The sequence below is a fragment of the Balaenoptera acutorostrata genome, chromosome 9 (assembly GCF_949987535.1).
Source record: "Balaenoptera acutorostrata chromosome 9, mBalAcu1.1, whole genome shotgun sequence".
In the NCBI taxonomy this organism is placed as follows: domain Eukaryota; kingdom Metazoa; phylum Chordata; class Mammalia; order Artiodactyla; family Balaenopteridae; genus Balaenoptera; species Balaenoptera acutorostrata.
In genome coordinates this window covers 55,878,261-56,022,439 of record NC_080072.1, presented here as the reverse complement: position 1 = coordinate 56,022,439, position 144,179 = coordinate 55,878,261, and the positions used below count along the sequence as shown (strand labels likewise).

Below are 144,179 nucleotides of genomic sequence, written 5' to 3'. Positions count from 1 at the left end.
ATGGCAGTGAGACCCGGATGGGGTGGGCCAAGCTTGGTGTGGATGCAGTGGGGGATTGCAGGGACCAGATGAGGGAGGCGGGCTCTGAGTGGTGAGATGGGGGCAGGTCTCCTGGGCAGTCTGAGGGTGTTCCATGGGGAGACTGAGGTCCAGGAAAAAGGGGTCTGTATCCCAGGCTAGATTAGAATATACCAGCCCAGGTCTGAAATGAGCTGCCTCTCCCCTGTGGCTCTGAAACCATCCCACGAGGGGTCCTGAAATGTGAGCATCCCAACCTCACCACTGGCATAAGCACAGTGACCTCCCAAGGGGACTGTTCCAGGGAGTGAGGTGCATTTGGAAGGATGCATGCTAGTAGTGCTGGTGACACCTCTGATATTCCATCTCACTCAAAAGACAGGGACCCTTCCCCCCACACCAAGGGTAGGGCCTGATTTGCCTGCTATCTGAGCACAGATTGTGAATAGACAGACTGACTTTTGAACCCCAGTCCCTGCTAGACCCAGCTCTCCCCTTTGACCGACTGCTCTTCCCTTGGCCTGGCAGCCAGAGCCAAGCCAGACAATGGTTGGTTGTTGGACCACTCCCAGGCGTGTCCAGATTCGGCCTGCCAGGCCTTTCAGGGCCAGAGGGGACCTTCCTGCATGGCTCTGACTAACAGGCCCCTGGTTCTGTGTAGCATCACAACAGAGTCTGTTGCCAGAGCGACCTCCAGACCTGGTAACCTGGGACCTGGGGCTCTGGCCACCCCACACACTGCTGGCATGTGCAATTCCGGTGCAGCCTCCCTGGGTCAGCTGGGCTGTACAGGACAAGGCAGGAGGAAGCCCTGTCTGGGCCTTTGGGGCTGGCTCAGCCCTTGGGGAGAGCAGCGAGGAAGTGGAGTCTCTCTCTCTCCCAGGGCCTTGGTCTTCTGATTTCTCCAGCAGGGACCCCACATGGTCACCTCATCCCATGGACCAGGCAGCAGCATGGGTGTCTCTGGAGCTCTGTCACCCCCTCTTCTCAGCTATCACCACAGGCATTCTCCTCTCCCCATCCGCCCTGCCTTCAGCCCCAGGCCCAGCTCAGGCTCCCTCCTGAACCCAGTCTAGATCACAGTCCAACCTCCTGTCTAGACGCCAGGCCTCACGTTCCCAAAGTGGCCTCAGTGGATCCAGCCTTTACCTCCAGAATTCCTCCCTAGCTTCCCCATCACAGCCACAGATGAACCTCACCCTCCCATCAGTAAAAGCAAATTTCATGCAATCTAACCAATATATGTATGCATTTATTTGTAAATTATATACATATGCCACCATACGAATATATTAGATAAGTTATAAAATATATACCAAAAAATAGAAACTGAAAAAAGAATGAAAGAGTAAACCAGTCATTTTATGTTTTGTTTTCGTTTTTCTTTAATGGTCTAAAAAAAGCTTCTTTCTCTGATTAAATATATTATTACTAAAAATTGTGCTTAAGTGTGGTTCATTTTTCATAGAGAACAGACTTGTGGTTGCCAAGGGGGAAAAGAGGTGGGGGGGATGGACTGGGAGTTTGGGGTTAGTAGATGCAAACTATTACATATAGAATGGATGGACAACAAGGTCCTACTGTATAGCACAGGGAACTATGTTCAATGTCCTGAGATAAACCATAATGGAAAAGAATATAAAAAAGAATATATATGCATAATTGTGTCACTTTGCTGTACGGCAGAAATTAACCCAGCATTGTAAATCAACTATACTTCAATTAAAAACATAAATAAATAAGTGTGGTTTATTTTAAATAAAATCTTGGTTCAGTGATGTGGTGCACTCATTGACTGAGAATCTAGTACTAAACTCCATTTATATTGTCACTTGGTTTAATGCCTGTTGTAGTTGAAAAATATACATACCTCACAAAGAGCAGAAGCTCCACGTGGAAGGAGAGCGTTCCTGGCTGTGCTTACCAAATCACAAGGTGTGATTTTTAAAATTCTGTGCAGCGGGTTTTTTTTTTTTTTTTTTTTTGCAATTTTGTTTAAACAATGTCAATCAGTTGCTGTTGGAAACTAAATAGAAGGTGTTATTTAAAAAAATTTTTTTGACAGACGAGATCAAAACCTACTGAAACTCCTCACTTAGAAGATTTAAAATAGGTTATAAAATTCTATTATATTTTAAATGTGTAGATGCAACAGACAGACGATGCTCAGCAACAAAATCATTCCAAAATGTCCGTCTGCAAAGTGCTCTCTCTGTAGCGTGAGTTCCTTTCCAAAAGTGGTTACTTTCTAAATCTTAAAACAACATCTTATCTATTTATTTGTTTTAGCATCTGCTGGATAGCATACCCTTGTCGTCAAAGAGCCGGCACATTTGGATCGTCTGTCTTTTTTGTAAAAGAAAAAAAACTCATCTTTAAGGCGGTAACTCTTTTAGTGACTTTGCTCTGAGACAACCAGCAAATTTCTGTATGGTACAAAAGATTTTTATGGCCCCTGCCTTTGTCAATAAGATGTTCTGTAAGGATTCTGTGATTTAAAGACTTTGTTTTTATAAAATTAAGTGCCTGGATGAATCCTGTGGCAGGTTAACTGAAGGCATCACTGGGGGGTGGGGCACCATTGTCAGCCAAGCCTGCACGGTGGACCACACACTACTTTACTCAGGAGACTTGGGATACGGGACATGTGACCTAACAGGGTGTGGACAACGTGAGGGCACCAATGTCAGTCTATTTGGTTAATGTTAGTAGAGCTTAAATTTTTCTTCCTTCTTTTTTAAAGGTAAAAATAAATATAAATAAAAGTTCTAGAATGTTCTGTCTATGTGAATGGGTCACCTTGTGGACACCATTTTGGACACCTCTGGGCTGCACAACAGAGTCCTTGGCCATGTTCATAGCCTCTCGGGATCTATTCCAATCTTCCTCCCACCTTGACTCCCACATAGAACTAGATCCAATGTTCCTGAGTACATCATATATTTTTTCAAGTCTTTTTGCCTGATATGCCCAACCTCAGTGGACTGGCTCAAAATTCTATCCTTCGTTCAAGAGCCACAGGCCACCCCTCCATAAAGCCAATTCTGATTCTCTGGGCAGAGTCATTCATTCAGTTATTCAACAAATATTTATTGGGCACGTACTATATGCCAGGCACTGATCTAGGGGCTGCTGGGCATATAGCGGTGAACCAAACAGACAAAAATCCCTCCCTCTGGGAACTCGCATTCTAGTGGGGTAGACGATGAAGTTTGAGGTTCAGTCCGCATGCCATTTACCCACAGGTCGTTGGCCATTTACAAGTTTGTCTCCCCAGGAAAGCATCTATTCCTAAGAGCAGGGACTTCTGAACCTGAGCTTCGAGCACAAGTCCTAGCCCAGAGTAGGGGCCCAATAGATAAGGTTGGAATTAACAAATAAGACTGGGGGTAATCAATGCCATGACCCCTGCCATAGACGGAGATCTGACACCAGATCCAGACTGAGGTCCTCCAAGTGCCTGAGCCGGGCACCCAGAACTGTCTCTTAAACCTTGTTCCCGAGGGCCTCCTCCCAGCTTCTGGGAGAAGGAACTGGATGGCCCCCTGCAGCCGGCAGGAACCACTTCCACCTCCGAGTGTCCCTATATTTAGCTGTGTGCTGTGACCCTGCAGCCCTGTCTGCTCCATGGCCGGAGGGAATTACCAAGGCAGCTTTGATGGCCTGTTTTCCCAGGCCCTGCTCCTGCTTCCCAGACCTTCAGCATCCCTGCAGGAGGTGGGGCCTCAAGCCCAGTCCCCAAGCAACTGGCAGGTTCCGTATCCCAAAATAGCATTAGCACTTGGCAAGGAGAGATGGCCACCTGTAGGGACAGTGCTGCCTTGGGGAGGGGAGGAAGGGCAGGGCCAAGTGGGGTGAGAGAGAACGGAGAACTGGGGGTGGGGGACACCCAGGTCGCACAGTCCTGTGTTCCCTGATCTCTTCCAAGTGCTAAGTCCTCGGTCCCTAATTCTTCCCCTTGGCATAAGGCTAACTGCTGACAGCCAAGACAGGCCTTGAGCTCGTTTCCCACCACTCGCCCCCCACCCCTACACACCCAACCTGGACACTAGCCACACTGCTCCTCATGGGTCCCCAGCTCTGAAACCCAGCTTAACCCAGTCCAACCCCACCCCCGGGAACGCCTTCGTTACCTGGTGAAATCCAGTCTGTGAAGAGTCAGTTCGAGTGCCACCTGCGTCCTCGAGCTTCCCCCGGTGCCCTCGGACGGGCTCAGGGGCAGTGGTTACGCTTCAGTGCCTCTGTCCCTGCTCCCCTCAGCCTGCCTGGCCTGTAACTTCTGCCTGGTTCAAAACCCCCAGACTGATGGTTGGAAGATGCAGGTTCTAGCCCCAGCTTGCTGTGTGATTTTAGGGGTGTGGCTCCTCTGTCTGGCCCTCAGTTTCCCCACTTGTGAAATGTTGAAGTTGTATTACGTGGTCTCTAGGGCCCTCCCAGCATTCTGAGCCTGTGATTCACCACCTGGGGGAATCAGATCAATTTGGTGGAGAGAACTCGCTCTGACCCTCGAGCTGCCGGAGGTGTGGTCTCCTCCTCCCCACTCCTCACCCTCCGCCACAAGGCCAGGTGTGGGCTCCTGAGGGGGCTTCTCCGGCTGCCGCCAGTGGGATGGGGCGGGTGGCAAGGCAGCCTCCCACGCCAGGAGGCCTCCCTCTCCCCATCCATCTGTTTCAGGTTTCTCTGTTTTGTCTCAGCTAGAGCACTCAGCCCACAAGTCTTGTCAACTGGAATGAAACATCCCAAACACAGCATTTCCACGTTGTTTACTTCAGCAGGGCACAGGCCGAGGGGTTCTGTGCAGACCACCGGGATCCTGGCAGGACAATAGGAAATCCCAGCAGAGCTGCTCCGGAACTTAGCGAAGGAGCCAGTTCTCGCTGGGATTCCAGTGAGGCAAAGAGAAGTCCAGAGGATGTTTAGGTCTCACCAGGTTGGTGAACCCCAATGAATTCTCAGGTGTGCCTACTCTCCTTTCAGTAGAGAACGAAGGCAGCTTACAAGAGCTTCAGCATTTAAAGAGAACTGTAAGAAGCCATCTAAACCAGACTCTATGTCCCACCAGGGCAAGGAGGGTGATTATTCAATGAAATCTATTCAGTAAACGTCTACTGTGTGCCAAGCACTATTCGAGGCACTGGGGTACAACAGAGAGTAAAACTGACACAGTCCCTGCCTTCATGCAACTGACATTGCAGTGGAGGGAAGTAGACAAATAAATATATAATATTCTGGGTAAGTGGAAATAAGTGCTATGAGGGAAAATAAAATGAGGCAAGGGGATTACAGGCTGGTCTGGAAGGCCTCTCTCTGGAAGTTGACATTTAAGACCTGGAAGAAGTGAGAGGGAGCCATGGGGACTCTGGGGGAGGAATGTTCCACATAGAACAGCCAGTGCAAAGGCCCTGAGGCAGGAGTGTGCCAGGAGTGATGCAGGAACAACGAGAAAGTCCGCGAGGCTGCAGCAGAGTGAGCAAGGGAGAAAGGGAAGAGAGAAAGTAAGTGGATAACAGGGGCTGGGGAGCAGAGCACGCTGAGAAGTCTTTCATTTTTTGTTGATTATAACCCACAGTAAGAAATAAATTTTATATTGCAATTCAGTATAAACATACATATACAAAAATACCACTGAAGTAAACATTTCATGAAATATACCTTTACTATATATATGTACTCTTATATATTTTATTTTATTCTATTTCATCTAAGAAAATAATGCTGGTCACGATCCTTACATTGATTTCCCAACTTACTGAAAAGGTCATAGCCCACAGTTTGCAAGACACTGATATTGGGTCTTACGGAACATTGTAAAGAGTAAGCTGGGAGCCACTGGACAAGTTTGTGCAGAGCAGTGACATGACCTGATTTGCCTTTTTGTTCCATTTCTCAAATTAACACATAATTGACATATGGTAAAATACACCCTTTCTCATGCTAGCTCCTGCTCCTCTGCCTTTGGCTGCTCCCGGTGTCCATGCCCTGGGTGCCTGGCACCGCCCACTATGCCTCGAAGAAGCGGTTTGGCAGCTGCAGGACTCTAGGTCTTTGCTCTTGGGCTGGTGTGACCTCCCCAGGGGCTCCTGATCCCTTACCCAAAGTGGTTAGTTTCTTGAGGAATCTCTCACCATCTGGTCCCCATGTGATGCCTGTAGGTCTTTCTGGAGCACTGGAGGATTCCATTCCAGCCAGGGTAACTGTTACCAGAGGTGGGTAAGACTGGGTTGCAGGGCGTGGCACTGCCCAGAGCAGCCAGCAGAGCCTTTGGTGACTTGAAAAGGGGGAGCGTGAGACACAGACAGAGAGAAAAATCAGAGACTGGAGGTGACAGAGAGAGACAGAGGGAGACACCAAGACAGAGCAGGGCAAGACAGGGAATGCATTAAAGCAGACGGGGACCGACGGAGGTGGAAGTGACAGCAGGAGACAGAGTCAGGTGGTGTGACAGGGATAGAGAGCCAGAGGGGAGAGAAAGGCATCGAGAGATGGACCTCAGAGAGGGGCAGAGATAGTAGAGAGACCAACATCCAAGGAGAGACCAACAGAGAGGAAGGAGAGACTGAAAGAGAGAAAAGGGGGTGGAGGGGGAGGAGAAAGATGGCAGCAAGGGGCAAAAGAACAAGGCTGAGAAAATGCCGGGACACGGGAGCTGGTGAGGATAGCGGCTCGAAGGAGGAATGTTTCTGAGCAGCCGTACCCCCAAGCCCAGGTGGTGCCCATGCCCACCGGTCCCAGGGCAGCCATGGTCACGCCGGGAGAGGTTGGCTCTTGCCCACTGGCCTCTCAGAGCCCGGTCCCTACCCTGTACAACCCATCCAAGGACCCCAACGCCTCCCTCCTGGGCCCAGGGCCTGCCACCAAAGTCACTTTCCCACTCGGCTCTAGGAAACCCCTTCTCCTCTGAGGGCGGTCTTGGGAGGTGGGAAGAGCCCTGGAACGTGAGCCTTGGTCCGTCCCTGCCACTGTTCACCGCACAACCTCTTGTGTCCTCCCTCCCTCCCTCCCTGTGCCTCAGTTTTTTCATCTGTAGAAAGGGCTGGGCTTGCCCATCCAGTTCTGTGTTCTGAGCCCGCAGCAAAACTGAGCTCCACAGGCGGTGGACGGCTCATGACACGGCCTCGCCTCACACGCACTCGGTCACTCGTTCACTCGTTCTTTCATTCACTCATCCTCTCTGCCAGTCCCTCTCCTTTAGCCTGCTGTCTTTTCCTTCCTCCTTCCCTCTCTCCCTTCTTCCCTTCATCCCTTCCTCTTTGTCTCTCTTTGTCTTCCCTCCCTCCCTCCCTTCCTTCCTTCCTCTTTCTTGTCTCTGAGTGCCCACTTTGTGCCAACCTTGGACTGGGCACTGATGCTCCAGAGGTGGATCTTACAGGGTCCCTGGGTCTGGTGGGCTCAGCCCAGGACTGAGGCGTAAGGGGTGGGGACAGTAGGGGCAGATCAGACTCCTGCCATAAACGTCCCTACTCCAGGCCCGCTGGCCGTCGCTCATGCCACTTGGCCCAAGCCCCATGTCTACATAGCCCTGCTTTAGGCAGTTCAGCTCTGGACACTGACCCCAAGATCCACAGAGGCTAACACTGGCATAATCAAACATGTCCCACGTTAGAGTTAGGGGTGGCCAGAGAGCCCAGAGAGGGGACAGGGACTTGCCCAAGGTAACACAGCCAATCATAGCCTGATTCACTTCCTCCTTTGCCTTGGTCCGTCCTGGGGGGCTGGAGGTTGTACAAATCCCACACCTGGGGTGAGGGCGGCCTCAGCCAGCCCTCTGCCAGACCAGGGAAAATCTGGCGATGGCCAGTCAGAGTGAGGTCACTGATAGGATCCATGTGTTCAGGCCCTGTCCCACCACAGCCCTTCCCACCCAGCTCCAGGAGGCCCGGGGCAGTAAGGGGGAGAGGGCTGCAGTATGTCAGTCAGGCACTGAGCCCAGAGATGATGAATGCTGAGGTCAAGGCCGAAAAACAGGAGAGAAAGTGGTCCCCACCCTGCCACCTTACATCTCCTGATAGGGGAAAGGGGTGAACGGGGAGGGGCTCTGGAAAGATCAAGCCTCAGACTGGAGTGGTATCAGCCTGATGTTGCTGGGTGCATGTAGTCTCCACGGCCTCAGGCAAGCCTGGACGCAGTCCTTCGAAGTTGCCTAGCCAGTCCCCGATCTCTATAAGCCAGTTCCTAGCAATAAGTCTCGTAATGTGTATCTCCTGCCGGTTCTGCTTCCCTGATGGAGCCCTGACCGACGCACCATCCGTGGTGGAGACGATGTGCATGCACCATTTTTACGTAACGTTCCTTCCCAAATGCTTTTCCATGTTGCAACCATGTTTTCATTTTTGGCTGCAGCATATTCTATCTTGTGAATGCACCATAATTTACTAAGCCAATCGCCTCTTGCTGGACATTTAGATTACTTCTAGATATCTATATCTATCTATATCTAAATATATATTTCTAAATATTCATCTCTCTCTCTCTCTCTCTCTCTCTCTCTCTCTCTCTACCTATCTCTCTACTTTTTTTAACTTTCATGAACATTTTTGTATAGTTTGAAAGTTTTTCTCAAGAGGAATTTCCAGGCATGGGGCTCTGGCTGTGTGGACTCCCCGCCCATATCAGCCCAGCTTCAGCCTCTCTCCTCCCCTCTCTCTACTTCAGGGCTTCCTCCAGTGCCAAGGAAGCCTGTGCAGGGAAATGCCAGAGACTCCATACCCCCCACCCTCAATCGTGAGGGGTGGAAGCTGGATCAACACCCAGCCTTCAGCTCCCCGTTTGAAAATTCTGGTGTGTGTTCTCTACACCCGCTCAAAAGGCACCCGGTGGGATTGAGCTCAGGTGCCCACAGCGGTGCCCTGCTCATCAGAGGCACTTTCCTGGGCTCTCTCCCTCCCCGGTCTTGTTTCTCTGTCCCTCACTGTGTTTCCTGGCGTCACCTCCTGAAGGAACTACCTGTACCCGAGTTCTTGGCTCCTAGTCTACTTTAGGGGAACCCGGTTTAGGATGGGAGTTTTGGACACTTTTAAAAGACCCAGTGGGAAAGGGGCCATATCAGCTCAAGCTTCTTCTCAAACTCTCTTGAATCCACTTGCACCACACACCACTCTCAGACTTTGGGACGCAGTGTAGGAGAGAGAGCATGGGCTTCGGAGCCAGACAGCCCCAGTGACAACCCCAAGTGCCATCCTTGGGCAGGTCCCTTCACCTCTGTGAGCCTCGATTTCCTCATCTGAAAATGGGGCAGCAGGGCTGTGTGTCAGGCTACCTATAGCTCAAGGTCTAAAAGGAACTACAGTCCCACTGCCCCCTCCTACGCCCGGCCCTGCTTCCCCTTCGTGGCTGGCTGAGTGAGGCTGTGGCCAAAGCCACATCCTCAACCCTTTCCTGTCCTTGAACAACTACCACTTACGATAACCCAGGCGCTGTGCCAGGGCCACACATTGACAATGTCATTTAATCCCCAACAACCCCATAAAGCAGGTAGTACAATGATTGTGCCCATTTCGTAAATGAGAAAACTGAGGTGTAGAGAAGAGGGGACTTGCCCAGCCATGTGGTTGGTGTGAGGCAGAGCCCTGATTCACATCCAGATCTCTCTGACTCCTGAGTCCGTATTCTTGAGCATCACACAGCCTGCCTCTCACCCTCATCCTCTGGAAAGGAGAGGGGATTCCTTGGAGCTGACTCAGGGCCTGGGGCAAGGAAGCCACATCCCTGGGGGCTGCTGGGAGGGAGAAAGTGATGCCGGGCAAATTCCCACACAGCGTGGAGGTTCTAAGCAGCTAGACAGCTGGGGTTTGGAGGAAGGGGCTGCAGGCTTTGTTGCCACATTTGGATCGTTGGCAGGGTCGAAGCTGCCTGGGAGGCTGCATGACGCGTGGGGAACTGGGGAGAAGTGAGTGAGGCCACCCTGAGTGGGTTCTGGAACCCAGGAGCTGCCTGGGAAGCAGACATTCTTCAGTGGCTGAGGTTGAGTGGAATTCAGTGGGAATTCTAAAAGCTGTTTTTCCTGGGAGCCTCCAAGAAGATGCCCTGGAAATGGCCTTTCCAAGTTGTAGAGCAGCGTCACCCGATAAAATGTAATGCGAGCTACATATGTAATTAAATTTCTCTAGTAGCCACATTGAGAAAGTAAAAAGAAACAAGTGAACTTAATTTTAATAATAATATATTTTATTTAACCTAATGTATCCAAACTATTAGTCATTTCAGCATGTAGTTAATATTAATTAATTAAAAGTAAAAATCATTCATGATGTATTTACATTTTCGTATTGTCTTTCTTTGAAATTTAGTGTAAAATAATAATAATAAAATGCAGCACATCTTGATTCAGCCAGAATATCATTTCAAATGCTGAATAGCTGCAGGTGGCTAGTGGCTACGAAGGTAGAGAGCATGGTTATAGAGCCCAGGGATGATCTGAGGTTGCTAGCTTTCCACGTTGGAGTGAAGAGGGCCAACGATGGTGCTAGGTGCCGGCCAGGCTGGAAACCCAGAGCCGACAATAAGAATCTAAGTACTGGTTATGTATCATTCGATCCTCTCAACAACCTTGTGAGTTTGTACTATTAGCCTCGTGAGCTGGATGAGGAAGCCAGCTCAGAGAAGTCAAGTGACTTGCACAAGGTCACACGGCAGGATAGGGATTTAGTCACCCCTCAGAACTGAGAGGCGGTGGAGCCCACCCCACCCCAGAGGCACAGAAGAGCAAAGGAAGACTCCCCACGCCAGAACTGATGAACTCACTGATCTTCTCGCTGGCTCACCAAGTGAGGGACAGGCACACCCAGGGAGAGCCCTTCAGTCACCCTTCCTTCATATGGAAGTGGGAGAACCAAGAGACAGCTGGGCAGCAACAGCTTTTTCTCCTTCATCTTGCCCTGTCAAAGGCTGCTATGGGTGGTGTCAGGTGGACCGACCGAGGATGCGGCTTTTCTCCTTCTTTTCCCGCTCTCCTACACACATGCACACACATAGGCACGAACACGGCAGAGCAAAGGGTGCCATTCAACCCGAATAGGGGACTAGGTGGGCAGCTCCATTCAGCAGAGGCACGTGGTGAGAGAATCACATAAGATCCAAAGTGCACTGACCATCTCCCAACCTCAGATACATAGCTTCTGTCTCCTGGGCATCCAGCCCGCTTCAAGCCCTGTATGGGTCCCAAACGTGGAATCTGGCCAGTCTGCCCTTCCCTCCCATCCCCCAGGACCTCTGCTGCTCTGGCCTGGACCTCAGAAAGGGAGGCTTGGTCCAATGTTGCAGTTTGAGGAACATGTCCCTTTTACGTCCCCCCAAGCCTCCAGCATCCCTGCAAAGTCCATGGAAATTCTAGGATCCAAGATATCAGTTGATCCTACCCCACCTTATTATTCACGTGTGGGAAGAGACCTGCCCGCTGCACAGTGTGTCCCCCAGAGGCAGGGGGTGTCTTTGGCACAACTTTCCTGCAGATGGCAGTAGGAGGAGAGAGGCCTGGAGAGGAAACTGAGGGTGGGAGAGCATCGTTTGAGGATTGGGTTAGCCCAGATCACTCTGCTCCTGCCAGGGCCACAGATGCTACCTTCTGGCTTGTCCACATTGGTACATACAGCTTCCCACCTCATCCTCTTCTCACCCTGACCTATCCATGGGTACACACTGTTCAGAGCAATGCCATTCACATCCATTGGTTCAGCCAAGATTACCGGAGAGGTTAACTCTGCAGGGATTTGTGCCCGTTATACAGATGGGGAGACCGAGACCCAGAAAGGGAAGGGATTTGGTTCCCTGATCGCTACAGGATGTTGGTCTTGGGAGTCTGTCCTCAGCCTCCCGCTAGCTCTCACTGGACAAGTCATGGAAGCCCCCTCCCCGCCCCCCGCCAAGAGGGATGCAGCATTTTGGTAGGCACAGAAGAGGAGGCAGATTTACAGAGCTCAGGGCCCAACCGTGGGCTCTGAGGTTGAAGCCACCAATGGTGGTGGACAGTGTCTGCACGGGTGATTAGACTGGCGCTGGGTCCACCATTAGCAGCAACTTCCCTCCTCCCCAAGCTGGGGTGTTCTGCCCAAGCTGAAGGGGAGCTGAGCCAGTGACTTCAGCACTTGTGGAGGGAGCACCTCCAGCTCCCAGGGTCAGATGGGGTGAGGGGGCAAGAGGGTGGGGAGACGTAGCTGGCTTCGAGGTTTCTGATTTGAGCGGCTGAGCGTGGATGGGGGTGCCCTTTGCTGGGATGTGCTTGCGGCAGTGCGCAAGGTAGGGGAGCTGAGTTTGGATCGGGCAGCATGAGTCGCAGGGGACAGGCCCAGTAGGGAGCATGAACTGGGCAGGATCTGGGAGGCACCTCTCTGGAGGGGGCTGCAGCCTGGGTGGGTGCAATGGTGCCAGGAGTGTCACCTTCCCGGTGAGCCTTCCCCAAGGACCTGTTCAAACCGCCCCCCTCCACACCTCCTATGCCCCTTCCCTGCCTCATTTTTCCCCATGGCCCTTAGACCATGCAACATACTATCAACTTACATTTCCCTTCCCTTGTTTACTGTCTGTTCCCCATGGTGGGTGGAGATAGAGAGGGGGTTGTGTCTGTTTGTTTGTGTGTTTGTTTGTATATTTGTTTGTTTCTCTGCTGGGACCCTGCGCTTAGAACATTGCATGCCTCAAAGATGCATGAATGGATGAACTCCTGAAGGGCTGAGGGCTCAGGACTGGGGTGTGCTGGGGATCAGCATTTAAGAGGTGGCAGAGAAATAAGTACCAGTCAACAAGGTCCACCGCACCCAGGTAACCTCCGGAAAGTCACTTCGTAATCTTGGTTTTGCTCATCTGTAAAAAAGAGATGGGTTAGTTTGCTGGGGCTGCTGTACCAAAGTGCCAGAAACTGAGTGGCTTAAACAACATATGTGTATTCTCTCACAGTTCTGGAGGCTAGAAGTCCAAGATCAAGGTGTCGGCAGGATTGGATCCTTCTGAGGGCTGTGAGGGAGAATCTGCTCCTTGCCTCTCCCCCAGCTTCTGGTGGTTTGCTGGCATCCTTGGCATCCCTTGGCTTGGAGAAGCATCACCCTGATCTCTGCCTTCATCCTCAGGTGGCGTTTTCCCTGTGCAGGTCTATGTCCAAATTCCCCCTTTACATAAGGACACCAGTCATACTGGATTAGGGCCCACCTTAATGACCTCATTTTACCTTGTCTACCTCTGTAAAGGCTGTATCTCCAAATAAGGTTATATTCTGAGAGCCTGGAGGTTAAGACTTCATATGAATTTGCGGGAGGGGGGCGGTGGAGGGGGACAAAATTCAACCCATAACATGAGATAATAATAATAATATAAACTTATTGGAGGAGAGGTTTGAAGCTCAGTGCAAATTACTGTTCAGGCTAAGCCCCCCTGCCTGACCATGAGGACCACGTTACAGCCCACCGAGACAGACCTGGCTGCACGTGGACTCCCATGAGGAGTTTTCATAAAATGCCGATGCCTAGGCCACACCCGGAGATTCTGGTGTAACTGGTCTGGGGTGGGGTCCTGGCTTGGGGATTTTTTTATAAGCTCCCAGGTGATGCTGACAGGCAGGTGGGATGTGTACTAAATCTGTGGATCCGTGGGTCCCGCTGCCTCATCAACAAACCCACGCTTGGTTGGCATAGCTGCCAGAGCCCTCCCCAAACCCAGGGTTGCTCGGGCAGGGCCAGTGGCGGCAGACAATGGAACAAAGAGGCTTTGTTCCGGCCCACACCCCAGGGTGGAGCCTGTGTACCTGGGCCTGTGAGCCAGGCCTTGGCTGTGGGAGAAGTGGGAATTACAAAGTTACCGCTTTCCCGCCGACTGCCCCCAGGAAGTCCCTATCGGAAGGCCTGTGACAGGAAAGGAGATGGAGCCTTCCGGGCCTTGTGATTTTAAGGTGAAATCTGGGGGAGGTCAGAGCATGGGATGGCGAAAGGGGAGGAGGGGAGGGCAGACCCCCAGAAGGGGAGAGAGAAAGACTGTGTGAGGCAACAGGGCGTGGTGTGGCATTCAAATCCCGGCCTCACCACCTACCAGCAGTGTGATCTTTCATGAGTGGATAACTTTTCTAAGCCTCAGCTTTCACATCTGTAAAATGGGGATTGTAGATATAATAACTAAATCGTGTGTGTGTGTGTGTGTGTGTGTGTGTGGTGGTGGTGCTATTGTGAGAAGAAACATCAGAACTGGCCAAAACAGTCCTTTACCTTAGTTTCAATCCTATCCTCTGCCCACGAGTTGAGTCCATCTCTCTGCTCAGCACCTCCCCACCCCCACTGGGAACATGGGCCCGGGGTCCCACCGTCCACCCTGCGCGGAGCAGGTTGCTTGTGGTTTCACACCTGGCTTCTCCCCACAAGACCGAGGACCTAGAGGGAGGGGCCTGGGACTTGTGCTTCTGTGTCCTGGACCGAAGGCTTATGCTCACCAAGAGCAGGTCCCTTCTGAGAACCCCAGCTCCGTGGAGATAAGCATCTCTATAGGTTCTCAAGAAGTACCACACAGAAGCGACAGCCCATTTTGTGTGATGTCTGCCACACAGTGTTCCAACAGGTGCTGGGAGGGTTTGGCTGAGGGACGGACAGACGGACGTAGGAGCAGCATTTCCCGGCAGGGCCGCCCCACCATGGTCTCTGTTTACACAAGACCCTGTTCGCTGAGCAGCTGTGCTCTTCTTTCCACCTGCACTCCCTTCCTTGGCTCGCCACAAAACCCTTCTGGGGCGGCTGCTTTGCAGATGAGGAGACAGAACTTGTAGGAGGAGGGCACTTGTCTCAGCATGTCTATACCACAGGCCACTCCCGCCCTACCCTCTGCCGGGCACAGGGCCCCGGGAATACCATCCTGTCCCTGCAGGCCCAGCACTGTACCACCCTGTCTGGGCCTGGCTCTGACCTCCCACCAGACTGGGAGCCTGCAGAAGGAGGACCCGGTCCCACACAGCCAGCCCAGCACAGGGCCCGGCACAGACAAAGGTTCATTAAGCACAGGAGTGAATGGATGAACGGATGAATGGATGAGAGAAAGCTAGGACCTCTGTCCTCGAGGGGCCTGTGGCCTGGTGGACAAGCACACGAGATGCTCAGGGAGCAGAGGACCTTGGGAAGCACTGGCTTCCCCCTCCGCACACAGGGAACTGCTCACCCAGCCTCCTGGTCCAGGTGAGGGGAGGCCAGAGGTTGATAACAGACAAGAAGGGGCTTTCAGTACCACGAGAGAAAGTGCCCCGCTGTGCACTCCTTTTGTACAAGCAGGAAGCGGAGTCCAGGAGGGGCAGGGACGTGGCCAAGGCCACAGCTAGTCAACGGCAGAGAATTTTCAGGGTCCTGTTTCCCGGCTCCCTGTTGGCTAGCGTCCTCTCCTTCATGCCTCATTGCCATGGTTGTACCATAATTATCGTAATCATTACATGCAACCTAGCCCTTTAGGAAGAGTCCTTGAGGGGCTGGCGTATGCCAATATGGGAACAATACCAGCCACTACTGGGTGCACCCCACCTGACCCAGGAAGCGTGGCCCACACCCACCTCCTTTACTCTCACAGCAAGCAGTGAGACACAGCGTGCTTCCTGGTGTGTGAAGGAGCAGCTGAAGCTCAGAGGCAGAGCACTTATGCTCCTGGGGGCACATGGCCAAGAAAAAGAAAAAAACAGCCAAGAGTTTGGGATGACTGAAAAGTCCTGGAGAGGGAGAGTGGTGATGGTTGCACAGCAGTGTGGATGTACTTAATGCCTCTGAGTTGTGGCTAAAAAGGGTTAAAATGGTAAATTCTATATTATGTATATTTTACTGCAATTTGAAAAAAAATGGCCAAGGTGGGGTTTGTACCTGGGTCCATGGGGCACCGCGCTTGGGGTCCTTTCCCTTCTGCAGGGTGGGGAAATTTCACCCACTCAGGACACTCTGGTAACCCAGGCTGCGCTCTACCCCTTCCCTCTTCAGCAAATCTTTTCCTGGTTCCCGCTCCGTGCCGGGGCCCTGGTTGGGTGCTGGTGACACAGGGATGAGGCCCAACCTTCCAAGAGCGCAGCACAGAGGCCAATCCAGGACATGGAGCAGCACAGACGGGGCAGGATGGGGACTACCACGCATCTGCAGGCCTCCAGGCTGGGCTGGAAACAAAAGATGAACCCATCAGGGTAAATAAGATGTTCAAAAATGCAGCAGTACACAGCCAGGCCAGGGAGGACCACTCAGTTGGCTCCAGGGCCAGGATTCCGAGAAAGGAGATGAGGCCTGGGGTGAGGTCCCCAACCTCAGTGCAAGACAAGGAGCCTGAGCACAGGGGCCTGCAAACCTAGATTTGAGCCCAGCTCTGCCCCTCACCTGTGGCAGGTCATTTCCACTCCGAGCCTCAATTTCCTCAGGGTGAGACCTGCTTCATCTGAGGCTTGTGAGCATTGTACTCATGCATGTACATTGCCCAACTCTAAACTGAATCTTTCTGCCCTCCTCTGCCCCTCACCCTAACCCGCATCCTCTGTCTTAGCTTTGAGACCCCCTGAGCAGAAGACAGCAGGGGGCTTTGAGCAGCTCTGGCTCCGGTCCCCTGTTCCAGGACTGGTTATGGGCTCCCCCCACCCAGCTTGGCTCCTCATATGTGCCAGGGGGCCTTCCCTGATGTGCATTTATTTCATCCTCTAGTGAGGTGGGGATTATTAACATCTATTCTACAGAAAAGGAAACTGGGGCTCAGAGAGCAACTTCCTCAGTGTGTCAGGGCTGCCTGACTCCCAAACCCTGACCTTCTCACTCCCCATCTGTTTGGGTCACCTGCAGTGGACCCTGGCCCCCGAGGGCCACTGCCCTCCATCCTTCTGCCACACTTCATTCTGGGAGATGGACTCAGCCGTGCAGCTCGGCCTGCTGTCCAGGCTTTTACCTGCACAAATTTCCCACAGCCCTCCTGTGTGGCTGCACTAACCGAGCACACCTGCAGAGGCCCCAGCTCACCTGGACGGACACCACTGGTGACTGGGTGCTGCTGGGTCCTTAACTGCCCGCTCTGGTGAGTGAATCTCAAGGGGAGGGACTTGGTCCGTCCTTGCCATGCCATTTCCTGAGTGTATGGCATGTGCTCTGGGCTCCATAAACGTTTGAGGGAATGAAGGATGAATGACCCAGTGCAATATCCCTGGCGCCTACAGCCAACACTGTGCGGGACCACGCCACCCCCAGAGCCAGAGCCAGGGCCCTGCCCCAGAGGAGCAACCAGGACAGTGTCTGCAGCTGGGTTCCCCATGTGGGGGAGAAAGAGGAGGCCTGGAGCAGGTTCGGAGGAAGGGCAGGAGGCTGAGGTGAAACCACAACTAGGGAGGACGATTAGGAGAGGTGGGGTGGCAGGGTGTGATCCTGGAGAAGACTCCCGAGGCCCATTCATCCATTCATTCATTCACTAGTTTGTTCCACAAACTTTCCTGAGCAGTCTCCCCAGCCACACTGTGCCGGACTCTGGGGCACAGAGAGGAAGCCAACCCATCCCCGCCCCGGGGAACTCCCAGAGCCCTCCCCCAGCACTGCTGTGCGTGGAGCCTGGGCTGGGGCCGGGGAGCCTAGACCAAATCGTCTGGCTGACAGGCTACAAGGATTGGGCAGGGGGCCCAGGGATGCCCTTAATTAAGATTAAGCAGCCAGTGGATGGTGACAGCACCGTAGAGCTGGGGAACATGAGGAAGAACGTGGGCAAGGCAAGAGATCTGCATGGGGCACATGGAATTTGAGGTGCTGCTCAGGCATCAGGGGGCCTTCAAAGAGGATGAAAGAGGTGGTTAGGAGACCCACGGAGAGCTCCAGGCCAGGGGCAGAGCCTTGGGAACTGTTGGGGTAGAGCGGACTCTGATGCCCCCTTGCAGATGAGGGGTCGAGTGAGCGTGGGGAGAAGAGTTGACAACCCTGCCTGGGAGGAAGCCCCTCCCCCAGGGGAACCCAGGCCACTTCCTCCCTCCGCCTGGAGCGTGGTGGATAAGGGCCGGCCTCCAGCCTTGAGGCAGTGGGGCCTTCCTGCTCAGCAGCATGCGAAGGAAATAACTTTATTAGCTCGTGGATGAAAAACAGGAAACGTATGCTGTGACTCGGGCACCAGCCGAGTTTCACTCACATCTAGTTTCTAGGAAACAGTTATGTGGCCTCAGACTAGTGGGGTTTTCTCAGCCAAGTCTTTCTGGAAACGCCATGCTTTTCTCAGGAAAAACCATGTCCTGTAGGCCCCCCAGACTGAGGGGTAATAGCGAGAAGAGACCTCATTTCCCTTCCCAGTCCCCTACCCCCAGCAGGCCTCGAGAGACCTGAGGTTGACAATGGCTGGTTTCCTGAGCACCTACTATGTGCTATACGGTAGAAATAAGTTGAATACATCAGTCATCACAATAGCAAGATGAAGACTGTTAAAGTAAGTTTAAAAAAAAATAGCTGTAAGAACACAGAAAATTCAAAGGATGGAAGAGACAAATATTAACTAAAAGATATCTGGTGTAGCCACATTAATATCTGAGTAAACAGACTTCAAGACAGAAACATTATGAGAGATAAAGTGGGCCATCACAAAATGACTGAAGTTTCAATTAACCAGGAAGATATGAAACTCTTTAATTCATACACACATAATAACATGGCTTCAAAAAAGACATATATAGTGGGAGATCTATCAGGATTTGTTAGATCATGTAAAAAAAAATCATCAGTAAGACTTTAGTGACCTAATGCTTGCACTTAGAATCCTGCATCCAATGACTGGACAATAAACCCAATTTTAAAGCACATATAGACCACCTTTGCCTACTGATAATAGACTGGGCTATAAAACAAGTATCAATAAATTCCAAAGAATCACATAAGCCATGTTCTCTGACCACAGTGTTCAACATTAGAAAAATCTATAAATGAATTGCTTTTATTAACAGATTAAAGGAAAAATTAGAATTATATCAATAAATTAAATATATAGAAAACATTTATAAAAGTCAACGTTCGTTCACGGTTAAAATAAAACTCGTAGCAATTAGTAATATAAACTTTCTAAACCTGATATCTACCCAAAAAACCTACAGAAAACATTTTACTAAATTCTGAAACATTAGAAGTATTTCTTTTAAAAACAGGAATACGATAAAAAAGAGTACTTATTGCCGTTTCTATTCAACATTACACTAAAAGTTCCAGAAAACACAATAAGACAAAAGAGAAATAAAATTATAAGGATCAAAAAGGAAGAAACAAAACTGTGTTATGATTTAATATGATTTTCTACCTAGAAAAGCAAAATAATCTAGAGTCAAATTATTAGACTTAGTAAGAGAGTTTAGCAATTTGTCTGATGTAAAATCAATATACAAAAGTAAATTGCATTTTTTTTTAAATTTATTTATTTATTTTTGGCTGTGTTGGGTCTTCGCCTCTGTGCGTGGGCTTCCTCTAGTTGTGGCGAGCGGGGGCCACCCTTCATCGCGGTGCGTGGGCCTCTCACTATCACAGCCTCTCTTGTTGCGGAGCACAGGCTCCAGACGCGCAGGCTCAGTAATTGTGGCTCACAGGCCCAGTTGCTACGCAGCATGTGGGATCTTCCCAGACCAGGGCTCGAACCCGTGTCCCCTGCATTGGCAGGCGGATTCTCAACCACTGCACCACCAGGGAAGCCCTAAATTGCATTTTTATATACTACCATTTTTTCATTTTCTCAGTTAGAAAATACACTTTAAAAAGGATATGACTTGTACTCACAATGAAAATATGCAATATCTTGGAATAAATCTAACAAAACTTGTGCAAGACTTAATAAAACTTCATTGAAAGACATTAGAGGAGACTTAAATAAACAGAGATGTACACCACATTCATAAATAAAAAGCCTCGCTATCTTGAAGATGTCAGTTCTCTCCAAATTGACCTGTAGATTCAATGCAATCCCAATCAAAATTCCCAGTAAACTTTTTCATTGGGAAAGAACTCAACTTGTTTGTATTTTCTCCTGTTTCCTCATGATTAGATGCATAAAGAAAAATAAAGGTCCAAGACAGGCTCCCACTGACCAAATATGGGGTCATCTGAACCTCATAATAATGACACATCTATTGAAATACATAAAGATCAATAAGTTCATAATAATACTTGTACTTATCATAACTAGACTTACCATGGTGATCAGTTTGAAATGTATAGAAATATTGAATCACTAGGTTGTGTAACAGGAACTAACGTAGTGTTGTAGGTCAGTTATACTTCAAAACCAAACAAACAAACTCATAGAAAAAGAGATCAGATTTGTGGTAACCAGAAGTGGGGGATAGGGGGAGAAGGAGTTGGATGAAGGCAGTCAAAACATACAAACTTCCAGTTACAGGATAAATAATACTAGGGATGTAATGTACAACACAATAAATAAAATTAACACTGCTGTATGTTATATATGAAAGTTGTTACAGTAAATCTTTTTTTTTGGCCTCACCCCGAGGCTTGTGGTATCTTAGTTTCCCAACCAGGGATCAAACCTAGGCCCCGGCAGTGAAAGTGCCGAGTTCTAACCATTGGACCACCAGGGAATTCCCTAGAGTAAATCTTAAGAGTTTTCATCACAAGAAAAAAATTTTTTTTTCTATTTCTTTAATTAGGTTTCTATATGAGATGACGACTATTCACTAAACTTATGGTGATAATCACTTCATGCTATATGTAAATCAAAACATTATGCTATATACCTTAAACCTTAGAAGAACTGTATGTCAATAAAACTGGAAGAAAAGGGCTTCCCTGGTGGCACAGTGGTTAAGAATCTGCCTGCCAATGCAGGGGACACAAGTTTGATCCCTGGCCCGGGAAGATCCCACATGCCACAGGCAGCTGAGCCCGCGAGCCACAACTACTGAAGCCTACGCTCCTAGAGCCCGTGCTCCGCAACAAGAGAAGCCACCGCAATGAGAAGCCAGCACACCGCATTGAAGAGTAGCCCCCGCTCGCCGCAACTGGGGAAAGTCGGTGCACAGCAACGAAGACCCAAAGCAGCCAAAAATAAATAAATTAAAAAAAAAAAAAACTGGAAGAAAAAATGTCTTACTGGGCTTCCCTGGTGGCGCAGTGGTTGAGAATCTGCCTGCTAATGCAGGGGACACGGGTTCGAGCCCTGGTCTGGGAAGATCCCACATGCCACGGAGCAGCTGGGCCCGTGAGCCACAGCTGCTGAGCCTGCGCGTCTGGAGCCTGTGCCCCGCAACGGGAGGGGCCGCGATAGTGAAAGGCCCGCGCACCGCGATGAAGAGCGGTCCCCGTACCGCGATGAAGAGTGGCCCCCACTTGCCGTAACCAGAGAAAGCCCTCGCACGAACTGAAGACCCAACACAGCCAAAAATAAATAAATAAATAAATAAAGTAGCTATAAAATTAAAAAAAAAAAAAAAAAAAAAAAAATGTCTTACTGATCACCTTTGGAGGATGCTAGAAAACGAACTCATTATTATGAAAGCTGACAAGTAAAGGGAAAGACTCATTTATCCTGACTTGCTATTTAAACTGTACCTCAAAGAAATGGACTCCTGTATCTGATGAAAAGGAAGTTTTTAGTTTTGTTTAGAATAAAGGAATTCTAGCTGATAAACAAAGAAAGAATAATAGAATTAGAATGTCACCGTTTTGCATTTCCTTAGAAAATGCCTGATTACAGGATAGGGACAGGAAAAGTACAAGATGAGCCTGGAAGATCTTGTTGTGCCAGAAAGCACGGAAGTATTCAAGAATGACGGGGACTTTTCAAAAGGATACACAACCCAGCTTGAAGGGACTGGTCAAGTTAGGGATAATTTGAGCACGAAACTGAATACTGATAGTAAGAAATTATAGCCCACTGAATAAAACAGAAAACCATAAGTCCATACTGATATAAACAAACGAATAAATTGAAAGTTTGATGAGGAATGAGACATTTGCACAGTTTCAAAGTATCTCTCTATAAAATCACAAAGGAGAAAGGAATAACTTCACCGTGGAGAAGACTGGCAGACATCACCTTAATCCTCATCAATAAAGGGGCCAGTCAAAATCACACGCCATCTGAAGACGCCATGAGAAAACCACAGTGTCACTTCCGTGCTATTCCTGCAAACGATGAATAATCGTAAGGAAACGTCAGACAAATTCCTACTGAGGGAGATCTAGAAAATCACTCCCAAAATGTCAAGGTCTCATGTTGTATACAGGGCTTCCCTGGTGGCGCAGTGGTTGAGAATCTGCCTGCTAATGCAGGAGACACGGGTTCGAGCCCTGGTCTGGGAGGATCCCACATGCCGCGGAGCGGCTGGGCCCGTGAGCCACGGCTGCTGAGCCTGCGCTTCTGGAGCCTGTGCCCCGCGACGGGAGGGGCCGCGATAGTGAAAGGCCCGCGCACCGCGATGAAGAGCGGTCCCCGCACCGCGATGAAGAGTGGCCCCCACTTGCCGCAACTGGAGAAAGCCCTCGCACGAACCAAAGACCCAGCACAGCCAAAAATAAATAAATAAATAAATAAATAAATAAATAAATAAATAAAATTTAAAAAAAAAAATCTGAGACTCAAATTTCCCAGTTTAAAAAAAAAAAAAAAAATGTCAAGGTCTTAAAAGTCAAAAGTTGAGGAACTTTTCCAGACTGAAGGAGAGTAAAGAGACATGACAGCTAACTACAGCGCGTGTGCCTAAGCTGGGTCCTCCGGCTATAAAAGACACTATTCGGGCAACTGGTCACTTGAATGAGGTCTGAGGAGTAAATGGTAGCAATGACTCCGTTAGCCCCCTGGTGTTGACGGTTGTACTGTGGCTACAGAGGAGATAGTCCTTGTTTGTAGAAAACATTACAGACTCGGGAGGTGATGGGAAACCAGGTCCACAACTCACTCTCCAAACATTCACGGGAAGGAAAGTTCTTTGTAACGCACTTGTCACTTTTCTGTTCCTGATTGTTTCAAAATTAAAAAGAAAAGTATAAGAGACAGAATCAAAGGCAATGTCTGGATCTTATTTTGGATCCTTATTCAAGCAAATATATATATTTAGAGAGAATATACATATACATGAATATACATATTGAATATACATATTATATACTATATTTTATATATATATACATAAGTATAATACATATGTAAAAAGACAACCAGTAAAGTTTGATACATGAGATATTTGATTATATTAGAAAATCATTAATTTTTAAGGTGTGAAACTGTTTATCTTTTGGAAAGACTTGCTGAAGTATCCACAGGTGAAATTATATGAGGTTTGGCGTCTGCTTCAGATTAACTTGGGGTTGGGAATCTAGACGGAGCACAGTGAACCATGAATTGATAATTGTTGAAGGTGGTCAGGGTTCATTATACCATTCATTCCACTTTTATGTATGTGTGAAATGTCCTTAATTTCTTTTTAATTTCCAAAGAAAAGGTAATAAAAAACTCATGTAGTAAATACAGGACAAAGATGGGTGGTGGATCCACAGTGTCTGTTATGTTCTTTGCTCTATTTTTACTGTATCTGTCTAGTTCTCTTCTTGAAAACACCGTGTGCTGGTGACTGTGATCCCACAGTTGATGTGCCCCAGGGCTAGTAAGAATGTAAATGGGGGGCTTCCCTGGTGGCGCAGTGGTTGAGAGTCTGCCTGCCAATGCAGGGGACACGGGTTCGAACCCTGGTCTGGGAAGATCCCACATGCCGCGGAGCAACTGGGCCCGTGAGCCACAACTACTGAGCCTCCCAAACTCTCAAACTCTCACTATACAAACAGCTATATAAATTTCTCTGTTATACAAATTTTAAAGTAAATCATTCAGATTAATAGTGATACTAGTATTATTTTAAGAGAGCTTTAATACAAATGGGTGGGGCTAAGAATTTTTTAAATGACCTTTAAAAAGTACCCCAAAATATAACAAAGACATTTCAGAAGAAGAAGAAGATGTGGATGGGGAAGTTTTGCTCTACCAGATATTAAGACTTACCCTAAATCTCCAGCAATTAAGACTGTAAGGTATGGCTGCAGAGGCAGATAAAGAGACAGAGACAGTACTGCAGAGCAATAAAGGATGCTGAGCGGTTGCTTATCTATATTTTAAAAACAAAACTGTTTTGTTTTGTGCCCTACCTCACACCCTACACAGAAATCAATTTTAGATGAGTTAAAGATGCATGTGGATAAATTTGACAACATTAAAACTAAGACCTTCTGTTCTTTAAAAGATACCATAAAGAATATGAAAAGACTAAACCTCTAAATAGGAAACATATTTGCAAAATACATAACAAATTTATCAGTAGGCCAACCTATCTTTCTATTTTTATATCTATATAAACATTTATGACTTCCCAAAAAGCAATAAGAAAGAGACAAATATCTGCACAGAATGTCCATCCACTCCTTCACATATACACCCTATGACGTGGCCCTCACTCCTTGGAAGCAGCCCCTCCTGAAGACTCACTCTGGCTGGGAGTTCTTCCCCTCGTGGAGCTGAGACTTGAGCTCTGCTCTCCCACAGGTTCCAGTCTGCCTGCTTCCTGAGGAGGCCAAGGGGGACACCAGGCAGACCTCAGCAATGGGAGTCTACCAGGGCCGCCATAACAAAGGACCTCAAACCGGATGGCTAAAACAACAGAAATGTATTGTCTCACTGTTACAGAGACTAGAACTCTAAAATCTAGGTGCTGGCAGTCATGGTCCCTCCAAAGCCTCCAGAGGAGGAGCCTTCCTTGCCCCTCACAGCTTCTGGTAGCCCCAGGCATTCCTTGGCTTATGGCAGCATAACTCCAATCTCTGCCTTTGTCTTCATGTGGCAGTCTTCCCTCTTCTTAAAGGGACACTAGTCATATTGGACAAGGGTCTACCCTAACCACCTCATCTTAACTTGTTTACATCTGTTAAGACCTTATTACCAAATAAGGTCACACTGGCAGGTATGAGGGTTACGACTTCAACAGATCTTTTGTGGGGACACAATTCAACCCATAACCATACCAGCCTCATTTCTGTCTTCCTGATCAGGTCTTGGTGTCCCAGGGCCTGGCGGTCCCACAGCCAGAGGAAGAAGGGGAGAGCTCTGTGCACGAGTGAGTCCGGGGCTCATGCAATCCACCCACCAGCCTCCCCGTGGGCCCTACCAGAGCCAGCATGATGCAAAGCACGGTCTTAGAGCCACGTAATGTACAATCCAGTCCTAGGTCTACCATTTGCTGGTCGTGAAACCTTGAACTGGTCATGCCCATTCTGAGCCTCAGTTTCTTCATCTGTAAAATGGGAAGTGACAACATACCCCTCAAAGGCTTGTCGTGAGGGTCAAATGGGATGACGTTTGTGGGACTTCCTGCTGTGTACCAGGCCCATGTTTGACTCTCAGTAAATATCAGTGTTCTCTCCCCCAGGTTCCAAGAACTCCTCAAGGAGAGAGGAAGCCCCGCCATGCCACCCAGTGGCTTGTAAGCCATCAAAGGCAGAGTCATGTCATATACTTAAACCCCCCTAGCATGGTCTCTGCAGTCATCCAGTAGTGTCACCATGTCTGTGTTGAGTGACCCCTGGGAAAGGGCAGTCTGACACCAAGAGAAAGCCAGTCACCGCTGGGAAAGCTGTGGGAGTCTCTACACTCATGTCACGAAGCGAAGTCTTGACCCTTAAGAAAGGAGCTAAAAGGAGAGAAACCCGACTTCTCAGTGGGCGGCCAGGCCTGTTCTTGTTCCCTTTCCCCCTCTTTGGAGTCTGGCCCCATTGAGATCTGGGAATGTTTATTTTGTTTGGTGGGAAAACAGAGTAGGATAAAATATTTCCTTGCGTCTGGAGAGCTATTTTGAGCCGGGCCAGCCTGGTGGTGCTCCTGGTGATGGACGCTGGCTGACCCGGGCTGGGCCCCGGCCTTCCGGCCTCTCTCCCTCCCAAGCCCCAGACTCCTGGCAGCAACACAGCTTATGGGAGCCTGGGTTCCAATTCCTGCCCAGTGACTCATCCCATGGTGGTCTTGGGGAAGCCTTTGGTACTCCTTTCACCTAATCTCCCAAAGGGGAGACTGAGACCTGTACTGCCCCCTCCTGGGGATTTTGACAGGGGAACTCAGACTGTGGGTATAAACATGCCATAGAAATATTTAGGGAGTAGACCAAAAGGACTGCCACATAGCCTGTCCAGCTCAAGATCCCAGAGGTAGAAGGGACCTCACCGGAGGCTCCTCGGACCTCCTCTGACCTCCACACATTTAGCCGTGCCCCTTCCACGCATCTCCACTCAGTGACCACACTGTACTTCTGGAGAGCCAATCTGATCTGGTCCCAAATTTGCCTAATTCTTACCAGCTCCCACTGTTCATAGAAAAAAGTCCCCCTCCATCTGAGGTCTGCAGGCCCCACCGAGGCTGGACACCCCTCCTCCGCCTGCCCCAGCCTCCTCTTTCTTTGTGCTCTGAAGCCAGGCTGGCCTCTATCCACTCTTCAAACTGCTGACAAGTCTCCCAGGAGTTTCACAGGCTTCACCTTATTTCATCCTCACCATGACCTGCAGGCAAGTGTGTCTTTCAGGGCCAAGGGTTGGGAGGAAGAGATGTTTGCAAATATGCCTGCCACACAATAGGACCTTAATAAATGTTGGGTTTCTTCCTTCCTTCTGAACACACACCCTCTTTTTTTTTTTTTTTAACAAAACCCCAATGGCATCACATAAATCTCACTCCAGCAGCTGCTGCTGTTGGGCGGGCATGGGGGCGGGCATGGGGGCAGGAAAGCCCAGGTGGGCCCACACCAGAGGCAGGAGCCAGGCCCCGGGACACGAGGCTCCCAGGAGCCCTGCTCGCTCATGCTTCCCAGCCTTCGCCGTAGAGCTGTGAAGCTGTGCAACGAGCTCTCACATCCTCAGCAGAGACGGGGCTCTGTCTCCTACAAAAGGCTGGAGGAGGGTCTTCCTGAGGCAAGTCCCAGAGGCAGGGAGGAGCAAATAAAGACTTCTTGATCCTGAAGGTGAAGCAGGAGGGGGTGGAGAGGAGAGTCCCAGAGAAGGGAGGAAGCGCTCCCCAGGAGGAGTTTCAGGAACCTCTGGACAGCCCGGGGTCGGGGTGCTGGGGTGAAGGGAAGGAGGTATCTTGAAGCTCCAGCCACTTACCGAAGGCCAGAGCCAGAAGCCCTTAGGGCTCCTCCAGCCTCTTGTTCTTAAAAGGTGGTCCAAGGGCCAGCAGCATCAGCAGATTCTGGAAGCTTGTTAGAAACGCAGTCTCTCAGGCCCCGCCCCCGACCTGCTGAATCAGAATCTGCCTGTTAGCAAGATCCCAGTGATTCACAAGCACATGAAAGTCTAAGAAGCACTGTTCTTGGTGATGACACCATTTTACACTAAAGAATGGCCTTGGGACTTCCCTCGTGGCGCAGTGGTTAATAATCCACCTGCCAGTGCAGGGGACACGGGTTCGAGCCCTGTTCCGGTAAGATCCCACATGCTGCGGAGCAACTAAGCCCGTGCGCCACAACTACTGAGCCTGCACTCTAGAGCCCGCGTGCCACAACTACTGAGCCCACGTGCCACAACTACTGAGCCTGTGCTCTAGAGCCCGCGAGCCACAACTACTGAACCCACGTGCCACAACTACTGAAGCCCGCGCGCCTAGAGCCCGTGCTCCACAACAAGAGAAGCCACCGCAATGAGAAGCCTGCGGACCGCAATAAAGAGTAGACCCCGCTCACCAAAACTAGAGAAAGCCCACACAGCAACGAAGACCCAATGCAGCCAAAACTAAATAAATAAATAAATAAATAAATTTATTTAAAAAAAAAAGAATGGCCTTGAGAGGAGAAATCCTCTCCCAGTTTCCCACAGCAAGTCAGTGACAGCCTAAGCCTAGAGCCCAGCACTCCTGGCTTCATCCCAGGTCCTTGGACTAGTTCTGCCTCATCCTGGCCTCCCATGCAGGAAGCTGTCCTTCCTACCTGAGTGTGTTCAGGACAGAAAGGACTGAAACTGGGGTAGAAGAGCCCTGGTTGGGAAGACAGGGACCTGGAGTCTGATCCTGGCTCTGTTAAGAGCTCAAGGTGTAATCTGTGCTCTTGGGGCCTCAGTTTCCCCTGTGGTCGGTCCCCTGAGATGGGCTGGAGTAGGCAATTCAACTGGGTAGTACAAACAACCATATTCATTTTCTCACAGCTGCCTGGTGAGGCAGGCAGGTCAAGAAATACCATCCCTATTCTACAGATGGGGAAACCGAGGCCCATTAGGCAGTGGCTTCTCCGAGGCTGCCAGTCCTGGCTGCCTTGCACCGTTCTGCCGAGCCCAGGCGACTCTGAAACATGCCCCTCGAGCCAGCCTTCCTCTCTAATGGTTCTTTCAGCTCCTGTCAGTTATCAGGAGCCCTGGCTCGGCTGACAGCCAGCGTGTCTGCTGCTGATGCTTGGATGCCCACATTCCTGGGCTGTGACAGGGAGCGCACCCGGAGCCCAGGCTGGGGGCACCCGGAGGGGTTCCACTTGGCTGCAAGCCCTGGGGCCCGGCTGTCTGGGGAGTGTCAGGAAGCAAAGAACTTTCTCTCCTTCTCACTGATGGGGGCAGGGGGAGATGTCTCTAGAGGCTGATATGGCAGCAGCTGGATAGGGTGCAGGCTCAGCCGGGCCCTGAGGCAACACCCGGCCCTACGGAGGACAGACGGAGCGGCAGGGGTGGGGGAGTGCGGAGGCAGGAAGTGTGAGGGGGCAGGAATGAGGCTAGGGGTCAGTGGCTGATCAAAGGAGAGCCATCTGAGCCGCAAGACTGAAAGACCTCAGGCTAGAAAGCCAGACCTAGCTGGATTTGTGTCCAAGCTCTGACATTTCTTAGCTGTGTGACTAGGGGTGAGGCTCCCACCACCTCTGACCCTCAGTTTCTTCATCCTTAAAGTCCTTAACACAGCCTGGTACATCCATAGCAAGCCTGCAGTGGAGCCCTTCTGAAGCCAGAGACACTCAGGGTTCAGTCTCAGGCTGGAATTGCATTTAAGAAGTGCACTTAAACAGATAAAGCCAATAGAATAATTTATCCTTCTTTTTTAAAAAAAGTCATTTTAAACATTATTCAAGTTTAATATAGAGAACAAACCAGTGGTTACCAGTGGGGAGAGGGAAGAGGGGAGGGGATTAAGAGGTTTAAACTATTATGTGTAAAATAAGCCACAAGGATATATTGTACAACTCAGGGAATATAGTCAATATTTTATGATAATAAAAGAATTATTCAGGTTTATTAAACAAATTTTTAAGGTCTTATAAGATGTTCAACTTTCATCAGCTTCAAGGTTTATGTTGCTCCCAAATTTTGCATATAACTGAACTTTCGAATCTAACACTCACTGAGCTGATTGCAGTCTGGATTCTAAGGCATCAATTTCTTCTTGTAAATTTTTCTTTGCTTCTTCTAACACTTCTTGTGCTCATTGTTGAGAATGGCTAATGAAAACATCGCCAATTTTAAATCATTTTGATCATTAAGCAGTCATCACCTGCAAGCATGATGTCCCCACAAGCACCTTCCAGATTTCGAAGTTGTTTCTTTTTTACTTCTATTTCTTCCTTCAGTTCTGGGATTCTACTTGTATTCTGTGCAAATGTGTCTTTTGTTTGTCTTCAGAAGTAACATTGACATCTTCTGCAGCCACCTTCTTCATATGGCTGCCATCTTGGTAGAATAATCCATTCTTTACTTGATTCTGTTGAAAAGAAAAATAAATCTAAAAACACTCCATGCAATGCTCTCAGAATCCATTTTCTTCTCCTATCCACTTCTAGCCTCTGCTTAGTTTGGCTGCTCTCACCTCAAAGGCCCTGAAAACTTCTCCAACCCCAAACTATTCAGCTCTTTCTCATTTCCCTCACCTCACCCCCAGTACTTTATTATGTGGATTAACTTGGCCTCTTGTCCAGCAATAGGGAAAATAAAGGGGAAAACTGCAGGATCCCTCATAGGATTCCCTTTGGCAGGATGGGATCCTGTGTAGTGACCCCTGTCCCATTCCAATTACTACTATTATTTAAAGCTGTGACAGGACAAAAATGATTAACATATGAGTATTCAAGAGCTTGTCCTAACCCCTGCCCACTAAAAAGACTACATTTTCCCTTCAGTTTCTGCCCATCCTCGCCTGTAAGGAGGGTCTTGCAATGCCAGGTAGACTCTTTTACTTTGGGAATGGGGAACAGAGCTGGAGGGAAAGCAGAGAGGAACCAGATCAGAGGGCAGCAGGGAGGGGGAGGGACTTGGCAAAAGAAGTTAAACCTATTTACTTTCTTAAGAATACAGGAGGGAGGTTTCACTACTGCCCAAGATGTAGAAAGCTGGAAGGAGTGGTGCCCCCATCCTCACAAGAAAAAGCCAGATAAACTACAGATAAGATTATAGAGGCAGCTTTGGGAGTGAGGATGTGCAGGAGAGGTACTAGAGGAAAGGTACACAGTACTGTCCCCCTGCCAAGACCCTTCTCTCATCTGGAACAAAACCCTTAAGCTACTTGTGCAAAGGTAGCCAACATTTTTGTCCCCAGGGGCACAGGCAAGATCCCACTGCTGATGAGAGAAGGATAAAAGAAAACTCCCTCTACCCTGATAGAGGGCGGAAAGCTGTCCCAGGCCCAGAAGTCTGAACTAATACTACTGCTAGAGGTCCCCTCCTGCTGGAGAAGGGCAGGAAATCCTATCCAGTGCAAGACTCACCACAAATATAAGGCAGAGATTGTCTTCCATGGGGAGGAGGGGCAGGAATGCTGAGAAAGCCCCACCTCTGAGGCCCAGGCACACAGGTCCAGCCTAAGACTCAGCCAGGAACATGACAAAGAGAACATCTCCCCACTCACTCTTCCAGACGTTGGGACTATCAGAGGAGGACTTTAAAATACCTAAAAGTAATATATTATAGAATCTAGTGGAAAGGGTGGACAACACACAGGAACAGATGGAAGAATTTCAGCAAAGAGATGGAAATTCAGATTGAGTCTAGTGGAAACCCTAGAAATAAAAATCACAGTATCAGAGATGACGAATTCCTTCAGTGGCTCATCAGTAGACTGAAAATGGCTGAGGGGTGATTCAGTGAAGATAGACCAATAGAAATTACCTAAACTAAAACACAAAGACAACAAGAGTGACAAAAAACAAACAAGCAAAACAGAGAACTCAAGAGCTGTGAGATAATATCAAACAGTCTAATGTAAGTGTAATTGGAGCCCCAGAAAGGGGAGAGAGAGTGAGAGCAAGAGCGAGGGTCCTTTTATTGTTCAAGAGGAGGGTAAAGATATTAACTACATTGGATTTTGGTAAATTCATGATGCTCTTTTAATGTCTAAAGAAACCACTAAGAAGATAAAAGCAGAGCGTATATCTTGATATGATTTCAATTTTCTTAAATTTACTGAAGCTTGATTTGTGACCCAAGGTGTGATCTATCCTGGAGAATGTTCTGTGCGCACTTGAGAAGAAAGTATAATCTGCTGTTTTTGGATGGAAAGTCCTATAAATATCAATTAAATCTATCTGGTCTATTGTGTCATTTAAAGCTTGTGTTTCCTTATTAATTTTCTGTTTGGATGATCTGTCCATTTGTGTAAGTGAGGTGTTAAAGTCCCCCACTATTATTGTGTTACTGTAGATTTCCTTTTTTATAGCTGTTAGCAGTTGCCTCATGTATTGAGGTGCTCCTATGTTGGGTGCATATATATTTATAATTGTTATATCTTCTTCTTGGTTTGATCCCTTGATCATTATGTAGTGTCCTTCCTTGTCTCTTGTAACATTCTTTATTTTAAAGTCTATTTTACGTGATATGAGTATAGCTACTCCAGCTTTCTTTTGATTTCCATTTGCATGGAATATCTTTTTCCATCTCCTCACTTTCAGTCTGAATGTGTCCCTAGGTCTGAAGTGCGTCTCTTGTAGACAGCATATATATGGGTCTTGTTTTTGTATCCATTCAACGAGCCTGTGTCTTTTGGTTGGAGCATTTAATCCATTCACGTTTAAGGTAATTATCGATATGTATGTTCCTATGACCATTTTCTTAATTGTTTTGGGTTGGTTTTTGTAGGTCCTTTTCTTCTCTTGTGTTTCCCACTTAGATAAGTTCCTTTAGCATTTGTTGGAGAGCTGGTTTGGTGGTGTTGAATTCTCTTAGCTTTTGCCTGTCTGTAAAGATTTTGATTTCTCCATCGAATCTGAATGAGATCCTTGCTGGGTAGAGTAATCTTGGTTGTAGGTTCTTCCTTTTCATCACTTTAAGTATATCATGCCACTCCCTTCTGGCTTGTAGAATTTCTGCTGAGAAATCAGCTGTTAACCTTATGGAAGTTCCATTGTATGTTATTTGTTGTTTTTCCCTTGCTGCTTTCAATAATTTTTCTTTGTCTTTAATTTTTGCCAATTTGATTACTATGTGTCTCGGCGTGTTTCTCCTTGGGTTTATCCTGTATGGGACTCTCTGCGCTTCCTGGACTTGGGTGGCTATTTCCTTTCCCATGTTAGGGAAGTTTTCAACTATAATCTCTTCAAATATTGTCTCAGGTACTTTCTCTCTCTCTTCTCCTTCTGGGACCCCTATAATGCAAATGTTGTTGTGTTTAATGTTGTCCCAGAGGTCTCTTAGGCTGTCTTCATTTCTTTTCATTCTTTTTTCTTTATTCTGTTCTGCAGCAGTGAATTCCACCATTCTGTCTTCCAGGTCACTTATCCATTCTTCTGCCTCAGTTATTCTGCTATTGATTCTTTCTAGTGTAGTTTTCATTTCAGTTATTGTATTGTTCATCTCTGTGTTTGTTCTTTAATTCTTCTAGATCTTTGTTAAACATTTCTTGCATCTTCTCGATCTTTGCCTCCATTCTTTTTCCAAGGTCGTGGATCATCTTCACTATCATTATTCTGAATTCTTTTTCTGCAAGGTTGCCTATCTCCACTTCATTTAGTTGTTTTTCTGGGGTTTTATCTTGTTCCTTCATCTGGTACATAGCCCTCTGCCTTTTCATCTTGTCTATCTTTCTGTGAATGTGGTTTTAGTTCCACAGGCTGCAGAACTGTAGTTCTTCTTGCTTCTGCTGTCTGCCCTCTGGTGGTTGAGGCTATCTAAGAGGCTTGTGCAAGTTTCCTGATGGGAGGGACTGGTGGTGGGTAGAGCTGGCTGTTGCTCAGAGCATATATCTTTCAGACTAGTAGAGGGGAAAATGGAATGGCACCAAGTAATCAATCCAAATGAAGGTGAGAAAGGAGGGAAAAAGAAATAAAGTAAATAGAATAAACAGAAGCACAAGTAAATGATAGATACAAATCCAATATATCTGTATTTAAATTAAATATAAATAGAGTAAATGCTTTAGTTCAAATACAGAGGTTTTCTGTTCATCAAAAGGCATGATAAAGAGTGAAAAGCAAGCCATAAAGTAAGGAAAAACATGTGCAATGCATTACACCAGAAAAGAAATTACACCCAGAATATATAAAGAAGTTCTAGGAAATAATGAGAAAAAGATAAGAATCAAATTGAAAAATGAGCAAAAAAACTTGAACAAGCACTTCATAAAGAGAAAATTCAAATGGTCAATAAATATATGAAAATAAACTCAACTTTAATAATAATCAGAAAAATTAAAAATATGATTACACTCAAAATAATTTGTCATTAGAGAAACACAAATTAAAACAACAATGACATTCTACTACACAATTATTAAAATGGCTAAAATCCCAAAACTGGACAATACCAAATGCTGATGAGGATGTGAAGTAACAGAACTCTCATTCACTGCTGGTGGGAGTGAAAAAAAAAAAGTATATATATACACACACACATACTAGGCTTGGAAAAACTTGTACATATACAAAAATATTTCTAGCATAGCAAAAAACTAAAAACCATCCACCTTTGTTAGACTGGAAAATAAATAGTGGTACGTCCATTCAATGGAATACTATACAACAGTAACAATGAACAGCCACATCCATCAACATAGAAATAACTTACAAACATAATGTCGAGTGAAAGAAGCAAATCATAGAAGGATAAATTCAGTATAACTTCACTTATATAAAGTTCAAAAACTGAAAAATGTATTATTTAGTCATGCACAAGTAGATGATAAACTATTAAAAACAACAAAAACAAGGACATCATGACTATAATAAAAATCAGGAGAGTGGTTTTGTCTTGAGAAGAAAAGAGGAATGTGACAAGAAGAATTACAGACTTGGAGGGTGGCTGGCAGTGTCCTATTTCTTAACTTGGTTGGCTTCTACACAAATGTTTGATTTATAATTATCCTTTAAATTGTATGAAAACGTTATATACTCTTCTGTATAGATTATATATTTTTAATTTTAAAAATTATTAATGAAGAGTATAGAACCATCTATTCCTACTGCATTAGCCTCTTTCTAGTGCTAGCACTTTAGCCTGCTAACCTGCAGAGAGCAGTCAACCTACCCCCTCAGGCCCTGCCCCTGTAGAGGCAAGGTTGGTATCACTTAGGCGTGACCTTCACCCACTCCTGCTATACTTCATGCCTTGCTCCCTAGTGCTACTATTTCTACCACCAGTGCACATTTCTGACAATTCTCTTTGGCCTGAGTAGCTCTTATGCAGTTAACAACTATGTGCCAGGCACTGTTCTATGAACTGTGGATATAGCAGGGAACAAGACAAGAAAACTTTTCCTCAATGAATTTACATTATATTCTCGTGCAGGCAGACACATATGTCAATAAACAAAGAAGGTGGTTTCAGGTACTAAGTTCCATGGAATAGATAAAATAGGGTAACATGGAGTCAGAAGTAGGCTTTTGCCAGGACAATGTGGGAAGGCCTTTCGGAGAAGATAATACTTGAGAGGAAACATTACTGACGAGAAGGAAGCAGTTCTGTAGAAAAGACTCCAAGACAAAAGTAACAGCAAGTGCAAAGGTCCTGAGACAGGAATCAGTTTGCCATGTCTAGGAACAGAGAGAAGACTGCTGTGGATAGAGGACATGAATGAGCAGAAGGACGAGATGAGGCTGGAGAGGTAGGCAAGGGTCAGTCACACCAGGGTTAGGGGGAGGGATGTCATCCTAAGTGCAGTGAGAAGCCATCGGGTGTTTGTTTGTTTGATATTTAACCCAAGAGATAGTTACAAAATTTAAAACAACAGCTTAATTGAGGTATAATTCACAAGCCACAGAATTCACCTTTTTAAAGTGAAAATTCAATTGTTTTTACTGTATTCACAGAGTTGGACAATCATCTCCACAAACAACTTTAGAACATTTGCATCATATCAATATGAAAAAAAAAAAGACGAAAAACCACTTACCTATTAGCAGTCATTTCTTCTCACCCCGAACCCCAAGCTCTAGGCAACCGATGATCTACTTTCTGTATGGATTTGCCTATTCTGTACATTTCATATACATGGAATTATACAATATGTGGAGTTTTGTGACTGGCTTCTTTCACTTGACATAATATTTTTGTTTTGGGCCCTTTTTTCTTTTTGGCTTTCTTAGTGTAAAAACTTTTTTTTTCCCTTTACTTCTTTTCTGTCTATTAATTAATAAGAAAGAGATGTTGAAGTCTCTGAACATAATTGCAATTTTGTCTATTTTTCCTTGCAATGCTAGCAGTTTTTCTATAATATACTTTGAAATTATTAGGTGCATATGCTTTTAGAATTATGTCCTTTTGATGAATTCACTCCTTTCTCATTAGGAAATGATATTCTTTATCCCTGATTATATTCTTTGCTCTGAAATCTACTTTATCTGACATTAATACAGTCACTCCAATTCTCTTTGTACTATTGATAGTATGGTATATATTTTTCAATCCTTAAAATTATAGTTGATTTACAATATTATATTAATTTCAGGTGTACAACATAGTGATTCGATATTTTTTATAGATTATACTCCATTTAAAGTTATTATAAAATATTGGCTATATTCCCTGTTCTGTAGAATCCATCCTATAATCTTGTATTATTTTATACATAGGAATTTGCACCTCAGTCCATTTACTTTTAACCTATTTATGACTTTATTTTTCAAGTGAGTTTCTTGGAGGCAGCACGTTGTCGTTCTTGGAGGCAGCACGTTGTTGGAGGTTTTATATTTAATCTAATGCTTTATACCTTTTAGTTGAGGATATATAATTTACATTTAATGTGATTATTTATATGGTTAGGGTGAAATCTTGCCATTAGATCTATCTCTTTGTTCCCATGTATGCTCACCCAGCTTCCCTTAAGGACAACATCCCACATAACCATAGTGTGTTGTCAAAAATCATCACCTTCATTTCTGAGACTTATTTTCAGTGGGTACAGAATTTTAGGTTGATAGTTCCTTCAGTACTTTAAAATATTGTCCCACTCTCTTCTTGCTTGTTTCTGAACAGAAATCTGTTATTATCCTTATTTTTGTTCCTTCATGTTGCGGTATGTCTTTTTCCTTATGCTGGTGCTAAGGTTTTCTCTTCATCATTTTGAGCAGTTGACTGTGAAGTGTCTAGGTACAGTCTTTCATGTTTCTTGTACTTGCAGTTCATTGAGCTTCCTGGATATGTGGGTTTATAGCTTTCATCAAATTTGGGGAAACGTTGGCCATTATTTTCAGGTATTTTTCTGTCCCCCACTCCGTTTTGTTTCCCCAGGGTACCAAATTACACACATATTAGACTGCTTGAAGTTGTCTCACAGTTAACTGATGCTCTTGCTCATTTTTAAAAGTTTTCTTCTTACTCCCTGTGTTTCACTTTGAATAATTTCTATTATTGTCATTAAGTACCCTAATTTTTCTTCTGAAATGCCTAATCTGCTGCTAATCTCATTCACCATATATCTCAGATATTACAGTTTTCATCTCTAAAAGTTTCACTTGGGTCTTTATATCTTCTATGTCACCATTTAAAATTTCAATACATATATGTAGTTATAAAAACGTTTTAAAACGTTCTCCTCTGTTAGTTTTTACATCTGTGGTAATCCTGGGCCTGTTTTGATTATTTGATTTTTCTTATTGTAGGCTGTATTTTCCTGCTTATTTGCATTTCTGATCATTTTTATTCGATGCAAGTAATTGTGAATATTACCTTGTTGAGTGTTGGATATTTTTATAGTTCTATAAATATTCTTGAACTTTGTTCTCGGGTGCACTTAAATTAGTTTGAAACAGTTTGATCCTCTTGGGGTATTTCTTTTAAGGTTTGTTAGGCAGGACGAGAATGGCAATTCATCCAGGGCTTATTATTCCCCACGACTAAGGCAAAACTCTTTTGAGCACTCTACCTGAAGCCTTGTGAAATACGTAGCTTTTCAGTCTGGCTGGTGGGAACCAACACTATTCCTGGCCTTGTGTGAGTGCCAGTTACTATTTCCTCTAATCCTTCCAGGTGGTTCTTTCCCCAGTCCTTTGATAGTGTCTTCACACACATGTGCCAATCAGCATTCTGCTGAACACATGAGGTGTCCCTCTGCAGACCCCAGGAGTTTCTCTGTGACGTGCTCCTTCCCTGTACTTTGTCCTGCACGGTAGATCTCCCTTAGTCTCTCTGGACTCTTAGTTCTCTCTTCTCAAGCACCAGCTCTTCCTGGGTTCTCCTGTTCTAGGGTCTGGAAACTCTCTCCTGTGTTTGGTTCCCACCTCTCAAAAATCACTGTCCTTTGGTGTTTGATGTCTAGCGTCTTGAAAACCATTGTTTCATATATTTTGTTTGGTTGTTGTTTTTTCAGGCAGAAGAGAAGTCTAGTCCCTGTTATTCCATTTTGGCCAGAATCAGAAGATCGCGGCCTGAGGGGTCCTATTGAGGCATGTTTGTACGTTGGAATGATCTAGGAAAGGGAGAGAGGGAGAGAGAGAGATGGTGCTGCAGAGAAAGGAGATAATTGAAGGAGGGAAATCCTTAAGAAGCAGGAGGATGTCATCCAGATCCCTGGGCGAGGGTGTGATCTTACTAAAGAACTGGAATACTTTCTCCATTATGACTAGAGGGAAGGCAGGCATGTGGGTCCAGCTGTAAGTAGACCAGTAGGAATAGTGGTTGGGAGAAGGGTCTTAATTTGGGTTCCCCCAGCAGACCATGAGACAAAGAGTTGCGTGTAAGTCATTCTTTAGGAGGGGGATCCCTGGAAACACTATTACAGGAGTGGGGAAGTGAGGCAGGGAGGGGAAAGCTGCAAATAAAGGCAACATAACCAAGCAAGTTACCACTGTGGGTAACTGGAGCTTAGTGTGGGGAAAATGCCTCCGAGTTATCCCAAATTAAGAGGCGAGAGAGCTGGGTTATTTTGTTATCAGCTCCCATTGGTCCCTGGTTGACTGGAGGGCCATAAATTTCCCAGCATTTCAGCACCTGCATGGGGCACAACAGGTCCCTGTGCCAGAGAAAGCCCTTGGGCGGACGCAGAGGCCAAAGCTGGGAGATGGAGTCCAGCCAGCCGGCCCTGAAATGGAAACGCTTAAAGGGGCGATGAGTGGGGCGCCAACAGCATCTCAGCGTACGCTGCAGACGGTCACTGCCGCTTGTGAGTCCAGGGTTTAGTCTATACAATATGAGGCAAGGTCATTGTCTGAGGGGGAGATTTGAGGGGTGAGGAAATGTCACTCTCAGTTGGGGTGTCCTAAGTGAGACTGCACAGGCCCGGGTGCTACAGCTGTTGATCAGCCCTTGATTTTAATACAGGCACACACGTGTGTGTGCACATGCAACTGTCTCCCTCACAGCATCCCCAGGGCGCTGATTCCATAGGGCTGTGTAAGGCACACCGCACAGGTGTGGCGGAGCGAGCAAGAAGCAGTGGGAAGAGTGCTAAACGTGGAGCCAGGAGCCCTGGTTCTTCCCTTTAGTGATCTGTCAGATGTCAGGAACATTTTCCCAGTCAGTAAAATGGTGCTAACTTACCTCCCAGGACTATTGTGAGAAAGAAGGGAAACAGGGCACGTGAGAGCACTCCATAAACTTAGAGCACTGTGTGCATACTGCCAGAGGCCACCTGGTACTTGTAAGACGTCCCACAGAAAGACTCGCTAAAGAAAACCCACACAAAATCACAAGCAAACCTCTGGTAGGTCAACAAAAGACGATATTGAAAGTGTGGTCTGCGGTTCAGCAGCACTGGCATCATCTGAGATCTTGTTAAAAATGCAGAATTCAGATACCAGCCCAGAACTGAACCCAAACCTACTGAATCAGAATCTGCATTTTAACAAATCCCCACGTGGTTCAAATGCACAAAGAAGCAGGAGACTCACTGGTCCTGTGCTCGGGTCAGGGCCTGCCTCTGTTCCCTCACTTACCCCTCTGACTTCTGGGGCAGCTCAGCTGCCTCCACCTTAGATTTTGGGCTCTGGTCTGGATCTGCTCCAGGGAGAGACTGAGCCTGAATTATGCCCCCTCTTACTCCTTTAGCAAGGCTGTATATTCTCATTGCGGAGCTGAAAAATTATAACTATGTTCATAATAATGATTCTGAAGAAACAAGAGATGGCAGAATCATGTTCAGGATGGTAGGATAATGTATTTCTGAAATTTACCTTCTAAAGAGGTTAAAATTAACAACAACAACAACAACAACAATGTCCTGTTTCTTAATTTATTTGAACTGTGGCAATCCGGAAAAGTCGTCACTATGAAATGACTCATTCCCTGAGGGTTCTGAACAAGATTCTAAAATCACCACCCATGGTTTTCCTGCACTTTGAAGTGACAGAACAAATGACAGCAGAGATGGGCACTGTGCTCTGAGTCCAGAGTGGCTGATACACAAATATCTCACAACAATAACATCCTCATCCCAAAACAGCCTGCAATAAGGATGTTATTTCTGGGATTTGCTTGTGCATTTTAATGTTAATAAGCATTTGTGCAACTGTGGGCAGAGCCCCAGGACCAGAACGGTCTGAGTTTTTTTTATACAGCCAATCAACAAATTTGTTGATGCCTCATCCACGCCAGGTCCTATTCTAGGGACACGAAGAGGAATCCAACTCTCAGAGCAAAACTTTCATGGAGCAAAAATTGGGAGCCATAATGAAAATATAGAAGAGCTATAATGGAGATATAGATGAGAGGCTCAGGGGGAAAAGGTTCGGGAAAATATCTCTGGAAGTGACCTTGGAGATGCAGGGTGAGAAGGGATTTGGTCAGTAATCAGGGCTAAGTGCAGTGTAGTAGGAACACAAGGCCCAGGAGGTGAAAGAGCTTGTCAGGGTTCTTTTTCCAGCAGGATAACAATCTAATGCTATGGAGAAAAACTGAAGATAAATAGCCCTTTCGATCACATAACAAACCATGGATAACTCCATGAGACCCTGACAGAATGCTTTGTTGGCCTCTGGGTGTGTAACAGCCCCCAGGGGACTGCTCTGAGCTCACTGCTCCCTAGTCACTCCACACTCAAGCCCAATTTCCCACCCCATCTTTGGGTTATCTGCCTATTCCATTCTCCTACCCTCTTGCCCATGGAAGATGTCTACCCTCCTTCCAGCATCAGCTCTGGTGTCGCTAATGAAACCATGAATTAGAAGAAAAGGAGTTGATCTTTCTTGGTTTGGGACAACTTGATGCTGAAGTACTTATAGGAAATCCAGTTGGGGATGTCTCAAGGCAGTTGGTTTTGGCTCAGGGAAGAGATAATATTGTAGATATGGATTTGAGACTCAACAGAAAATTGAAGCAAATATTATCTACCCACCTACCTGCTTCTGTTCCTGAATATCTTCTTTCTTTTCTGTTGTAATGGATGAACCCAGCATGTCCGCAAATCCCTTCCCTTCCCACTATTCAAGATCAGTGCACGAGGGCTTCCATCGTGGTGCAGTGGTTAAGAATCTGCCTGCCAATGCTGGGGACACGGGTTCGAGCCCTGATCTGGGAAGATCCCACATGCCACGGAGCAACTAAGCCTGTGCACCACAACTACTGAGCCTGCGCTCTAGAGCCCGCGAGTCACAACTACTGAAACCCACATGCCTAGAGCCCATGCTCCGCAACAAGAGAAGCCACCACAATTCGAAGCCCGCTCACCACAATGAGAAGCCCGCGCACCGCAATGAAGAGTAGCCCTGCTCTCGGCAAATAAGAAAGCCTGCGCAGCAACTTAGACCCAACGCAGCCAAAAATAAATAAATAAAACAAATAAATTTATATTATAAAAAAACAATAAAGAACAGTGCACGAGCAATTCTCCTCTCTCCTGCATTATAAACTTTCTCCTCTCCATCGGATCGATCCCATCAGGAATCCCATTTCCTTAAGTTACAAAACTAAAATAAAAAACAGACTTCTTGACCCCACTTGCCTTTCTAAAAATTGCTCCTCTTTACAGCAACTCATTGAATTATCTGTATTCTCAGTCACCAGTTTCCTCTTCACATTCTCCTCCAGCTTTTGTCCCTATCTCCACCATAACTGCTCTTCCCAAAGTCACCAATGACTTCACATGGCTAACTCTGTGAGTTCTCATTTTATTTGACTCAGCAGCTTTCTTTAGGTGTTTCCAAGATACTACCACCTCAATCTCCAGCTTTACTTCCCATCTTTCTGGCCACTCCTTCTCAGTCTCTTTTCTGGTTCTGCCTCATCTTCCTGACCCCTGTGTGCTGGACTGCCCAGGGATCAGCCCTTGGACCTCTTTTCTTCCCTACCTATCTACTTGACTTTTCCACTTGATGTCTAGCAGGTATCTTGAACTTAATTTATCCTAAACTGAGCCTTTGATATTCTCCTTCAAAATTAGATCTTCACAACATTGTAAAGCAACTATCCTACAATAAAACTTTATTTTTTAAAAATTAGATCTTCCCACAGTCTTTCCTACTTCAGTTAATGGCTATTCTACTCTTCCAAATAGCTCATGACAAAATCTTGTGTTGATGATGATGCCAGCAAAATGGTGGAGTAGTCAGGTCCAAGCTCCCATCATCCCACAGAAACATTGAAAAACAAGCAGAAACTGTCAGAACCAACTTTGTCAGACTCTGGAATATAGTCAAAGGTTTACAGCAATAACTAAATGCTGAATCAAGCAAAAGGCAACTTGAAAAGTGTAGGATGGTCACTAGGGGCTGGGGAGTGGGCGGGGCAGGAATAGGAGTTATTATATAATGGGTACTGAGTTTCAGTTGGGGATGAGGAAAAAGTTCTGGAGACAGATAGTGGTAATGGTTTCACAACAATCTGAGTGTACATCATGCCAATGAACTGTGTACTTAAAATGATTAAAATGGTAAATTTTATGTTATGTATATTTTACCACAATTAAAAAAAATGAGACAGAAAAAAAAATAGGAAAGCTTTATGGCATTTTACTAGCCTTCACCCTATCCTCTCTCGGGCTTGGCAGTAGTCTTAAAGATGTCCATGTTATCAGTGTAGGACCCTGGTTCCTGGTTCTGGAAGGAGCACAGCAAACCTTATTTGCAAATTATTGTGTACATCTGTTCTAACCTGCCTCAGGGCTATCTGAAGGACCAATGCAAGGCACTCATTGCTGTTTCACTTAAATCAGAACTCAGGCTGAAAAAGCAGCATACATTGGTTGAAAACATGGTAAGGCTGACAAACAACCTGCAGACACCTGAAGCAAAAGATTATGGTTGAGACATCAATAAACCACCTAAGGACTGGGAAGAAAAGCTGGGGAAGTGTTTTTTGTGGGTGTGGTTTTTTGTTGTGGTTGTCTTGTTTTGTTTTTTTGAAATTAGGGCATTCAAAAGCACCTGTATATAAGGAGAAATTTAGAAAGCCATGCATATACTTAGGAAAAAAAAACTGAGAAGACCTCAAGCTTTCACCTCAGGATGGTCTCTAAGCTCAGTGGAAGTCTGGGTAAGTGTTGAAGGGCCACAGCACAAAGCCAATCTGCAAATACAAGGAGGTGTGTGTGTGTGTGTGTGTGTGTGTTTGCTTAGCTCCTGGGGTTCAAGGAAATATCTGTCAAACACTAGTTGAATACATGCTGAGGAATAGAAACTTCAGTGACCACACATGAAAAGGAAAACAGTTTCTGAAAAAAAAAATAGTTAGGAGAAGTCACTAGACAAGTGAACGATAGCTTTTAACAATCAAACTCAAAAACAAAAACAAAGAAACATCAAAACAAACAAACAAAAAAACCCTGCAAACCCCAGGGGGAAAGGGAAAATCTGATGTCCAGAGTTACCACATCATAATATTCAGATCTTCACTTTTCAACAAAAAAAAATCACAAAGTATACAAATAAAAAATAAAGTATGACCCATGCAGAGGAACAAAATTAATTAACCAAAAGCCACCCAGAAAACTCAGACATTGGACTTACTACACAAAGCCTTTAAAATAACTGTCTTAAATATGCTCAAAGAGCTAAAGGATAACATGGACAAAGAACTAAGGATAACATGGACAAAGAAATAAGGAAAGTGATGTCTAAACAAAATGAGAATATCAATAAAGATAAATTATAAAAAGGAACCAAACAGAAATTCTGGAGTTGAAATATACAATTATTAAAATGAAAACATCATGGAAAAAGTATAAAGGTTCCTAAAAAATTAAAAATAAAGCTACCATATGGTCCAGCAATCCCACTTCTGGGTATATATCCAAAGGGAATAAAATCAGTATCTCTAAGAGATATTTGCACTCCATGTTCATTGCAGCATTATTCCCAATAGCTAAGACATTTGTCCATCAACAAATGAATGGATAAAGAAAATGTGTGTGTGTGTATGTGTGTTGTATATATATATACACACAATGGAATATTATTCAGCTTTTAAAAATAAGGAAATTCTGTCATTTTCAACAACACGGTTGAATCTGGAGGACGTTATGCTAAGTGAAATAAGCAAGACACAGAAAGACAAACATTGCATGATCTCACTTATATGTGGAATCTAAAAAATAGAACTCGTAAAAGCAGAGAGTAGAATGGTGGTTGCCAGGGGCTAGGAAAATGGGGGAGATGTTGGTAAATAAGTTTTTTTAAAACTTCACTAGAGGGGCTCAACAGCGAATTTGAGAATGCAGAAGGTGGAATCAGTGAACTTGAAGATGAGAGAACTGAAATTATCCAGTCTGAGGAGCAGAAAGAGAAAAGAATGAAGAAAAATGAACAGAGCCTAAAAGGTCGGTGGAACACTAGCTAATAGACCAATATATGCATTATGGGAGTCCCAGAAGGAGAAGAAAGAGAGGAAAGAGCAGAAAGAATATTTAAATAAATAATAACTGAAAACTCCCCAAGTCTAATGACAAACACATGAATCTACACATTCAAGAAGTTCAATGAACTCCAAGTAGATAAAGTTACAGATCCACACTAAGACACATCATAATCAAACTGTCAAAAGACAAAGAGACAATCTTGAAAGAAGCGAGAGGGCAGCAACTTGTCATGTACAAAGATTCTTCAATAAGATTAACAGCCAATTTCTCACCAGAAACCATGGAGCCCAGAAGGCAGTGGGATGACATATTTAAAGTGCTGAAAGAAAAAAAAACACCAAACTGTCAATCAAGAATTCAATATCTGGCAAAACTGTCAAAAATAAGGGAGAAATTAAGACATTTCCAGACAAACAAAAGCTGAGGGACTTAATTACCACTAGTTCTCCCCTAAAAGAAATGCTAAAGGGAGTCCTTCGGGTTAAAACAAAAGGCCTCTCAACAGTAACTTGAAGCCATATGAAGAAATAAAGATATCTAGTAACTACATAGGCAAATACAAAAGCTATTATTATTATAATTTTGGTTTGCAACTCTATTTTTTACTTCTTACATAAAAGACAAAGGCATTAAAAAATTATAAATGTTATTGATCACACAATGTATAAAGATGTAATTTGTGATTACAACATAAAGAAGGGATGAAGCTTTATAGGGGCAGAGTTTTGTATGCTATCAAAGTTAAGTCAGTATCAATTCAAACTAGATTGCTATAATTTTAGGATATTCAATGTAATTCCCATGGTAACCACAAAGGAAATATCTAAATATGTAAAAAAATACTCAAAGGAATTGAGAAGGGAATCAAAACATTTCACTACAAATAATGAACTAAACACAAAAGAAGGCTGTAATGGAGGAAATGGAGGATAAAAAAGGTATAAGACATATGGAAAACAAACACCATATGGCAGAAGTAAATCCTTCCTTATTAATAATTAATTAAATGTAAATGGATTAAACTCTCCATTCAAAAATATTGGCAGATTGAATTAAAAAAAGATCAAATCTGCTATACACAAGAGACTCATTTTAGATCCAAAGACACAAATAGATAGTAAGTGAAAGGATAGAAAAATATACTCCATGCAAATGGTAACCAAAAGAGAGCTGAGGTGACTAAACTAAATATCAGACAAAATAGACTTTAAGTAAAAACTGTTAAGAGACAAAGAACCACAAGGTACACTGATAAAAGGGTTGATTCATCAAAAACACAAAACAATTATAAGGATATATGCACCAAACAGAGTTCCAGAATACATGAGGCAAATATTAATAAAACTGAAGGGAGAAATAGTTCCACAATAGAGACCTGTGGAGACTTCAGTACACCACTTTCAATCATGGATAGAACACTTATGGGAATGAAGATAGAAATCAATAAAAGAAGTAAAACTGAAAAATTCACAAATATGTAGAAATTAAACAACACACTCTTATATAACCAATGGTTGAAGAAACCACAAGAGAAACTAGAAAATATCTGAGATGAATGAAAAAAAAAAAAAACCCAACATACTGAAGTGTATGGAATATAGCAAAAGCAATGCACAGGGAAATTTATAGCCGTAAATGCCTACATTAAGAAGAAAGATCTCAAATCAATAACCTAACTTTACATCTTGAGGAACTAGAAAAAGAAGAAAAGCTAAGACCAAAGCTAGCAAAAGAAAGGAAATAATAAAGAATAGAATGGAGATAAATTAAACAGAGAATAGAAAAACAATAGAATCAATGGAACCAAAAGTCAGTTATTGGAAGAGAAAACTGGCAACGCGTTAAGTACTGACAAAAAAAAAAAAAAAAAAGCCTATAAAGGAGATCCTTATGCAATACAAATAGTTCACAGTAGGTAACTAAGTGCTTAGTAAACACGTTTCTCCCAAAATGCTAGAGGAACCTAGCAGTGGGGGAGGGGTGGTGGTGGGGGGAATGAATCCTCCTTGAAAAGATCTGGACAGTCCTAGTGAAGGAGGTGAAATTCAAGCTGGGCTTTGAGAAATGAGTGAGACTTTCTAATTCAGAGCATAAACTGTGTGTGCGGTGGGGGAGATAGGCAGTAGGCCAGGGTAGTGAAATGAGTTATGAATCTAGAAATGTAGGTTGAAGCTTTGGCTAAGACCCTTGAATGCCAGATTCATACTACAGTACTGGGGAACCACTGACGATGTTAGAGAAAAAGGACATAAGGAGATGAGACTAGCATCAAAAAATAAATGTTATTTTTCTGTTCCAATGGACCAACATAACTCCAAATATTTTGTAAATGTATTAATTCATTTTACCAGCTCTAATGGCTTAAAACTTTTTAATGACTTCTCATCGTTCTTAGAAAAAAGACCCAAACCTTTATAATAAGCTGCAAGATCCATATAGTTTGGTCTCCACTTTCCACTCCCACCATGCTCACTGCCCTTGCTCTCCACGCTGCTGTCACACTGGCCTAAGTTCCCCTTCCACCATAAGGTTTTTAATCTGCTGTCCATCTACTGGACAGCTGTCCCCCTCCTCTATGCCTAGTTCAATCCTCTTCCTTCAGATTACAGTTTAAACAATGCTTCCTGAGGGAAACTCCCCAACCTTCCCATTTATATGCTATCATAGCACTATTTCTCTGTCATGGCATTTAGAACTGAATACATTTAGGTATGATCTTTGATGAATATATCTCCTTTCCTAGGCTGAAGCTCCATGAGGACAGGGGCTTCTCCCCCTGGCTGACAATTGTATCCCCGATGTCAGCCCAAAGAAAGTACCCAGTAACTATTTATTTGAAGGAAGAGAAAGAAAAGTCAGAAAGAACCACTTGGGAGGAATATTGCTCATCTATGTCTTTTTTAAAAGTAGGTATTATAATTCATTCCATCTTCTGCTGTTCTAAGCCTCTGAGAGCTTGTCCAAACTCACATGGCTTGTCAGGATTCAAACCAAGGCTTGTTGGTTTGTTTTGTTTTCAAAGCAAGCACATGTTTTCAGTTACAGTGTATACATAAGCAAGGAAGAGAGAAAAAGGCAGAGTGAGCCTTCTCACAAGTACAAAATCCACAGTGTTTCTTTTTTCAATACATATATAGGTCGTCAAACCTCGCTTACTTAAAGGCTTACAAACCTGCAAGCAGAGGCAGAAGACTGTTTTTTCACTATCCTTTCTTGGAAAGGCCTTGCTTATATGGTGCTTTTTTACTCCACTTCCTCTTAGCAGGAGCTTATGACACATAATTAAACTCAAACTGAATTGAGCACCTGTGTGTGAAGGCATGTAAGGCTGGTGAAAAGATTGTGTTATAGACAAACGCCAAGTTCCTCTGTCCTTCCAAAGGCTTCTGTCCTCCCTCTGTCCTTCTGTGTGAAGGCAAGTAAGGCTGGCAAAAAGATCGTGGTATAGACCAGCACCAAGTTCCTCTGTCCTTCCAAAGGCCAGTCCTGTGTCTGGTGGCACACACACCCCTCTATAGAAAGCAGCAACTTGTGTGACTTGGCATGATACCTATTAGTGCTTAATTTGTGAGTTTTGGTACATCATTTTTCTCCGAGCCCTCAGTTTTCTATTTATAGAGTAGGAGTGGTATAAATACTAGACTTAAAAAAATACAGCACGTAACTCTGTGCCTGGCATTTTTTTGAGATGAATCTGCTTTTTAAAAAATTCCTAACATTTTTACATAAACTATTTCATTTCGTCTTCACAATAATCCTATGGGGTCAGAAATATTCACTTTGTATTATGGGGAATGTGACTTCCTCAAGTTCATATAACCAATAAACAGAGTAGCCTGGGACTCAAATCCAGACCACCTGACCACTATTTCCTTTGCACTATCCCAGGTGCTACTGAGGTATCCTAGCCCAGCAGGCTATTGACAGAACCTCACAAAGAAATGTATTTATAAGCATTTTCAACTATAAAGCTCTGTACAGTTTTAAGGATGTTAAGCAATTTGTTACATTAGAGAGGAAGAAAGAGAACCTGATTAAGATTTTAAGGGTGATGAATTAATTTCCAGAAAACAGCTTACTTTTCTCTTAAGAATAGTAATATTTCTGTACTTCAAAAGTTCTCAATAAAATAGAAAATAATTCAATTGAGAAATTGGCAAAGGACATTTCTCCATAGATGTATGAACAGCCAATAAGCACATGAAAAAAATGCTCATCATTAGCCATCAAGGAAATGTAAATCAGAACCACAATGAGGTACCACTTCATACACTAGCATGGCTATAATTAAAAAGGCAAATTATAGCAAGTGTTGGTGAAGATGCAGAGAAATTGGAACTCCCCTACACTGCTTGCAAGGATGTAAAATGTGTAGTCACTGTAAGAAAGAGTTTGGCAGTTCCTCACATTGTTAAAAATACTTACCATATGACCCAGCAATTGCACTTAGATATTTACCCAAGAGAATTGAAAATTTATGTAAAACTTGTACACAAATGTTCGTAACACCATTATTCATAAGAGCGCAAAAGTGGAAACAACCCAAATGCCCATCAACTGATGAATGGATAAAATGTGGTATATCCACACAATGGACTATTACTGAGCCATAAAAAGTAAGGGAGCACTGATACATGCTACAACATGAACCTTGAAAACACTATACTAAGTGAAAGAAGCCAGTCACAAAAGACCACATACTGTATGATTCTATTTATATGAAATGTCCAGAATAGGCAAATCCATAGAGACAGAAGTTAGTTTAGTGGATGCCTAGGGCTAGGGTGGTGGTGGTTTCAGGGGTACAGGGTTTCTTTTGGGGTTATGCAAATGCTCTAAAATTGACTGTTGTGATGACTGCTGAACTCTGTGAATATACTAGAAAACCACTGAACTGTATACTTTAAATGGGTGAATTGTATGACATGTGAATTAACCTCAATAAAGCTGCTACTTTTTTTTTAAGTTCTCTAAGTTCACCATAAACTGCATCTGCAGTACGAAGCATTTATCAACGTTTACTTTAAGCCAAATGGATTTTTCTGATCACTGTCTTTAACAGTTAGGGTTTTATTAATTTTGTAGCATTTGCATTGTAATCTCTGAATATCCTTCACGTGGATGACTTAAATTTACATTTAACTTATGGACTTAAACATATGAAATACTAATAGATCTAATGCTAAGACTTTCAATAAAAGTATGCCTGGAAATCCATGTATGGCATCACCATCCACCTACTTAATCAAGAAATCTAAGAGCCACTCTTGTTACCTCTTTCCTTTAGCCTTCGTATCCATTTCATCAGCAGGTAACCTTGTTTATCAACTCCATTAGGGTAGGATTTTCTGTTTATTCACTACGGTATATTCCTGGTGCTTAGAATAGCACCTGGCACACAGAAGATGCTTAAATATTTGTCGAATAAACTGAAATTCATGCTCTCCTTGAAATTAACAACTTTAAAAGAAAAAAGATTATATACCTCACTTGATAGTTTGTTAAAATATATACTAATTTTTAAAAATGAAGACTATGGAAATTTCATTTGCCATTTCAGTTGCTGAAACATATTAAGGCTAAATTCTCAAAGGGACACAGGTTATGTTATGGTGCCAGAATATGTAGAAGTAGAACATAATGACTTTATTCAAGTTTGCTCTTGTTACCTGATGCATGAATATTTAAAAGATATTTTATTTTATAAAAACTTTCATCTGTAAGTAATGGACTGACCATAACAGAGGGCTTAACCTGGAATACATGGATAGGCTTAGGGGCCCATGAACCCCTAAAAATGTATGCAAAACCTAACATGTATATTGGCATGTGTATCTTTTTGGTGAGAGAGTTCATAGTATAATTAGATTTTCAAAGAAGTCTATGACCCAAGAGGTTAAAAAAAATTACTTAACTAGAAGCAGTCACAAAGTCTTTTCAACGTGAATTTGTACAACAAAATAATAACCAACAGCTCCATCTATGGGTATAAGTCATTATCACGTAGTAGAAATAATGACAACTACCAGAGATCAGTGCATCTTGTGAATGCTTGTGTTTAAATCTTCAGTGTTACTCCAGTGGGAATTTATTAACTACAGGATCACAGTTTTTTTTTCCAGATATAGATGTAAAAATTAGGAGACCATTGATGAATTCTACTTACAGTACTTCAGCACCAAAAAATTGGGCAGTTATGCTGATATATGTATGTACAGTTCAACATTTGTCAGTCTTAAAATGCTTATTTATAGTGAAATCTATATAAAACCGTTAAAAATTTTTCTATTTACATTTTTAAAAAATGAAAAGTATAGTTTCCTTTGCCACAACTTGTCAAAACTGACTCTTACCCTCCCACCCTCTTACCCCTCACTCTACTTGTGACAGACAGTGATCACAAGACCCAAACATATTGCTTAAACAAATCGTGTCCTAAAAAGGTAGAATGTTTAAAACCATTACATTTAGAACTGTAAATGAACTTTTTATACATTTCAAAGGGGGTTAAACAAAAGTATGTAAAAGTTATTTTCAAAGTCTCAGTCCAACATGAATGTGCAATTTCAATGTTAAGATAGCATCATATGAATAATTTGTTTTCCTGAACATAACTGAACATTTCCTTTGGATCAGAAAATGTTTCTTTTCCTCTGTTTCACAATGAAACATTTTCTCATTAAGCTTTCTTAAAGGAGAAGGGGGAGGTTCAGAGATGGAAAAGGTAGGCAATCCCGGCTTACAGGAAATTTGTCAGAAGGAATATGGCCTGCTTTGAAATGTTTACATTTAAATAAATAGAAGGCAAGTGTGCTGCCTAGAGCACAAAGGAACAACAACACAATAAATTAGCATACAATTGGTGAGAATGTACAAGCCACCCAAAAAGCATTTCCCATGGGTTAGGGACCTGATTTCTACCGTCTAACAAGGATTCTTTAATGCCAGTATTAAAGAACTAGTTATTTTATAAAATATGAACTGAGCAGATGTAAAATGTTAACCAATTCAGCACTTGCAGGGATTTGCAAAAACATACAAGATTTTTTTAAAAAACTGTTCCTGACACACTGTTTCAAAATACAAACTATTCACATTCTCCTTTTTTGATGGTGTTTTGCTCAGTAGAAACCAGCTGAGAAACATTCACAGGAAAAGTCTCTTTCCACTGCAAGACAAACTTTTCCATTAGCCGTGGTCCAACAGAGAAAGAATATCATGTCTCACGTCACTGTAGATGTGCATCTTTTTCTTTTTTCAAAAAAAAGTACATTCCCCTGTGAGTTTTATCTTGTTTTAAAATGCTACTCCTGCAGCAATTCTTGTTCAAACACTGCTGTTTCAGGGTCCACAGCCTAAGCATGGGCAAAGTGCTCTCTTTAGACATCAAAATACAAGGGCTTCCCTGGACACTTGGTAACCAAGTAGGTTTTAAAGTGCACTCCTGTGTCCAAAACACTAGGACCGTTCAGCAGAACTCTGAGAGGGGCTGGGTTCGGTTCCATCCTCTGTGCTACTGTCTATGTCCTGCTCCATTGCTGTCTCATCGTCATCCAACTGCTGACTGGTGAAGTTGTTTAGCTCAAGGAGCCCGCTGGGCTCTACTACCACATTGGAGCTGGAGTGGCAAGGAATAGCATACTGGGGAATGGCCTGAAAGAGAAGACACAGGAGAGCTTTACGGTTTAAAAAAAAAAAAAAGGTGACAGGAGGATTTCTCAACAACAATAAGGAAGGAAAAAAGGAAACTGACATTAATTGGACAACTACTAGATGCCAGGCACTGTGCTAGATGCTTAATATTATTCCCATTTTACAGATGAGGAAACTAAGATAGTAAGCGACTTAACCAAGGTCACACAGTTGGTCAGCGTTAATGCCAGGATGCCAGGATTCAAATCCAAGTCCTCTACAACTCAAAGTGATCTTTCCACTCCTTGATGGTGCCTCTTCTAACAAAGGAGGCTGAAGTCTGGGCCTAATTCAAGAGACAGACTTTGAAGGACATTTTTATTTGGTCATTAAGCATATTTGAAATGTAAATGTAATCAGATTTTGCTTATTATTATATGTAAGATGAATGATTAATCTGCTGATACCACAATATATTTTAAGCCCTTTGGTAGTTCAAAGGGGAAGTTATTTGTTTGGGTCACATAATAACAATCTTTATTGAAAATAAGACTAGGGAGGACAAAACTGTCTTTTGAACAATAAAAATACCAATAGATACACACATATTAGGCAATACTGCCTTGTCAGATTCTTTTTTCTCAACTTTATTATATACCTTCTTAAAAGGTATATCAGTTCATATCATACCCCTACTTAAAACTCTACAATTGTTTCCTATTGTACTTGCTATGAAATCAAAAGCCTTACCATGGATGGCTCCAGCCTTATGCCAAACTCACTTGTACCATAGGGTGTTTGCACTAGTTCTTCCCTTCTTCCTGGAATACTCCTCCTCCAAATCTTTACACGGCTGGTTCCACCTTGTCATCTGCATCTTAGCTCAAATGCTTAAAGTAAAAGGCTTTGAAAAGCCTTCCTTTTATGAAAGGAAACCAGAGTACTGGCTCGATCCCACCCCCCACCCCCCACCCCTATTATGTTCTGTTACATTTTCTTCATTGCATTTATCATCTCTTTGTTTTCTTCTCACCCTTAGAATGTAAGATCCAAGACAGTATGGACCAGAGCACAGAACTCGACTATCTTTTTCAGTGTTAGATGCCCATAACTTTAAATTTATTTATTTATTTAATTTTGGCTGTGTTGGGTCTTCGTTTCTGTGCGAGGGCTTTCTCTAGTTGCGGTGAGCGGGGACCACTCTTCATCGCGGTGCGCGGGCCTCTCACTATCGCGGCCTCTCTTGTTGCGGAGCACAGGCTCCAGACGCGCAGGCTCAGTGGTTGTGGCTCACGGGCCTAGTTGCTCCGTGGCATGTGGGATCCTCCCAGACCAGGGCTTGAACCCGTGTCCCCTGCATTGGCAGGCAGACCCTCAACCACTGCGCCACCAGGGAAGCCCTGCCCATAACTTTAAACAGGGCCTGGCACACATTAGATGATCAATAAATACTTTCCAAATGAATAATGTATCTTTAACATAAAAAACCCCAGAGCAAAGCTGAATATCAGCACTTTGAAAATATACCTAACCAAAACAACCTTCTACTGAGGGTTGTTTAAAGATGCAAATTTAATTTTAATACTATCAAGAAAATAGTGTAAGATGCCTAGGCATTGATTCTAGGGTGCTGAAGTATTTTTGTTTGTCTTCCCTCACCCTCCTGCCCCTGTTCCATATAGCTAATCATTGTGAAAAAGTCTCAGGTAGGGTCAGAATTTTAGTTCAGCTCTGGCTCTGACTTGCTGTGGACCTCTGAAAAAGTCACTTCACTTCCTTGAGCTTTAGTTTAATCTTGTGTAAAATAAGATAATTAGAGAAGATATGCTCTAAAGATCATTGCAGTTCTAAAATTCTATCAATTCCACATATACAGACTCCTTCAGAACAGAAGATACATTCATTTTGTTTACTCCTCTATCCTCACACCTAGCACAGTGCCTGGAAGACAGAGGTTAAATAATACATGTGGAATGAATGAATGAATGAATAAATGAAATACAGATTATCTGTCTACAAAGCGTTTAATATTAAACATGTTGAATTTTTACAGAATAGTTTTGAAGGAATCAAAGAACTTCTGCAGACTTCCTTCACTCATGTCAATAGGTACTTTACTAAATCAGTAAAAATCAATACTTTGGGTCAAAGCTAAGCATAACTAGTGAGACCTGAAAATGCTCTAATAGTATATTAGTGATGATTATAATAACAGGAGCTATCCTTACTGAGTATTACTCTGTATCAGACACTTAACCAGCTGCTTTATATACATTTTCTCAATCCTCAAAACAACCCTGTGAGGTAAGTGTTACTGTTTCCATTTCATCACAGGGACAGAGGTTAACTCTGTTGCTCTATGCCACAATGTGGTTAAGGAGTACAGGTGAGATTCAAATCTAGGCATTTCTGACTCCAAAAGCTTGCTTCTTAATCACTATGCTGCTCTTCCCTCTGGCACAGCAACCCAGCATATGGTATATGCTAAAAGTTAGTTGAGTATTCTTGTAGAGAACCCACTCATTAGCTATCATCCTTGATACCTGAAGCAAATTACATTTTCACCCCTTTTCACAAAGTACAGAAAATAGTTTCTAAATAAGCTATTCAAAATTATTTTCAATTTAGTGAGTGTACCAATTTAAACTCCCAGGAGCCACAGTAAATTTTAGTAAAAATAGTAATAGCTACCACTTATTGGGCAATCACTACAAGCCAGGTATTGTGCTAGGTGCTTCATCTCAATTTTGTGTAATCCTTATGTCAATCGTGTAAAGTAGGCATTCCTTACTCCCATTTTACTGATGAGGAAACGAAGGCACAGTGAGGTTAAGTAGTCTTGCCCAAAGTCACACAGTGAATGGCAAAGCCAGGAAACTTCCTTTTCCACCAAACCCTACCTCTTCAGGGGGAAAAAAAACGTAACAAATCCTTCGGTCAAGGATTATTTAGTTCACTAACATTTGTTTTGACAGGAAGGAACAAATTATTTGAATAATTCAATGGCCAGGTCTATTTGCATTTAAGCATTTCCCCCATATTGTTAAATCATATTTGGATTAACATCGGTCAATTTGCATTCTCTCATGGCTTGGCATCGCAGGAAAGGCAAAATTTACTATAGGAACACCTAAGTCACACAATAGTGAGTCTACGGTAAATACTAGACTATCCACGTTTCAATAAATCCAAATTCTCAATTAACTAAAATGTGCTGCTCTGACACCTTCCAAGCAAAAACGATAAATGTCAAGAGAACAACCTGATACCTTGCAAGGAGAGAGGGAAATAAAACACAACTTCTAAAAGCTACTCTGGGCCCAGTGTAACTTTTCAGTCTGGATGTGTTATACAAGATGACAGATGAGTTTTAAAATGAAGGGAATGTGAGGCATAGTTAGATCTACTGTCAATGAATAATCCATCATGTTCACTAGCCTGTACTTACCAGGGCAGGACAGTAACCATAATAAGATTTTTCAATAATACAATGATTGAAATAAAAAGCAAAGCTTTACGGTTAATCCCAAGTTAGACATAAAATTAAATTACTAAGAAACATTCTCTTACAACATGTTTCTCCAGACATTTCAGTTAATTAAGGTTTTATTGTCCTGAAAACCATAAATTTGGATCAAGAACTGTGTTTCTGCAAGGAAAGGGTCCCTGAAACTAACTTGAAATAGGAGTACAATGCAGTTATATCCCAGAAGTACAAACTACTTATATTCTTTGGGCAAAGACTGGGGAGCCCAAAGTTTGACCTGGGAAGTTGCTGATCTTGTAGGTTGACTTGCTGAGTCAACACTGGCAAGTGTGGCTTGCATCTATGAATCAAGCAGACACATGGGCTCAGGGCCCTTGACTGCCTCTAAGGTGTGCTGTTGTGACAATATCTATCAATTTTCTAGGACTTTGTTTCAGAAAATAAGTACAAATTTGTAAATTTGTAACAGGTAGTAAACCAAGTTTGTCACATGCCATCTCAAAGATAAATCTCTTTCCCATTTTGGCTTGACTTTTCCTGTGACATCCCAAAACACACCAAACCCACAACCCCCAATATGCTCAAGGTTTCTGGTGTTCCTTCCGATTCTTACCTGGATGATAATTTCTGCTGGGCTCTCTTCAGCTTTCTTTTGGCCTACATTCTGAATACGCATGAACTGGCCTGTCGTAGGCACTCCTGGTGCATCGATTTTCCTTGTCGTTAGGGGAGGGCCAACAGCAGATGGACTTGAACAGGACTCTCTACATTTCTGTTGCTGGGGAGTGGAATTCGCCATCCCTGCCACCACCACATGGGTGGAGGGTAATGATCCTGCTTCACCAGTGAGCATACTAGTGGCAAGAGCCTTCTTTGGGGGATCCACTACCATATGCTCTACATTTGTATCAATCTGAGCTTCCATCAAAGACATTTTCAAAATGTCTGACACTGCTGTCTTCTCAGAGGCCTGAATGGGAGATATGCTTGTAACTGGTGATGTCAACTTAGGCACAGAACTGCCACCAGTTATCTTTGTAACTGTGGGAGGCTGGCGCCCCTCAAAAGTTATCTTTGTAACAGAGGATCCTTGGGTTATAACTGGCTGCTCCACCTGAAAACAAATTGGGGTTGTGTGTGTTACAGCTACATATCTTTGAGAAAACCTATCAAACACCCCAGACAATATGGCAAAAGAAACATTCGTGCGGTATACTAGGAAGATATTTTGAAGCTCGGTGTTTTAAAAAGAGGGCTGATGGGAAAGTATCTGATTACTTGTCAGAAACCTAGCAAAAGAGGAGGGGTCAAAAGAACCTTTGTTCAGCCAGCCAAGGTTCATAACAGTAAAGGAAAAAAAAGTCACAGCAGCCTTGTTTTCCTTTGGGATTTACATCCCCACACAGTATACCTTCAACCGATCTCAAATTATTTCATATAATCTTCAGCTTTTTAAAATAAAAAGTAGGGTTTTTTTTTCAATCTTCTGCTTCAAAATACATTTATACAAACATATTCTATATATATGTATTTATAATACACACATACATCACTTCAAAGCCAATGATTTTCCGTAATATAATTTTTTTTCAATATTCACAGATAATTCCTCCAAAATCTAGAAGATAAATCTAGAAGATAAATTTATTAACCAAATGGTGATGATGTAAAACTACAAAGGAAGACGGTCAATGAAGCTCCTTAAAAGACTATATTTTACTTAGCATTATTGCCACAGAAATAGAGTTTACAGGCATGGAAATAAATATTTTATACCTAAAAAATAAAAATAATTTAGGGATATCGCTTCTAGGCACTGTTGATCAATGCTGAAGTTATTTCATTAAAAACTGCCTGGAAAATCAAGTTCTGAGCGCTATGCTTTTTTTCTTCCTATATTAACGCGTGCATTTCTTCCCTAATGTCAACCTTCTGATGGGGTAAAGTAACACCAGTGTAATGAGGCTTTTGAGTTTCCTCTTGCCAGGAGAATGCACTGCTAATCACGATAGGGTCGTGATGTTCTCATTTTTTCCGTGAACAGAGAAGTTTAACTTTGCATGCTATCAATATTCCGTTACCTGGCTTGCCGGCTGTTTCTCTGACGAGGCTGGGAGCGGCATTTGGCTCTGGGGGGTTTGGGGCTGCACGTAGATTTTTGGTTGGTTCGGAGCCTGCTGCAGTTTGGGGAGCTGCTGCGTGGTTTTCACTGCAAGCACCTGTACTACAGTTTGTGGGGGCTGTGCCATTAAGGTAGGAAGCTGCCTGTCTTTGGCCACCATGGGATGCTGTGTGTGCTGTACATCTGGCTTGGGCTGTGCTTGTTCTTGCTGGAGAGGGGTGAGTTTTTGATGCCTGATGGAAAGCTGGGGCATTTGCGGGAGTTTGTGCTGGAGCTGGTCTGCCTGCAGGTGGATGGTCTGCTTCTGTTTAGTCTGGAAGCACTGCAGAGTTTTCACTTGCAGCTGAGTCTGTTCCAGCTGTGGCTGGCTAAGTTTCTGCTGTTTAGCTGACTGTGACTGAGTCAGGGCAGATCGATAAAACAGACCTGTCTGAGGGTCTAAAGTGTCCATCTCTTCAACCTCGCCCTCCTCAGTTCCAAGTTCCTCGCTGTGTTTGGTAAAAGCAGTGTGACTGCTTAATGCCTAAGTAAAAAAGGCACAAAGTAAGAATGAAATAAGAAAAACACCTATATTGCTACATTTTCCTCAAATTGGAAAAGACTTGATTACAAGAATCATTCAAAAAAATTTCAGAAGGGAGAACCTAGAAAGACCAAAAAACCTCAAGGTTTCTAAACCTAAAGGGGGCTTTAGACTGAGACTTTTATAATTTCAACTCTTAGTACTCAACATTAAGTACTGCAAAAACTGGCCAACTCACTGCAATAAGAAAAGTCCTAGAGGGCCCAGAACTTACAGGTAAGAGAAATAAGGATGCCCTGCAAGCACAGCACGACACAGAAAAAGAAAAGGCTCCCTGGCTCAGGACACAGCTCTCTGGCCTGGTCATCAGAGCTCTTCACCTGTCCAAAGGAAGAACGCAGCAACCCAGGAGTGAGGCATCCAGAGAAAAGCCAAGGTTCAGAGAAGCTCACTGTGGCCGTGCGCCCATCCAGCACGGTCCAGAAGGTAGGCGTTATCTGAAGGCCGTGCCCATCCCATCCCCACAGAGGGCCTCTCGGCTCCGAGTGGAGATGGTTCGTCAGGCTTCACACCAAGGTCTGCATGAACTGCCCTCTGCCCCAGCCCTCCTCGCCCTTTGCTTGGGTTCCAGGCCCACCAGGCAATGGCTCCCCAGAGACCTGGCTCCCAGGAGGGAAGCAGACCGGGGAGGGGACAAGAGTGCTCCTGTCAGTAGAAAGGGAGATGGCCTGGTGTCGGTTATAATAGTGTTGGGAGGAGGCAGCGATCTCGAGTGACATGGTTAGGGCCAGCTGTCCGACCTCTCTGGGTGTCTTGAGAAAGGTCAATGTCAGGACAGCCAGATAAGGGCCAAACTCCAGGCTGAGAGCTGACACCCAGCAAAACCTCTGGCCATCTGGCTTCCCTCAGTGACAGAAGATCTACCCCACCCCATCCTTCCCACTGCCTTGTCAAATGCTACACATCTACTCTAAACTTTAAAACTTTGAGATTCAACTGAAACCCTCCCGTATCTCATAATGACCTTACGCATATAGGTTTTTAATTCAACAATTTCTTCACTGCCTTTCCAGTAGTTTGCCTGTAATTAGGGTCAACCTCTACCAGTTGAGTGATGATAATTTATGTGGCTACTAATAATAAGTCATGCTTAAATCTGATACTTATGATATAACTTTATAATAGAGGCAGGATGCTTTGGGTTTAAATCCTGGCTCTGCCACCCAGAATAGGTTATTTAATTTCTATGAGCATGAGTTTCCTCATTTGTAAGAGAGATAATTCACCCACCTTGCAGGATCATAGCAAGAATTAAACAAGTTAAAGTATTTAAAGCTCAAAGCACAGTATCTGGCACAAAATCAATGTCATCAATATATTTTTTCCTTTTCCCCATTACCCTTGGTACCAGATTTTCTGTTTCATATTAATTCATTCTCCTTCCTGTGAGTCTCTTCCTCAATTGATCACATACAGTAAAAGAAGTCAAATAGTCAATAAATATGTTAAAAAAAGAAAGAAGTCAAATATTTATTTACCTACTTATTCTTAATGTTTCCATAAGGATTCATTATAAAAGCAAAGAGTAAAACAAATGAAAAACCCAGCAACAGCAACAAACAGCTAAACAAGCCAACTTCTGTTTCATCAGAAAATCTTACCTCAGTGATAAATCCTTCCATAACAATAAAATACATAGAAACAGAGACAAATCCTGATGTCACAGATTCATCTAGATAGCCTCACCCTTTTGAAATGTTAAGAGTTCACAGAAGATCCAAGAATACTATTTCTTAATTACTTTCTGGTGTTAAGACTCTCAGTTCATTTCCCTTACTCACTCCTCACAGATGAAAGAACTATACAAACACGCCTCAACTCAGTTATTTCCCCTCTTACAAAAGGAGATGAAACTAAACCTTATTTCAGGAAGGAGGCAGTTACAGAAGGTAGGAGGAAAAAGAAGAGATACAACCTGCTGCATGATGTGGGTGATTGCTCCAGGGGAAGATGCTGGGATGGACTTCACCACCACCGAAGTCTGTGTTGCGGTCTGTGACTGAGCCACGTGCTGGAGGAGGGTCCGCTGAGGCTGGGAGGGCTGTTGGGGCTGGGAGCGATGGCTGACTGAAAATAGAGGAGGTGATGATATTTCTCCAGAAATCACCACAGCATCTGTAACCAGTAGTCATTTGAAACAAATGTCTGTGAGATTGCATCACAGAGAGAAAGTGTGGTACTAGGAGGCAGAAGACCAGAGTCTGCCCACTTATGAGCTGTGTGACTCTGAAAAAGTCACTTATCTTCTCTGAGACTCTGTGTCCTCATCTGTAAAACGGGAATAACAGAGCTATTAGAAGGATGAGATGAGAAATGTATATGGAAGCACTGTGAAAACTATTATCACAAAGGAGGAACAAATCCCTTAAAGTTATATCCTCCTGTGAGTTGTACTCTTTCTCCAGTGACCTTTACCCCATTAAGGTAACAAAACAACAATCAGTTTCTGCAATCAAATCCCAGACTAATATCTTTAAGGACAGTGAGACAGTATAAGTTCTTTAATCTCTTGGTCCCGGTTCCAGATGCAACAGAAAAACCAGAAGCATTCACTCCTTTATATATAAAGTGACACTGTCTCATACCCTAAAGATGCAAGAGGTCAAGGTGATACTGCAGAAGGAGAACTGGACCAAGAGTCACAACTGGATTCTGTTCCGCTCTGCCACCAACCGGCTATGTGAATTTGAAGAGGTCACTTAAACTCTATGTTATTAACCTCTAAAATTTAGAGGTTTATTTTGTTTGTTTTATTTTTGGTTTTTTATTGGGATAAAAACTTATTTCTTAGAAGAGGACCAAATGAAGTAATGAATTGAAAATGGTCCTTAAATTGTTAAGTACTAAAATATAAAGTTAACAAAATAACAGAAAAGTCAGTGTTCTTTCTTCCATCTATTCAAATTTGGCTCATCTGACATAAGTGAGTGAGAGTATAGTTTAGGAAACAACCCCACCTCTTACTCTCTTGCTACAAGGTCCCATGGAGTAAACTATACATTTATATTTACATTTATATATAGATGTAAAACTATACATCTACGTTGATGCCAAACTACCACTTTTAATCAGTCTCAATTTCAACTTTTTTTTTCTTTTTTAAATGTATTTATTTATTTTTGGCTACGTTGGGTCTTGGTTGCTGTGCGCAGGCTTTCTCTAGTTGTGGCGAGCGGGGGCTACCCTGTTGAAGTGCGTGGGCTTCTCATTGCAGTGGCTTCTCTTGTTACGGAGCACGGGCTCTAGGCATGCGGGCTTCAGTAGTTGTGACATGTGGGCTCAGTAGTTGTGGCGCACGGGCTTAGTTGCTCCACAACATGTGGGATCTTCCTGATCCAGGGCTCGAACCCATGTCCCCTGCACTGGCAGGCGGATTCTCAACCACTGTGCCACCAGGGAAGTCTCCTCAATTTCAACTTTTTAAACAGTATAAACAATCATCACTTCTTATTCTACAGACCTTTAAAAATGCTTATGGTCACTAGGAAACCAACTTTTTGAATCAGGAACAGATTAAAATAAATCTGTAAAATTAGCTAAGGATTTTGAGAATATCAAAACTCTCTCACTAATCCGTGGTTCTAATTCTCATATATCTTGATCTACAATTTCAAGTAGTAGTGGTTCCATACTTAGAAAAGTCATAGTGGGGTGCCCAAGGGTAAGATGAACACAACAGAAATCAGTGTAAAAGTGCCATTTATGTGTTATAGTATAGAACTTTAAAACTAGCCAGTGAAATATAAACAAGCTTTAGTTTTATAACACATTCTATCTAAATTCACAAATGCAGTTTTTCTATTGTTGCTATACATATGCCTACATGTGATATGAGGTTATAGGTAGCACCAGCAGTACTCTTTTATAAATGTACTACAGTATCTTACTGTATTTCACAATATGCTTTATATGTACATTTTAAATTATATGTGTTAATAAAATCTTTCATATGTGCTCAACCAAACTGAAAAAAAGGTTTATATTAAAATAAGTATTGAATCATTTATAATATAACTGAAAAAGAGAAAAAACAAATCATACTAATATTAAAATTAAGCAAGCAAATTAATGAAGTTTTTTACTGATGTAAGCATCATCAGAAATGAATGACATTTGAAAAATAAATAGTACATAAATATAATTTCTGATGAAATTATCAGATTAAATGGCAGATTTCTGTTGCCCACACTAATCTTCATAATTATTACACTAAATTTATTAAGAAATGAAATGGATTTAATAGATGATCAACTAAAACCATTTAAAAATAATCCTCATTCAAGATACTATAAATCTCTTCATAGTAATTCCCCAGAGTGCAGAAAAGTTAGAGAAAAATAATATCCATTGCAGGATGATACAAGAGGCCAGGGCCAGAAAGCTGGCTTTGAAGTCAAAGAAAAAACTCAGTGAGGCTGAGGATATGATGGGAGGAGATTATGGAAGGGAGGTCACAGAGTGCATATTTGGAAAACAGCTGAAGTGACCTTAACTGGGCCATGTAAACACCATAAAACAGTCACTTATTTCTTTAAACAACTCATTTTTCCAATGTCAAACTGCTCATTTCTGAGAAAGAATCCTAGTATTCTGCAAAAGGAAAGTCTCTCTCCCTTTCACTGAGTAGAGCTTACCTTTCCTCTACCAGATCAGAGTAGAGCGCATCCATTTAAGTGGTTTCCCCCTCAAACAATCATATTTTACCTTAGGTTATACTACAAATGGATGCACACCACTTACCTAGAAGGGGAAAAGCAACCTCTGTCCCCTCATCAGTGCGTTCTGAAAAGGATAAGTAAGGGAAGAAATCATAGGTCTTTTCATCTATTTACTGTTTGATAATCTAGTCTATCCCCAGAGGTTATCATTGATTTCCCCAACATACTACACTCTGCTTTTTGCTAAATAGCTCTAAAGAAAGATACTAGATGGCTTTCCATAATCTTTAACTGGATTTTCCCTTTAGGCAATTTTAACCCATTAGTCTTAACAATATCTCCTAAAATGCCAAAGAATTCCTTTTCCACTTTGTTATTTACATCCTTCAAATATTCGTAACTTTATGTTCTTTTTTAATCACTGCTAAAGAAAACGTAAGACAGGTGTTCTTTACATACTGCCTCATAAATTATCTCTCCTAACCCCTAATTATTCACATTACTACTCTCTGAACTATTTCAAATCTCAAGGTAATGAAGTGTCCAAAACAGAAAGCAGTATTCCAAGTGTGGTCTCAGCAGAATATGAAAGAATCTATTATCCTTCCTGCTCCACTTCTCTACATATGCCATCCAAAAACTTCGTTAGTGTTTTGCTGCCATACCACATTTTAAACAAATACCTAATGTGCTTTCCACCAGAACTCCTAAGTATTTACAGGGATTTAAAATTTTCCACATTTTTTTCCTTACATTTTAAAAAAAGGGTTGGCTTTTATACTTTCTTTCTCCCTTGACCCACCTCCCTTTCCCCAAAACTAAAAAATCCAGATGCATATGAATATTTATTCTTATATGAAAGATATTCTATCCTCTCACTACAACTATTGCCCTATGTTCACAGATGTTATTTATGGCCAACTTGCAGTTTTATATTACTAGCAAACTTTCTAACAACCTATTGATTTTTCCCCCCTAGTCATTAAAGACAGGGTAAATCCCAAGGACAATGTGAATTTGCTCTCAGAGAAAACTGGAAGAGATCTAGAAATATAAAAAATATATCCTCCCCAAAACAACCATCTCATGAAATCCAGAAATGTAGCTCTCCTACCTTAATACTGCTTTTTAAGAGGACACCTACCAGTAGTGATGTATTCAGCAACTAGTTCGGACTCTACCACAGCAATTGACGGACTCTCAGGAGAATGTCTCTTTTCCTGGGTCATCTGAATAGGCACTGCCATTTGACTCAAGTCAATAGTGGGTTGTCTTGGTTTAGATTCCAATTTTTCCTTTACTGTATAAAAAAGTCAGGGGAAAAATTAACTTTTATTACAAACAAGTACTAAAACCAGAGTTGTCCTCGGGAATAATGAACAAGACCTCTGGGGTGCCACATGGGCAGTGACTAAGGAGTCAATGAATTGAAAACAAAAGAGCAGACTGCTATGTGTGGCTGTAGGGTGCACAACTTGTGCAACCATACCCAGCAGCCTAGCAAGAACTCATATGCAATCAGACTAAAATCCCCCCCTATTATCACTAGGCCAAACAATTGCATCTGTTTCCCCTGTACATACTCCCCTTAGAACATTTCCTTTACCCTTCTTCAAGGCAGTACCTGGTATTGTGGAGTTCACCAACCTGAAAACAAAGGGTGAATAAGCAGTACACAGCATGATTTGCTCTAGGGCACACCTGCCCAGAAGAGCACAACACAGTGAATAGTGACCAGTTTAATTTGATCTATTAAAAATTCAAGATAATCTCCAAAGAAATGTTACAATATTTTTAGTGACTCTTAAAGAATAAAAATTTTCAGTGTCAGGAAAATATGGCCTCTCTGTTCCTGCAAAAATGTCAATGGAATGGTCTGGAGTCAAGAATGGTTTCCATGGATAGAATAACTTTCTATATTATCACTTTTTCTACAAAATCATTTGGTTTCCACCCTCTATAAGGCTTTAATGGAAATAGCTGAGTGTGTAAAAGATAAGGAGCTGAGGAAATGCCTAAAGCCAAAAATAACACCAACAGAAAGATTAACCAAAGACTTACAATAAAAGCTAGTATTCTTTGGGTAGTGTAGAGTGGATGTTACAAACAAATAGTAACCAGTAATTAAGTACACTGAATGATCATTCAGATTATTCTCACCAAGCATATAATGTAACAAAATCAAGATAATCATTTAAACAAAGAAAGCAAAACAAAACCAAAGGAATACAAAAGTCACCCCACAAATAGAGAGGACATTGAACTAGGAATCAAAAGACATGGACTCTCACTCTGCCACTAACCAACTGGGTAACTTCTCTAGGTCTCGGTTTGTTTATCCATAATGAAAGGGTTGGATGAGATCATCGGTAAGGTCCCTTAAATACTCTGACAATATTTGACCTATTATAATAGAAAAGTCAGTATAACTAACACAGTTTTGCTTAGAGCTTATCAAAGATATTTAGTAACTAGAAATACTGATTGGATCTTGTTAAATAAGAATAGCTTTGCATGGAAGCTCAAGTTGTTAAATTACACAAAGAAGTATGAAGATTAAAAAAACAAATTAGAATGCTAGCAAGGCCATTAATGGTGTTTTAGGACCACAAAACTGCCCCACTAATATCAAGGAGGATGGCAGGGGCCCTCCAATCTGCCTCCTACTATTCTTGAATAGAATTGGCAACTGTACTGCATTTATCTTCGTGCTTAGAATTGACAGACCTACTCCTTTCTGATGACAAAAGGCAACAGGATTGTCCATTTTAAGCAGGAGACAGAGAAGAAAGAGCTCTGCCATTTTTGTCTTCTTTCTACTGACTATAGTCTATCCTTCAGTACTCCTGTGAACATCTTAATGAACTGACAAGTAAACAGACTGCACCAATGATTATAGACAAGTCCAGAGGGGGGAAATGTGCTCAAATAATAACAAAGAAAATATAACAGTAGTAGTATTTTAGCACAACCCATCTCTAGAGAAAACATGCTTCATTCAATTGAGCATGTGAATTCATACCTGTTGTCTGTTGGAGTTCTAACAGAGCTTTGATTGTTGAAGTAGCTGATTGTGATTCACTGGATACATCCTGATAAATTATGGTGGGGCTAGTCTCCATTGCAATCTCATGTTCTGACCAATCCTGACGCCGGGAAGCAATTACATGAACTACAGGCTGGGAATCTGTTTTATATTAGTTAAAAAAAAAAAACCCTATAAACAAAGTTTCTCTTAAAAAAAAACAATTTGTTTTTTTTTTAATCTTTGTTTTACTATAAACTTCATGCTTTATCTCCCCAAGAAGACTGTAAGCCCCCAGAGGGCATAATGTCTTTCATGTCTGTATTCACTTATTCATTCATTCACTGATTCAACAGACTAGGCACCTATGTGCCAGAGTCGACATTTGGCACTGAGGATATAAAGGAGCTCATAGAGTAATCAAAGGATGCTCAAGAAGCACACAATCTGGTTGGAGAGACAGACATGTAAAGAGACAAATTACAATTCAATGTTATAATTGCTATAATAAATAGGTGTGCGTTTGTGTGGGTGGGTGCATGTTTGTGTACAGTAAGAACAAAACGCTTTATGAGTCTTGTTTTCCCCAATGCACCTAAAAATGTGTTCTGTATTATAACCTGAGCATTCAGTGAACACTTATTGGATGGCTGAGTTACTGAAAGGAAATCCTGTCCATTAACAACAAGAATGGATAAATGATCTAGAAGCAGCATGATATGACACGTATAACATTTGGAGTTCAAAGGCTTATGTTACAGTCCTAGCTCTACCAATTATCAGCAAGTTAATTCTCTGGGTCTTAGTATCATTCTTTCTAAAATGGCAACACTAAAATTACCTCTCTACCTCACAGGATTTCTGAGGATATAATGAAATGACATACATAAAAGAGCTTTATAAACTATGAAGGACAATAGAAGTGTTTTATTTTGTTGTTGTTGTTCTGGTTGTGGGCTGAAAAGTTCTAAGCCTTTTTGTTAGTTTCCAAATAAATTATAGCCCTAACTCAAGGCTTATTATATTCATGCTATATAAGTATGCATGTAAATACTAAATACACATCAAATCAAACAACAAATTATTTATTGAGTTTTCCATCTACAGAATAAGTAGGTTTTATCAGACTATTGTTAAGTTCCTAAACTCCTTGGTCCAAGATACCACACAGGAAATTATATAGGCTATAAAAGCATGACTCTTACTCCCAAGTTTAGATTATAATGGAGGAGACATAAAATAAAGATATACATATAGCTTTGTATTTTGGGATAAAGTCAAACGATAAGGGCAAATAAGGCAACTATATAGAAAGCAAAAGACTACTGTGAATTGGAATGGTCAGTGAAAGCATCACAGAAAAGAATTCATGCAGCCCTAAAACCAAGAATAAATACAACTTAAGTTCAACCTTCTATGAACTTTATATTTTTGAAAACCACAAAGTTGTCCAAAAAGGTGAAGCAGGGGGGGAATGACTCTTAAAAAACAAAAAACAAAAAAACTGTCTTCCCAAAGAAAACAAAATCAGTATACAAAATATCTGGAATTTTTATTTACCATTAACAAATTGTATTTCCGCTCCCCACCCTAGCCCCTAAACACTAGGTAGAATATATGCCACACCAGGGATGTATAATTTCCATTAAACCTTCAAAAAAAATCTAGATGATTGAAGGGCAATATCCTGTAGTAATATCAAATGCCACATGAGGCATATAACAGTTTTTCTTTACTCATTCTAAGTTGATATATAGAATTTAAACTTAAGAGAACTGATTATATTAGGGAATCATTAGTTTTATATAAACTAAGTTCTCAATTTTAAGAATTTCTCATGATGCTATAAGTACCCCTGGCTAGGTGAGAGGACCTATAGGCAAAGAATGACTTTGCAACCCAACTCTGTAAAATACACACACTGAATACACAGAAGAAAGCAAAAACTGCACTGGTAGAGAGATAAGGTAGAATAAGACTGGAAAAGGAGAACAAATTTCCACATGGGACTACCTGTCAGAGACATCACCCCACATAACATCATCCCATAGGGACTGGGGAGATTGGTCTTTCTCTTTCTGCCCATACTCAGAAAGTGTAGCTGACCATACAAAGCACCAATGCAGCACCCCCAAATGCTGTGACACAGAACTGAGGGTACGAACCTAAATGTGAAAAACACTCCTTCAGTGATTTTCCTCTCTACTTTTGGCTTATGCTTAGACTAGATAAATCTACTGCCTACCAAGTCTGATGCTGGGGTCAGAGTGCAATGACTGAGACACCAGGAGCCTGATCCATTTGATTATGCAGTGTGCATCCATCTAGACTTTCCTATGTCTCTTGAGGATGATGGCCTAATGACCCTCAGATATCTTTCCCCACAGGTCATTTAACAAATATTTATTGGGCATCTACTACATGTTAGATACTAGAGATAAACACTATATTGCTATATCCGAAGGCAGATTCAGGCATCTCTATGGAAGAATGTCTCCTATATCTTTACTATACAAAGCCTATATCACATTTGCATAGAATCATAAGATCTCTCAGCTAGAAAAGACAATCTAAAAGTATTTTTAATACTATCATCAATCCTATGCTAACATCTTCAAAATATCCCTAACAGTCCAGGAATCCAGCACCACAGAACTCACTTTCTAAGACAGTTTCTTTCCATCTTTGCACTGTTATGACAATTAGAAAATTGTCTTATATAGAGTGGAAACAGGTCTTTTGATTGCTACTCAATGGTTCTAGCTCTGTCCATGTACCTATCAAAGACCAATTCTTTTCCCTCTTCCATGTCACAGTCCTCAAGATAACTGACAACAGTTCCGTGTCCCCCACAACCCCACCCAATTTTCATCTTCTCTTCTCCATGATAAATGTCCTGTCTCCACCTACCATTCTTCATATAAAATGATTCTCAGATGCCTTATGCATCTAAACCATCTCTTCTAAACTAAACCCAAGTTGTCTATATCCCTTCCATGATGTAATAGGTACCTTCCCTCTGAAGTACTGTCATAAAGCCCAAGGCCTTCACAGTATTTAACTGCTTATACAGCTTTGCCCCACATGTTCCAGAGAACATTAATTTCTCAAGATGTTCTACAAAAGGGACTTCCCTGGTGGTGCAGTGGTTAAGAATCCGCCTGCCAATGCAGGGGACACAGGTTCGAGCCCTGGTCCAGGAAGATCCCACATGCCGTGGAGCATCTAAGCCCGTGCACCACAACTACTGAGCCTGCGCTCTTGAGCCCGTGAGCCACAACTACTGAGCCCGCACGCCTACAGCCCACACTCCGCAACAAGAAAAGCCACTACGATGAGAAGCGTGCGCACCACAATGAAGAGTAGCTCCCACTCGCCGCAACTAGAGAAAGCCCGTGCGCAGCAACAAAGACCCAACACAGCCAAAAGTAAATAAATAAATTTTTTTAAAAAAGATGTTCTGCAAAAGAAGGCTTCCATGGTCAAAAAAGTTGGGGGCATTTTACATTATATCCTTCATCTTTCATAACATATATTAGCATATAAAGGCTCTGAAAAGTTCTGCAATAAGTATGTTTTGCTTAACCTCGATTTATTCCTCACCCTCACCATGACCTACCAAGATCATGAAGCTTCTGGAAGAATCATCCTAGAAACCAAGTTGTGGCCTACTTAAAGCAATGTCTTTACAGGATGCATTTTTATATTTGCCTCATGCCATGTTCCATCTTAAATCCTTACCCTTGATTTTGTCTCCTTTTTCTCTTCCATTTTACTTCACATAATCTTATATTCTAGCTAATCTACCTTAAAACCTTTTGGAAATAAAGAGAATATAAATAAAGAAAACTTTTAACATTTTTTCTTTCTTTTTTTAAAAAAATCTAGAACCCAATAAGCCCAATAACCCTATTCCCAAGTGAGAAAGGGAAAATAAGAAGATCCAAATAGGAAGGAAAGCTCAGGAGCTGTGGAAGGCATACGGCCCAATCTTCAGTAAGTGATCTAGGCAAGTATGACCTTGAACTATTAGGGTTGGTCATCTATCTATCAGTATGTAAAAATACTTCAGGGGTATACAGCTTAAAAGGCCCACCCACTAGGTTAGGGGAAACGCCAAAAAGGAAAAAATGTTTTGGACTCAGGCAACAAAAATTAGTTTATAAGGCTGAAGTTTAACTCCGTACCACAGTTATTATGGTTGCTGTTCTGCTGTTTGTTCATTCAGGGACTTTTACTGGGTGTCTACTTAGAGCTAGCTAACCTCTTCGCTAAATATTGAATATATAGAGATGAATATGATCCTTGCCTTTGAAAAGCTAGTAGCCTAGTGGAAAAGAAAATAATTATATTAAACAAACAAAAAAAAGTACAAAATAAAATGGTCAATGATAAAATACAAAGCAACTTCGGAAGCGTAGTATATAGAAGGAGTGATGAACCCTCCTAGGGTGATCAAGGAAAGTGCCAAAACAAGGTGAAGATGAAGGTCTCTATTCTAGCCTGTGAGGAGATAGTTCAGAAATAAGATATAAGGCCTAAATTGCTCCTCCTTGCGGGTGGGGAATGGTGGGGAAAGTTTAGAAACCACAAGAAGAATCAAGAAATTCCTTGGCATAAAAGACATCCTTATTCTAAGACTTGTGTAAAGGAAGTCACCAGAAAAAGGATATGAAGTCAAGCAAAGTTGATTCATTCTTACAGTAGAATGCCAACTATCAACTATATAACAAATAATGGGCTTTAGAAAATTATCAATGGATGCTTAAACTAGTAGATAAATGTTTTATGAGGAATGTGATATTTATATAGTCTCAAAGCATCTCCCATAAATTACCATTAATCTCAGAGGGAAAAATGGTAACTTCATAATGCAAAAAAAAATGGGAAGACATCATCTTAATTAACCAAGAGATCGACATTAACATCATCAATATTGGGACAAACTGACATCAGGGCCTCCTGATAAGACAAAGCTAAGGATATATCACATCTGTGGAATTCCTGCTGAATCAAATGATAAAGAAACATCAGACAATACCAAATTGAAGACTATTCTACAAAGTAACTGATTATTTCCTTCAAAAATGTCAAGATCAAGAAACACAAAGAAAGGCTAGAGGATTATCCAAATTTAAGGAAAATAAAGAGCCATGACCATTAAATGCAACTAAATGTAATGCATGATCCTAATTTGGACTGTGGACTGGTGGTGGGGGGCAGGTGGTGGTAAAACTACAAAGAACATGATTGGACAGCTGATGACATTTGAGTGGATTATAGATTACAGAACTGTAACTTCATATGTCTTGATTTTGATAACTGTATTTTAGTTATGAACAGACTAACCTTTAAGAAATATAAACCTACAAATGTAAGTATTTAGAGGTAAAGGACATAATATCTACAACTTGCTCTCAAATGGTTAAAAAATTTAAAAATTATAAACACATAGGGGGACAGAAAGAGAATCAACAACAAAGCAAATAGGGCAAAATACAAATAAGTGGTGAATCTAGGTAAAGAATATACACAGGAGTTCTTTTCAATCTTCTTGCAACTTTTTTAAGTTTGAAATTACATTAAAAGTTACTAAAAAGAGGTGCGCTAAAAACTACAAAAGCAATATAAAGAAAGAATGGACTCTTACATAGTGCTTCTATTCCCCGTAGGTATGACCCTCTTATACCTTGAAAACCAAACATGAGTCTTAGACTGATCAAAACCTTTATCCCTTTCCCTGGTGGTCCAGTGGTTAAGATTCTGCATTTCCACTGCACTGGGCGTGGGTTTGATCCCTGGTCGAGGAGCTAAGATCCCACATGCCCTGAGGTGTGGCCAAAAAAAAGCCCCAAAAACCCAAAAAAGCCCTTTATCCCTTTCTGTTAAATCATAGCATATATATTCCCAGCCCCTTGTCTGTGAGAATGTACTAAGGAACTATACAGGGATACGGTGAGAGGAGTAAATGAGGATTATAAAAACTGGCTTTATAGTCAACTATATTACATATACCTACTTTGAATGGTGAATTTTTTCTGTATTACAGAATATTCTAAAAAGAAGTAATATGCAATGAAAGATAAACAACAAAAATAAAAATAAATGATGCCATGTATAGTAACAGATCAAAGAGCAGAAAACTTTACACTCAATTAGTTCCAAAAACAGCCAAATTTTTGTCCCTTTCTTAGAATGAAAATTGAAGGCTCACTAATGAAATGGCATGTTAGGGAAGTAATGATTGGCTTATAGCGCTCTTGGGAAAAAACTAGCAATTTCAAAAGATAACCTGAGATCATGTATACACAGACATCTACTGTTCAGGTCCCCATTTCAGTACCAATTCGTAACCTAAACATTTTACCTGCCCACTATGAAAATATTTCTCAAGGGAAAAAAAGCCTGGTATTATTCAAATAACTACAGACTTAAAAATAAAAGAGAAAAAAAAGCATCTGATGAGTTAAACTAAGAATGGACTCTATACATATCAAATCAGTAAGTCTAAAAGAAATAGAGAATAAGCATCATCTTACTATAACTAGACATAAACTGATTCATAATCAATACAGAATGATAAATTAAATCTTAGCAAATTTATTCAGAAAATATTACTATTATTGATAATATGCAGAAGAAAATTATCCATTTTCTAAAATGAGTGCCATATTGTTTGTTTGTTAAAATAAACATTTTAATTTTTAATTGATGAGTTTTCAAAGACCATTTCAAATGCTACCTCCTTCATGAAGCTTTCTCATGAAGCTTAATACACAGTATAAACTAATAAATAAATGTCAAATTGAATTAATGGAATAATCAGCAATTTGAACCATTAGTAAGACTAATCTGGGAAGATTCCATTGAAGAGTTAAAATAATAATTCCTGCACAATATGAAGAAACTGTATTAGAAAAGTGAAGGTGCTAAGAAAGCATTCCAGAGACAATAATGGAGAGGTGAGGAGAGGAAATGGAATGAGTGAGGAATGATCAAGAGAAGATAAACAGTTTTGTTTGGATATATCAGAGCTTATAAGTACAGGCATAAATACACAACCTGACAATATGGGTGGTTAAGGTAACTGACAGCCACGGGTACTATATTTGTAGAGAGTCTCAAAGCTTATGTTCATGAGTCTATTTCAAGTGACTTCCTAGAACAACATAATTAAAATGGCACTAAGGATAATGATTTTCCCTATTATGGAGTCTGGCTTCATAGCACCTTCCTTATAATTAGGACAACCATGTAATTATCATCTAAACTGGAACACTTTTGAGAGTGAAAGCGAATGCTATTACTAATTATTCTAGAGCAGAAATAAACTAAGACTTGTCCCATGCAAACTGCAATGTATGATCACCCACTTACAGCCCACTTATGGCCCCACCTCTGACCACCTTGATCCTTTCTCAAGATTCAGCAACAACCATTTCAAAAGGTATATTCACTTTCTTGCATACTTCTCCTACTTACTCAAAGCAAACAGAAGGAATCACAGCTCTATCCAGTTTGATAATACCTACCTGCCAAAATCATCATCTAAAATTTACCAATTACCTGATGAACATATGCCAGGCAGGAAAGGATGGTAATAAGCCTTACCAAAAACAGAACTTCTGCTCACTGATTACATATCAAACAAAAGACAATAAAATCAAAAGAACTAACAAGTCAAAGCATACATGTTTGTTTGAGATCCCTAGATTCAACTATTTTGGAACTAGGGCACTATGTCAGCAGTAATTACATAAATCAGAAGTAAAATGGATCTTACCTTGGGAACTTTGGGAGGACTCCGTAGAAGAGGAACTACTATCTGTATAACTCTGTGGTTCTTCTTTTCCCTCCTGAATAGATGAATTACCAGCCTCTGCCACCCTGGATGCTTGCTGTAATGTTTCCGTGACCAGCTGCCTTGTTTGTTCACTAACAACTGTAGCTTGAAATGTCACTGGTTTAGGTTTAATAAGAACCTAGAACACAAGCAAAAATACAACCAGTATAAATTTAGAGCATTTTAAAAAAATGCTTAACTTCTAGGTCATGATGAAACAAATACTTTCCTGACACAGAAAACAGTACTCTGTACATTTATTATACTTTGGGCACAGCACTGTTCATCAAAGACTAATTCAATCTATGAACAAATTATAGCAGGCCACATACAAAATTTCAAGCAGTACATGCTACATTACAACAGCTATGATTCTAACAAGAGCCTTTGCCCCTGTTTTTTCTTGCCTGTAATGACTTCAGGAGTCATTTTACAGTCTGTAGGCTATACAGTAGAATGATAGTCACAAACTAAGGATGGCAGAACAGAAAGACACAAGGAGCCTAGATTCCCAGGGGAATTTTTGAGTCACAATAACAGTCCAGGATTTCCTTCCTCTGAATATTTATCAACATAATAAAAATGAAACCCTAATTTGTTTAAGCCACTGTTCTTCAGGTTTCTTTTCTTTAGCAACCAAATGAAATTCCTAATTAACACAACTGCAAAAAGTAAAATTGCTAAGGACCTAAGTCATCTTTGAAGAAATCCCCAGAGGAACACTAATTTAGACAACTATTAGAATCGATAAGGAACATGTGATAGATCAACTCTTGGCAAAGGTCAAAACCAGACACTACAACAAGTGAAATGGTAGAAAAGTTTCACAGTGAACCATTCCACTTCAAAATTTGGACTCTGGGAGTTAACTTCAATTGGGTGCATGGAATAAAAATGTTACTTCACCACAATTATTTTTTATTTCTCCCATATATAAGTTTCTAAACATTTTCAGACTCTTTAAGTCAGCATTTCCAAAAATTCAAGAATGAAAACATGGGTTATGACTTAGATGATGGAGCAAATGAAACTGTTACAGTTGAAATTTAAAGGCAATTTGAACTCATTAGAAAATCACAAAACTTATTGTTTAGATATGTAAACTATTTGGCTATAATACTGAGGGAACTGATTCTAAAGGCAAATTATTAGTTTATAGGTAAATTAGTATCTTTTACAAAAATCCTAGGATAGCATTTCTCAACCAAAGCTGACATCGATTCCTTTGATATTCTCAGAAAAGTAAAGTACCTGCAAAATAAACAGTAGCCCAGCAACACAGGATTAAATCCCGAGCCTCAATTTCCCAGACAAATCTCCAGAAAAGCTCCCTTATCATTTACTTGTTGAAAAATGAACAGATCTCCAGCTTCTCCATTATTTAGGTTTCAAGTAAATCAAATTTTATAATATCCAAAGTGCTTTCAAAGCCCATATAAGCTTATAAAAAAATAAATACTTTTCTTTGAGAGATTATGAATAACTACCATCATCCCTCAACCATCTTCTTCTCAAAAAACAATATATAGGGCTTTCCCTGGTGGCGCAGTGGTTAAGAATCTGCCTGCCAATGCAGGGGACACGGGTTCAAGCCCTGGCCTGGGAAGATCCCACATGCCGCGGAGCAACTAAGCCCGTGAGCCACAACTACTGAGCCTGCGCGTCTGGAGCCTGTGCTCCGCAACGGGAGAGGCCGCGACAGTGAGAGGCCCGCGTGCCGCGATGAAGAGTGGCCCCCGCTTGCCACAACTGGAGAAAGCCTTCGCACAGAAACGAAGACCCAACACAGCCAAAAATAAATATAAATAAATAAATAAATTTATTAAAAAAAACAAAACAAACAAAAAAAAACAATATATACCTTCAGCAAATTTTATTCCAAGGGGATTCTTTTTTTTTTTTTTCAAAGATTTAATTTTATTTATATTTTTGGCTGCATTGCATCTTCGTTGCTGCACACAGGCTTTCTCTAGTTGTGGCGAGCGGAGGCCACTCTTCATTACGGTGCATGGGCTTCTCCTTGCAATGGCTTCTCTTGTTGTGGGGCACGGCTTCAGTAGTTGTGGCTCACAGGCTCTAGAGCACAGGCTCAGTAGTTGTGGTGCACGGGCTCTAGAGCACAAGCTCAGTAGTTGTGGCGCACGGGCTTAGTTGCTCCGTGGCATGTGGGATTTTCCCAGACCAGGGATCAAACCCGTGTCCCCTGCATTGGCAGACGGATTCTTATCCACCGTGCCTCCAAGGGGATTCTGTTCTCTAACCTTTGCTCATGACGTGACACAAATATTTAAGATATATATTTTTTTAAGTACTGAAAAGTACTGTTTTGAAAACAGATGATTATACACATTCAATCATAACTTCTAATAATCTGATTCTTTAAATATTACTGATCTTTTCTAGGAATTTGAAATATACCACAGTCAAGAAAAATCACCATATCTTAGCATACCTGTGTTTTCCCTTGCTGCCCATAAACAATTTTTGTTGGGATGATTTTAGCTGCTGGTTGAACTGTGGAACCTATTCCTTTTGGCTGAGTTACAATCATTTTGGTGATGGGTCTTGTAGCAGTGATAATAGCTGGCTTTGCTCCTGTTGGCACCGTCTGAATAGTCTTTTCTCCCTAAATTGAAGTCAGTAAATATATGAGATTTATATGCATTTTTTCACTGAAAATCACAGAAAGGTTTTACCAGGATGATGGGCAAAGGGCTGTAAACTCTGCAACAAAGTACAATGTTTCCAGGTGATCAAAAATCTTAGACCTAGTTGAAATGATCTCAGAAGTCCTCTGACCAACCTTCTGTCCTAAGAAGGCATTACATATTTCTTGGTGAGTGAATTTAAAAAATCACCTTATGTAAGAATACTTATTATACTGTCTCATTCACAGAATATGTATATAAAATAGAGTCAAAAATTATAGAAGAATACATACTAAAATGCTAACAATGGTTATCTCTAACTGTTGGGACTATAGGTCTTGTCCCCTCAACATTCAACTTTATTGACAGTTTATCTGAAATGAACATATGTGTAATAAAAAAATTACTGTGCATTTTACCAATAGCTAAATGTTCACATACAAAATAAACTGCCTCAGTTCCCCAAACATGAAATTATAAGGATATATAGCAGAATGCCTATGTGAAACAGTATGGGCAAGAGATGAAATCAGCAGAGGTATTAACATTCTTTCTGAGGTTACATGGGAAAATACAAAGAAAAAACTTAGGACATTTCCCACATCAGCATGTTACTAATATCACTTTAGTCTATTAACTAGATAGTTTAAGCCCATTAACTTTTCACCATTTTCATCTGCTTTATTCTTAAGAACCATTTTCTGGTCATTTATGGAGTCTATACTTGAGCTTAACTAAATTAAATTCAAATACAGTCATTTTACTAAACTATTAAAATTTAAAAAATTAAAATCCATAAAATTAAAAAGGAAAGGATCTGAAATTTTTTCACCTTATCAGTTTTTCTTTTAGTCATCATCACCTAAATTAAATGTGTGGCCATCTAAACTTAGCAGCCAGTAAAAACAAAGCACCCAGGTGAGCTGGCAAAAAGGTAATCACTCTGTGAATTTAGAGATAAATGATTACAAAATTCACATGTTTAAATATCTGCTGCAGTTATCTAAGGGAAACATGGAGTGTCTGCCAATCATGTGATTACTTATTTTAATACACGTACACCCTTCACAGCAGCATCTCTGGAAAGAGCTCTAGCTCATTTGCCAAGAGCTGCTAGTTTGCAAGTGGGCATGCCCTTCTATTAAGTAGCTCAATGGGCCCTGTCCAAGTATAATTATAAAGACCATTCAAAACCAATCAAAACCAACTAGCAGGCTATTTTTTGAAAAAGCTCTTCTGGTGTGTGTGTGTTTACGCATGCACAGGTAAGCAAGTTATGAGTACAGGTACATGTACATATGTGGTTAAGCGGATGGTCTTATACTCTGATCTGCTTGTTTGACTATCATTTCCTGTGTCAAACTGTTGCTATTAGATGTATATAGCAGCTAGTACTCACACACACTATTCTTAGATCTATGTGACCATAGGACCTAGAGTACATGGCACTCCCCTCTTTTAATATCAAGTTCCATGAAATTACAAACCAAAAGATAAAGCATTCTGAAAATCTGAATTCTAATCCTGGCTTTACTTTTGGCTTACTGTGTGAACTAAGGCTAGGAACAATCTATGTTTTCCCACGTGATGAAAAAATCTAATACTAGACCCCTACCAACATTGTAAAGACTGTGATGCCTAGGAAGCTACTAGAGATCAACTACAATGAAGTACAGCATTTTTTTTCTAGCGAAGTAGGGACACTACCAAACCTAGACAGTTAAGTACAAAGAGTAATAACAGTAAGAAAAAAAAAATTATTGAGGACTTCCTATGTGCCAGGCACTGTTCTAAGCACTTTCAACAGCTACCAGTTAGTTACTCAACAAATTCACTGGTAGAGATCATCATCCCCAACGTACAAATGAGGAAATTAAGGATGAGAGAAGTCGAATAAGTTAGCCAAAGTCAAACAATTATGATACTCAGAGACAAAGCCTAGGTTTGGCTAACTCCAAATCTCTTAACCTCTTAACAACTGCCTTCAGAACTATAAATGAATCTGTTATTTATTTGATTTTTTTTCACTAGCTCAAAGAAGTAAAAATGAAAGTAACAAATCGTTGTCATTAATTTAGTCTTAGTCCCAAATATTTCTCTTTGCCTAGCCTAGGTGAAATACTAGACTGGTATCTATTGGCCAAAAGCAGGAATAAACTGTCCTCTGACAGAGGTCCCTCTGTAGTTAACCCAGTGGAATCTTCCATCTGGACCAAGCTAAGCATCTAAATCATGGTCATAAGCAACCTAGCTATGAACAACATGTTTTAGAAATTACTGTAAAAAATGGCATCAGTAGGTGGTGTTTTTTAACAGTTATTACATCACAGTAGGGGTAAATCAAGCCATTCCAGCCATTGTGGGTTCTGAAGTCCTTAGACAAATATTTGTATAGCTGGTCTTTAAAATCCTTAGTGGATTGCTGAGTCTGCAGTTCAAGCTCTTACTTACTCCAGCATTTAGCAATGTTGTGACAACGTTTTTGCCCGGGAGGCCTTGAATGGTGGTTCCTTTTCCTGTAGTCTTTTGCACAACAATCACATTGGGCTTGGAAGTCATTGGGATTGTAGTGATTTTGGTAGTCGTTCCTTAAAGAAGGGGGGAGAAAAGGAGGCCCGAGTTAAGGACTAGTGATATTTGGTTACTTCTGTTTATGTTGTATACAATTAATACATGTAGTTGATGTCATCCCTAGATGACGTGAAGGCTGTCATGAGGATGAAAATGAAGGCCTGGAATAATAAATTACAAGTTCTCCTAGAATGAGAGAATATTAAGAATTGACTCTTACAGCATTCATCTTTTTGGAATCTGAGGGCCTACACACCAAACTCAGAATCTAAAAATATCACTATCTGCTTCCCCATCAATATTCCTCTCCTGACTAGTTAACTGAAACAAATTAGAAGCTCTATTCCATGACAAACATTTCTCCCAAACTCAATGGTATTACCTATGTGACTAGTGTGATAGGAAAACTCTTCAAAAAATAACATAAAAAAGAGGTAAATATGTATCAAAATTCTCATATAACACTAGACTACAGAGAAAATTGATGAAAAGAAATGTCATTTATTTTTATGTGACAAGAAAAAGACAAAATAAACACAGTCACAGACCAAGGCAGATGAAACGTATACTCATCACCTGCAGCATTCTGAAAAGTCTGAGGATGAAACCCTAATTTATATACTTATATATATAAACTTATATTTTCCATCATTAACATCTATGTAGTAGATCTGTATCTACTGATCCAAACATATTATCTTACCCTCTCCCCCACATCCTTCCACAAACTGCTTCTCTTCCACCTATCAAATCTATCTACCTATCAAATTTATACCCTATATTCTTCTAATTGTTCAAGTTGGAAATCCTGGTGTCAATCTTTGATTCTTGCCTTGTCTTCACTCCCTGTACCCTCTAACAGAATGAAAGCCCCTTAGCTCCACGCTGTATCTTTTCACGCCACTGACTCCTCAGTGCTTAGCACACACCATACGGCAATTACTCAAGTAATCGTTCAACGAGTATGTGAATGAACTAAATTTGTCACCAACATATGTCTTCTTTCAAAATGTTATCAATGCCAGCTCAACAGACAGGCCCACATCTCTTTTGGCTTCCCATATTTTCTCCCTATTTCAAGTTTCTCTATCATTCAAATAGCTCTGATGCATCCTGCCATAGCAAACATCCTAAAAAAACAAAAAAACAAAAAAAACTCATTTCACCATATCAAGAACCAACAACATGTGAAATTGGTCAAAAACCTTCCAAATCCCCATTGTATTTAGTTCCAACTTCCTGTCTTGGGTTTCAGAATCCTTTATAATCTGGCCTTAGATCCACCAATTAGATCTTATTTGTTCCTACTCCAAAATACACACCATAAACTCTAGTTTAACAAGTAACTCCTTTTACTATGGCTTCCTATTACCTACCACACAAAGACCAAACTCCTCTGCTTAGCCCTCCAGGTTCCATCAGACCTTAATTTTCAGGATTATCCAATATATACCTCTCCTTCAATGTGCTGGTTTCCACACTGGTCCTCGAGCACACCAATCCCAGTTCTACTTCTGCACCTATAATTTTCTCTGCCTATGAAAACAGGCAAGTCATATTTTTCTGCTATAGGCTTGCGTATCATTTATCAAATGACTAAGCACAGAATGGGTACACATTAAAAACACAACTGATTAATATACTCTCAAGAATAAAAGTTAAAATTTAATCTTTTCTACTGGGAAACCTTAGCATTCCTTACTAGTTTTAGAAATAAGATTGCACAAGAATAAGAATATTCTAGTTATATGCCAGTTTTTGGCCATCTTGTTACAATATCTTATAATACACTTGCCATCATCTAATGCCTCATCAGTCCAAGGTAACATGCTCAGGTAACATAAAAAAGCACTTTTATCCGTGGGCCAGTTTCACAAATGTTTTTCCCTTTACCTGCAGTCTCTGAATAGTGAACTGTTAAGAGCCACAAAAACCAAGCTGCCTCTTATTCACTTACATCAACTTTAACTCTTAATTAACTCCAGTCCCTCATATATGATTATGATGCCTCCTCTGACAATGCTCCCTCACCAAATATCTGGTTAATAAAAAAGTGTTCTTAGAAAGTAAGCATTAAAAACTATCTCAAGGAAATGTAAACCAAGATTTATTAACTCCATACCAAAGTACAAGGATCACGTTTTTGACAAAACTTGCTTAACAAATGAATTATATTTATAACTATGAAAATGTCAAATCCTTTCCATTACAGGTGTGTCAATTTATGAGACAGTTGCAAACCAAGTTCACCAGCTTAACAAAATGGGAGGTGGGGGCAATGTTAGAAAATAGAAGAAAAAGGCACAGCATAAGGAAAAGCAAGTACAGCATTATATTACAATTATGAATAAATTAAGAATACAATTTATGACTAGACTTATCAAATTATAAAAGTTTAAAATTCCAATAGCATGTTTCTATATCTCAGGTGACATCTACATTATATTGAAGAAAGAAGTATTACTCATTTAAAAAAAAGTCTTCCTCGGACTTCCCTGGTGGCGCAGTGGTTAAGAATCAGCCTACCAATGCAGGGGACATGGCTTCAATCCCTGGTCCAGGAGGATCCTACATGCCGCGGAGCACCTGAGCCCGTGCACCACAACTACTGAGCCTGCACTCTAGACCCCGCAAGCCACAACTACAGAGCCCACGTGCCACAACTACTGAAGCCCACATGCCTAGAGCCCGTGCTCCACAACAAGAGGAGCCACCGCAATGGGAAGCCCACGCACTGCAACGAAGAGTAGCCCCTGCTCACCCCAACTAGAGAAAGCCCACACGCAACAGCAAGGACCCAACACAGCCAAAAATAAATAAACAAATAAATAAATAAAGTCTTCCTCTGTGTTTTCATAGTATTCAGTGTATAGTTCTCATGTTACAAGAGACTATACAAGTTCACCTGTTTAGCATTCTTTAGGGCAGAGAATGCACCTCATGTACATCACGGTGTATCACAGCATCCGACCCCATATCTAGTTCATAGCGTATTAGAGAACTCACCTATACATACAGTCTTTACTTATAAAGAGTCAAGATACAATGGGTGCAAGTAAATGTGAATCACATTTGGATCATGGGCCATGATACTGACGCATTCCAGAGATTCCTATTCAAAAATAAGATGCCTGTAAAAGTTTGAGCATTATGGTAGGTAGGCTTAAAGAACACAAATTTATTGGCCCAGACTTTACTATTCACAGATTCTTAAATCACTCTGACAATCTTGGTTTTTTGAATAATGTTTTATGTGTTACTTTGCTCAAAGAATGAGCAAACTAATGAACAAATGGACAAGTATATAGACGCAAGCCTTGCCTGGACATTGTACTAAAGATCAAGGGAATCAAAATCAAGTCCTGCCATTGTCAAAGGTTCTCATAATGTCCTTAGAGTCAAGATAATGAGTTTATCTCTGAAGGAGCCCATCTTCTGCATAAAATAGGCACGATTTTTCAACCAACCTTCAACAAAGCTCTCCAAAAGACTTACATATCTGATAGTTCTCTCTATATATACACATATAAGTAAATATTTGATTCTGTAAGATATGAATTAAATAACTGCAAAAATAGTCATGCCTTCCACTTAATTGCTTATTCTAACAAAAACTTGACCTTTCTAGGAAGCACTTTGAAAGCATGAACTTGCCTTCCAGTATATTATACAAAGAAAATAAGAACTTCACATAATAATTTATGTATAATGATGTTCATCACAGGATTATTTATGACAAAAAAAATTGTTAAGTAACCTAAAACACTCAACAATGAATAAACAGTTAAATCATGGTGCATCATATGAGAGAACACTGCATAGTCATTAATCTGGGGTGGGGGTGGGGTATCAAAATACATTTAATGGAATGGGAAAATGATATTATTATATGAAAAAAGATTAAAACCAATTATATTAGATCTAAATTTAATTTTAAAATTATACATATATACACAAAAACATTTATATAAAAATCTAAATAGAAAAAGGAATAAACAGAAATATATACACTTTAACATATTTCTCTAGATGGCGAAAATTACAGGTTTTTAATTTTCTTTGTATACCTTTCTGTATTTTCCAAATTCCCCACAATAAAGGGGAAAATATCATTTTTTTAAAGCCTTCTATTCTTACAGCCAGGTGTTTGAATATATTTTAAGAAAAGCATTTCTTTTTGGTTGTGGGCTGGTGGGGGCACGGACTCTAGTACCCAGCATCTGATCATGGATGAAGGCAGAAAACTACCTAAATTCATCCAACCAGGCTTATCGGCTTACTGTGAAAAGACAGGGATTGAAAACTACTAATAAACTAACCGATAATCCCAGTATCATGGAACAACAAGAGTATTATAAAATAAGAAAACTGGGGCTTCCCTGGTGGCGCAGTGGTTGAGAATCTGCCTGCCAATGCAGGGGACACGAGTTCGAGCCCTGGTCTGGGAAGATCCCACATGCCGCAGAGCAACTAGGCCTGTGAGCCACAACTACTGAGCCTGCGCGTCTGGAGCCTGTGCTCCACAACAAGAGAGGCCGCGATAGTGAGAGGCCCGCGCATCGCGATGAAGAGTGGCCCCCGCTTGTCGCAACAAGAGAAAGCCCTCGCACAGAAACGAAGACCCAACACAGCCAAAAATAAGTAATAAATAAATAATAAATAAATTTTTAAAAAAAATAAGAAAACTATCTTTATAAAGAATATTGATATGTAACATAAGGATCAGTTTAAAGCAGTCAGAAATGAGAGAAGTTCTTTAGAATTAAAGTGTCAAATAGTGAAGCAAAGGTTGAGGCAAAATGAGCTCCATGCAATGAATAAAAGCTATTTCAGCTATGAGCCCAGTATATCCTATAGTGCTGAAAAAGTTTAAGAACTCTTCCTCTGTATACCCATACACTTGAAATAGCGACTAACCATGAGTTACTTCATATTTAAAAACAAAGGTGGATGAAATGTATACATGTGTAGGGTATATATCTCACTGCCTCTTTGCTTCTAGGGCCATGTGCTTGCCTGTATTGCTCTAACCTCATACAAAGCAGATAAATCATAAATAAGATTTGAAAACAGAGGCTTCATGACATGTAGACATTCCTTCAAGCTATATGATATTAAGAATTCATATCTAAGTAAAGAAAAACCCTTATGGTCATAAAAAGCTATACACTAATAAAAAACATGATTACTTTTTGAAAAATGTTTAAGTATGTGCTCTATACTATTTAAAGATATTGTCAGGCAATAAATTATAATTTGAGTTTTAACTGTGTTATTTAAAATATCCTCTTAAAAGCTGGAGTATGATGATTCTTTCCCTACTGGTTTCACCCTCCTCAGTTTGGCAAACATTGAAGCTTACACTTAAAAAGTAGAGCCAAAATTAGCAGCTTTAAATATAGTGCTTTATGCCAATACCGTGCCCTGCTTTGTTTTTTTGTCACTCCTTGAGTTATCAGCAACATCATATTACTGCCAGGAACTTCAATCCCTTCACTTTAAAATGTTAGAACAATTCACCTGGGGCGTACAAAATACGGCTAGTCTACAAAAATGGTAGACAGTTAAAGTCCACAGGGTTTGCTTGGTCAGAGATTATTCACATCATTTTAATTAAAAAATAATAATCAATGAAAATGGATACCGTGTTAACATTCCACTTCAGGGTACACAACACAAATATTGCAGGAATAAATGAGCCAATAAAAACCAGGTAAGGTTCCAAAATACCAATAAATATTAGCCTTCACTATCTGAGTAAAACATCTTTAAAAAGTAAATAGCCAATATAAATGGTGAAAAGCAAATAAAAATATTCAAGTATTTTTATTTTTAATATGCTAAAGTGACATTAGTAATTGAAATTATGAGATACGATCCCTCAAACATATTTAGACTAATAAATACTAGTTCTTCCACTATCTAGTTTGTATGGCTTTGGACAGGTCAAGTTCATCCTCTAAACTTAAATACGTCTGTACCTGTAGACTGGGGCTGATACCAACTATTTCAGAGTTATGAGGTATGAATGAATTGATAAATAGGGCAATACTTTGTAAATGAAAAATCTCTATGCAAATGTAAACCATAATCCTTCCATTCTGATTAAATGCAACTAAATGTTCTAAAACTCTCAAAAGCTTAAGATATGAAGATTTAATACTAGAACTAAAAAAACTATACCTAATCACTAAAACATCAGAACTAAAAACAAAGCTATAGATTTCTAAGCAGAAAACTGCGATCAAACAGAATCCTTCAACAGTGAAATGGTTTTCCTCTTATTGGTCACCTATACCTTTAACGTATTTCAGATATACCTACCAGAAACTATATTACTGCTAATTATCTTGCCCCCCAAGGTAGCTAATGATTTGGGTACTACTGTAATAATGCTACCACTGGTAGTTTTCACGTAGGTTGCAGCTCCAGGGGTTGCAGCCATCCGACCTATAGATGGGCTCACTGTTGGCCGAGTATAGGTTGCCTGTGTGCCTATAAAAGGGAAAAGTCAAGAGAAAAACTTGTCATAACTTTTAGAAGAATGACGATTTATACAGTTTAACTATAATTCAACATAATCTACATTGCTTTAACTTGAAAATGGAATTTCAAGGTGTCAAGTCATTAAGTAACAATTTATAGCCAGTTTTCAATGCACATAACAAGAACTATAGCCAACTCAATTTGAATTAATTTTACATGTAAAATTTTGTGATGTGTTGCATCAAATTACTAACCCCAAGAAAAAGTATAACCAAGTCTGTTCCCTTCTTCCACTACCCTTCTTCCACTAGTTTGATGCCAAAAGAAACTTAAATTTAATCATCTTTCCTGCCAGAGCATTTTAGATATTTCTGTTATAGATTTCAAGGTCTCTGCATCTGTTTTATGCTGTCTCAATGCCAAACCCAATGGCAGCACTCAGCAAATAAGGCAGTATATTGTTTGCCTAAAATTTTATAAATTTTTACTGTTTTGTACTCTGTTACCCTCTAAATATATTTCCATCTTTTAAAGAGTTATTCCATCATTTTACTAGAGATTAAAGTTGAAGCTGCCAAGAGTTACCAGGGATATTTCTTTTTAGCCTAAAAAGTCCACTATTTACATATTTCCTCTTAACTTATCCATTAGAATATTTTTCTTCACATCTCTCAAAGGACTTTACATTCTTCCCCACTATTTCTAGGACTTTTTTCTTTCCCCAAACAGGAATTAAAAATTAACCAGATAAGCCTGTTGTAGTTTGTCACAAATCTGGTAACTCAGAAACACTATTCCTAAGCACTGTTTCTAAGTTCCTAACACTGTTCCTAAGAGCCGTTAGTTTTGGGGAGAATGAAGATAACTCAGATAACACCTTCTTCAACTGAAAAAATATTTTTTCATGATAATTAGATTCAGGGGTCACTGTGATAACCATTTCAACAACCCCCTCCGAAGAATGGTTTTACCCAGTTAGTATTTACCGTTTTAAAATATAATCACTACCCAAAAAAGGGAGAAGTGGAAGAACATTAAGTAGAATTACTTTAAATTGATTACAAACATACATCTAAATCAGAAAAAAAATCTAGTGTAAAAAAAATATGCTATGAAGATACACAGTTTGAATTAGTTAATTATAGCTGGAAAATATTTCAACTTAAGCTTTTGTTTTAAAATTAGAAACACTTATTCTAATATATATACATAAGCACAGACACAATATTATTTTTCACTACCTTTCCCTAACATGAGGAATCATATCTACATAACACTACTATCTTTGTACTAAATGGAGAAAAGTTTTGGGTGAAGAATGATAGATTTAATGCAAGAATAACAGTGTTTTTAAAGCATAGACTTTGCAAAGAGACAGAAAGTAGAATGGCAGTTACCAGGGACTGGGGGAAGGTGGGAATGCAGAGTTATTGTTTAATGGGCACAGAGTTTCAGTTTGGGAAGATGTAAAACGTTCTGGAGCTAGATGGTTGTAATGGTTGTAAAACAACGTGAATGTACTTAATACCAATGAACTATACACTTAAAAATGGTGAAAATGGTAAATTTCATGTTATCTATATTTTACCAAAGTTTTTTTTTTTAAAGCAGTTTTGGGAGTCAAACAGATCTGGATTCAAATCCCAGTCCTGTCTTTTATTGGCTGTGTGGCCTTGTGCATATTGCTTAACATAAGCCTCTGTTTTGTCTCTGAAAATGGAGATATTAAAGCCTAAGGGAGATTAAGGGTAATGCTTATACATACTTTTATATAATGGCCAATAGATGATAGCTTATAAACTTGAGAAAGGAATCATTTTACACTCTAGATTCTATTATCTAAATCTGGCCCTCTTCAAAAAGTTTGGTAAGAGTTATACAAATTTAAAATAATGGTACTGGCTAATTCTGACATTAATTAATAGTAATGGCTATTGAGCACTCTGTTGGGGACTTTACATACCTGATTTAACACTTACAATAAATTTATGGTACAGGTTTTATGATCACATTGAAATAGACAATGGAAAAGACTGAGAGGAATTAAAGTAAACTGCTCAAGGTCACAAACGGTGGTACTATTTAAAATGTTCTATACTGTCACTTCCTTGGGCATAGCCTGGATACTCTCATAACTGGGTAAAATGGCATCCTATGCTTTTCTCAGTCTGAGTAATGCTAACTACACTGTAAAGTAATATAGATTCTCAACCTCATCAGAGTGAGATCCTTGTGGGCTGAGACTGTGTTTTCATTCACTCAACAAATCCTGACTAAACACCTACTTACAGACTAGCTCTACATATATATGGTGAATAAAACAGACAAGGTCCCTTATCCTCATGGAGCTCATGGTCTAACAAGGTGAATAACATTAAACAAATCGACAAAAAGTAGCTAAGTAATTAGAAATTATAGCATGTGTTATAAAGGAAAAGAAGAGGACCATGACAATAGCAGAGAGCTAATTTCAGTTGGGAGGAGGGAAGAGTCAAGAAAGACCTCTTTGAAGAACTGTCTCATTAATTTCTATATTCCCAATGTCAAGTACATTGCTAGTACAGAGAAATTACTCAATAAGTATGATGAATGAACGGACTGACGCTCAAGAAAACTTACCAGTAGGAGTGGTTACCAGTTTAGTTGTCATAATTGCACCATTACTGCTAACCACCATAATAGGGGAATTGCTACTGGTGGGCAGAGTTGCTGTCACTGGTTTGGGTAAGATTTTACTTGGTTGAACTTGTTGTGTGATGATTTTAACACCTTTGAAAGAAGAAAGATAAATCTCAGTACAAATTATTTTTAATAACATGTGCTTTGTATCAACCCAAGAGGGCAGCAGTTACACACATTTACTGAGTCTTGCCTAAAAAGAGGCTTTTGTTCATACTGATGAAAGATATTCTTTTAACTTTTATTCCTCAAATTCCTATCTTCCCAAATTTCTCTCATTCAGAAATATAATTAAAATACCACAGAAGCTATTAACAAGTTTTAATGAAAAACAATTTTTCTTTTGTCTATGATCACATCATATAAGAGCTTTCAAACCAAATTAGCCATTGATCTGAACTTTTACAGACAAATAATCTGTGTTCCATGCAAATACTTGGGATGAAAGGATCAGGATAAGTCAAAAATAAAAGCAGGGCAGGCATAGGGATGCAGACGTAGAGAACAGACGTGTGGACACAGGGTGGGAAGGGGAGGGTGGGATGAATTGGGAGATTAGGATTGACATATATACACTACCATGTGTAAAATAGATAGCCGGTGGGAACCTGCTGTATAGCACAGGGAGCTCAGCTCGGTGCTCTGTGATGACCTAGATGGGTGGGATTGGGGGGTGGGGGTGAGGGGTGGGAAGGAGGTCCAAAAGGGAGGGGATATATGTATACATATAGCTGATTCACTTGGTTGTACAGCAGAAACTAACACATTATGAAGCAATTATACTCCAATAAAAAAAAATTAATGTAGCTTTTATATATTCTCAACTCTACCAAAGATTTCTCTAACCTCTTAAGACTATAAAGAGCAAGAACATTTTCTCTTTGAACATTTATTTTTAAATTGACTTCTTTTAAAAGTATTTAAATAGCTCACTTTGTCAAAAGTAAAGAATGCACTATTATTGCACCTACATAAAATATGCATGTGGACAAGAACTTGAAGGCAGTATATAAAAATAAAATTAAAATGTTAGGGTGGTGATGGTATGATATTTTTTACATTTTTCAAATTTTTAATTTAAATGTTATAAGTGTTACACTGCCTTTTCAAATGTAAGATGTCCATTTAAAAGAAATCTCTCATGTTAACTACAAATTTAAGTACTAATAATCGTTAACTAAGGAAGGAAATTTTTGGTAACACTTTTTCCCCACTAAACTTCACTGAAATAATTCATGGGACAGAATACATTTCAACAGACAACTTAAATTTTTATTACTTTTTTGGATGGTGATTTAGGTTAAGACGTTAGGAAGCAAACAAATTTATTCATTTAATAGGCTTACATAATTTTAAAATACTTGTAGCCAACAAAGAAATTAAAATTATGACATCCAGGCATAATTAGGCAAATTACTTAATAATCTCTATGACTCAGTTTTCTCATCTATAAAATCAAGATACTATTAGTATATACCTTCTAGGGCTATGTGAAGATTAATTACATCACAGTTGTGAAGTGCATAATACACAGCAAGAGTTCAATAAATAAAGTATTATTATTGTATAAATAAATTCTGATTACAATAAATCATAAACTGTGAAGTTGTAGGGAGAAAATGATTTCTAATATTATCTTATTAATGAATTACAATAATGCTTAAGGTACATAAAAAGAAACCCCCAAAGAAATAACCACAGAGAAAAAAATTAAGGAAATCATAAGACACTACTTTGCTTAGTCCTACACAAACAAGTTGAAAATTTGGATCAAATGGGTAATTTTCTAGAAAAACAGTATTTATCAAAAATTGACCTCAAAAAAGATGTATAAATAGACAAATTTCCTTGAAACAAAATTTTAAGAGCTCCTCCCCCTTCCCCCCCCCACATAGCAGGCCCAGATAGTTTCAGAGGACAATTCTATGGTCCTTTAAAAAGAAAATAACTCCAATGTATTTAAAACCATTCCTCTCATCACAAGAAAAAAAATATGTAACTATGTGGTGATGGATATTAATTAAACTTATTGGGGTAATCATTTCATAATATATGCATATATCAAATCATTATGTTGTACACCTCAAACTAATACAATGTTATATGTGAATTATATCTACACTTAAAATAAACCAACAACAAAAACCATTCCAGAGATTGATTTCTGACAAGAGAGCATGAGGAGCTCTGCTAACTTGCTAACCCAATGAAACTGGCAAAAATGATTTAAAAAAACAACCAATGAAAAGCTCTGGAAATGGTCCTAAGACCAAATGAAGAAACATCTATTCAAGAATACACAGAGGGCTTCCCTGGTGGCGCAGTGGTTGAGAATCTGCCTGCCAACGCAGGGGACACGGGTTCGAGCCCTGGTCTGGGAAGATCCCACATGCCACGGAGCAACTGGGCCCGTGAGCCACAATTACTGAGCCTGCGCGTCTGGAGCCTGTGCTCTGCAACAAGAGAGGCCGCGATGGTGAGAGGCCCGCGCACCGCGATGAAGAGTGGTCCCCACTTGCCGCAACTAGAGAAAGCCCTCGCACAGAAACGAAGACTCAACACAGTCATAAATAAATAAATAAATAAATAAAAAGAACGTGAATTTCTTTAAAAAGAATACACAGAAATATTTGGTAAGAACAGTGAAATCTATGATATTTAAACTAACACCTGTTCCTCCTCCCTCCCTACAGGTGAAGCAAGGACTGCTCTCCAGACTGCTGCAGTCAAGAACACAGGGTTTCCTCCTACTCCAGCTCCCAGTTGGAGGGCTTTCTTCTGAGGAGCAGAAGGACTTCAGCTTATCTCTTTCTGCTCCCAGGCACCTGTTTTAAGTCCCAGGCAACTGCAGTCAATAGGTGGGTACTCCCTTCTTCTGCCCAGCCCCCAGTTCATGGAACAAAGGCTCTACCTTGGGCACAGAGCCTCTGAGAATACTGGGGTCCTGACCACCACTGCCCTGGCTTGTGAGGGAGTGGCTCCACTAACCAGGGGAAGCAAGCTGAGAGGATCTCAGGCTGCTTGCCCAACCTCCCACACTTGCCTTCACTGAGTGCTCAGCTCCTAGAGCAGGGGTATCATTCAGAGAGAAGTCTGCCATTGACCCTACCCCTAGAGCTCCAGGGTTGCCTGAGGATAGAAACATGTCCTAAAACAGATAGCTCCTAGCCTCTTCCCAGAGGAACTGACTTCATCTGTAACAGAGCATGGAGAAGTTCAAGCCTAAGGGTGCTCTCAAAAACAGTGGAGGATGTGATGAAAGGCAATGAGAAGGAGAATCATGGATTTAATTAAGATACCTTCTAGACTATAGGCCAGATAGTTTGCAGGAGAGAACTGAATAGTAAGGAAGCTGAGAGGAACGCTCCTATGGTCAGAACAAATATCAAAAATGTACCTTTGAGATTATTCCTTCAAAGAAGCCACAATTTGGATGAGTTTGTAGAGCAACTTATGCTCCAGGAATTGTTGAAAAAAATAGAACAATCAGTTAGTGGAGTTTAACAGCTGGGTGTGGTCAGGAAAAGAGGAAAAAGCCATACCAATATCACTGTCACCTCAGAATGGCTGGGTATACCCAGAGCTGTACCTCCCTGAGTAACAACAGCAGAGGCTTAACTTCAGCAAAATAATTGATCTAGTCACTAAACAACAAAGAACCATGCCAATAACAATAACAAATCAGGGGTGAGGGTAGGGGAAGATCAGTACCCAGCTACAATATATAATGTCTAATATCTATATATCTAATATCTAAAATATCAATGTAAATATCTAAAATGTCCAGTTTCCAACAAAAACTTGCAAAGAAACATGAAAATATGACCCACACAGTGGAAAAAAAGCAGGCAACGGAAACTGTGAGAGCAACCAGATGTCAGACTTAACAACAACAAAAACACTTCAAAATAGCCATTACACATATGTTCACAGAACTAGAGGAAAGCATGATTTCAGAAGTAAAAGAGGGTATGATGACAAATTTGCATCAAGTAGAGAATATTAATTAAGCAATAGAAATTACAAAAAAGAACCAAATGGAAAATGCAGAGTTGAAAAGTACAATAACTGAAATAAAAAATTCACTAGAAGGGCTCAAGAATAGATTTGAACTGGCAGAAGAAAGAATTAGCAAATTTAAAGACAGATCAATTAGAGATTATGCAAGCTGAAGAATGCAAAGAAAAAAGAATGAACAGAAATGTGGAACACCATTACGTGCACAACATATGTAATGTAACTACAAAAAGGAAGGAACAGAGAGAAAAGAGAAAAAGAAGTATTCAAAGAAGTAATGGCTGAAAATGTTCCATATTTATTGAAAAGCAATAACTTACACATCCAGGAAGCTAGACAAACACTGAAGAAGATAAATACAAAGAGAACCACAAACAGGAACATCATACTAAAAATGCTGAAAGTCAAAGACAAGGAGAAAATCCTGAGACCATCAAGAGCACAACAATTTCTATTTACAAGGGGATTTCATTAAGGTTAGCAACTGACTTTTCAGTGGAAACAATGGAGGCCAGCAGGCAGTAGAATAACGTATTCAAAGTGCTCAAAGAAAACCTGTCAACCAAGAATTCGATATCCAGCAAAGCTATCTTTCAAAAAATGCAGATGAAATAGTCTTTACCAGATAAACAAAAACGGAGAGAGTTTGTTGCTAGCAGACCATCTTACAACAGACACTCAAGGAAGTTCTATGAATAGAAGGAACAAGAAACAAAACAATGATATCCACTCTTGCCAGTTATATTCAACATTTTACCAGAGGTTCTAGTCAGGGAAATTAGGCACGACAAAGAAATACAAGGCATCCAGACTGTAACAGAAATTATCTCTCTTTGCAGATGATTTGATCTTTTATATAAAAATCCTAAGGAATTCACTATAAACTATTAGAACTAAAAAGTGAGTTCAGCTAAGTTGCAGGTAAAAAATCAACAAAAAATCAGTTGCATCTCTATACATTAGCAATGAGTAATCCAAAAGATGAAATTAACAGTTCCACTTACAACAGCTACAAAAATAAATACTTAGAAATAAATTAACAAAAGAAGTGTAAAATTTATACACTAAGAACCACACATTTCAACACTGTTGAAAGAAATTAAAGATCTAAATAAACACAAAAACATCCCATGTTCATGGATCAGAAGATTTAACATTATAAAGATGGTAATACTCCTCAATTGATCTACAGATTCAATGCAAACCCCATGAGATTCTCCGTTGATTTCTTTGTAGAAACTGACAAGCTGATTCCAAAATTCATACAGAATTGCAAGGGACCCAGAATAGCCAAAACTATCTTTTAAAAAAGAACAAAACAGGAACACTCACACTTCCTGATTTCAAAACAATGTAAGTCATTGGTAATCAAAACAGCATACAAATAGACATATAATGGAACAGAATTGAGAATCCAGAAATAAAGTCATACATGTGCTCAGTGGATTTTCAACAAGGGTGCCGAGACCATTCAATGGGGGGGGAAAACAGTGTTTTTAACAAATGGTATTGGGACAATCGAAGAGCCATGCGTGAAAGAATGAAGTGGGATCCTTATTTCACACCATAACAAAATTAATCAAAATAGATCAAAGGCCTAAATTTAAGAGGCAAAATTATCAATCTCTTAGGGAAAAAATAAGATAAATCTTTATAACCTGGGATTTGGCAAAAGATTCTTAAATACAATACCAAAAGCACAAGCAACAAAAGAAAAAATAAATTGTACATTAACCAAAATTAAACATGTTTGTGTTTCAAAGGACATCATCAAGAAAGTGAAAAGACAACCCACAGAATGGGAGGAAATATTTGTAATTCATGTACCTGATAAAGGTTTAATATCTAAAATATGTATAGTAAAAAAAAAACCACTCATACAATTCAATGATAAAAAGACAAATAACTCAACTAAAAAGTGGCAAAGGATATAAATAGATATTTCTCCAAGGAAGATATATAAAGGGCCAACAAGCATATGAAAAGATGGTCAACACCATTAGTCATCAGAGAAATGCAAATCAAAACCACAATGAAATACCACTTCACACAAACTGGGATGGCTAGAATCAAAAAGTCAGAGACTAGCAAGTGTTATCAATGTACAAGTGGATAAACAAAATGTGAATTATTATTTGGCCACAAGGAGGAATGAAGTACTAATACATGCTACTTCATGGATGAACCTTAAACATTGTTAAGTAAAAGAAGCCAGTCACAAAAGATCACATATTATATGATTCCATTCACATAAAAATCCAGAATATAGAAATCTAGAGACAGAAAGTAGATTAGTGGTTGTTTAGGGCTGGAGAGGTTGTCATGGTGAGTAGGGAGTGATAGCTAAATGGTACAGGGTTTCTTTTGGAAGTGATGAAAATGTTCTAAAATCAACTGTAGTGATGGTTGCACATATCTGTGACTATACTACCTACCACTGAACTGTACACTTTAAATCGGTTCATTGAATGGTATGTGAATTATATCTCAATAAAGCTGTCCTTTAATAGAAAAAATTCCAGAGCATTTTAAAAAGGAAAACTTTACAATTCTTTCTTGGAAGCACTCATACCATTGAAAATAAAGCCTGACAGAGACTTCAGGCAAAGAGAAAACTACAGACCAATTTCCCTATGTCTATCGATGCATTACTATCCATACCTCATACTAGGTATGAGGCAGTGGTGAAATGGTACAAACTTCCAGTCAAAAGGTACAAACTTCCAGTTATAAGATAAATTAAGTGCTGGGGACGTGATAATGTGCAGCATGATGACTACAGTTAACAATACTGCATTGTATATTTGAAAGTTGCTAAGAGAGTAAATCTTAAAAGTTCTCATCACAAGGGGCTTCCCTGGTGGCGCAGTGGTTGAGAATCTGCCTGCCAATGCAGGGGACACGGGTTCGAGCCCTGGTCTGGGAAGATCCCACATGCCGCGGAGCAACTGGGCCCGTGAGCCACAACTACTGAGCCTGAGCGTCTGGAGCCTCTGCTCCGCAACAAGAGAGGCCGTGATAGTGAGAGGCCCGCGCACCGTGATGAAGAGTGGCCCCCACTCGCCGCAACTGGAGAAAGCCCTCACACAGAAACGAAGACCCAACACAGCCAAAAAAATAAACATAATAAATAAATAATAAATTTAAAAAAAAAAAAAAAAAAAAATTCTCATCACAAGAAAAAAAATTGTAACTATGAGTGGTAATAGATGCTAACTTATTGTGGTAATCATTTTGCAATAGATACATATATCAAATCATTATGTTACACCTATAACTAATACAAGGTTATGTGTCAATTACATCTCAAAAAAAAAATAATAAAATGTTCCTATCAAAAAATAAAACAAGGGGGCTTCCCTGGTGGCGCAGTGGTTGAGAATCTGCCTGCCAATGCAGGGGGCACGGGTTCGAGCCCTGGTCTGGGAAGATCCCACATGCCGTGGAGCAACTAGGCCCGTGAGCCACAACTGCTGAGCCTGCGCGTCTGGAGCCTGTGCTCCGCAACAAGAGAGGCCACGATAGTGAGAGGCCCGCGCACCACGATGAAGAGTGGCCCCCGCTTGCCACAGCTAGAGGAAGCCCTCGCACAGAAACGAAGACCCAACACAGCCCAAAATATAAATAAATACATAATAATTAAAGGTGCTAATAATTACAAAATATAATAATAAATTTAAAAAAAAATAAAACAAGGGACTTCCCTGGTGGTGCAGTGGTTAAGAATCCACCTACCAACACAGGGTACACGGGTTCGATCCCTGATCTGGGAAGCTCCCACATTCCGTGGAGCAACTAAGCCTGTGCACCACAACTACTGAGCCCACGTGCCACAACTACTGAAGCCAGTGCACCTAGAGCCCATGCTCCACAACAAAAAGCAGCCACCGCAATGAGAAGCCCACACACCACAACAAAGAGTAGCCCCCGCTCGACACAACTAGAGAAAGCCTGTGCACAGCAACAAAGACCCAACGCAGCCATAAATAAATAAATAAAATAAAATAAAATAAAACAAACAAAAAACTGAAAATGTCAGCATCTCCCAAAGTCCTTTTCTACCACCAAATAAAATCCAGCTTCAGTGGAGGAAAAAAATCCATTTTCTTTTCTTAAAGATATTAAGTACGTTAAGAGGCTTTTTCGTCTCCCTGTATCTAAGCCTCCATCCTACCTGTCTTTCTATTCAATACTTTTATGATTCGATAACTTAACAGTAATTGCCTCCTACCCCTGTGTTCCCACTGTGCTAGAGATGCTTTCAATAAACTGCTAAATTGTTATACCACAAACTTCTTCACCGTACACAATGTCTTTTAATCTTAGCACCTCTGCCCATGACAAATTTATGCCAGATTCACAATATGGCCTCTAACACAAGACTCCCCAGACTAATTTTTCCACTGCTCACTTCCCATAACCCCAGTGGGCTCAAAGTCTGGGTTTGTTTCCTCGGCTTCCTTTATCTCTTCTGAGAGTTCACTGAAAAAAACCTCTTCCTGATGCGCAAACAGCTTTTTTCTCCCTTCTCTATTCCCAAGCACCAGTTCTCTCTATATAAGTATTTCCAACAGGAGGGTCTCAAAATATATTTTGGAATTAAAACTCTAATGCTTGAGGAAACTGTATGTGGAAGTGAATCCATATATATCACAATCTTCAGAGAACTGGTGACTGGGGAAGAATTACCATCTCCTGAAACATTTTCCATTTACCTGACTCCTGTTTGATTTGAATGGTAGGCTTGATACCAGGTGGCAAAGGAGACTGCTGAGGCTGTTGCTGATGAGATACTGGAGAAGGCTGGGCCACCTGTTGCTGTGTCTGTTGCTGTACTTGATGTAACTGCTGCTTAGGAGACTGTTGATGCTGTTTAGGAAACTGTGCAAGAATCTGAGTTGGGGCACCCACTAAGCTTTTGGGAGAAGGAAGTCTGGTTGATGCCATTTTGATTGCTGATGTAGATACACCTATAGAAGAGTAAGGATTAGAACATTTAATAGTAAAACATAATTAAAGCTACTTCTGGTTATTGTAGTAATAGTTTAAAACTAGGTAAATCAACAAAAATAATGATTATTAAGCACCTAGTAAGTGTCAGATATAATGTGTATGGTATTTTACATATTTTATATCTAGTCCTCAAACTTTGCAAGGGCGGCATCATTGCTCTAACACTCAAAAAACTAACTGACTTTCCCTTGGTGAAGAGTCAAAACAAAAGAAACAAAGTATCAGGCAGGATGTTCTCACACATGTCTCTCAATAGGTTTTTCTCTTAAAAAACATAGGTTCTCAATGTGAATAAAAGAACAGGGGTGGGATAGGGAGGGTGGGAGGGAGACGCAAGAGGGAGGGGATATGGGGATATATGTATACGTATAGCTGATTCACTTTGTTATACAGCAGCAACTAGCAACAATGTAAAGCAATTATACTCCAATAAAGATGTTTTAAAAAAAAAACAAGAACAAAGCAAACTAGGTTTTGAATCTTATTTGTAATACAGTTTTTCGAATATTACTTTTCAGGTTCTAATGAGTCAACTTAAACATAGCATTAGACAAAATAATTCACACTGAAATATTCACCTTTTGAATTATTCAGCATGGCAAAGTACAACAGCTTTTCTATATCTCATTTCCAATAATCTATAAATAAAATCATTTCTTGAGAACTGGGTCATTAAATAATCATGTGAAAAGTTACAAGTGGGCATACTATTCAACATATCCACAGCAAAAAAATTCTCCTGATACAAGGTTTTAAGACACTTCTTTTCAATGCAATACTAATATTAGCAAGCATGCGTAGGTAGCAAATACCAACAATTTTCACTAAAGATGGGTAAGTCTGACAGAAATTCTTCCCTCTCCAAGATTTTTCATCAGTAATCTTATAATTCATCAACAACACAATAGGACTATTATCTGTAAGTAAATTAATACTCCTCACAGGAAGAACCTAGAATATAACTCTCCATATCAATTTTTTGAGCACTGATAAAACAATGAAAAGAAACTGATAAATTGATGGCCTAATTACCAAGTTCCAATTATCAAATAGGCTATTTCACTCCTTCCTCCACCACAGCCCCACTATGACAAATTTTAGATAATATAACATTTTGATATAAAGTGTTTCTGGAGAATAATAAAAATGAAGAAGAAGCCTTGAGTAGTCACTCTGACTCTCTCAGGTTCCCCATATGTTGAATTTTCCTTGCCCTATAATTCTCTAAGGGTTGCTATATGGATCAGGTAAAATCATAGATTGAGGAATAGTTTGAGAGAAGACAAAAGAAAGATGTAGTCAGAATCACCTGGAGGGCTTACTCACATTACTTACACATTCTCCTGCCTTGCCCACCCCCATCCCTCCCTGAATGCTAGGATCTTGGTGACATGTGTATGTTATACTGCTTAGTTGTACTGAACTAGATTATCTCTGGAGCCCTTTTCAGTACCAACATTTTATAACTTAATGAATATAAAGTGCTATTCAAGTAAAAGACACTATTTTTAAACTATCTGAAAACTTTAACCTTTATATTGCATTCATAATGAACTCTTGTATTAATTGAGGTAAACTGTGCACATGAGTAACTCCCTAACTAATCTACGTTCTCTATATCCTTTTATATACGAAAAGTATCTAATGTAAAGGCAGTCAGGGTGACTTCACAATCAGAGAACTGTGTTCAAATTATGTCTTCAACACATAAACTCATAATAGTTGTGTGATCTTATTAAAGTACTTAATTCCTTTAGATATTTATTCATTCAATAAAAACTTACTGAGCATATACTTTATGCTATATCCTTGGGAAACTCTTTTGTATCCATGAAACAGTCCCTACCTTCAGGAAGGTTAGAGAAGACAATCAAATGATCACACAAATCTATCATTACAAATTGTTATAAATGTTATTTTTGTTTTAACAAATAAAAAGCCCCCTTCCTCTTCCTTTTGCTCTTCGATTCACAAAAATTTAGCGCTAAAGCCATCAGATGCTGCAAAGCACAATGGACAACTAGATGGCTAAGCAGAATAATGGCTAAGCATGGGGTGTTAGAACCCACTGCAGAGACTGACTGAGCATGGGAGTCAGAGTCCAAGTAGGCTGAGGAAGGAGTACATGCTGTGGGAGCTCAGGGTACAGTGCCACATAGAGAATTAGAACTCAGGTAGGATAAAGAGGGGTTCCATGAATGTGAGCCACCTAGCACAGGGTCTCAAAGCTTGAGCAGGATGCCCACAGGAAGGGGTGGGATCAGAGTCCAAACTGGGTGAAGAAGACTTCTGGGGAGGAGGGTGGTCTGGCACAGGTGTCAGAATTGAGCAGGGTGAGAAAGACATCATGCAAAAGGGTGACATGGGGAAAGTGTCAGAACTCAGGTGAAGTGAAGTAGAAGTCTGCAAGATGTCAGAACCTGAGTGGAATGAGGAAGGTATCTGCATGAAGGTAGAGGCAACAGCAGCAACAATGACAGATTGGTTATAGAGTGGGGAACTGATAAAATAAGTAAGTATATGAAAGATAATGGAAGCTAGGTTTTTGAAGAAGAAGGGAGAAAACTAGAATTAACAAGCAGAGTTTGAAATTGGACATATCAGTATGGACCCAAAGTTTTCAATATATAGAAATAAATAGATGTATATACGTGAGTGTGTGTATAAATCTACATGCAGACAGACAGACAGACAGACAGACACACACACACACACACACACACACACACACACACACACACACACACACACACACACACACACACCCTAGCAATGAGCATATCTAGCACCCAGATTTTCTTCTAATTATCACTTTCCACTAAAATGAATCAGGGCTCCTTAGAGAAATGGCTAAACTAAGGACTAGAGTAGGAAAAGTACATGAGGTTGGTAAATATAAAAGATTCCCCCCCACCTTTCTGTAATTTCTTTTAAAGAAAATTGACCGTTTAAAGCAAAAGTAGTAACAATGCAATGTGGGGTTTATGATATATATAATTAAAATGTATGATAACCGGAGTACAAGGATGAGAGAGCAGAAATAGAAATAGAAGTGTATTATTCTAAGATTCTAACACAATATGGGAAGTTGAAGACAGACTGTTATAATTTACAATGTATAATGTAAGCTCCAGAGCTGAGTTCTTTTTTTTTTTTTTTTAAACATCTTTATTGAAGTATAATTGCCTTACAATAGTGTGTTAGCTTCTGCTTTATAACAAAGTGAATCAGTTATACATATACAATATGTTCCCATTTCTCTTCCCTCTTGCATCTCCCTCCCTCCCACCCTCCCCATCCCACCCCTCTAGGTGGTCACAAAGCACCGAGCTGATCTCCCTGTGCTATGCGGCTGCTTCCCACTAGTTATCTATTTTACATTTGGTAGTGTATATATGTCCATGACACTCTCTTACCCTGTCACATCTCACCCCACCCCCTCCCCATATCCTCAAGTCAGGGCAATTGTGCTCTCCCTTTTGCCCCTGGATATTTGGCAATCACTAGAGACATTTTTCATTGTCATGACAGGAGGGTGTGCTACTGGTATCTAGTAGGTAAAAGCCAGGAATGCTGCTGAACATCCTATAATGCACAAGTCAGCCCCTCATAACAAAGAATTATCTGGTCCAAAATGTCCATATGTGGAGGTTGAGAACCCTACCCTAAGCAATTATTAAAAAAGAAAAAAAAAAACGTAAAGCTAATAAGCCAATGTAAGAGATAAAATGGAATCCTTTTTCTTAAAAAGCTCAATAAATCCAAAAGAAGACAGTAAAATGGGAGAAAAGCAAAGAATACAGAAAACAAATAAAAAACAATTATTAAGATAGTAGACCTAAACTCAATCGTATTGATAATTATATCAAATATAAATGGACTAAACACTTCAATTAAAAGGCAAAGATGGTCAGAATGGATAAAAATGTAAGCCCTGACTATACAATGTTCATAAGAGATGCATTTTAAATACAAAGGCACAGACGGGTTAAAAGTAAACAAATGAAAAATATGATGCAAACCCTAATTATAAGAAAGTTGGACTAGCTACATTAATATCAGAAAAGGTAAACACCAAAATAAGGAGTACTGCCAGAGAAAAAGAGCAATGTTTCATAATAAAAAGGAAGTCAATTCATCAAGAATATACAATCCTAAACGTGCATGCACCTAATAACAGAGCTCAAAATACGTGCGACAACAACTGACAAAGGGAAAAATGTATAAACCCACAATTACAGCTAGAGGTTTTTACACTCCTCTCAATAACTGATACTACAAATAGACGCCACCCAAAAAAGGAAAATTTGATCAATTTGTCTTTTGTGGTTGTGTCAGAAGAATTTAGGAGCCAACTTGAAGAGGCTCCCACTGCAACAGATTGGACAATTTGAGCACCAAAAGAATATTTGTGATGGATTGACAGACATAAGAAATCTTAATGATATGGGGAACAAAAATCTTATTGGTCACTGAACCATCTCATTATCTGAAAACATATAAATAAACGGAAATAATTCCTGTATGAACTGTACCTCAGGATAACCCATGGTAGCAAGTTAAAGTTCTTTAAGAATTCCAGCTAATAAATGAAGAAAATGAAGACAAAATTCATTTTGTAACTACCAATAAAATAATGATCTAGGGAAAGATTACCAATAGCTATAAAAACATTTGGTAATACTTATATCTACCGATTAATGTTAATATCATTAGAGACCAGACATGTGCCTCCTAAAATGATGCAACAGGAAGTACACTTAAATACACTTATAGGTACACATCAGGAATACCACTTATCGAATGTTCATTCCCCATATCTCCAAAAACAATCAGACTTGAATCTGATCAAGTTTCTTGATTTAACTACCAGTTTTATGGAAATATAAACAGGAGAGGGGCTTCCCTGGTGGCACAGTGGTTAAGAATCCGCCTGCCAATGCAGGCGACATGGGTTCGAGCCCTGGCCTGGGAAGATCCCACATGCCGTGGAGCAACTAAGCCCGTGAACCACAACTACTGAGCCTGCGCTCTAGAGCCTGTGAGCCACAACTACTGAAGCCCACACACCTAGGGCCCGTGCTCCACAACAAGAGAAGCCTGCGCACCTCAACGAAGAGTAGCCCCCGCTCGCCACAACCAGAGAAAAGCCTGTGCGCAGCAACAAAGACCCAATGCAGCCAAAAATAAAATAAATAAATTTAATAAAAAAATAAATAAACAGGAGAACTTGTTAAACCATGGGAATTAAAATCAGCAAAACCCAGACTATGGGAAACTCAGGAAAATGACTGATTTCTTCAACAAATAATTTGAAAAGAAAAGAAAAAAACAGAAGAGGGACCCATGAGTTAAAAAGATATAACCATATCAATCAATGTACGGACCTTATTTAGATCTCACTTTAAAAAAATTTTTTTATGACATGATCAAGGAAATTTAGATACTAACTAAATATTTTATTATATGAAGAAATTGTTAAAAATTCTAGATGTGATAGTGGTATTGTGAGTTGTGATACATACTGAAGTATTTATAACTGAAATTATATGATATTTAGGATTTGCTTCAAAAGATTCCGGGTCACTGATGTGTAGAGGAAAATAGCAGGTACAGATGAAACAAGACTGACGATGTGTTGCTTATCCTTGAAGCTGGATAATGGGTACAATGAGGGTTCATTTTACTATTCTATCCACTTATATGTTTGGAATTTTCCATAATAAAATAGAAAATTTCAGTTATCCTGTTTCATGGATGACCAATTCAGAATAAGCATTCTAATTGGTAGAATTTAAGACTTCCTGTATGAGCCAACCATACACAATCCCCCTACTCCCTACCTCTGGAACCATCTCTACACTTATAAACATGGAGTCAGCCACGAAGTTATTGCTACTAAGACTCTTCCCCCTCTACGACCAGCTGCCCCTATAAGACTAACCAGAGACAGATAAATCAGCTCTAAAACAGTCTGTCTCTAGTCCCCAACAGAAGCAGACACTGAATGCCCTTGTCCCCTAGGTACCCACACAAGAGCTGCTAAAGAAGCCCTGCAGTCAGAATCACAACTGCAATTTATATATTACCACTTCCACTAACATTTACCTTTTTAAAAGAAAATGCCTTAATTTCCTTAGCACTTATATCTAAATTAAATATCTCAAACAAAAACCCAAAATAATCATATAGTTTCCTTGAGTATCTACATTCAGATAGTTTACTTTTACATCTTTCATGCTGTATTGAATTTATGAGAAATCTTTGAGATGTCTTGTCTAGCTCCCCTAAAATGACTTAGGACTCAAAGAGATATAGGATGCTAAGAAACAAAGGAGAAAATAGGGAAGTCATAAGTTCCCAAGAGATTCAGAAGATAGTTGGAGAAATATAAGAATGAAAAACAGAAGCATGGAATATTCATTTTGCTTAAAAATATATCAATAGTAACTAAGAGAAATACCCCTCTTGTCTCAAATAATAACAATTTCCTTGGAAGAACAGTAATCCTTCTAGTACAGCAAGACTTTGGCAAACTGTGTGATGAGCACTAGAAGGGAACAACAACTATCAGTGGATGATAACTTTGATACAGGGGTCAGTCAGGTGAGGAAACAGGTGGTCTTTCCTTCTCTCATCACCTTGAAATTTTGAAACGGTGAATTTGGATCATGTTTGCAACCAACATTTATATAGATTTTCTATACAAAAATTATTTCTATTTTTAATAATCCTATGTTGTAGTTTACTGCTGCACAAACAGAAAGGTTGGAATGGTTTATTTAAATTACTTAAGGTAACAAATAAAAGAAAATTTCAAGCCTACTATTTCCTATCATTGACTGAGACATTAAATGGGTATTGGAGGCAGAAAATGACAGATGCTCTCACATCCTACCAGTTAGACCTGCAAAATGAATGAATACTGACTGTGCCTGCATCTATGTAACCTCTTCCTTGCTAACAGTTACATGGAACACACTAAAATTACTAAAGCAATTATGAAAAACACTGTTTTCCTATTTGAGCGCCTGCATCACCACTAGTTCATAAACTAGGATATTTCCAAGTCTCAGCCTATCTTAAGCTATATATTGTGCAAGTAAAATTCAATGAAAACAAATACTAAATACTGTTCTATATTGCTTCTGTGCTCCCTTTGAAAGACTACAACCATGGCTATGAATTCTGTATAATAAATGGCTCCCTCTGATTCCCATCTTAAGACTTACCAACACTATAAAAAGAAAATTCTGACAGTGTGCTATCTGCTCTTTATACGAGAGGAACACAAAGATATGGAAGAGAGCTCAAGTGATTTAAGCTAACGTGGAACTGAGGTTTCCACATTTCCTTTCCTCTGCTATTAAGCAGCAATTGTCCTTCACTTCAGCCTCAGTTCCTCTCAATACTTTCTATCATCCTCCCATACAGAAAAATTTAGAAGCCTGAAGAAAAGGTGAATGGCATGTCCTTGAAATCATCCTCTTCCCCCTACTTCTTATCATTGGGTAACTTACTTTGAAGAGGTTGTAGGTTGTATACTTAATGTTTCTTCTGAAAAAACCTATAGTAAAATAATTTCAAGTTTCCCACTTAAAAATTTCATTATATTACAGATATTTGTATATGCCTTTGAAATTTGTGGTGACAAGATTTAACCTACATAATTGCCTAGGTGACTAGGTACTGTGCATTTGAAAAAAAAAATCTCAGAGTAAGGATATTAATATAAGGAAACTGAGTAACCCACTATCTTGACATTCTCAAACTAGGGGAGGGAAAGTGGTAATCTCTGATATAACAGATGGTACCTTCACACCCAAAGCATACAAACACACCCACAAAGTCTTCTTCAAACTTTCCACACCCCAATGTGCATTGCAGCACTGTTTACAATAGCCAAGACATGGAAGCAACCTAAATGCAACCTAAATTCGTCAACAGAGGAATGGATAAAGAAGATGTGGCACACATATACAATGGAATATTACTCAGCCATAAAGAAGAATGAAATAATGCCATTTGCAGCAACATGGATGGATCTAGAGATTTTTATACTGAGCGAAGTAAGTCAGGCAGAGAAAGACAAATATCATATGATATCACTCATATGTGGAATCTGATTTTTTAAAAAAAATACAAATGAACTTATTTACAAAACAGAAAGAGACTTACAGATATCGAAAACAAACTTATGGTTACCAAAAGGGAAACGTTGCGGGGAGGGATAAATCAGGAGCTTGGGATGAACATACACACATTACTACATGTAAGATAGATAACCAACAAGGACCTACTGTATAGCACAGGGAACTCTGTGATATTCTGTGATAACCTATATGAGAAAAGAATCTAAAAATGAATAAATATATGCATATGTATAACTGAATCACTTTGCTCTATACCTGAAACTAACACAACACTGTAAATCAACTATACTCCAATAAAATTAAAATATTTAAAAAGAAAGAAATTCCCATAAACACAGGGACAGAATTACCTGATGAATTACCACTTACCTTGTGCTACTGTTGACATGACCACAGATGGTGTGGAAGAAACCACAGCTGTTACTGCAACTGTATTAGGAATAGGTGACGGTGTAGAACTGCTGCTGCCACTGCTGCTACTACTGACCAGAGAGGACTGTGAAGCAGTTATAACCACTGGTGGCTTCTGGGTTGTGGAAGCAATGACTGATGTTGGTACAAGCTTAGTGACTGCTGCATAGTTATGGGATTTGGAGAGAATGTTGGGCACGAAGGTTGAACTTGGTGATGTGGTCACTATAATAACCTAAGGAAGATAAAATAAGTTATTTTCATGTACCTACCATACTACTAATGTATCTAGACTCACAGTTATATACAATTTAAAAATAGCTTATGAAACATGATGAAACAATTCAAGAAAAAGAAATTTACAACTAAAAATATACAAAAGCTCTCCTTTACTAGTAATCATCAAAATGTATTTAAAAGAAACAATTTTTACCAACCAAACATTTTAAAAGACAATATTCAATGCTGTATAAGATCCAGCAAAGTAAGCATTTCAATATACTGCTTAGGGAGTATAAATTGGCACAATTTTTCTAGAAAATAATTTGGATAGTCATTCGTTTATAAATATTTGTTGAGCATCTACTATGTGCCAGGCATGGTTCCAGAGGCTGAGGATAGTGGAATGAACAAAACAGACAAAGTTTTTATTTTCATGGAGCTACATTCCAGTAAGGGGAGAAAAACAATAAACAAATAAAAAAGTAAATATATGTCATGTAGAGATAAATGGAAGAGACAATAAAGCAGGGTAGGAAATAAAAGAAAATGGAAGTGGTGTATGATTTTTTATAAAACGTTCAATGAAGATCTCTCTGATAAGGTGACAACTAAGCAGAAACTAGAAGTAGGGGTTGATCCATGTTGCTACCTAGAGGAAGAGCATCCAATGGAAGAGGGAGTAGCAAATACAAAGCCCCTGAGGCAGAAGCAAGCTTGGTATGTTCAAGAAACCTCAAGGACCCTAATGAATGGGATTGAAATTTATAAGGTAGAGAGCAGTAGGAGACAGATTTAGGAAAGTAATGGGGGACTAGATGATGTAAGATCTTGTTGATAGCATATACCCTTGATATGTTATGACGAAAATGGCACTTTATCTCTGTGGTCTTCCTTCCAAAAACCCATAACCTTAGTCTAATCATGAGAAAAACATGAGATAAATTGCAGTAGTGGGGCATCCTACAAAATACTTGACTAGTAATCCTCAAAACTGTCAAGGTCATCAAACACAAGGAAGTTTGAGAAACTTTCACAGCCAAGAGGAGCCTAAGGAGACATGACGAGAAAATATAATGTGGTACCCTGGAACAGAGAAAGACAATAGGTAAAAACTAAACAAATCTGAATAAACCATGGACTTTAGTTAATATTAATGCATCAATATTGGCTCATTAATTGTAACAAATGTACCATACTAATATAAATTGTTAAGAATAGGGGACACTGAATACAGGGTATATGAGAACTCTCTGTACTATCTTTTCAATTTTCCTATAAATCCAAAACTGTTCTAAAAAATAAAGTACTTTTTAAAAAGCATTACTCGAACTGCTAGGTGAAAAGTACAGCAGGGCAGAGACAGTAGAAACAGGCAGACAAATTAGGAGGCTCTTGCAATGACCAAAATGTTTGTGGTAGAACTGATGAAAAGTGAACAGATTCTGAATATATTTAAAGGTAAAACCAACAGGATTTGCTCATAGATACACAGAATGGAGGAAAAAAGCGGCAGGAAAGAGACTTCAAGGTTAGCCAGTATGACTAGAAAAATGTAGATGATACGGGACAAAGCATTTCAGACAGAGAGAACAGGATGGAGCAAAGGACCTAAGGTAGGAATTAGCTTGCTGTATTTAAAAACAGAAAAGAGAACCAGAGAAGCAAAAGCATATAGGGTAAGGAGGGGTTGCAAAAGTAAGCAGAGTCCAGATCAAATTTGTAAACCAGAGTAAAGAATCTAAGTTTTACACTAAGTACAATGGGAAGCCATGAGAGGATTTTAAGTAAGGAAACAACAAAACTTGATTTATATTTTAAAAGATCATTCTAGCTGCTATGTGTAAGAGGTAAGAGTAGAAGCAGTGAAACTAGTAAAGAAGCCACTGCAGTAGACTAGGCAAGAAACGGTAGAGGCTGCTTGGACTGGGGTGTTAGTAGTCAAAATAAAGAGAAGTGATCAGATTCAGATTATTTTAAGAGGTAGAGTCAACAGGACTTGACGTATGGAAATGGCAGGGTTGAGGAAAAGAACGGAAAGAAGATTAGCTCCTAGAGCTAATACACATTGGCCTATTTAAATCTCCCAACAATCCTATGACAGAGATACTATTATTATCCCCATTTTACAGCTGAGAACACAAAAATTACTTATAAATCTGTAATATCAGTTTTATTCTGGGCAAGTATAATGGTAGTTTAATGATACCCCAAACACAGAGTGTCTTTTTCCTCTTTCACCAAAATTACTTTTACCTACCTAGGAGAGAAAATTGTTTTGAAGAATCCAAAGAATTTAAGGGAGAAATTCTTTTTCATTTTTGTATCAGTCCTAAAGAAGTTCTGAAATTAAATCAGTCAGTCAAACTTACTGAGTATGTCTGTACTCAGTACTGACATCTCAAAGAAGCTTTGATTATATCATTATTATTATATATTTCAGTGTTAGAGAATTCTAAGTATGTGTCCATAACTTTAAGGAGTTTGTTGATTATCTGAGGAGTCGAGAGACATACAAGTCTTGACCAGCAAACACCTCTATAGAGTTGACAAGCATACTTCTACATAGACTCAATCAGTAAACACATATATAGCGCTATTACAAACACAACCATCAGCCATCATATAAACCGAGAAGTAGACTAATATGGCAAAAAGACCAGAAGTTAAGAGTTAAATGAACCTGAGCTGAATCCTGCCTCTGCCACTAACAAATGGCAGGGCCCTGGACATGTTAAAATCTCTGGGTTCCAATTTTCATCTATAAAATAGGGATAATAATACCTACCTTGCAAATCATTATAAGGATTAAATGAGATAATGATGTGAAGCATCTAACATAGTGCTAGGCACATAGCAGGTGGTCAATATTTGGCAGTTCACAAATGGTACTTATTAGTATCTTGTTATTACTACTTAATAAATGTTAGAAGGATATCAGTAAAGGTGTTATAGATCAAATAAAACTGGAAATTTATTTTAATGTACTCTATTTTTGTTTCATTAAAAAATCTTATATATCTTTTTCCCAAATTCTGATACCCTTGAGAATCCAAAGAGCTCACAGTTACTAGCACAGCCAAGCCAATTAAGAGTAGTAATAGCAATTAGGTTTCATATTTGCCAATTCTGAACTAATAGTAGTGCCTTCCTAGAGTACAGTTTTTACAAGGACTCTGTGACACAGATGAGGATTCACCAAGGCTTGGCAGGAAAGTATGCCACAGTTAATAAACAATCTCTGTCATGGGTAGGGAAGGGGAAGCATTCATACTTGGGTCAAACATTTGCAATTTTAGAACTAGAGTATGCATGTACACTTCTAACATTAAGATAATAACTTCAGCAAAATAAATCTAGAGTCTTTTAGAGCATGTTTTAGGTTACAGGTACAAATGATAAAACATATTTTGAGATTTCAGTCTACAAGCTAATTTCTGATCTGAAAAGGGGTTATCCAAAATTAGAGATCCACCTTGAAGAAAATTTACTTGCACTTTAGTTACATGTTACAACAAGGGAAACAAAGGGATTTTGAAACCAAGTGAACCAAACAGTGTTTATTCAGGCCATAATTCAAATTACTGACCTTCTAGCACTCACAAAAACTCCTTAAGAGTGCTGGGACTTGCACCCTAAGGATAAAATGAAAAATATCAATCAAGCATGTGAAAGCATAAAGCTATATTCTGTTGCTTTGTTTATATAAGTGTTGTACCAACGTTATACTCAAAATGAAGGCACCACATTAACACAGGTGGAAATTTGTCTACCCTGAAAATATATGACCTATTTGAATTTGAATCAAGTCCACAAATTCATAAATAATTATACTTAATGTAAAAGTAACTTTAACTAAAGTAATTTCCTAAGTTGACTTCCATATGATTTGTGACAAATCCAAGGTGAATGCAATAATGGCAACAGCCTTACAGAGATTTCAAAAAAAATCCAATTATCCAGAAAAAGGAAAACAAAAAACATACGAAAAATCCCAAAGAATATCTATTAGTCCTACCCACACTCAGCTTGTCCAAGAAATAACAAAAGTAATGGCACTGAGTACACATGAAGTAAGAGTACAGTTTTACATCTAGAACATAATAGATACTTAGCAAATATTTGTGGAATGAATGAGTCTTATTTTTAATTTAATTTGTTTTAAATGTTTATTTTTTAAACATAGTAGGACAAATCTAAGGTTCTGAGCCTGGAATCTCATGGTATGACTCATGTATGACTTTGGAGATAAATATGTCCTCTTATGAGCATTACAAGTCTGACAATCTCAACTATCCACTCTCAACTGACAATTCAGAAGAAAAGAAAAAATTAAAATATGGTAGCGTCAGTGAATCAAAAAAAAAAAAGTTCACCGATTTCACTTACAGGTGAGCCCCCATCTACTACAAGTATTTTTATATAGGTCTACTAAGAAGATTGGAAAGTTAATAATGTTAGGTGACATTTACTGAACACTCATCATATGCACTATGTTAAGCACTTTCCATGAATCATCTCATTTAATTATCTAGTAAGCACTATTATTATCTTTGTTTTATAAGGAAGCTGAGGCTCAAGAGAGGTGGAGAGCCAGTACTGGAACCAGATATACTTATTCATTTATTCATTCATTCATTCAACAAATATTAGTCAACACCTATTGCATGTCAGGCACTGTTCTAAACACTATGGAATAGGGATGAATAAGACAAAGTCTCTACCTTCAGTAACTTATACTCTATGGGAGAAATAGGAAATAAATAAATATAATGTCAACTAGTTATAAGCAAAACAGAATAAGGAAATAAAAGGACATGGATTTGAGATGGGTGCTCTTTTAGCTATAACTTTGCTACATTATTTCTCAAATATCAAATTAAAAGAGTAGATGAGGGCTTCCCTGGTGACTCAGTGGTTGAGAATCCGCCTGCCAATGCAGGGGACACGGGTTCGAGCCCTGGTCTGGGAAGATCCCACATGCCGCGGAGCAACTGGGCCCGTGAGCCACAACTACTGAGCCTGAGCGTCTGGAGCCTCTGCTCTGCAACAAGAGAGGCCGCGATAGTGAGAGGCCCGCGCACCGCGATGAAGAGTGGCCCCCACTCGCCGCAACTGGAGAAAGCCCTCACACAGAAACGAAGACCCAACACAGCCAAAAATAAAAATAACAAATAAATAATAAATTAAAAAAAATTTTAATAAAAATAAAATAAAATAAAATAAAAGAGCAGATGAGAAGGGGGAGAAGAGAGAAGAATTACTGATAAAATAGATCCAGCAAAGAAGGTAGTAAAAAATTACAAAAGTAGATTTAAAAATTCTTAGAGTAGAGCAGGCTGAAGACACCTAATATACAGCTTGCCCAGAAAGCAATATTATAATAATATATAAAAATTGATATTCAGAAAGATTACCTTGGAGTCATTAAATACAAAAATTATGTTCAGTGTAACATTTAAGAAATCACCAAAAAATAGTCAATTTCTATATATTAAGGGGTAAGCTTCAGTGAACTGATAAATTCATTATTTGGAACAGTGCATTCTCAACACTGCAATTAATTTTTTTTTTTAAAGTTCACTGACTTCACTTATAGGTTTACCCCTTCTATTAAAATATTTTTATATAGGTCTACCAAAGAAGACTGCAAAGTTAATAATGTTAGGTAACACTGCTTTCCATAAAATACCTGCAAGGGAAGGGACCTAACATTTTCTAAGTACATACATTATGCTGTACTTTAAAATACCCAATCCCATTTAATCCTCATGGTAGCCTTATAAAATTGGCATTATTCTCATCTCACAGATGGGTAAACAGGTTTAGAAAGACTAATTTATCTCAGGTCATACTGGAAGACCTGGGGTTCTAACCCAGGCCTCTTTGACTACAAAAATTCTTATTTGATTTTAACACTAAACTATAATGCCTCATCCTAAGACTGAAGCTAGAATTATATTACACAAATCAACTCACTGTCATTTCTAGTTTGTTTAGAAAATTATAATTTTTTATATATTATATAATGACATATTTCCAAGAAACTCAAGGAGGTTCTTTAAATGAAAATTATCATGGACCTGAAGATTTAAAAGTAAGAAAGACTGTCTATTGAAAACAAGAATTCACCTCTACTCCTTCCCCAAAATCCCTCTAAAACAGTATGAAGGGATTTTTTAGAAGAGGCACATAAACCCATAAGGTCAAAATGGAAAGGAGACAATAGCTATCAACTTCTGGAAAGTGGAAAACAAACAGACAAGTAGTAACTGATCAAGCATACTCAAGAAAGTGGAAACCTAAGACAGCAAACAGAAGAAAAAACAAGACAGCTTTCAGAGAACTGCAGAAAGACTCAGTAATTTGAGAACACCAGATACTTCTGAAGTGGGGATAAAAGTGGGACTAAAGAGATGTAAATTAGTTGAAAATCTGTTTAAGCAGCATTAAGATCCCCAGCTATCCTCCCTTATCCTCAAGGAAGACTTGAAACTTATTCTCGTGAGGGAGAGATTGAATCCAAGGGAATTTGATGATACCAGGCTGAGGCAGGTAGGTGCTATGCTGAAAACAGAGAGGTTAGGTAAAGTCTATATACTGAATGATGAGACTATCCAGCCCACTCCCTCCCTTTACTCCCAAAATACTAGCAGACAGGCTTACTACTGTAGGCAAAAGACTGGAAGATTCTTCTCTGAGGAAACTGTCCAGTCCATAAAAAAGCCCTAATGAATGACAACTGGTGAGGTAAAGGGGTAGTGGGTGTTCATCAACAAAACAGCCCAGCTAGGTCAACCTACAATGAAAGTCACCAGCCAGCATGTCCCACCCTACACACAGAGCCTTCTGTCAGCTTTTAGTGTCCGTTTCCACAGCCAGCATTTAAGGAAACTGAAATGGAAGAGATCAAAATGAATAGATAAAAGAAATTTACAGGTAAGAGAGAAAACATCAAAAAAAAATTATCATGAATATCATCAGAAAAGAGAACATAGTGACTATGAAAGAGCAGGATGCTATTTAAAAGAAAAATAAAGAAAGAAACTTTCAGAAAACCAGACAGAGTTACTAGAAATTTAAAATAGGATAGCAAAAATGAAAAATTCCAGAGAAGTAATGAAGGATAAAGTTAAAAGATAAAGAAAATAATACTTCCAGAGCATTTACTATGTGCTAGGCTCTGTTCTACTGGTTTGTATTTATTATCTGATTTATTTACACCCCAAAACCCTATAAAATAGATATATTATTTTCCCTATTTTACAAGAGAAAAACTTAGGTCTAGAGTTTAGTTTTCCCAAAGTCACATAGCTAGTAAGTAGCATAAAAGGGGATTCAAATTCAGGAAGTCTAGTTCTAAAATCCAGGCTTTTAACTACTATACTACAGTAGAAAAAGCAAACAAATGGAAACTGGTGGTGAGAAAGACTGAAAAATTAAAGGATCAATCTAGGCATTCAACATCCAGAATAACAGGTGATCCAAAAAGAGAGGACAGAGAAAAATCAAAGAAATAATTCAAGAAATTTCCCAGAATGGAAGGATATGAGTGTCTAGAATAACAGGGGCCACAGAGTGTGTAACCCAATGGATAAAAGAAAGACCCACACCAAGGAAAATTACCTTGAAGTTTCAGAACTCTGACTTTTTCCAAGAGAAAAAGAGGATCTGGAATTAGAATGGCATTACTGGGCTTCTCAAAGGCAATACTGGAAGCCAACAGCCCATGAAGCAATATCCTCAAAATTCTCAAGGAAAATGACCTCCCACCTAGAATACTTACCTAGTTAAACTTACATCAAGACAGTAGGAGGGTAGAATAAAGAAATTTTCAGTCTACCATGCAAGGTCTCAAAAACTTTACTTTCCATCCCACCCATATACCAAGAAGCTACTGGAGGATATGCTCCAGCAAATCAGTAAATAAACGAAGAAAGAAGATCAGAATGATAGTGAAGGGAGATCTCAGACACAGAGGTATATAACAAGCCTAGGGTACCATCAGCATCCAGATCAGTGTGGCAAGTAGAGGGTTCTAATAACAAAATTGACAGAATACTGATGATTTGAACATACTGAGAGAAGAGTTTAGAAATGAATTAATGATAGCATTTAAGAATTAAAACAGAAGATGATAACAATTATTCACTTAATCACATCCTTCCTTTTGTCTATGAAACACCTAACTCTGACAACTTCATTACTCTGGCAATATAAGAACTAAGTTCCTAAAGGTAAAGTTATCCAAATACAGGCTGAAAGAATCCTTTATATTTTAATTTTTTTCCCAAATGGAATCACAATAGTAAAATATAATGAAAGTCTTAGAAGATCTGCTAGCTGTGTCATATTAGGCAAGTCATTTGGCATCTCTGAGCCTCATATACAAAAATATATACAAAAAGTGAAATAATAATACCTAACCCAAAGCTTTATGTGCAGAATTAAAGAAAGAGATGTGAACATTCCCACCATAATGCCAAGCACATAGTAAGCACTCAGTGCATGTTTGTTAAATCTGAATCATATTGACTGAAAGAGATAAAAACAGCAATTGGCAGACAGACTCCCTCCACCACGTACCTTCTGTGTTGTTGTGTTTGTTGTCTGTGTTGATGGTTTGGTGAAGGTTATTTTCACAGGAGACATGTGGGGTGGTAAGGAGTTGGCAATGCTCTGCATGATGTTGCTCATCTTAGGACTGCCACTCACAGGTACAGTGATCGTCTTTGAGACCGGAACAACAGCCTTTGGAACTTCCTTTAGGACAACGGGGGAGGAGCTAGAAGAGTTTGTTCGCCTTCGTTTTCTGGGTTTTTCATCTTCATCTGAACAGCTAACACCTGTAAGGCAGTGACAATATTGCTACATTTATAGCAATATAACATTGTATTTTATACTTTATTTTTAAATCATTGCGTTATCAGTCATCCTTGACGTCTCCCTTTGCCTCATGCCCAATCAGACAGTAAGTTCTATCAATCCTCCCTCAGGGAAGCTGTCTCTGAATGGCTTCCCTTTTTTCTTTAACCCTATGGCCATGTCAGGCCTTCTTATCGCCTGCCTGTATTTTAGCGACAACCTCCTAAAAGGTGTACATGCTTCTAATCTCTCCCCTTCCATTCTACCCTTCATGCTACTACCAGCTATAAAAATCTCACACATCTAATAAAGCCAATGCCCTGCCTCAAATCCTTTAGTAGTTTTTATCTCTCTACAAGATGAGGCACAAAAATCATTACTTTATCATTCAAGGTCTCATATCTTTCTAAGAACACAATACCCTATTCCACCCACCTTATAATCCTGGCACACTGAACTGCTCACCATTCCCCAAAGCCACCTTATCACATATTCTGTCCATCTGGAGTCTCTATATACTATTGTTCTTTGGGGAACACCACATACATTCAATGACCTCTTCATCATCCAGCAATCATCATCCTGCAAGCCATCTCCTTGGTGAAGCTTTCCCTTACTCCTCTAAGCAAAGCGAATTCATGTCTCCTCTGAGCTTAGAAAGCACTTTGTACATTCTCTTCTGTATCACTTACCCCATGGTAATGTGGCTGTCAGTCTGCACATCTCCTGTTATTAAGGGGCTCCCAAAGGACAACGACTAAGTCTTATCGGTTTCTTTCCCTGGTATAGTGTCTTGCACATATGAAGTTAGGTGAATGAATGATTATATCTCAAACTAATGTTGCCTGTGTGACTTCTGAGAATGAAACAATAAACTTCCTGTTACTTCAAACTATATATTGTGTGAAATGGTTTCTTCATGTTTGGGATTCACTTTCAACATTTAAAAAAACAATTAAAAAATAGACCTCTACGGTTATTTTAAAAGATCATCTTGGCTAAATCCACAGAAATCTGATATAAACTTAATACTCCCAGATTCTTAGTTTTTTCTTAATGCACTAAAGCCTCAACTGTTTTTGTACTTTTTAAAAAAATCAAGTGAGAAACATAAAACCTTGCAGTATACATAGAAAATTTAAAGCAGACATTTAAAAAAGCATACAGCATGACTCATGGAATTGGTAATAAAACATAACTCCTTATACCCTCAATTTTTAAACCCTAAACAAGACTGACAATGACCTAAAATCATTTGTCTAAAACAGCTAAGTCCACCTCTAAAAGCTACAAAGAAATCAAGTTTATAACTATACTGAGAAAAATGAAAGTCAAATATTAATGATCTCCAGTCAATACCAAAAGCAAATCAATACTGACATAACAGACATTAAAAACAAAAAATGAACTGGACATTAAACTGCTTCACAGCGTAGAATCAAAGGGGTTAAAAACTGCAAATAAACTTCAAAAAATTACAGTCAACTAGAAATATGAAAGGACTCTCTAGAATGCTTCACTGAATTTAACAGTTGAATGATATGGTACATAAATAATATTTTAAAACACTACAAAGATTACATTATAGGAGTAAACACTAAATAAATGACATAAGCACATTCCTTTAGTTTCTATTCACATTTCTATTCCATGAAAATCAAAACAAGTGAATCTTAGAGTATAGCACTGTTCAAGGCAGATTCCCCACAGAAAACAAAAAAGAAGTAATTTCTCAACCCCCAGAACTGATTAAAAAGCAATATATACCTAGTCACATGTAAAGAAAGGAATTCTTTACAACCTTCAAAAACTAACCACTGCTAATAGCCAGTGGACCAATGAATTAATCAGGAAGGCAGATCTAATCAGAGCCTATGCTGCAGCTTTTAGTTAAAATGGCCCTGATAACACTGAGAGTATCACTTACTTTTGACATAAACAGTACTTCCACTTGGCAAGACAACTACATTGGAGGCAGGACTGGCAGGTCTTGGAGACTTAACCGTTGCTATGCTGCCACTTGGAACAGGGGTAGAGGTTGGGGTTGACGTGGTACTTGTGTAGGAATAGCAAACCACTACTGAAGGAACGATAAAAAAGTCTGCTGTTAACTTTCACCAAAACTGTCCATGCATACAGTAAAATTATTTTTTTTTCTGCAGGCCAATTTTAACATTTTTATATAATCAGAAGTTAGAGGGCAGTACTAGGTTAAAATGTATTAATAATCTTTCCTGAAAATCATCACTTAACTAGGTTTTCCCCAAGTATTTAGCAGCTGTCTACAGGTGACACTGACAATGGAGAAGAGCACAGTTACAAAGAAACCAAGTTTAAAACTGAGAAAAATGAAAATCATTTTTCCTTCATGGCAGGAGTTGGACAAAAAGCATATACTTGTATTCTTTTTTAATACTAATAGCAGTATCAATGATGGAGTGATGGATAATTTTTCCCTAACCATAGCAATTTCCAACTTGGCTCCTGGAGAGAAACAAGGTAAGTTTCTTTTATCATAAACAACTCACTAGTCACTTGCCATCTAAGCAGTGCAATAATAACTAAGGTAATGACAACATCATATTTCAGTTTCTTGAATAACAACAACAACAAGCAGGAATAGCTCATAGGCACTATTTACTGAGTACCATACATTATGCTAAATCCTTTCCATATATTATCACTAATTCTCACAACACCACATCCTCATTTTAAAGATGAGGAACCCAAGGCTCACAGAAGCTAAAAAGACTTGCTGGAGGTCACAAAGCAAAGAAATGGCAAACTAGGATTCAAACATAGATTAGACTATTGAAAATTCTATATTCTTTCCAGTGAACCAGAGAGGTGGTAAATAGAAAAGATAAAAGTGGGAAGAGAAGAAAGATAGCTCTCCTGCAACAAAGAAAACAGGAACTCAATGGAGGCCAAGTTTGCACACTGATAACTGTCTCTCCCTAAATATAGCTTCCTTCCATGTAAAACAGAGTCTGGCATGCATGAAAGGAATGTCTCATCCTGCTCCACAACCCATTGCTAGTCAAGAAAAGACAATTCTGCAAAGTAATCTGACAACTGCATTATTTTCAGGGTCATTTTCATGTAACACCAAACTAAGCTACCGAAGTCAACCCAAACATGCGCTCTCAAATTTAATATTACTCTTGGTGACCTCAGGAAACTCCAAGGATTTTTAAAGCATGTATCAATTATTAGATTAAATAACAATAAGAAAGCCATCCCCATCGGCCACGTAACCCCTAACAGATTCAGCACATTGACTGGAACAGAGAAGCAGCATATACCACTGATTCCAGAAGACAAAAACAGAGCTTTATTTTCTAAAGTATCAGTTGAGCATCTTTCTTCAGCAGATAAATGACTTCTATCATCTTATTAATTTTCCATGTCACCTGTTAAGGCCTTTTATCCACTTCTAACAAGACACGCTCATATCAAAAATTCATTCCAAGAAGGCTTTTTGCAATTTTGTGATTAATATAATTCACACTTTGAACAAAAGGGATATTTAATTTTGGTTGAGACTAAAAACTTGGCAGTTTCTCGTTTCAGAACAAGAGTTGCTCACTATGTTTCACAACTTTTAAACACTGGACAAAAACAGATGAAAAATAAGACAACTTTTCTTGAAGAATCTGAGAAAAGTCATTTCTACACACAGAACTATTTCTCTACTCACCTTCCTTGCTTCCTGTTTCTGCAGGCACTGGAAGAGATGCATTGTGCTGGATAGCTGCATTGGCAACAGCATTAGCTGTTACAGTGAAGGCAGTTTGGGGAACCAGCCGAGGCATCAGGGGTACCAATCGACGACCTTCAATGGACCATTCTGAAGAGCTATTAGGTCCAGACATACTAAACAAAAAAGAAAACACTGCTACAAGAGTTCTCAATTGCTAAAAATGAAGCAAATATATACACTCAAATATAACTTTTTAAATTATAAAAAGTGTCCTGAGTGAACAGGAGAGGCTTTATTTTAAGCAAGCAAGATCAAAATTATGAATAATAATCAGAATTCAAGGAATTTCACACACACTTAGATTTTTACACATTTTATTCCATAATCTGAATCTTATAATGAACATAATTGAAACTATGAAAAACTGTCCCATGCCTTTTAAATAAATATCAACATTATTTTCATTAGTTTAAATCTGGTATTGCTAATGAAAACTAGTATTTCTACTAACTTTTAGAACTTAATGTTATAATTAAGCTAAAAAGGTAAAAAGTACTCATAATTTCAAAAATCAGATTTTCCTGAATAATTAAGGATGGAATTCATTGAACTTTTGCAAAATTATCCTAACTGCCTGCATGGCCAGAGGTTCTAAGGCTTTCAAACAAGGGAAACTGAGGCAGTAAACGAGGGAGACTAGGTACTGGGGGATAGAAGGGAGCTGTATATATCACTGCATGTGTCACTGACAATGTGTTATATTATTATCCTTCTTGTTAAAAAAAAGTATACTAGATCTGAGGACACTGCAAGAAACCTGCCACTACTTTAATTTTACTTATTTATACCATTCTTCACTCTAAGGAATGTTTGAGGCAATTGAACTCTACCCCTAAGCAGACATTATTATCAGTTTTACTCAATTTCTTGAGCAAATTTTATCCTAGGAATCCAAACAGAGGTTGAAATATGAAAAGACAGTTGTTCACTTCCCTTGGCTTGGCTCCACAAAAGGTAGTGGTATCATTTTTCCTGACTAATGATTAGTGTCGAGGCTTAAAATTCACCCAGAATCAACCAATCAACCAACCAACCTCTTCACTAAGTCAGAAATATTTCTGCACCTTTTTCAAAACCAAAGATTCTACAACCCAACCTAGAGTTTAAGATTCTGTAGGTCCACTGATTCTTCAAATTTAGATAGAGTACACAAAAGTCCTTGTTAGTGGATAGTGGAATAATGATGATGATGGTAATGATGATAATTAACATCAATTAGCACTTAGTATATGTGAGGCATTGTTCTAAACATTTTACATGCATTAACTCATACAATTCTTTCAATCTTATGAAATTGGTAATATTATTATCTCCATTTTTAAGATGGGAAAACTGAATTAACAAAAGGTTAAATAACTTGCTTATGGTCACAGAGCTACTAAATGTCTCCTTCAACAAGCATACATCATGCTACTGAAATTAACTGCCACATCACAAGTGGAAGGTATAAAAATTTTCAAATGTGTTTTGTCTAACTTTTGCCTTTGATTTATACTAAGTGGGCACTGCTGTCTAATCACTAGCAACTTTCACTGAATGGAACAAATAAATTACTTTACAACTTGAGAAGAATTTATACTCAGTCAAGAAAGGAATTTCTAGGAGTTGATGAATTCAATTGAGTTACAGTGGGAAATCTGCAAATTCCTTCATGGTATAACATAGTCCTACCTAAGACATGGGAAAGAGGGATTCTTAAGACCCCAATAACCCTCACAAATTTGTTATCACATAATCTCCAAATTGATGCTAGTTCTGAAACAGAAAATGGTACAAACAAGAAAGAGAGACAGAAATAGACCTATTGCTAATTGTCAAAGGAAAAAATTCTAAAAGCTATTCAGCATTTTCCTGGCTTACTCCTATTTTGCTATCATTTTATTAGAATATCACTAATAAATTTGCTTGGTGAGAGTTTACCATACAAATAAAGTGATGTCTACACTTACCTGGTACATTGTTTAAATGGTGGCAGAAATTATGGAAGATTAATAATTTAAAATACATGAATATATATGCTATTGAAAAGACAGAATTTGCAGTGCAAAACATACAACTGCAACTTTTAGAAAGATCTATAAATCTTCCAAATTTCTACTCACGCAAACATGCTCAAACTTTTTTTAAGTGAATGAAAAATTAAACATCATGTTAGAATTAGATCAAAATTCCTATTTTGCTTACTAATGGGGGTGTAAATATGCATTAGCTGCACAAATCATCTAGATAGAATTTTACAGGTTTCTGTAAACATCTTATTCCAGGGCTTTCCTGAGATTCCTAAGTTTCAAACAACTCCTCTCTATTTATACTAAATATAGCAAGGGAGGGTAGAAACCTGGCTCCAGCCCCTTTTCTGAGAAGTCTAACAAGATACTAGTGGAACTACCTTGGCCCTCTCATCCTTTGGTATGCAGCGCACCAGCATGAAATCCTCATCCTCACATAGAAACTCAAACAGTATCCCATGAATAGTCTGGCTGATGGAGAAGGAGTTAAGAGAACAGTAATTCTGGATAGCCACTTTATTTAGATACAATGCTGGCAAGAGTGGCCCAATTAAAAACTGTGAAGCCCCTTGACATTCCAGGCTTTAATACTATAATATTCTGACATGTTTCAAAACTGAATTAGAGTACCAAACTTAATAAATGGTCTCGTGCCAAATAATAAACACGTGTTATGGTTCAAGCAAGGCTTTTCTTTGATCCCAGACACTCCACTCCTTTTGTTTCCATCTCCTTTGTGCTCAGTCTTCTTGGCTTTCTCTTTACCTTTCAACCACATTCCTTCTGGCCTAAGCTGCTGTTTTGAGTGGGGGAGGGAAGGGAGAGGAGAAAGGGAATGCAGTCAGTTCAGATGCATTCCTCCTTGGCTCAAGTTACTTTTTTTCAAGCTCAGAGTTTGAAGCCCTCCTATAGATAATCTTTAGAACTAGGTTCTGTTACTACTTCTGAGGGAAGGAGGGCAGAGGAGACGGACAGAATGAGGGATCTATGTCTTCCTCACCATTCCCCACTCATTGACCCTTGGGCTCAACAAGTAAATACGACGTCTGGTCAAACTAAAACCACAATATAAAATATTAAAACAGGAGTATGGAAAGACCTAAGTAGCTTAAAATTATACACTGAAGTAAACGGTTTTCAAAAAATTAAATTCATGTGTTAAAGAAATCAGAAAGGAGAGAAAAAAAGAGGAAACAGGTAGATAGAAGCCAACTCTCAATTATCCATGCTAAGAAAGAGAGGAGGGAAAGGGAGAGGTCAAACAGATCAAAGAAACTGACCTATTATCCAAAAATACTTTGGCAAATACTTGTAAATTCTTCCATCAAACCTCTCCCAGGACAACTAACAAGTAGTAAAATGAGTAATTAAAATTTTCACCTCCTCTCCCTTCCCACCCTCTGACTAGAGGTACTTTCAAGCAGCAAAATAGCTAAAGGGTGGGCAGTATTAGGAAGGGGAGGAGGGGAAGAGAAGTAAAAGCAAGGGGCATGGTTAATTCATAAATGGAATATGTGCCCCTGAATAATTGAGAGCTTCAATTTTGAAATAAATACAAGAAAAAGCCTGAAATAATAATAACCTATTTGCATACCTGTAACTTGGTCTTTCACCCAAATATAAGGATAAATTCATTCTTTAAAGGGGAAAAAAGGAAAAGGAGACTAAATAAGTGTTATCTTTAAGTATGAAACTGATGCATCAACTTACAACTAATTGCCCAATATTGTTCCAATGCTTTTAAGGTAGTAATTTTGTCTTTAAGTGCCTCTGAATGCAAACTATTATTTACTACTTTATTACCTAGCACATAAGTTTCCTATTACAAGTTCTCAAATTAGAATCTAGGCTCAGTTACTATTTTTAGAGTATCCAAATTTAAAAGTTTAGAGCAATTTAAAGAAGGAACACAATATGTGAATGTTTTAGCCATGTTGGCCTAACAAGTAAATACTTAATGATGCTAGAGGAAAATTTTCAAATTTCTACAGTGCATACATACCAACCACTGAAAAATCTCCAAATTCAAACAGCTTAACTGTCAAACTACACAGTTAAAAAGGTAGCACCCCATTTTATCAGTCAAGTAAAATCCGTAACATTAAAGCACAACATGAAGCTAATGGATCTTCGGGGTCAATACAATACTGCCAATTGGGTTAAAAGCACTATTTATTACATTATGGAAATGTACTGAATTTTTTCCTTTAGTTTTATTTCACATTAAAACATAAAAATAAAAAACAGATGAATATTCTATAACATACCTTATTTTATAAAATGTTCCTACCATCTTGCATTAACATTTAAAGGATAATTTTTGTTCTTTTCTATTTTTCAGGAGGCACTGTCTCCATACATACTTTGTTAATGCTCAATCTGTGTCTTCCACCACCCTCCACCCCACCTATCAAATAGTTATAATGATCTGAAAACAGTGTGATAAGAATCCTTTACAATTTTATTTTGTTGGCTTTTCAAAGTAATTTAAGGTATACTGTAGTCATATTTCTTAAAAGCAGAACATATATTTTACAATCTTTTTGCTGAATCTCAAAATACATGAAATATTAGTCATCAAAAAATTTATAATGCCTATTTATAAAGCAATATACATATCAAATACTATTACAAAGTAACTCTAAGGGGCTGTCAAATTTGGGGAGCACACTACTTTCTTATTGAACTTTGCTTCAAGTAAAGGAATCATCTGCTAAACTGTGGAGGCCTTTAGTTATACAGAGATTACATTGCAACAGGATTTGACCTGAGTACTTAAAGCTTGCCTAACCAAATGCAAAAACATAACCAACTGAATAAATAGTTAACACAGCTATGGTCAGGATCCCTGAGTACAGAGATATTACTATCAAGATAAAAGACTCAGGAATGCTACACAATAGGAAGACTTTCAAAACTACGGTATACTATGTCATGAAAAATCAGGGGTGGTATGACTAATGGCTTACTTATGTGCAATTGTTGTTAACCGTTCATCGTTTACTGCTCTCCGAACTTCAGCACGGTGGCGCTCTGTTGAGATGCTATGAAAAAAAATAGCCATTATAGAACTCTGCCAAGCAGGCAGCTCTTTTCTATACTTTTATTAATGTTTAAGTCAACATTTTGCTTGGGGGGGGCAAAATTGATTTGTAAAAAGATATAGACAGGGGCCTAATATATGTCTTCAAATGCTTTAATTAAAGTCATAGAAAAGGATTCAGACTGATTCTGTGTAACTGCAGAGAGAATTAGTTACAAATTAGAAATCACAGGAAGACAAATTCAGCTTGATATCAAGTCATTACGTCCAAAACACAGAAATATCAGACCATGTTCAAGATTAGCAGAGGTTCCCGTTATCTAAATGTAAACAGCCACTGAATGACCCCTAATCATGGTTACTGAGAAGAGGATTTTGGCACTTGGAAGAAAGTCTTCTAAAGTTCTTTCTAAAGCTTAAGAGTCTATAATTTTATGTTTAGTGAATATAATAAAGAAATGAAAGTGGCAAGATAATGTTTCCTGTAGCTATATGCTATGAAACTTGACACCAGGATATCACTCCTTCATTACTCAACACTTGAGCTGTGTGTCTTCTACATTGTATCATGTTACCACTACAGTAAAAATGTACTTATGTTGATCCTGATTAAATACATGTAAAGTTAAATCTAAACAACTGAAAAAAGGCTATACCCATTCCATTCATAAATACTTAATAAAATGAATAGAACTCTTAAAAGTGTAACCTTTATTGCTAAGTTAAATCTATAACACAGACTAAAATATTTAAGGGGCTGGAAAGCAGAATTTATGAGGCAATATATACAACAAACAAACAAAAAATACAAATTGTTAAGTATGGAGGCAATAAGACTGACGATTTAGCTTAATAACATCCCTATTTTAATGTTAATTAAATGCAGGGAAAAAAATCTCTTCCCTATTTTCACTTAAAAAAAGAATAGGACAAAATGGTCTTAAATATAGAAAGGAAACTTCAGTTAAAACAGAACTGAATTTTCTGAGAAAGCTCAAGATGTTAAGAATGGATCAAGGCAAAGTATCAAAGAATCCCTTTCACCAGAATTTTTTAATGAATTTTTTTAACTCTAATGGGAAGCTGAAGGGATAAACTATCCCTAAGGCTATGACTATATAATCACCACCCATTTCTATAAATTAAGACAACAACTTCCTAGTGTCTCCTTCTACCCCCTAACAAATACCACTGGGCCACTCCAGATCTTCCTATCCAGTCGCTGCCAGCTCTTCTTTCCTTCACCCAGGTCAAAAATACCTCCCTTTTCCAAGAGGCCCAAACCTAAGATAACCTGCCTTAAACCTTTTCTGATTAGATTACAGAATAAATGGTAAATTACATAATTTTCCATAACAAAGCACACAACTGGGATGGGATCTCTAAACACCAACAATTTGAACACCTCTGTCTTCAGCTTAAGAGTGAAAAGTATTGAAACACCTCAAAATGAAATTTCTAGACTCATCTCTCACAAACTTTTATGATAATTTACCTAAGAACTTTTGAGAGTTCTCCAAGAAGATCTTTCTTTTCCTTGGTGAGATCTCCCTGTGCCCGAAGTGCACTGATAACTCCAGCATATGCCTCCAATTCTAGAAGAAGAAAATTATTTTATCAAGATAGGCCATCAATATTTAAGTACTATGGCTACATAGAGTGAAACTTCAGGGCAGGAAACCTAAAAATCAATATGCGAATATTTCATTAATGTCCTCTCAAAAATTTTATCTAAAACCATAGGTTAAAATGTGGCTTTTGTAATCTTATTTTCTTTTTTATTGCCTCACAGAAGTCATGTATATAAAAAGTTTAGGTAGAAAAATCTAATGGTAAATATTTCGTCTTACGCATCATCCTGAAGAACATTCAACTCAGATGCTACCAACACCTGGGAACAGGTTCCAAGTGATATAATAAGGCTGATAAGAGAAGTTTTTTGCATTATTGATAGGTACCTTTACTGGCCAAACTTTGAAATAATTCCTTAGGCTTGCCTAAGAATTTGACCTATATTCTATCTGTGAAGGGTGTGCAAGTGAAAAACTACTGGATCAAGAGTCAAATGACCAGATTCTGGCTCCAGCACTGACACTAGTTGTGTGACCTTGGACAAGTCCTTTCTCATCTCTGATCCTCAGTTTCTTTATCTAGAAGACACTTTGAAGGTACCTTCCATTTCTATGATCCTCTGCATCTATAAAAACCACCAGCAAAATGACTAAGGCAGATTAGCACACATGAATTGCTCTTATAGCAATCAGGACATAATACACTGAACCCTAATGCCAGACAGTTTCATTTCACTAACTTTCCACAGCAACAACTGTTATTTAATGAAACTGTCAGTTCCTAGTAGTGGTTAAAATATAAAACCCAAAAGCCCTCAATGGCTCCCAATGAACCATGCCTGCCTCTCAGTGTACTTCCTCGTGTACTACCTTCCAATAGTCCCTCCCACACTGACTCTGGGCTTGGCATGTGACTTGCTTTGGCCAATGGAACATCAGCATACATGATGCAAATAGCAGCCTTGGACACAGGACCTTGCTCTCTTGGAAGCTTGAGATCACCAAGCTATGAAGAAGCCCAGGATGAAAGGTCACATGGAGAGAGAGGCCCAGCCACCTCAGCTGAGCCCAATTAACCAGCTAAGCTACCAGCTGAATAGAGCCACATGAGAGAGCTCAGGCAAGACAAGTAACCCACAGAATCATGAGAAATAATAAAATAGTTGTTTCAAACCATTAACACTATGAGACAAGTATACCTGAGCAAAACAAAATGATGGGAAATAAGTGTCCAGACTACAGTTATCTTCTTACTCAATTCAAGTTGCTACCAGTATTTGCCAATGCCTTACATACAACAGATACTGAATATTAGCCAAATAATAAAGGCATGCATACCTGCATCCAAGGTACTACACCAACAATAAAACAGTAGCCTCATTCAGTTCATATTATTCACAGTTCTATCAAAAGAAAAGACTTTATATAGAAGAGTGAGCTGACCATATTAAATAGAAATGTCTGGTCCAACTGAATTATCCCATGTGTAAACATCTTGCATGTTCAATCTAGGCTGGATATTATGTAGATATTTCATGTGGTCTCTCTGGAAGGACAAACTCTGCTTCTCTGGAGTAGCGAAGGAAATACTTTGTTCCAGGAAACATATATTTCAGCTTTTATCAGGACCTAAAGTAGAGTTCAGAAAGACACTGGGGATAACTAAGAAACCACTATATCTAAATGTTTATGCCCCATTTATGGAATATTTTATTCAACAAATCAGTATTGAGTCCCATTATATATACCAGATAGTATGCTAAATCCTGCCCTTAAGAAGTTAACTCTAGAATAAAGCTACAGTGAAACAAGTCATCAGACAATTCTGATACAGTTTACAATACAGTGGTGAAGGCACAGAAGAAAAACACATCATCTAGTCTGGAAGCATAAGCTTTAATCAGAAAGAGAACTGTGCTCTAGGCAGGCAGTGGGGGAAATGCAAATGTGCAAAAGGAACAGAGAGAGTAAAAGAGCATATAATGTTTCACAGAGACATTAAACTTCCAGTAATAGTCAGTGACTATTTTGAGAGTTTTACACTAGGGAAAGTAAAAATATGTCCGTACTTGGTTAGTCGCTAATTCAAACCAAACTACTAATTGAACACTACTACTACAAGGTACCATGGAGAATCTTTATATGAACAAAACAAAGTCCTTATCCTCAAGGTGATTAAAATCCAACAAGGATAAAAATGGAAAAACTGTTTGGGGCCAGACTAAGAAAAGCCACCATTTCCAGTCTAAAAAGTTTTTGATAGAACTCAGTGACTGATTAAATGTGGAAGGAATGGCAGAAGGAAAAGAATCAGGTTTTCCAGTTTCCAAGATATTTAGTAGAATGGCAATACCATAAAAAGAAATGGAGAGGTCAGAGAGAGGAAGTGGTTTGAGGAAAAACTTTACTTTTGGCCTGTGGAATTTATGGTCATCAAAATTTCACTATTTTACGATATTTCAAAAAAAGTGAAATTAACTAAAGAAAGACAAAGATTCTTGACATCTCAAGTCTCATTCCAAGTCCAACTAAAAAGTCATGCACAAAAGTAAGAGGTGGCAACCTCACACAAAACTGTAACTCAGAACACAGTTCTCATAGCTACACAATCCAAGGCATACCTCCCCCCTTCATTCAATGAGAAACTCACTTATTGCAAAGAACTTTTACTAGCTTCCCAGCCTCATTCACATTTGTGGATTTCATTTGATGAGAATCCTAAGATTCTGACAAATATCAAACTCAGTTGAATTTCTGGTATTATATTTGGTACCATTCTATTACAGTGTTAACTCTAATGACGCGTAAGTATAACGAAATAACACAGGAAAAAACACAGAAAACAAAAGATTTGCCAAACTATTTTTATAAAGCCCTCAACCCGTTCCATTTAAACAAACCAGCCATTCAATTATACTATAGTTCATAAAGCCTCATGTAAGAGTTATAGTTCAGGAATGGTCATAAAAAAATAGGGCAGGGGAGCAGCAGGATAGAAGGAAGGAAGCATTTATCTATCCCTGGTATGTTCAGTGTGTCATAAAGAAATTCTCTATCCCAATTTCTCTACATTTAAGTAAAATGTAATGTTTAGCATCTGGTGTTAAAATAATTTATAACATTTTTAAAAAGAATTTTTTTAAAGCTAATTCTTAAAATATTTTAAGCTAATTTTTAAATACAGTACCTTCTCTAAACTTTGGACCTAGAGCTAGTGTTTGAAAGCAATTCAAAGGTTTCACTGTTATGATAATGAGCCAACGGGTGGGGAGGAAGTCTTTCCGCAAATCACTCTCAAGGCTCACCTCCCAAAAGAAGGGTCATTGAAGATGACGTTACCCTCTAGGAAGGCTGTTTTCTTTTGTATAGAAGCAGCTCTTCAGCAATATTACCCACACAACTCTGACTAAAATTAAGGATAAATTTAGACTTAAAGGTTACAATTTTTATATTCAAACATAATCTCTTGATTCAAGGTCCCCAAAGCCCAGAAACTCTAATGCAATCAACTTCAGTTGTGATCTGCAATTATTTCAGCTATGAAATAAATAAAAATCCAACTTTATAACTGGTAGCTAGCAAGTTAGAGCAATTGCATACAAGTGTGTAGAAAATCACCCTTGAGTTAGTACTAAAAGTTTGGATATAAGGTTAAAAAAAAAAGGAATAATTGACCCCAAAAAAACCAACCCACCCCAAAACAAAACAAAAAACCTCTCTAGAGGTGCTAAAATACAATGCTAAGAAGTAGTTTAAAATATAGAAATCCTCATAGTGGCCTAAGGGGAAATAAAAAGGGCAAAGGTTATTAGCAGGCAGGGCCAGATTAGCTATGATTCAGATTTATGCATAGGAATTCCCAACAAAGATTTCCTTTGAAGAAAAGATTCACCTGCAAATAAATAAATGTCTGAAAGCAACTGCTTTAAAACGCTATATACTCAGATGTCAGGCACTGTGATAGGCCCTTTTTATATACACTTAATCCACATAAACTTATGAGGCAGATATTATTGTCCTTCATTTACAAAAGTGTCAATAGATTTAGGGAGATTAAACAACTTGTCCTTGGATCATGTCGGTCATTAGTAACAGGACCAAGACCCCAGGTCTATCTGAATTCAAGGTCCACACTTTCCCCTTCAAAGTCACAGATATCTAAATAATTCCTATCCACTGCCAAAACATCTAATGTTCTTTTTCAAATTACTTTTTCATTTACTGAGTCCCTACTATGTGCTGGCCTGAGACTATAGTGGTAAGTAAGACAAAAAGGTTCCTTCTTGGACCTTACAGTCTAAGGCTGCATTTCTCAACCAAGGATCCTCATGTGAACCACAGAATACAGAAAATGATTTGAGTAACTCTTTTTTTCTCAATTTTCCCAAGGATAATACATACATCATTACATACAATGGATAACTTAGTATTAGGGCTTAATTCTCTCCCTAAATGCTAGTTGAGAAAGGCTGCTCTAAAGGAAAAGAAGCACTAAATAATTCATTACAGGCATAAATGGTGTTTTATTACTGAAAGTAAAATGTAATTTGGAAAAGTCAGCATAGCTTACATTAACTTAGAATTCAGAAACAGTATGTAATTCACACATACATTCATGAAGGTTAAAAGTATGTTAACATGAGACTGGAATCCTATTCCCTGGGTTGAAATTCTGACCCCATGACTTACTACCAGCATTACTTCGGGTTCTAAGCTTCAGGTCTGTCATCTGTAAAATGGGGACAAAAGAAGAAACATATCTATCTTTTTGGTTTGAATGAGGATTAAATGAGATGCTGAATGTAAAGGACTCAGAATAGCCCAGTATCCCTGAAGAACTTTTAGCTGCTATTATTATTAATATGATTCATGCATCTACTGTGTACAAAGCACTATATAAAGCACTAGGGAAATAACAGAGTAAGACAAGAACTATACCTCTAAAGAATTTCTAACCATCATGAAATATGATATCCATGCAAACAGCCATGACCCAAACAGAAAGGGAAAAGGATCATAGGGAGGCATGAAACATCAAAAATGAAAATCATACCCAATTTTCGAAGAATCCTTTTGCATTCATCCCTGCTGAGATCCAAAAGTGTTGGCCACACAACAGGCATTGCTGCTTCTTTTTGGTAGCCCCAAAGAGCTTGTCTTCCCTACCAAAACAAAAATCAAAAACTCAAATTACGAAAGTACATTCAAAAGCCCACTCACGTGGAGATCCACACGCTAAGAAGCAAAACCAGTAAGAGTATCTCACAACCCTATTTCACCTCCATGCTTTCCAACTTCTGACAAATGAAGAATTTAACCATGTGCGAGCTTACTATTCCAGCCTATCATAGTGGAAAGAGCATAGGCGTTGGACACATATAGGTTCTAATTCAATCTTTCAACTTACTGGCTGTGTGATCCTGGGTAAATTGGCCTATAGGAACATAAATTTTACACATCTGTGAAACAGAGATTTTATCACTCAGTTTGTTATGAGGATTAAATAACAGTGTATGTGAAGTTCTTATCCTAGTGGCCGACACATTATTTCATAAATAGGTGCCACTACCTGTGTAACCTTGGGCAAGTCACTTGACTTCTGCCGGCTTTCTCACTATGAGCTACATGAAATAAAATACGTAAAGTTCCTAGGATGTTAAGTGGGTTAATGGAACTTAATATAGTACGTTCTCCTCGAGTCTTAACAATGAAACATGAATTTACACCCAGCAGTCCTCAAAAAAACATTAACCAAAAGTTTAGATGTCAGGAACTTGGTACTGGGAATTCCCTGGTCTAGAGAAAAAGATAACAGCGCTGGGCCCTTGCACTATACCTGCTTAGCACACAGCAGATCCGCTGTAAATATCTGTTAAATAAACAGATGAATGACTGAGAAGAGCAAGTAATATGAATGAATGAGCGAGTGAGTGAATGCATGAATGAGCGAGCTCAGTGTCTCGTCTAGGAGTCAGGCATCGACCCGTAATAACTGCTATCTCCCGTTCCAAGAGCTGGGACTGCTAACTCCAACTCCACGCCTGAAGTTGAACCCCCTCCCCCTACTTCCCATAGTCCTCTCATCTAAGAACCAACCCAGAGCAAGGAGAACTGGAGTGCGCGCCCCAGCCGGCAGAATGACATAAAGAAAAGGGGTGGGGAGGAAGAAGAAGGGGCAGAGCCAAAGGAATCCGCTCCCTCCACAAGCCAGTCCCCGCCTCCCGACAGGATCTTGGAGGCGGCCGGCGACCGCCGGAATCAACCACCACGTCACAGCATCCCGACGCGTCCCCGCCAGCGGACCCCATTGCGGGGCCGCATCGCACTGGAAACCTGGGTAGAGGTTGCCGGAGCCCGCTCCGAGAACCGGAATCCTGTCTAATCCTTCCCCCACTCAAGTGTCAAGGAGGCAAGCCCGCCCCGCCCCCTCCCCAAACACGCACTCTCGCAGCACCACAACAAGAGCAACCCGCCCACCCTCCTCACCGGTGCCGCTCAGCGCTCACCCCAATGTCAAGCTCGCGACCCAAGCCCTCTCAGGACCGGTAGCCGGAGTCAGGGGCCCCGGCAGGCATCAGCGCCTCACTCCCTCCTCAGCGGAGAGGACAACGGAGAGAAAGAGTAGACGCTCGGACAGCCAGGCAGACGACCGAGACTCACCGGGAGGCCCCCAGAGCTGGACTCCAGCAATCCCAGCACCAGGCCTGCCAGAGTCCCCCTCAGCCCACCTCGGGAGCCCCACGATCCCGTTAGGAGACAACGGAGGATGGGGTTGGGCGCCCCAAGCCGGGCTCCGAATGCTTGGCCCGGCGCTCTTCCAGACTGGCTATCCTGCCAGTTCTTCCCAGAACCCTGTCTAAGAGTCACCCACCTGCCCGGCCTTTCTGGGCTCATCTAAAAGGCTCCTCCGCCAAGACTAGGGGACACCAGGAATTGGGTTTGTTTGCTGTGCCTCAGAAGGGGCAAGATGGCGACAGGTATCAGGGCGCAGGCGCAGCCGCGCGCTGCCAGTCGGGAGGTGTAGTTCGCCTTTCCCGCCTTTCGGAGAACGGACACCAGAAGGCCTCCATTCTTCTGTCCCTCTTTTTCTGCACGTTTTGAAAGGAAAGGAGCGACATCGCGAGGAGTGCTGGGAGTTGTGGTCCGAACCCAAACTCCCTCCTCTTTCGCTCTTGGTGTGCACGCGCAAGGAAGGCTGGGATTGTAGTTTCCTTGGGTTGTCCTCCACACCCTCCTCTCCGGCTTCGCGCGCCTCGCCTCCGCATGCCGTCTCCCAGCCAATGGGCTGCGCTCTCCGCTACGTGCGGCGTCACACGTAGTGGCCAAGATGGCGTTGGTACCTGGAGCTGAGGGTTCCCCGCGACCTTTATTCTAGGGGGGGGTTAGGGACGGTGGGAAAGCAGGTTCGTCCCTGAAGCGCCGTTGAGGGTTAGGATCGGATTCCTCAAGAGTCTTGGGAGCAATTATCAGCGGCCTCCAGCCCCGCCAGACGCAGCTCGAGGAGAGAGAATACACGCTACGACACCTGACACAGTGGACATCGCAGTTGCGCGTACCCGATCCGGGGGTTGCGGAGTTGCAAGTAGAGAAGAGGAACCCGAGCGTTCTCGACTTTGGGTTTCTCCGCGTGTGAAGTGGGAATGATAGTGCTGTATCTATCAAAGGCAAGAAGGAGAAGGGGTTTATTTGAGGCCCTGCGACGTGGTAGGTTCACCCTTTAGCCTTTGTTCGTGTTTAATCACAGAACAGTTGTGTGAAGAGGGTATTGTTGCCCCTGTTTTACGGATGAGAAAAGGGGCCCAATATACAAATAATCGCGGCCATAAGATCGAAGCCAGTACCTACTACTGTTGAAGATCCAGTCAAGTTTTGTGATTGATCTCCCTTTTAAATTTTGTACTTCGGGAGACATCGGATCTGGTAAAAATACTCAAATGGAAAGGAGTGTTTAGTGTGCTTTATGATATTAACAAAGTTTTCTTATAAAATGTTAGGTTAATATTACCCTATGGGGATGTTGTGATACACAAAGTAGAGAAAAGTTATTTGTAAATTTTGGACCACTATACAAACGTGTGAGACTGTTCATGTCCTTGAATCTCCATTGTAGGTTAGGTTAGGAAGAAAAAATAAATAACGGCATTTGTGTACTATTTGCCCATTAGCTAAAACTCCTCTCTGAGGCCCAGGAAAATTGTTATTGTTGAAACCCAAGTCTGCCCCTTCAGAAAGGCAGGAAATGGGACAAATAGTCTCTAGGCTTTCCCACCACTCCCTCCCTGATCTTCCAATGCATTCTTTTCCATCTGTTTCCTACTGAGTTGAGGTACCACCTGCTTTCTGGCCAGATACTTTAGAACTCTTGGAAAGATGATAAATGAAACTTTAATAGAAGATTTTGTAGTTGAACATATATTTTTTGATTTGAGCATCTTAGTGAGGCAGGTATAATTAAGATTACCCCCTACTAGGAGTGAGAAAAACACAGATATTCAAGAACTCACCCAATTGAAGGGAGTTGGGCTTTATAACTCCAGATCTTTGACTGGAATTCACCCAAATCCTATAGATTTGGGTGAATTCTCTTCTTGCAGTCCCCCGAATATCTTATAGTCCTTCCTCTTATCCTTGGGCTTGGTAGGTGCCAAGTACTGTTCTAAGCATTTAAAATACTTATTCCATCCTTAAAACAACTTTATGAGGTAGAAACTATTATCTAATTACAAATGAGGAAACTGAGGCATAGGAAGGAGGTGAAATAGCTTCCCTAAAGTTACACATTATAAGTAAATGGCGGTTATACTCCAATAAAGATGTTTAAAAAAATAAGTAGGGGCTTCCCTGGTGGCACAGTGGTTGAGAATCTGCCTGCCAATGCAGGGGATACGGGTTCGAGCCCTGGTCTGGGAAGATCCCACATGCTGCGGAGCAACTGGGCCCGTGAGCCACGATTACTGAGCCTGCGCGTCTGAAGCCTGTGCTCTGCAACAAGAGAGGCCGCGATAGTGAGAGGCCCGCGCACCGCGATGAAGAGTGGCCCCCGCTTGTCGCAACTAGAGAAAACCCTCGCACAGAAATGAAGACCCAACACAGCCATAAATAAATAAATAAATAAATAAATTTTAAAACAGGAAGGATGAAGATTTTAAAAAAATAATAATAATAAGTAAATGGTGGGACTTCCCTGGTGGTCCAATGGTTAAGACTCCTCGCTTCCGCTGCAGGGGGCATGGGTTCCATCCCTGGTCGAGAAACTAAGATCCCCCATGCTGCAGTGGCACGACCAAATAATAATAATAATAATAATAATAATAATAATAATAATGATGATAATAAGTAAATGGTAAAGCCAGGATTTAAACGTAAGCAGCTTGGCTCCAGTGTCTGCTCTGGACTAGTGGTTCTTAAATTTCAATGTTCAAAGAATCACCTGAGTATCTTGTTAAAATACAAATTTTAATTGAGTAGGTCTGGGTAGCACCTAAGAGCCTATATTTCTAACAAGCTCTCAACTGCTGATGCTCTGGCATCAACTACTACCTCTGATCTACCACACATCCTCCCTTTCCTTGGAACCGTATTTGTCTTTTGCAGCAAGAAACTGCCTTCCCCATGCTGTCGGTTACTGCTCCATATTCCCAAATGTTCCCAACATTGAATTCTCTTCTTTAAGAATCAGACTCAAACTTTACCCTCAAGAATATTGTCCTGCCCCTGCCTTTCTCTCTAGGATGAGACAGGCATTCTTGCCTCTGCTCCTACGCCACTTATTATACATCTTGCTACAGAACTCAGAACACTGAGTTATGGTCATTTGTTTGAAAATATTTCTGACCAGGCAGTGAGCTCTTTAAGGAGGCACAAGAGTCTGTACACTCTTGTGCCTAGCACATAAGACTAATAGCTAATACTTATCGACGGCTTTCTCTGTTCCAGATGCTGTTACATACCTAATAAACGTGTTTAATCTCCACAATAGCTTTATGAGGTATATTATTACCCCCATTTTATGGATGAAGAAACTAAGGCACAGAGATTTCAAGTAGTTTGCCCAGTGAAACAAGCTAGTAAGTAGCAGAGCCATGAATTCGAATGAAGGCACTTTGACTCCAGGAAATGTATGGTAAATAAGAACCACTCCCCTCTACCTCTGGTCTGAGAAAATGCATTGGAATACAATACCTATCTCAAACTTTATTCCTCTATTCACAAAGCAGATTAAGCAGGTTTCTTGGAACAAACTTCAAGATGCCTACCATCCACCATTCTAATTTTGTAGTACTCTGTTGGAGAAGGTGGATTTCACCATTATCATGAAAATATCTGAAAATAGCTCCTATGGTATTGTACAGGTAGGCAAATTGAAATGGATAAGACCTTAGAGATTCATTTTCTAAATTAAAAAAAACTGAGGTCCAAAGAAGAAATGAGTTAACCAAAGTCATACAAGAATTTCATGGCAGGACTGGGACTGGAAAGCAGCCCTTTTGACTTACTTGCTGCTCTTTCCACTGTATCACACTGCCCATAGATTCTTACCATCAGAAAGTTTTATTACCACACTGGTATAGCCAGAGGTGTACTAAAAGAGAATAGCAAGACCAAAATTTTTTTTAAATATACAGGTAGAATATCAAATAGTAGATCAAAATGAGTGGATTTGGGGGACAGAAAAGAAAGAAGGAAAGTAAACTGGAGATAACTGGCAATTACATATCCAGGCTCAATAGAGGATTAGAAGTGCTTGGAACAATCTAGAACAGGTTCAGAAAGGTAAAAGATCTGGCCACTGACTTGTCCACTGCGTCCCTTACTCTCCCCCACTGTCCATTCAATTCTATAGTCTCTACTTCCTAGGTAGCTGACCCTGTTGTTTTAGTAGGCTGATGATGAGGCCCCCTCACCTGTGTGAGATGGACCTTTATACCAACACTTTTTCTCCAAAGGAACCTCTCTATACTCCTTGCCAGTACATCTACCATACTGCCACTACTGTCAGGGTGCGTTTTCTGAACTTCAAAGCACTTGTCAGTCCCCTGCATAAAACTTGGGAGGCTCCCAGATGCTAACAGAATAAAGTTTTAGCTTCTTTGTAAGCAAACCCATGCTAATTCAAAGAAACATCCTTACACATCTAAGCTTTTCCTAGAGCACTGCTGTCACCTTTTAATCTAGTCTGAAATCTAATGTTTTCCTTAAGTTCACTGCTTCCCTTGAAGCCCTTTCAAATGGAGTTCTTCCTTCTCCCCCCATCTTCAATATCCTGAACCAGAAATAAAGGCTGGCATTCTCCTAACTTGTCACTACATCTGTATTAAGGTCACCTACCCCTGTTTTAAGGCTTTCACCATTAAGCCATTCAAACTCCATTTCACCCTCATTCCATCACTCTAGGGATGAAAGGATCTTAAGGAGAAGATTTTTTTTTTAATAAATTTATTTATTTTTGCTGCATTGCATCTTCACTGCTGTGTGTGGGCTTTCTCTAGTTGTGGTGAGCAGGGGCTATTCTTGGTTGTGGTGCTTGGGCTTCTCATTGCAGTAGCTCCTCTTGTTGCAGAGCACGGGCTCTAGGCGCATGGGCTTCAGTAGTTGTGGCTTGCAGGCCCTAGAGGGCAGGCTCAGTAGTTGTGGCACAGGGGCTTAGTTGCTCCACGGCATGTGGGATCTTCCCGGACCAGGGCTCGAACCCATGTCCCCTGCATTGGCAGGCGGATTCTTAACCACTGTGCCACCAGGGAAGTCCCATTCCACCTTTGAATCAGTAAGCAAGGTATTCCACATTCAAAACAAAACTTCTTTTTTTGCAGATTCTTACTCCTTTACCCTCACCAAACCTGCTCTTCAGCTTTAGTGAAATCTGCAGTTTACAGTCTCCCAGTTCCAAATCTGTTCCCTCATCTGGTTTTGCTTTCTTCCCTTTCTACCCTGGACTCCATGATGATTTATTTCAAACTCAGTCTCATCAACACTTTCAAGTCCATTCAGCCACCTCTGTCCTTCCACATTGACCCTGAAACAGCCCTCAACCTTGAATCAGTTTCTTCCCTGCATCCCTCCTCATGATGATTGATCTATTAGTTAACTATTAGTGCATAATACGTTATCCCAAAGCTTAGTGACTTAAAACAATAATTTTTTTTTTAAATTTCATACAGTTTTTGCAGTTTCTATGGGAATCAAGAGTGGCTTAGGAGGGTGTTTCTGGCTTGGGATCTCTAAAAGGTTGCAGTCATCTGAAGGCTGACTAGGGCTAAAGGATCAGCTTCCAGGTAGGTCACTCACATGGTTGGCAAGTTAGTGAGGCAAGAGGTCTGTTTCTCACTATATGGATCTCCTTATAAGGCTGCTTGAGCATCCTTATGAAATGGTAGCTGGCGTCCCCCAGAACAAGTGTTCCAAGAGAGCAATGTAGAAACTGTGGTATTGTGATGTGCCTGGGTGTGTATATACAAAAGCAGGTTTTATGTTTGTGTGTATATGACACATACCATGAAAGGGAATTTGTACAAAGCAGTAAATCTAGAACAACTTGACAGAAGTAAGTTGAAATAATATTAGGTAGCATTTGTTTAAGTCCCATTATAAAAAGAGCACCTTGTGTGTATTATCTCATTTAAACCTCACAACATTCCCATGATGTAGTAATTATTGTTCCATCTTACAGCTGAGGAAACCAAGGCCTAGAGAGAAGAAATTATCCAAAGTCTGATATCACCAGAAGACTTCCCAAGAACACACAGATACTACAGAGTCCTAGTTACCTATGGTTGCATAACAAACCATTGCTGTGGCTTAAATGATTTATTTTGCTCTCGAATCTCCAGTTTGGGTAGGGTTTAGTGGAGACAGCTCATCTCTGCTCCTCTGGGCAACTTGAAGACTAAGAGCTGGAATCATCTGAGTGCTCATTCATGCATATGATTAGCAATTGATGTTGGCTGTTGCCTGGAATCTTTGCTGGGATTATCAGTGGGAACATCTGTATGTGGCATCTCCATGTGGCCTAGGCTTCCTTACAGCATGTGGCCAGATTCCAAGGGTGAGTGACTGGAGAGAAGGAAACAAGAGGAAACTATATCATTTTTATAATCAAGCTATGGAAGTCATAGCATTATTTCTGCCATACTCTTGATTGGAACAGTCAAGCCCACCCGGGTTCAAGGGGAAGGGAAATAGATTCCATTGCTAGATAGAAGAGTGGTAGAGTTCTGAAAGAACTCTGTACCATTTCTGTGGGACCAGAAATGTTGCTGTGGCCATTTTTGGAAAATGTCCTCTGTCCACAACAATTCATATCCCTCTCACATGCAAAACACACTCATTCCTTCCCCGCAAAACCCAAAGTGTCTTCCCATTATGACAGCAGACCTGGGTTGTTCAGAGACTAGGAGGTTGCAGTCATACTGTGAAATTCCATTTATATAAAGTTCAAAAGCAGTAAAATATAATCTGTAGTTATAGAAGTCTGAAGAATTAATACCTTTAGCGGAGCAACTACTTGAATGGAGCTTGTAGGAATGTACCAGGGTGCTATAAATGTTCTATATCTTGATCTGGGTAGGGATTATATAAATAGATATGCACATGTAAAAGCTTACCAAGCTGTACATGTAAGCTGTACATGTTTACCAAGTGCACATGTAAATTGTGTCCTTTCTGTAGATTATACCTCAATAAAAAGTAAAAGGGCACTACAGTGGTAGATACAAGCCATTACACATTTGTCAAAACCTGTGGAATGTACTACACAACGAGTGAACCCTAATGTAAACTGTGGACTTTGGGTGATAATTATGTGTCATTATCATATCATAATCGATGTGTAGGTTCATCGATTGTAACAAATGTAACACTCTGGTGTGGGATGTTGATAGTGAGGGAGGATAGGAGGCAAATGAGAATTTTCCACTCAATTTTGCTGTGAACATAAAACTGCTCTAAAAAATAATTAATTAATAATTTTAAAAAGCCGTAAGTTAAAAGGATTGAAAAAAACCTATCTGTGCCAGTTAGGGGCCGCGCGCGTGTGTGTGTGTGAGAGAGACAAATGATAGATGAAAATATATGGATGGGTGAATGAGTGAGTGAGTAAAATGATTTAAGGAACAATGGAAATTTTTGGTTCACTTAAAAGTAAGTGCTGGGGGCTTCCCTGGTGGCGCAGTGGTTGAGAATCTGCCTGCTAATGCAGGGGACACGGGTTCGAGCCCTGGCCTGGGAAGATCCCACATGCCGCAGAGCGGCTGGGCCCGTGAGCCACAACTGCTGAGCCTGCGCGTCTGGAGCCTGTGCTCCGCAACGAGAGAGGCCCGCGCATCGCGATGAAGAGTGGCCCCCGCTTGCCACAACTGGAGAAAGCCCTCGCACAGAAACGAAGACCCAACACAGCCAAAATCAATCAATCAATCAATCAATCAAACATACGCATCTGATTCAAGATCCTCATTAAAAAAAAAAAAAAAAAAAAAAAGTAAGTGCTGGGGTAGTTCTGGCTTCAGGCATTACTGAATCCAGGATTCTAACAGGGCCAGTCTTAGTATCTCTCCATCCCTCAGCTCTGTCTTCTACTGTGTTAGCTTCATTCTCAGGCTACATGTGTTGGCTCCCAGCAGTTCCAGCTTATATGATCCCCCTGCTTATAGGCTCAGAAGAAAAGAGCACATGTCATTTCTTCCAGCAGTCTTAACAAAAGTCGTCTTGCTCTGTTGCTGTTGACTCCATCTGAGTCACATGCCAATCCCTGAACTGTGGCCAGGGGAATGTAATGCCCTGATTTGCCAGGCCTGAACCACATGTTACTCTCTGGGAAAGGAGGAAGGGTGTGGGTAAAGTCAGTTATTCCCAAAGCACAGGGAGTGGGTGTGAGTGTGGGCTTGGTTTCCCTTAGGAAAGTTAGGGTACTATAATCAGAAGAAAATAAAAGAATGCCGCACAGCAAAATCAGAGATGCTTACTAAAGTAAACGATGGCAATGTGATAAGAGTCATAAAAATGTTCCTACCCTTAGATATGGGATTCCCATTTGTGGGAATAATCCAAAATATGGGAACACTTACATATACAAAGATTTTAATTTCAATGCTATCTTAAAAAATTGACAATTATCTTACAATAGGAGAGTATTTACATACCCCACATCTGTTTCAGTATGTAGTCATTTAAGATGAAAATTACAAATAATTAACATCAAGGAATATGCTTGTGTACATGGTAAAAGCATGTATATGTAAACATCAAAAAAATAATAGTAATAATGGAAGAAAAACATGCCAAAACAATAGCATACTAGAGTGGTAGAACCATGGATGATCCTTTTCCCTTCACTGTATTTCCAAGTCTTCTTTTAGTATTTATATTATTGTTATGATTTAATGTATTTTGTAAAACTCCTTAGTGTCTTACCAAGAATATTTCTTTCTCTTAAGTATGGAGTAGAGCCAGAATAAACAAACTGCTACATCAGTTGGCTAGTGATTGTGGTTAAGGTCATAGATCCTCAGAGTTAGAAGAAACCTCAGAGATATTCAGTTTAACCCCCCCATTTTACAGGAGAGGTGTCTGAGACCCAGAGAGGTAGATTGAACCAATCAATTAAGATTTGGATTTTGGTGAGATTGTCTGCTTTTCTGAAAACCCATCCTCAAGTTCAAGTTGATATCTAGCCTTCCATTACTAATTCAAATTAAAGCAGTTACCGTGTTCGTTGGGAAAGTGATGTTCTTAAAAGAATATTAAAAACTAACATCATGGCCCCTTGGGTCCTTCCCTTTCACATCCTTGCACATCTTTCTTTGTAAACAACTTAGTGAATAAATGCAAAGGAAGCCTAGATCTGGCTAAATTTAATGGGCCAATGTTTACTTCTTTTAGGTATCAACTTATTCATTCAATGAATGTCAGGCCATGAAATTATGAAGATGAATAAGATACAACAGTTATCCTCCTGGAGCTCACAGTTGAGTGGGGAAGTTAGACACATGCAGTTAGCTCTATATACCATAGGAGAACGTGGTAACACAGAACGTTCACAGAGGCATTTAAGGAGTGCTATGGGATCAGGGAGAAAAGGATTGTTTCCATCACAGAAGGCTTCTTAGCAGAGGTAGCATTTGAGCTGGGCCTCACAAAGTAACAGGATTTTACCAGGCAGAGAAGTAAGGAGAGGGTATCAAGGGTGTCATGGCAGAGAAAATAGAAGCAAAGGCATGGAAGCATAAAAGGACACATAGAAGTGAAATGAGGGATGTTGGATTCTTAGTGGTCCTCAACTGGGAGTACCTGTCAGAACAACTTGGGGTGCTCTATCAAATTTCAGAAGATTGTGATGTACACTCTTGGCTAAAAGCCTTAGGTGGCCACTGAGATCTTGTCCGTACCCTAAATAATTACCACAGTACCTCACAAGAGAGCACCAGACCTAATAACACAGGTTATTGCCATTTAATCCTCGTTGGAACCCAAGTGGCAGAAATACTGTCTGTGCTCTGGACGGTGATTTGACACTGATTAATGACTTGATCATTAGAAAGCTAAAGGGAATTGCAAATGAAAATGGAAATAAAGACATAATCTCACACATTAAGTTTTCCCTAGTTCATTTTTGAAAAAAAAATTCAGGTTCACCCAAGTGCTAAGGTGCCTCAGGTGAGGAGCTGATTATAATCAGTGATTATCCAAGGTGAGATCCAAGATATTTCATGAAGATGGAAATAATAACCCTGTCGGAAATGGAAATCAGCTATCATGGGGGAGGGGGCTATAAATCCAAACATAATATTCAACTTGTCTTCACCTCAGAGAGTTTCCAGCTGTTTATGACATTTGCTGTGATTTGCCAGAGATGAAATGCATTTTTTAAAACTCTGCTGCAGCCAGCAGAATGAAAGCCTTGGAGCCATAGTCTCTTTCAAAAAGTGTTGAGCACTTGTGAAGTCTTCAGAGAAATGGTAGAAAGTGTCTGCTTTCTTGTCAGTTCCAGTGAAGGTTTTTTTCCTGTAACCCTAGGATTGATCATTATTTTCTAGGTAAGCTAGTGGAAGACCAGGTCAGGTCTCTCATGGGTGAAAGGGCACTTACTGAGATGCTATGGGCTTTAAACTTAGCACATGAAAAAAAAAAAAAAAAACTTACCGCATCAAGGCCAGCAGTTCAAATCCAAGCCTTGCTAAAGGCAGAGATAATAAAGCAACACGTGTTTATGGAGAGCCTGGGAAATATATGTGTTGAGAAACGATTGTGGGAAGGAAATGGTCCAAATAACGCTTGTGTGAGTGTGCTCATGTGCGCACGCGTGCACACACACACACACGCACGCACGCACCCTGAGCTGAAGTGTACAAGGCAATCAGTGCTGATAGCAGTTATCTCACCAGACTCTCATTAGATAGGAGACTCCTTAAGAGCAAGGACTGAGGTTTTTGACTTCTGAATCCCCAGCACTGTTGACTGAATTACTGAACGGTGTGTTGAACCCAAAAGGACAGTGGTGTGGGCATGTGGCAATGTCTTCCCACAGTCACCCAGACTGCCTAAGTTTCCCCAGGCAGGCCTTACACCTCCATGCTCTGCCCTGGGGCTGTTCTCCTTCCATTCTTCCTCTGCCTGGAATGCTTTTACCCTGTCCCTTCATCCACCCCCTTGCCTTTTGAAGCCTATCAAAATCCTTCTTATTCTTTATAGTCCGTTTCAAAATGTCTTTTGAAAATAATTCTCCAAGCACAGATAGGAGCAGGGCATGTTCTTGGAAGTCAGAAAGATTTGGGTTTGAATCCAGTTCTACCTCATTCAAGTTCTTGAACAAGTTACCTCACGTCCTTGTGCCTCTGTTTCCTCCAGATGAGCTTTGGGGAAGATTTAATGTGATAACGTATGTACAGCGCCTGGGTCAGTGACCAGCACAGGATAGATTATCAGTAACTGTTAGCTCTCTGAAACCCAGCCCAGTTCTTTAAAAATGTTAGGTCCCTCTGCCTATACATTCTTTAGGTTTCCATTAGACTTCTTCCCCCTCCCCAGCCCCGACTCCCTCATCAAGAATAACTGCTCCCTCCTCTGTTCTGTAGTGCTTTGTTTATGCCTGTTTTCTAGCACTTAGTATAAACTGACTTGTGCTGTAACTCATTGTGTTTCCCTCCCACTTTGGCTGAAAATGCCTCAAGGGCAGTATCTCCAGCAACTGCATTAGGGACTAGCTTAGGACAGACATTTCATAAATGGTTATCTAATTGAAACATTTAACCCAGCTTTCCAGGAGGCAAAGTGAGCATGTAACATGTCTTCTCTCAACCAGCGTTGAATGGTCTAAGTAGCAAGGAGGAAATTCCCCTGCAATTAAGTGGTTCAGAGTTGATTGCTGTCCATCCAGCCTGAGTGAGCAGAGCCTCCACTTCCAGATGTCTTTGTTTCTCTCACTTCCAACTCAGCCCGGCCAGAGGAGCATTCCCATAAGGGTAACTCAATAAATGGTGGTTTTTTTTTGCTGATCTGATTAGAGTGTGAAATATTTTCTTTGGAGAAAATGCACAAGAGTGAGGTTTTCTTCTTTTTCGCAAGGAGTAGAAGGTGAGGGAGAAAGAGGAAAATTGAAGCCAGAGGAAAATCTGTTGTAACCCAGGAGATGAACACATACAGTCAACATATCAGATACTGTCCTGGGTCAAAACTTCAGAGCCTGAGCCATAAAGGACTCCATACCTTTGCACTGATCCTAGGAAAAGAATTAAACAGAAGCAAAAGCAAAAAACAAATTTAAAAATCTCTTCCCCAGAAGCTATTCTTTGCAGTGATATCTGTACCAATGAACTGGAAGCAACCTAAAAATTCAGTCCAATTCAACAAATATTTACTGAACTGCTAAGTGCAGGGGCATTGGATTTATGGAGATAATGGTGAAGATAGACTTTTAACCTTAGTCTGTTCTTCTATTCACTCAATTATTTTCATCCTTGGGAAAAACACAGTATTTCAGTCAGTGTTCACCTAAGGAAGCAGAACTCTTATGAATTATGGGATAAGGGGTTTATTATAGGAATTGGAACTTGTACAGTTGTGGGAGGAGCTGGGGCAGTGTAGCTCTGAAAGTGGAGGGGGGCGGAGATCAGTGAAGTCACCAACCAGAAGAAACCAAGCACACCCAGCTGCAGAATGGGGCTGAGATGGGGGAGCTGATAGAGAAGTCTAAGGGGGAAGTCTGTGGGTGCACAGCCAAGTGTCTGGTGGTGGGCTTGGAGCTATGATGGGCCAGCAGAGTCAGCAGTGGGAAGAGCTGGATGTGGAGTGGAGGAGAGTGAA

General features: G+C 40.2%; 1 protein-coding gene and 1 pseudogene across 18 annotated transcripts; both read right to left on the bottom strand.

Moving 5' to 3' along the window:
* Positions 1–29,211: 29,211 nt before the first annotated feature.
* LOC103006713 (prefoldin subunit 4-like) lies at positions 29,212–29,601 on the bottom strand (annotated as a pseudogene).
* Positions 29,602–48,595: 18,994 nt separating this feature from the next.
* Positions 48,596–131,983, bottom strand: EMSY (EMSY transcriptional repressor, BRCA2 interacting). Of its 18 annotated transcripts, none has more exons than XM_057553802.1 (22): positions 131,758–131,982; positions 129,940–130,048; positions 124,811–124,910; positions 123,242–123,316; positions 121,867–121,908; positions 118,201–118,376; positions 116,428–116,601; positions 114,222–114,481; positions 105,375–105,651; positions 96,555–96,809; positions 87,763–87,912; positions 84,982–85,152; positions 78,538–78,674; positions 75,891–76,064; positions 73,379–73,577; positions 65,593–65,757; positions 63,715–63,870; positions 62,653–62,694; positions 59,828–60,027; positions 57,289–57,852; positions 55,821–56,321; positions 48,597–51,741 (listed from the first exon to the last, which is right to left on the bottom strand). In XM_057553802.1, the coding sequence occupies exons 2-22, from the start codon at positions 130,007–130,009 to the stop codon at positions 51,547–51,549; spliced, it is 4,083 nt and encodes a 1,360-aa protein (XP_057409785.1). In that variant the 5' UTR covers positions 130,010–130,048; positions 131,758–131,982; the 3' UTR covers positions 48,597–51,546. The 18 variants fall into 18 exon arrangements, with proteins under 18 accessions (XP_057409796.1, XP_057409793.1, XP_057409785.1 ...); XM_057553806.1 differs by having other exon boundaries at positions 59,828–59,979; XM_057553804.1 differs by having other exon boundaries at positions 116,428–116,577.
* Between the last annotated feature and the right edge of the window lie 12,196 nt (positions 131,984–144,179).

Coding starts and splice junctions, on each gene's coding strand:
- EMSY (XM_057553802.1), bottom strand. CDS start 130,009: ATGCCTGTTGTGTGGCCAACACTTTTGGATCTCAGCAGGGATGAATGC. Junction 123,317..124,810: donor GAACTCTCAAAAGTTCTTAG/GTAAATTATCAT, acceptor TTTTTTTCATAG/CATCTCAACAGAGCGCCACC. Junction 63,871..65,592: donor AGAACTCCAACAGACAACAG/GTATGAATTCAC, acceptor TTTTTTATACAG/TAAAGGAAAAATTGGAATCT.